We start from the raw sequence: 144,179 nt of genomic DNA on the forward strand, positions 1-144,179 counted from the left end.
GTCTACTGAAACAACAGAACACTAGTGGAACCTTGTCTGAGGTTCTAGGAAATTTGACGTTAGTGACAGGCCAATTTCAAACCCCTTCAAACACTGGGGGTTCCAAAATTAATTTGGAAGTGAACATTACTGGGGAGCTAAAGAGGTGTGGAGTTAAAATACAGCAGAGGGAACTACTCCAGGAAAAGCAAGACAGAATGCCCTAGCTGCTAATAGCTGCCTCAGGATATTAAACCACTGAGATCAGATGGGTAGGGGGAAAACACAAGAGCTTGGAGAGCAAATCCCTCTTCCAGAGAAAAGAGACAGATATTCTAAATGGTCACATCACTGAGAGGGGGAAAAGGGGCCAGACCCCAGCCCTGGCTCAGTACATTTTGCAATATGAAGGGCAATCCTGAAGTCTCCATGTAATAGGCAAATTCTCCTTTAGCTTGGTAGAAGTCTTGCCTAGAGACCTGAGAGCAGATACTCCCCCTCCTACCCATGCTCAGTCATCTACCAGACTCTGAGTGAATGCTATTGGGATCAGTGGCTGTACTTGTGCAATAAAAGTGGCCCATCCTGCCCCAAAGGGAGGGGTCTGCCATGGGTCTCCTTTGTTGACCACAGTTCACTTGCACGGTACAGCCTGGTCTTTCCATTTCAAAGGAGGGCAACGGTTGAGAAGCTTTGGTATTTGAGTGACAGTTGGCATTCCCATGCTGTTTGAAAAGAAGCGAGCAAAGGTCTCTGGGAAGGGTCTCTGAATGCAGCCCAGTGTGGGGAGTGACTGCAGTCGCACTGCATTGTATAGTCATAGATACCATTTGCAGTCGTTGCTTCTGTAGCACATGGGTTCTATGTAGAACCTGCTTTGGTTTGCAGTGAGGTGAAGATAATGGGCATCTGTAGTGAATCTTCCCATTTCCAGTTAATCCCAAACAGAGAGTGCCATTGTGCAGATCTGGGAACCTTTCCTACTCTTTCTGATCTCAGTGAAGCATGATCTATCAATTTCCAGGTAACTTATCAGGGGGTAGCCGTGTTAGTCTGTATCCACAAAAATAACAAGGGGTCCAGTGGCACCTTAAAGACTAACAGATTTATTTGGGCATAAGCTTTCATGGGTATTTAGTCTTTAAGGTGACACCGGACTCCTTATTGTTCAGGTAAATTATCTCCACCTTGCAGTCTATTTTTATACACACACAAAAGGAAGATGCAAGGTGCAAAAAATCCAATCTAGATCCAAAATGTAGAGTTGTTCAAATCAAGGGGGAGTTTGTTTTAGCACCAGCCGGAATAAAAATTGCTATGCCCTGCTGCAAGCCCCACTATAGGGTTTGGATCAGGCCCCCTATTGCACAAGTGTGTACTTGCAGCTTCAGGTAATACTGTGAAGTCTGTTGCATACTGTGCAGAATCCAAGAAGGCATCAAAGTGAGAAGAGCTGAAATGAAGGATTGTCCTTCTTTATGAAGTCTGCATTCCAGCAAAACATTGAAAAAGGAGCTTCTGCATTGGAAGTCAGTCAGGCTACATACTGAGCTGAAGTAGAATCTGTTCTTCCGTCACTATTAGTACTGCTAACATTCTCTTTCAATCACCCAGCTGCTACCCCATAATTGTTTATTGGCTCTCATTCTTTATTCATGCAGGGTGTACCTGCTCTGTCATTATCTGAGCTTGTTATATCTTTAGCTTGAGAATTGTGTAAACTGTTGCACAGGGAAGAAGTGGGAACGTTAAGGAGAGCTGCTGCGGCAAAGGAAGGCTTTGCTGAATATTGCTCTTCCTAACAAAGTAAGGTTCCATGTTCGGAGGTGATATGATGCATGGTAATTAAAGTGTATCTTTCCAACGCCAATCTGAGTTTTTTCTCCCCAAATCAGCCCATTATGATACTGGGCACTCACGGACTATTTCAGACCAGTAACATTTGTCTTGCTGGCAAACTCTTCACTTTGACTATTTATGGTGTGTGATTGGTCCCAGGGTACTGTGTCCACTCCCTGAAAAGAGGACGATGAACAGCAATTAATGAACAGTTGGTGCAAGTTCATGAAACTTGGGATTCGGGAACATCAGAACATTTACCAGAGTGCCCAGTAGTTGGTCATTGGAATAGTGTCAGATACACAGAATGATCCCATGAGTAGAAGTGAATTACAGTTCATCTGTTCATTCACAAATATATTATTGAGTCCGTTTGTTTACTATTCAGACAGCTTTATTAGGTCTTGCCAGGACTAAGACTCTTTGGACTTGTATTTCCTAATGGCTGCAGCTCCCATAAATGTTAATACCCAGCACTTTTATGTTCAAAGCACATCTGAACCCAGTGCAGACAGTGACTAACCCTCACAACCCCCCTGCAAAGTAGATCGATGAGTATTATCCTCATTTACAGATTGAGACAGAAAGACACAGGGACTCACCCAAGCCCATGCAGTGAGTTGCAGAGCTGGGAACAGAATTCCATGATACTGGCCAGGTATCAGGTTCAGAAGATAGGAATTGCCATATTGGGTCAAACCAATGTGCCTATAACTTTGGATCTCAATCCAGATTCTAGCTTGCATCTGAATGTAGTGGCTTGACCCCAGCTCAAAAAGGGTTGAACAGAAACATCCGTATTAAAAATAAAAGTCACCTCTGGGCTCCAGAATTGTAACGTAACCCCAATGGTGAGTGGGTGTGTATGTGTTCCTCTGTGCCCAACCCTCAGAGAATATGGGTCTATTACAGTTCTGAGCCTGCTTCTTTAGGGAATCATGCCTAAGGGTGGTTGGTTCAATACTCAGTGTTGGCCGCCATAGCAGGGAAGAAAGTTATAAGCTAAAATAAGGGGTGTGAATGCAAGCTCATCTCAGTCTTACAATGGGTCTGCTATCCCGTCACCCTATAGAATTAATCCAGATCTATAGTTCACATACACCGGCTGTGTCAATCATTGCAAGAAATCTATCAGATCTCTGGTAAAGGTCTGATTTATTTTCCCATGAGGCAGATATAACTTCCCCCTCCCCCAGGGCAGAACCAACATTAATTTCCTCCAGCTTATCAGCTGATGAATTCCGAGGCCGTGGGAGACCCCGCTGATGCTTTCAGTTCTGAGCCAGCTGCAAATGCACAAAAAAATCGTCTGGGCTTTAAACTTTGTTTTATTCCTTCCCAACCAGCGTCAGACTCTGATTCCTCCCCAGCCCTCTCCCAGCATCTTGTAAAATGTGCAGTAGCTAAAATTGAGGGAGAGGCCGAGACACCTCTCGCAATGGTTAGTTGCAATGGTACTAATTAATACCAGATCCTTCACGTACATCAGAGCCGTGGCCTCTTTAAGACAAAACTGATGCCTGTAACTGGTCTTCAGCCCACCATTCTGTGTAAGGTTGCTTAGCAACCTCAAGACAGGGAAGAGGGGGAGGCTGCAAGAGGCAGATGCAGAAAGAGGAGAGGAGTCATTAGTTCCTGAGACACTGAGCACAGAGGGTCTGATTCCGATCTCAACCCTGCTGGTACAAATCCAGAACCACTCAGGAGACTTCACTGTGGATTTATCCAACCAGCACAAGATCCGTGCCCCACTGGAGTCCCCCGTAAGCCCTGAAAACAGGGACAAAGTGATGCATAAGGGCCTGGTGTGTATATGGTGAATTTCACGCTAAATGAGAGCAGAATTTGACCCACTCCCTGGACCCTTTTCACCTTTTGACTTTGTTGATCTCTCTAAAAATATATATTTGGGTCTCAAAGGCATTTTGCATCCCAGTTCACCTCTCGCTAAGGGTACATCTACACTGCAGTAAAACATCCGCTGCTGGCCAGGGTTGGTGACTTGGGCACGCAGGGCTCAGGCTGAGGGCTATACAATTGCAGTGTAGACATTGGGGCTTGGATTGAAGCCTGGGCTGTGCGAGCCTGCAAGAGGGGAGGGTCCCAGAGCCTGAGATCCAGCCCAAGCCCAAACATCTACACTGCAATTTGATCGTCACATGAGCCCGAATCAACTGACCTGGGCCAGCTGCGGGAGTTTTACTGCAGTGTAGACACACCCATACTGGGGCATTACTGTAAAACAGGGTAACCGCATTAAAGTCAGTGGAGCAACACACCAGTAACCATCCGGTGTGAGAGGAGAATCAGGTTGTGATGAGCTGGATCACAGAAACCCCCTTGGGGCTACCAACTAATGTGCCAAGACTACTTCTGCCCCTGCTTTCCCTGCCACCTTGGGACTCCAGAGCCCTGCCTGGTTGTACCAGACACACTTGCCAGCTACAAACACAGACTAGGTCTGAACAACATCCCACAAGCTGCAGACTTACCTGAAAACAGCTTAAGAAGTGTTCCTGTCTTTAACACTCAGATGCATGCATACAACTAGGATGAATATATTCAGTAGATCATAACCTTTGCAGAGAAATGTTACATGGAATATGTAGCATAAAACATATTCCAGTTATGTCATATTTACATTCATAAGCATATTTCCATGAAGCATTATGGGGTGCAACATCACACAGGTCTCTTGCCTTCATGCCCCCCCAAAACCAGAATCCATCCATCAAGCTGATATTTTGTTTGGACTCCAGAATGTTCTTAGCAGAGAGCAGGTGAACCAATCTGAAACAAATAAGAATCCTGGCGATCTAGACCCAGAACTTAATCCAATCTGAGCCTTTTTAGATCTTAGAAAAAGTGTAGGTTTTTGGGAGGGGGGGTGGACGTTGGAGCGGGTTCATTTTCCCCCCTTGAATATTTTTAATATCTGGCTTTTGGCCATGCCAAAACACCCTGGTTCAGTTCCTCAGACAACAGGTCTATGCCAAATTACACCAGCTGAATATCTGGCCTTTTAAAAGAAGCCACAAGCATTACTCAAATGCACCACTCAGAAGCAAGAAGTACCAGGAGTCTTATGAGATGGTTTATTCTTAGGAAATTCCCAAATCAATTAGGCAAAGCCAAGATATAGGATAGGCCCGTTTAGAAGTGCATGCCTGAATTTAAGCATGTGAGGTCATGTGCTTAAACTTAGCTATGTGCTTAAGTACCATGCTGAATCACCACACTGTAATGTGGATGCTATTTAGATAAATAGCCAGGGCCTGCTTCAGTTGCCATTAAAGCTAATGTGAGTCTTTCCACTGTCTGCAGTTGGCTCTGGATCACAACCCCAACTGTTCATGTTCTTCTCCAGAACAAACCTGAATATCTAGGAGGAGTTCACCCACCACTAGCTCTGACTGTTGTCAGCAGACCCTTTCTACCTCTGCATTATTGCCATGGCTATTGGAAGTGTGCTTCAGAAGCAAGGAGACCCAGTTTCTCCAGAAATCCTTGCTGATTTAATTTCCTGCCTCACTTCGCTCTATTCCCATCAAAAGAGGAAAGGATAGTTTCAAAAGGCTGGCCTTCATGAAACCACCAGTGACTTATTTCTTATTATTGGGCACCTCTCTTTCCATTTCTAGCGAGATGCACTGCCAGCAAGTAGGAGATGGGCCTACTACAGCTGGGTGGGGATTGGCTGCTTCAGAATCCTTTCCTTCGGCATAGAAATGAGGAAGGAGTTGATGTCACTTCTTATTTACTGGGGTGAGACCAATCAGTCCAAAAGGAAATGAAATGTACATTTTCTTTCCAACAGTTTCATTAGCTGATCTGGTTGTGTCCCAGATTTATCGCTTGCATCAATCAATCTATGACTGGATGTCTTTGTGATGAAGGCCTGGGACTAAGGAGATCTGGATTCAGTTCCTGGCTCTGCTGCAGGCTTCCTGGGTGACCCTGGCTAAGTCACTTCATATCTATCTGTGCCTCAGTTCCCCACCTGTAAAATGGGGATAATAATATTTCCTTTCTCCCATCTTGGCTTTGTCCTTTCTATTTACGCTGCAAGCTCTATAGCTGAAACTATCACCTACTACATGTTTGTATAGCTCCTAGCACAACGGGGCACCAACCTCAGCTGAGTCCTCTAGGTACAACTATAATATTCATAACAATAATCAAAATGGAGATATTGTGATAACCAAATTTGCCTACCTAGGGCCAGCACTGGAGGGAAATAAAGAATCCCAGAGGTGATTGTCCATTATTGCACCAAGTTTACCACAAGTCCCCGGTTTCTGTGTGTTTCCTCTAGCACATGATGCCTGTAGCACAGAAGAAGGAGCTCAAATAGTCCTTCAGGAGGCATTGGTGTCTGCATACTAGTGCCACAGTTCCATCCCTCATCTCTGTGCTTTTGCAGTGCAGAAGCAGAAGACCATTGTGTTCTCCCATATCACAAGTGCATGACATTCTAGCTGTCTTTCCTCAGGGTCAACCCTCCGGCAGAGGGGCCATAATTTCATCCTTTTATAGACACCTGGCTTCAGGCAGAGGAGAACATCAGTGTATAGGATGGCAGTTGTACCTCTATCAAGCACTTTGTAAATATAACTCAACTCAGTGAATCTTTAATACCATTCCTTACCTAAGGGAGACAAAGGAAATCCCATGAATGTCAGTCTCTTTGTCCCAGAGTCTAGTAGCAAGACACAGACAGCTTCTGGAAAGCTCAACTGGTTACATTGTAGGAGCTGGCATGATGAGTGTTCTTCATGGAGACCAAGGCCAAGACTATAACAGGGGTCAAAAAAATAACTAGATAAGTTCATGGAGGATAGGTCCATCAATGGCTATTAGCTAGGATGGGCAGGGATGGTGTCCCTAGCCTCTGTTTGCAGAAGCTGGAAATGAGCGACAGGGAATGGATCACTTGATGATTACCTGTTCTGTTCATTCCCTCTGGGGCACCTGGCACTGGCCACTGTCGGAACCCAGTAAGGCCGTTCTTATGTTCTTAGATGTAGATTGAAGAGTTCTTCTTGCACTTCAGTGAGCATAATGCAAGGTGACATCAGCCTTATACATGGACATTGTCCCCTATTGCCTTGTATCTTGAGGTCCCTACACATGCAAACTCTCCACAATCAGCGAGCCATATCTGAAGAGGGCAAATCCCTTTTCCCCAAACAGGTAGCTGTCTGTGACAGTGACACAGAGGACTCTCTCTCTTACTGGGGCACAGGTATTCTCCCTGGTTTGCACTAGGCTAGATTCTGATCTTGCCTTCACTGGTGTAAATCCACACTAACTCCACAGGGCTTGAGATCAGAATCTGGCCTTCTGACCAGTGTTCCACCCTGGTGCTAAGACCCTGTCTTAACAGAAGTTCCATCTTACAGAGGGAACTGACAGCCTGGTCCTCTGTTGTCTTTAAAGACTGCATGGTACATTTGGAAGAGTGTGTCGCAGCGTGCGGACACCCTTCCAGTTTGGGTTATGTTTTACCTACTCCAGTAGGTCCCTTCCTGTGTCTGTTGGCTACAAGGCCTTTCTTCACTTATTGCTGCGCAGTCAAAGAGCTGATGCCTTTCACCCCCAGAGGAAGCTGCACTTCCGCGGTGGTCAGAGCGATTATTATCAAGAGGGCCCTATTGCAGCTGGCCTCTGCGTGGGCACGAAAGGAGGGAAGAGGGCATATGCAGCTGCAAATGGAGCCACTGCATCACAGCCCCTGGGCTCTCCTGAGTTCCCTGCTAGCATCCTCTGCATCACAGGCCACTCAGGAAGAGAGAGAGAGGGGAGACTCAGGGACATTCTCTGCACTAGCTTAAAGGGTAGCCTAGAGAGTGCACTCCACACGCATGCTACGGCGGAGCTCCAGCTAGTACCATGCCTGCCTGAGGCAGGGTGCTCCCCAGGGCTCTCCCTGGGGCAGTACAGCTCCCCACCACCCCCGAATCAGTCCTCTGCTTTAATGGTACAATCTGGCCCTTGTTAAAGCTTTCAGGGTGCTCTAGGGCCCTTCTGGATGGATGGTGCCAGTGCAGTATATAAATCTGCCATCATTGTCATTGCTGGGCCCTGGCATATTTTTCCCCCTCATAAAATCCGATGCTGTTTTGCAGGCTGGAGAACGCTGGCTTTCTCCAAATACTCACACCTCTGGCTGGGTGTAATCTATCTAAATGATTCTCAGGCACTGCAAGGCATGAAGGATGAGCTCCGTCACAGTGGTGCTAACAGAACAATACATCACCTGTCCTAACTGATATCAACCAGATTAGAAAGGTAGATACCCCGCTCTTCAGCACATCTCTGTAGGGCTGCTGACAGCACTGTATTGTACGGGTGACATAACATCCCCCACAGCAACATGTTGATGCCCTTGACCTCTCTGAATCATCAATCAACCAGGCACCCTTTCTATACCAATGGGAGGGAGCTGGTGCTTCTGAGGTTTTCCTTTGAATGATTTTTGTGCAGCGGAGGGCAACGGAGTTGAAAGACAGCTGCTGCCAGCTCTGCGTCAGATATTAAAGAGCAAGTATTGCAAAAGCATCAATCATCCTTTACATACAGTAAATAGTGATTTTTTTTTTAAAGGCAGCTACCATTCAGAGTGAACGGAAATAGCAAGAAAGAGGTTAATGGGAGACAGTGGAGTCAAAACAATAACAGATAAAAAATTAGAACACAAGGCTATAATCAACAGGCTGTGTGACTGCTGCCCTCTATGGGACTGAATCAGAACTGTGTGTCATAAGCCCCAACTGAGCTTGGGCATGTCACGTCCCTCCCCGTGCCTCAGTTTCTCCATCTGTAAAATGGGGATAATGATCCTGACCCCCCTTTTGTAAAATTTTTAGAGATTTCTGGATGAAAAGTGCTATAAAAGAGCTAGGTTGTATTAGGGATTATTCCACAACTAGCAGCTATTCACCTTTAGCATGACTAAGAGTTTGCACTTCAGGAAGAGGTACATCTGGGTTCTAGTCTTCACTGTAGCTGTAGAAATTTTGATTTCCCCTGATATACAGCCAGGTCAATTTCCTAGAAGGCTGTTTGTTTGATATAATGATTCTTATGCTGTAGGACGTCTTTCATGCAATGATCTCAAAGTGCTGTATCGTTAATTAATTAAGCCACACAATACCCTCGTGTGGTAGGTGTTATCCCCCTTTTACAGAAGGGAAAATCTGAGGCACAGAGAGGTGATGTGACTTGCCTAAGATTGCCTGACCCAGCTGTCCCTTCTTCTCCTCTGCATCACGTCACCTACAATCTATGGAGAGAGGTTGAAAAGTGTCTGTGACTTTGGGTGTCCACTTTTTACTCCTCAAAGGAGCCTGATCTTCAGAAATTACTGAAAATCAGGCTTCTTTACTGGGTCTCAGGTTGAGCCCCAAAAGCTGTGGTACCCTAAATCACTAGGCACTTTTGAAAATATTGGCCCTAGGTATTTGCTACTGCAGAGCTGAGGAATGTTTCATTCTCTCTGCTTGACAGAGGCCCATTCTGGAGCCTTCAGCGCCATGGGCAATATTCCCCCCAATGAATTGTGCAGTGCCAGGCTTCAGGAGTGGGAAAATATCTCCTGTCCCAATCTGGAGATCAAGTCAGGCCCTGATGCATGAGGATTGACACCTGTTGTCATCTGAATCCTCGTGAGTGTCGCTGAGGTCATTACTCTTGTCTTATTTTCAGTGCCCTCCTGAGTCTTTTCCTCCAACAATATCCTGCATCTGCCTGAAACCGAGCGTGAATCTCCCAAATGTCCCTATAGCCATTAGCCCAGTGCACTTGTTATCCCCAATCAACTGCTCCGCCATGGTCTTTTGCAGTCCCCATCCGGTCTCCTGGTGTTTTACCTTTCAGCAGTTCCAGGCACACAGAACACCCTAGTGAACTAGCCATTAGATGTTACTTACCACAGCAAGCTGCTGAGCAGATTTTAAACCGTGATGGACAGATAACGGCTTTCAATATGGTCCCAGAAGACTCCGGAGTAAATGAAACAGGGATTGAAGACATTTCCCCCCATTCCCACTCGCTGCTTGCAGCCTGTCAACAGACTCCATCTAGTTATTCTTAAATATTAAAGCCGGGAGCGTGTCAGCTGGCCCTGGCAGCTTGCCAAGCTCAGTGTGACTTGGGGTATTTTAAATTAGGAAAGATCTGGGTGAGGTTAGTGCTGCTTTCTGTTGCCAGGCAGAAAACAATGACAGCCTTGCGTTTTAACCTGATGCAGATGTTGGTCTTTCGGCGTCAACATCATTTGGTGATATATACCTGGCTGGGGAGAATATTATTAGTCCACAGCTGGAATGGAAGCCCCTTCAAGATGTCTCAGTGGACATGCGAGCCCCAGCAGCTCCACTGTAAGCTGAAAGGTGTGTGAGCACTAAAATACCTGGAGCGGCACGCACTGCAAACAAATCTGCTGTTCCCAGGTAACCCGACCGGCAGCAAATTATATACAAGGCAGTCAAGTGCTCAATGCATAAATGTAATGCTCATTAAATCTTTCACTGGGAGGTATAGAGATTTGCATTTATTTCAGCAGCAGGTTTTGATAGAAAGAGAGAGATCTAGCAAGGCACGGAACTGATAGGACCCCCCCTTTTACAGTTGCATCTGAGCACTTCACAGTCTTTCATACATTTATTCTCACAACAAATCCTGCTGGGCAGGTCTATGCCAGAGGTGGGCAAACTACACCCGCGGGCCACATCTGGCCCGCGGGACCATCCTGCCCAGCCCCATAGCTCCCATCCAGAGAGGCTAGCCCCCGGTCCCTCCCCCACTGTCCCTTCTCCCCGCAGCAATGCCACCTCATGGGCAGCGGGGCTGCAAGCTTCTGCTGCTCTGAGTGGCATGGTAAGGGGGCGGAGGTTGCAGGGGGCAGTCAGGGGACAGGGAGCAGGGAGCGGTTGAATGGGGCAGAGGTTCTGGGGGGGGCAGTCAGGGGATGGGGAACGGGGCGTTGGATAGGCGTGGGAGTCCTGGGAGGCCTGTCAGGGGGCGGGGTTGTGGATAGGAGTCAGGGCAGTCAGGGGACAGGGAGCAGGAGGTGTTGAATGGGGTGGGGTCCCACAGGGATGGTTAGGTGCGGGAGACCCGGGCAGGGGCAGTCAGGGGACAAGGAGCAGGAGGGGTTGGATGGGTTGGGAGTTGTTAGGGGGGCAGTCAGGGGGCGGGAAGTGGGAGGAGGTGGATGGGGGGGGCAGGCTGTTTGGGGAGGCACAGCCTTCTCTACCCAGCCCTCCATACAGTTTTGCAACCTTGATGTGGCCCTTGGGCCAAAAAGTTTGCCCACCCCTGGTCTATGCTAATATTCCCATTTTACAGAGGGAGAACAAAGGCAAAGAGAGACGACACGACTAGCCTGTAAATAATGCTCACCCGCTAATCTGAACACTGTCATTAATTATTATGATCACGCAGTGTGGCTAGAATAAGCATTTCATCATTTACCCATATGCACTACCCCCTGCCTCAGTCGTCTTCTGTATTCAATAACTAACAGCAAATAACTGTACAAGTCGCCTTTCGGCTGTAAAAAAAAATAATACTAATAATCCTGCGATGGTATACAGAGAAAAAGAGAAATCTAAAGAGTCTGCAGATTCATTGTTAAAGAGCAGATTCTCCAGGCGTAATCCTTGCATGGAGACGGGAGCATAGGTACTTAGGGCTATTTGCAGGGTGTTGTGTTTGTGGTTATTTGCATTTGAATTTGTTTATGCAGTTTGTGGGCTTTTTGCGTAATGCCTCCGGGAGCTGAAGTGACATATTGTATATTTAAAAGAAATGCAATCAAAACAATTTAACACCTTTCCCCTGCGTCTGCGTTTGTTATTTGGCGCTCGCAGGAGGCAGTACATTGAGGAAAAAATATAGATTTCTTTTTGTTTTTTTTTTAAATGGCAAAGTTGGGACTTGCTGAGCTGGAGGCAAGAATGTCGTCCTTAACGGTGAGAACTGTTCTCTCTAAGACAGGATTCACTGAGTTTAGTATGGGTTGGGGATTGACTCCTGAAAGGTTAGACTCGAAGTGCGATGATGACCACCCCAAATGCTTTATCCCCTCGCAACATCCCCTCACATGCTGCTGCCCCATGAAAATGCCTTCTGCCATATATTGGGTTGCCAGGCGTCAGGTTTTTGACCGGAACGTCCGGTCGAAAAGGGACTGCTGACCGAGCCGTTAAAAATCTGGTCAGTGGCGCAGAGGGGCTAAGGCAGGCTCCTTGCCTGCCCTGGCTCCACGCGGCTCCCAGAAGAGGCCGGCATGTCCCTGCAGCCCCTGGGTGCAGGGGCAATCAGGGAAGCTCTGCGTGCTGACCTCCACCCCCAGCGCCAGCTCCGGCTCAGGAACCATGGCCAATGGGAGCTGCAGGGATGGCGCCTGTGGGCACGGGCAGCGCGCACCACACGGAGCCACCTGGCCGCACTTCCACCTAGGGGCCAGACATGTCGTCCGCTTCCGGGAGCAGCGCAGAGCCAGAGCAGGCAGGGAGCCTGCCTTAGCCCCGCTGTGCCACCAACCGTGAGCCACCTGAAGTAAGCGCCGCCTGGCCGGAGCCCGCACCTTGAACCCTCTGCCCCAGGTCGGAACCCACTCCTGCACCCTAACTCCCTCCCAGAGCCCACAGCCCCAGCTGGAGCTTGCAACCCCCCTTCTACACTCCAACCTCCTGCCCCAGATCGGAGCCTCCTCCCACCCCTGAATTTCTCATTTCTGGCCCCACCCCAGACCCCGCACCCACAGCTGGAGCCCTCACCCCAACCCCTCCCCCGACCCAGTGAAAGTGAGTGAGGACGGGGCAGAGCGAGTGACACAGGGAGGGGGGCTGGAGTGAGTTGGGGGTGGGGCCTCAGAGAATGGGTTGGGCAGAGGCGGAGCCTTGGGGCAGGGGCAGGGCAGGAGGCGGGCAAGGGTGTTCAGTTTTGTGCAATTAGAAAGTTGGCAACCCTATCCGTATAGCACAAGAGATTTTCATGGGGTGCAATTGTTGCAGCCGCCATCTTGTCCAATACACCTGGCATTGAACGAGGGACCTCCAGAGCTAAAAGGAGGCGCTGCTAAAGCACTGTAGATGGCGCTATAACGGATTCATATCCTCTGTGGCTTGGGCACTGTTGGGGACCCGTAACACACACTCACTAGTAGGTTACACAGTAACATGACACATCATGAAAATACCACAAGAAGTCCAGGTCCTGTATTATTTCTGTGATCCCAGCACAGGCAGTGAAAACTAATCACATGGTCTTCGGCTTTTGGCTAGGAGTTAGGGTGACCAGACAGCAAATGTGAAAAATCGGGACGGGTGTGTGTGTGGGGGGGGTAATAGGAGCCTATATAAGAAAAAGACTCAAAAATTGGGACTGTCCCTATAAAATTGGGACATCTGGGCACCCTACTAGGAGTTTAAATGGCACCGTTTTTTAATGCTGGTTCCCCAATATAATAACTTGGGGCTTTATTCAGATTACTCTGGAACCTGAATGCACAGCTCTGCATGCGCTACCTTCTTTCCGCTTGAAGTATTGCAGGAAATGGAGCTACAAACCAGCCGTCCATTCAGCCCAGCAGAGGGCAGTGTTGTGCAAACATGAAGCAGCCTATCACACCACCGATTCCTCACAGGCCCTCTCAATGTACCCGTGAAAACACCCCCAAGTACTAGCAGGATATCATTATGGACCTGGGAGACAGGAAGGATAGTGGAGCGGTCAGTGCAGATATAGAAAGGAGGGGCAATCCCTGCAGCTTCTGAATGGGACATTGCTTTTGAATACCCTGGTATATTTTCTAGGATACTTACCAGCTTCCTTGGGGGCATTTCATTTCTGGAGAGCATCAATAGAAGCAGAATAGTCTATATGCATTTTCTTATAGCGCTCCTAAAATGGAAGAAAAAGAAAATGCAGAGTCTCCCTTTCAGCCTCATTTAGGGCCCCAATCTGATTGGCTAACCCAAGTAAAGTAACACAGTTGTGCAAAATTATGCTTCTGACCAAAAGTCGACTACAATTAGACTTCACTTGCTAAGCTGGGATCATTGAAATAATAAAAGATCGAGCTTTCTTGTGGTAATTCCATCAGATAGCATGTTATTGCACCCTACGAAAAGAACAATTTCAGGTGCAATACAAATCATAGGAATAATTGCTCTACAGGGCAAAGGCGCTATAAACATTACATTCATGCGTACAGCCGTCTCTCTTGCCCTAAACCAGGGAGCATGAGCCACGTGCTGCTCTTTTAAAATGCGGCTCTCAGAGCCGCCCAGGCCACCCCCCATTTTCCACCTACCAGACTATCTGGGGGAACTTGTGGCTTCTGCCCTGAGGCGGGGTGGTGGGGCTAGGAGCTTCTGCCCAGGAGGCAGGGGTGCTGGAACAGTTTTTGTAGTGGGGGTGCTGAGAGCCATTGAACCAAATGGTAAACCCTGTATATGATGGAAACCACTTCAAGCCAGGGGATGTGGCAGCAACCCCAGCACCTCTAGTTCCACCCCCTATGCCAGCAGGGAGGGGGGTCTTGGGGCTTCAGCCTTGGAGGAGGTGCCTGCCAAGACTCAGGGCTTCAGCAGGAGTGGGGCTGAAGCCATGAGCCACGGCAGGTTCGTCCTGTGGGGCTGAAGCCCTGAAACCTCCCAACCACACAGGTCAGAAGCCCCCACCCCGCCACCGGGCTAAAGCCCCAGCAGATGCACCCTGGCTCTCGAACGTCTGAAGATTGTCGTATGAGGCTCGGAGGGGCAGTACGTTTGGCCACCCCTGCCCTAAGCCATTGATTTTTGCTGACCTCCCTAATCCCAGTCCTCATAACAGCCTCAGATCTGAGCAGCCTGCCTCATATTTCAGCTAGTGTGGGGGAGTCGTGAAATGTTGCCTCTCATAAACTAGCTTGAAGCTGACCAATGAGAAAGGAAATGAAAACTGTGGTTTAGCTGCATTTCAGTCTGTAACGTTGACTGATCTAACTGTGCTCAGAATCTATCACTCAGATCAATCTGTTGCTGGGGTGACCCCTTTATCAGCATAGTTTTAAGCCTCTCTAGTTCTCAGATTTAATGCGATTCTTTTAGCTTATCTGAACTTCAGCTCACAGCAATGCTGCTGTTAGTCCACAAGACAAAAGGATTGTAGGTCTCTATAAGTGAATGAGCAGGAGGCTAAAGGCATGTAAATTTGCATAAAGGCATGTAAAGGCATGTAAGAAACAATTTGCATAAAGGCATGTTACCCTCGGGTTCCACATTGGTAACAGGTGATGATCCTGCTGGGAGAGGGTTAAATGGGGTCTGCTAATTCATGGATGCAGGTGGTTTGTTACATCGCCTGACAATAAAGGAGGTGGGAGTGGTTATCTAGAGATGATCTAGATTGTGGTCTGACTATCCCTGAAGGAGGAACCCTAGGAATAGCCAAGCACAGTGAGAAGGCATGCACTGAATTGAATTAATTTCTTTGTTACTGAAGCCAGGTTCAGGAGGAAGATGAGTTATGGACTCTAGACTCTTATTTGCTGTAGAGGCAAGGGGGGAAAGGCACCTGCTGACACGGTTCACTGGATTACTCAGCTGCTTTGCCTGCAGTGGGTTGATGAATGTAAGTTTCTTTTGTGTTGGCAGCTGATGAAGTCCGTTTGGCACCAGGATGGCCCTGTTCCAGCATAGTTCAGAGGGGTCAGCCAAGTGATGTACAGTGAACGAATGTTACATTTTTATGACCAGGGAAAAAATGCACGAACGTTGGTAAAGTAATTAAACTAGAATCTTGCAACAATGAAAGAGAGAAGAAAGAAACCAAAGATCAAATATGAGATCCCAGGCCTGAGATGCCATTGTGTGTCCTTTTCTGAGTATATAAAAATCCTCCTCACCAGGCACAATAAGAAGACAATAATATATACAAGATAATAAGATAAAAATAAGAAGTGATTCAAAACTGGGATGTCAAATCTGAATTTTGTTCTCATTTAAGGAAGGCAGCATTGGATTTGAATCTCTGGACCTAACCCGACTGGGTCAGAACCTAAGCAGAGCCCCTCTGAGTCCTGTATAAGGACAGTGTCATCATTCAGCCTTTTATTGCCAATATAATTGAAGGTAAAAACCGGATTTGAAACAAAAATACAACTCACACAAAAAGACCCAGCAGACTACAGCAAAGACTGGCTCCAAAGTCCCCTGAAGACAATACAAAGTCTCCCATTGTCTTTGATGGGCTATGCATCGGGCTTCTGAACAGCCAGTCTTGTCACTCTCGTTTGAAGGTGTAACCCACACTTGCGCAGCACGACACTATGGCCCCCTCTAGTGGCTGGGTCACACATTGATGTTCACGAGTCTGCTCCAGCCTTGCCACTAACAGATCTGGCTCTTCTACCCAATTCAGTAGAGGATCTGCTTTTAGATCCAGCAGTTCAGAATTCAGCCCCCACTGTCAACAACCCATCCAGAGGTGGTGTGTTATAAAAAGTTGTCCCTCCTTGGTTTGTTTAGCAGATGCAAACTGTCACCTCCCTGTGCCTAAGTGGGTAACAGAGATGTATACCAAATTCAGGACAGGCTGTATAAAACAGGGCAGACACATCCCAAATGGGTGGCTATTGTATCATTAGAGTTTACCAAGCCAGTGACAAAAATGAGCTTCTGTATCACCACACTGGATAACAAGAAGCTAAAAACACCGTCCTGTTAAGCATTCCAGCCCTTGGCTCGCCACCCAAACAACTGGACTTTATGATGAGAGGTTACTGGAAACCAGATCCATCAGTTAGAAGGTTCTTCCAATCCTAAGGGATCAGTCACCTAACCAGGTCAATATATACCTTAGATCATACTCAAAAAATCATGCTGGCAGACAATCTTTTAGTCACTAAAAACTAAAGGTTTATTAATATAAAAAAGAAAGAAAAGAATCGTCAAATGATTAAAGAATCATATACATTACAACTGATTGTCAGAGATTGCAGGTTAGGATCATAGCAGTGATGTAAATCTGCTAGCTTGTGAAAAGTCACTCTCTGGACTCCCAAACTGACGGGGGGTCATTCAGTCCCTTTGTTCAAAGCTTCCTTGTTAGAAATCCAGTCCAGAGAAATGAAGAGAAAGAAGTGATGTCACAGTCTCCCTTTTATACCTTCAGCCCAGGTGTATGGAAAGTTACTGGCAAAAGATGGAGTCTTAGGTCATGTGTCCTTACACACCATGATTAGTCTCTGGGCAGCCATTGTCTCAAGTTGTTTTCTGAAAGGTCTCCAGGAAAGGGTGTGTTTAGTCTCTTCAGTGGCCCATTGTGAGAGCTGAGTGTCCTTAATGGGCTAGCCATACCTAGTTGGCTAGCCCTGATGTAAATCTGTCAGGGGAGTGTCACCCAGAAACACAATGCATGTTTGAGATACAAGTATGTAGCCAATATTCATAACTTCAGATACAAAGATGATACATGCATATAGACAGGATTATCATACTTAGTAAACCAGGGGTCGGCAACCTGCGCCATGCGTGCCAAAGGTGGCACGCAAGCTGATTTTTAGTGGCACTCTGCTGCCAGCCGGGGTCCCAGCCGCCGATCCCGCTCAGCCCGCTGCCTGCCTGGATGAACAGAACCGCAGGCCGGCAGCAGGCTGAGCGGGGCCGGCGGCCAGGACCCCGGTTGGCAGGAGCCGATGGACAGAACTCCAGGCCGGCAGTGGGCTGGCGGCTCAGCCTGCTGCCGGTCTGGGGTTCCATCCGCCAGCCCCTGTAAATGTAAAATGTATTACTAGCATGAGAAACCTTAAATTACAGTAAATAAATGACCACTTCTCAATGTTTGCCGACCCCTGTAGTAAACCATAATTTTTCTATTGATATCTTCCATGGCATACTTCGTATCAGACTTAATGCAGTTGTGCAACAGTGGTAACACTAGTGATATAAATGGTCATTTTTCCTTTATACAACAACACACAAACCAAGGTTGTTTTCCTTCTGGCTACCAGTAAACCAGTCCCTGCTTTAGGCTGTTAGCTCCTGACAGCGTTGTTGGTCAGAAGTCCTACCTCATCATATCTATTCTTTCCTAGTCATTGGTCATGGGAAGCAGGGAAATGTGACACTGTATCTGCATATGCTAAAGCAGGGCCTTGGCCCTGTCACCCAATAGTAAAATTTGAATTCTTTGTAGAGTATGTTAATGCAATAAGATGCACTTTGACCTTTGGTATCATTACCTCATGCAGAATGAGAAGATGGAAGTGAGATCCATCCACAAATTAAAGTGGATAGAAGGGGAATGTAAATAGGTCAGTCAGTAGGGTGAAGAGGTGAGAGGGAACGGACCAGCTTCTGATGGAGTCTCCATAATATTTTGCTTAGACAGATGACTTATTCTCCAACTACCTACAAAAAGACCCCTGGGGTAGAGAATCAGGGATGGAATAGAGATGTAATTCTTCCATTGAGGCAGGTGAGGAGAGCTTTGTTTCTCGAGCCTTCTCACTCAGCTGTTACTTTGGATGTCTATAGCACCTTCCCTCCTAGGTGCTCTATTCACTTTGCAAACATTACCGAATTAGCCTGAGTATTACTGTAAAGACAAGGCGGGCGAGGTACTAGCTCTCATGGGACCAACTTATATAGGAATATTATTACAGACATTTTGCAGAGGGTAAGTTGAGGCACAGTGAAGTTTCTCCAAGCTATTTTTCATAATGCCTCTCTGCCTGGAATTCCCTATTCTGGTTCACGAATTCACTGCCCTCCCAAAAATTGACCTCGTCTGTGTCTCTCATCTAAAAAAAAATTGCTATACAGGGTTGGCATCTAGGTATGAACCTGCCACCTTTAAGTACTACAGTGCAGACTGCTACCACTTGAGCTAAAGGACTACCTTCATTCAAGTTACCGAGGACAGCCCGACAGTGGCTGTCTACCTGGAGTGACACTATGAGATGTAATTGCAAGATTGGATGGGATAGTGAAGTCTTTTGTCGAGTCTCCACTGGTTATGATACATGTTGCAGTCAAGGATATGGCATCACATGAAACTACACAAGTTATTGGAGACTTCAAGAACCTTGGACGAGAGCTGAAGAAGATGAAAGTCCGGGTAATTATCTTTGACATCCTTCCAGTTCAGTAGGAAGAGGGGGGGTTGTAAAAATGGAACATCTCACAGGTTGGGGAGGGAGTAATTTTCTGGGTTGGAGACAACCCATCATCTCAAGAGGGAGGAGGGGATGAATACATCTCATCTATACACAGCTCTGCATCATCTCAGGAGGTCGATGATGGATACCTGTAACATACTGCATTTGGGAAATCGTCCACAACTGAAGGTACATAAGATGTAATATTGGGGGACTATATTAAGGGTGGTGGTACATATTTGAGTGGGGGAATATCAGGAAGGATCTGAGGATTTTCAGTCCTTGGCCTCTTCATTAACTCATTTCCCTTCTTCTCGTATCTCTTTTTCTTTTGCCTTCTACTTCACTGGTTTGACAGGGAAGAAAGTGAGTTCAAGAACTCACAGGATTACACAAAACAGGCCTGCCACTTACAACCCAAGCCACCAGAGTCACCTCCCACCTTTCTCAGACTCTTTGCTGACTAAATTGTTGGCTGATGACAGAAGTCAACTGGACCAAAGGCCATATTAAAGAAGACCCCAGTTTGGGATCCATTCCACTGTGGTGCTTCCAAGCCTCTGGTTTAACCTTGAAATGCCGCATTCTACACTTCTGACACTGCCCCAGCCAAGCAGAATGGAAGCCCACTCTTTCCTTGTTGTACCTGAGAAGATTTCTGTCCCCACACCCTACTTTGAAAAGGTTAGAGTGACTGCTGGGCCAGGTAGGACCCCTTCTCTTTCCCATGCTGTCTGCAAAGACATTCTATAGCTCCTGCATCTGCCAACTCCTCTTTTTAGAAGATCCTCTTGCTCAGTCACTCACTATATACACCATACAGAGAAGGAAAAGCTGTTTAGATGATCTCTTCAATTGGCACAAGACCTGCGGACCTTGTCATAAGACTTTGAATTTCTGTAGCACTTTTCAATCTAACATCATCATCACATTCCATGCAGTAGTCCAGCCCCCTGCCTTCACTAGCAGGACCAACTACTGATTTTACCCCAGATCCCTAAGTGGCCCCTTCAAGGATTGAGCTCACAACCTTGGGTTTAGCAGGCCAATGCTTAAACCACTGAGCTACCCCCCATGCCAACTTGGATGAGAACGTAGGTATCCTGGCTCCCATTCATCCCCTCTAAGCACTAGAAAACACAATTTTGTGGCATCTTCCCACAGTGGTCACCTATATTTTTAATGAACATTCTTAAAATAAATAAAGTGGAAGACAGTCATATTCATTTTTTTACCGAATTGATGAATGATACTCTAGCAGATAAACTGATAACACATCAAAAGTGTATTGAGTCCTACCCACGTTCCACACATAGATTCAAGCAATGAAATAAATGCTCACATGATCACCTTTTCTGTGCTTTTCATCAGGTTGCCCTGAATCTCAAGTTCTTACCACAAAATCCATAAAAGGGCAGAAAGTGCAAAGGGAATCTGCATGTGATGCGTGAATTATTAGCCACACAAGCCAATACCTGCAGACAGAGACAAATTACAAAACAGATACTTACTTCAGGAGATATATCCGAGGAAACGTGCTGTTCAACACAATATATTATACCATATAAGCAGTGACATAAATATCAAACAAACTACATGTTCAGTGGAAAGTAAGATGGTTAACCAGAGGCAGTCTGGCTTAGATCACTGGGCGTCAAGAGACCTAGTTTCTATCCCCAACTCTGCTACTGACTTTCTGCGTGACGTTGGGCAAGTCACTTTATCTCCGTTTCCTTTCCCATCCGTTGTCTGCTTTTTCTATATAGATTATAAACTCTTCAGGGCAGTGTCTGTCTTTTACTATGTGTTTGAACAGCACCTACCACAATGGGGCCCTGACCTCAGTTGGGACCTTCAGGCACTGATGTAATACAAAATAATAATAATGTCATTTACGTGATGAAACAATGTACAAAGAGAAATGTTTCTGCAAGAGAATTCCTTCTGAACAGGTACAAACACCATTGTTTAGGCAAAGTGACCACCATGAGTTTTGCCAGGGCATTGAGAAAGGACTCTAGGATTTTGCCCAATGCTAATTATCATGTGATCTTCCACATACAACACATCCATTCATGGAACAGCTGTTCAGCATGTGATGTCTTCTGTGTAACGCAGAGCCCTGTACATTTTCCATAATTCCCTAGAAGCCATTTCTGGTGAGCAAACCGCTATTTCAGGCTTTCAAAGCATCTCTTTTTAGTGCCTTCACAAAGAATTTATAGCCCGCTTTGATCATTCAGCCTGAAGTGCTTTATATTTTGGCAAAACTTCACATCCTGCTGTATATGTGCTGTGTAAATAAAAGCCCTGATTATACAGTAGGATGATGTAATGAATGTTCTGATTATACAGCAGGACAATGGAGTGAATGTTTCTGATTCCCCGGTTATTATTTTACATAACCAATTAATTGTTTTTATTTTAGCACAATGGGCTTTGACATTTTCTTCCCAGAGTAAGTGTGCTCACAAATTTGGTACCTCTCCAATCTACCTATTGGATTTTTCAGTCTACTATTTTCATGCAGTGGCGCAATTAATTTTGTGAGTCTGTAATTAATGTTGTTGTTTTTTTCAGCTTCGTCTTTTGTGTTCCACTCATTCCATTTTTCAGCACAATGGAAACTGAAGCCCTGAGCACTCATTGCTTTTAGAGATCACAAGGCCATCTTTCTTCACGAAAGATAGCAACCAAACCTTCATCCTTCTTAAATCACACAGATAATGGCGATGGTATGGATGAAAATGTAAATAGAATGATACCACTGACTGTTTTTGTTCTCTTGAGATTGACTTTTTCATCTTTCTCTTCATTTGCTTCCTCTTTTGATTTTTGAAATATTCCTCCTCTGTTCCGTTATGGGAATCTGATTCAGCAGATCTGCACATCTTATCTTTCCCCCGTCTTTTCTCTAAATCCAACTCCCGGGCAGGGTGATATAAAAGATCAGTTTGCAGGAGTCTTAATAAAATGAGAGAAAGGACGCCCCGACGCAGTTTAATTGTGTTCTTATTTTCATGTTTGCACAAGATTACCAGACAGCAACTGTGAAAAATTGGGATGGGGTGGGGGTAATAGGAGTCTATATAAGAAAAAGTCCCCCAAAATGGAACTGTCTCTTTAAAAACGGGACATCTGATCAACCTATGTTTGCACAAAATGGAACAGAAATAAAACACTTTGCATTTGGCTCCTGCTTCATCTTACTATAGCCAAAGGAATGGAGAACAAAAGTCTTCATTACTGTCTATCTTTCAGACAAATACAATAAACCTTGCTATATGCAAAGATTCCCACAGGTTCGGTTTCCCTTTCTGCTATTTCTCTGCCAGTCAATGGGCATTACAGGACATGAAGATACTGGAAGTTGTGGGAAGCAATTCATGAGTTTTCCCAACTAGAGTTGGCTGAAATTTTTGCAAACTAAACATTTTTAGGTCAACCAAAACGTTTTCCAAATTCATGTCAAATTCACCAAATAGTCTCAACTAAAAAAACAACAACAAAAAACAAAAAATATTCCCCCAAAGTCTAAATGTTTTTTTCAATTCAAATGACTTTTCGTTTTGAATTTTTCTTACATTTTTCGTTGTTTTTTTTTTTTTTTAAAATAAAAATCTCCCTAAAAAATGAAATGAAACATTTTGTTTCTGGTTGAGCTCAATATTTTGTTTGACGCCTAGAACACTCAGAGACGTAATAAGGTTCATTGCTCCTTTAAAGAGACAAGTTACATTACAGCTTATTATTGTATCTGGAGCTAACAATCACTTCAGTTCAACCACAGCACTGGGTTGGTTTCAATTATAAGTAAGACAAGTGTATTGCATCAAAAGGAGAGAGATTTTAAGTGTGTTCTATTACAAAGTATAAAGACAAAAATGGTTACAAGAAAATAAAAGTAAAAATATGCTTTCTAATGGCTAAGACTGAATTTAACAAGATACCGTCTTTGTCCAAGGTAGGTTTCTTGCCAATCTTTCTTTTATCCAGCCATGGCTGACTGTCTGTCAGTCAGGACCTTCCAGAGAAGTACACAGTGCTGGTTTCCTTGTCTTCCTCTGTGAAAGATGCCAATTGACTCTCCCCCCCTTATATTTCTGAGAGTTCATCCACCCAGTTTCAAGAGACAAGATGACCTCACACTGTTCCTCCCTTCCTGTGGACTTCCCATCTCCCTGTTGATTCATATATAAATGGGTGTGCCACTGTTTTGATTCCACGGTGCTACCTTCCTTCCTATCTGGGAGAAAATCTGTTTCTCCCTTTCTTTGGTTGGAAACTTTAAAGCATAATATCAATAAGTATCAATAATTCCTCATATAGCGTTAATACATACATTACACAACTATATTAACCACCAGTGTGTCACAGGCCCCCTGTCTTTATAAACCAGTAAACCTTTGAAATGTATTCGTAGATAAAATTATTTTTCTCCTGCTGGGAAGAGACAGCATGTGGTCTGGTGAAATCTTCATGCTGGTTCCTCCTGCAGTGGTGATAGTTGAGTTGTTACCTCTTCCCCTTGTTAGCGTGATGGCTTCGTTTACCTTTTATGTAAATGGACTTTCATCATCTCTGCCTGAGAACCAGGCTGGTCAGACATGCAAATATACCTATTGCTTTGTCTAGGGCAGACTGCGCTTATGCATTGCTTCCCAAACACATTTTAAGAACATAATTTTAGCACATATCCATAACTTTTTGTACACACTCCATACATACATGCGAGAATATTAATGATCAGTGGGTTGTTAGTTTTTCAGTGATGGATTACATTCCGCCTTTGGATATCTATTATGACAAGAGCATGTTGTATGTCAGGCCTGAGAATAGTTGCTGGCAGAGTGTAGAGAACCACAAATGAGCTTTTGTTTCACGGTCATCTAGTTCATTCAGCCAGTGCAGGATTATTCCCTACAGTATGTTTCCTAATGCTTTGTCCTGTCTAGTCTGAAATATCCTAAGTAATAGGGTCTCCACTAATTTAATTTAGGAGGCTAATTCCACAGTTTAACAACGCTTCCTGTCAGGACATCTTTCCTGCTCTTTCGCCCTGGGTTTCCCTTTCTTAACTTCAGCCCATTACTCTCACACCACCCTAAATAACTCTCCTCTTTTCTTGATGTTCACACCCTTCAAATACTTTATAAACTGCTATCATGTCCTGCCTATATTGGTCATTGAGCTAACCTTTATAAATCACTCCCTTAGCCACCTATGAGCTTTTTCCTCTTCTCTGATCTCTCTCCAAATTTGTCAATATCTTTCAGGTGCCCAGAGCTCTATGGAACATTCCTGCTCATCTCACAAAGGCCTTCTAGAAATGGGTGACTATTTCCCTTCTCTGCAATGTGATGCCTCTGAGTACGTGTAACGCTGACAGACCCCAGTCGTCCGTGAGTGGGATCAAACCTGGGACCTCTGGAGCTAAATACATGTGCCTCTACTGCATGAGCTAAAATCCACATGCCTGTTAGCTAAGGCTGTAGGGCAGACTCATTAATTTCTCTCTGTCTATGTGGTCTTGATGCCCCCAGATGGGACAGAACACCACACCCAGGAAGTGTGTGGGTTACATTTGCAACTCAAGAATGCATTGTATTTTTTGGTTCCCAACAATAGGGAAGTGTGTATCTTTTTCTCCCTATGGTCATTGGGCCTCATAAGAGGTTTATGGATCTGCTGCTGCTTGCCACCGGTGGGCTTATTCCTTTAACTCCAGCTGGAGATCCTGGAGTCAAACCCAGATGTTGTTGCAAACGGGATTATATCCCTGTGCATACGTGTGTCTAACATGCTTCCCACTGTCAATCCGAAGTTTACTGCACTTTCAAGGTTTCTCCTTTACATTGGCTATGGGGGGAGGGATAACTCAGTGGCTTGAGCATTGGCCTGCTAAACCCAGGGTTATGAGTTCAATCCTTGAGGGGGCCACTTAGGGATCTGGGACAAAACCAGTAGTTGGTCCTGCTAATGAAGGCAGGGGGCTGGACTCAATGACCTTTCAGGGTCCCTTCCTGTTCTAGGAGATATGATATCTTTATTTATTTATCTGTGTTTTGCAGAACAAACTGTGACCATTTTCCCCAAGATGAATTTTGGCCCACATTTTTAACCTATCTCCCTCCCTTTGCATTATTTCTCTGTCTTATTTTTCTTACACTCTGATATGGTACAGGCACATTGTGTTAGGACAAGATGAAATACATCTCATAATGGTGGAACACAAATATCTCTATGGGCTGCTGATCAGCTCCCTATTCTGGGACCCTGTCCCTGCCATGCAGAGGGTAGTGCTTGTTTGTGTTCTCTGATTAGAACTCAAATGCAGATTTCCTTAGAACCTGCCGATGATGGGGTGTCAACCCCACACAAGGTCTGAGGAGGTAAAAAGTGCCAATTAACCTTACAGGCTACACCTGGAAGAGAGCCAGGGATGGATCAAACCTAGATGAAGATGAAGCCCAGCTGGGCAGGACAATCTGGGCTTGTATAAAGCCAAGAAGTTGAGAGCAAGAGGGGGCTGAGCTGAGGCCAGGCTGGGTGAGGAATTGGGTGGAGAGGGGCTTAGCTGCTGGGCTGAGGTTTGAGTTAGCTAAACATTGAAACTGGCAATGGAGGCAGGAGCAGGTGAAAAGAGAAAGTTGCCTTGGACTATGAAGGAGAAAAAGCAGGGGATGAGCAATGGTCTCGCGTCAGGAAAAAATAAAGAACAGACTAGCTATATCAGGGTTTGCAGAAGGAGAAATGAAAAACAAAACCAGGGTAAAAGTCAACATTTCATCATTGTCCAATCAGTGACAGAAGAGGTGAAAATAAGAGATGTTAACCCCCTGAACTGGTGACATACAAAGAGCTAAAATAATCCCGGTGGAGACCTCCTGAGAGCCTGTTGTACACCTAAGGAGCGAGCTGAAAAACTTCTTAAAACTGTAGCCATAGGGAAAATGAAAGTTACTTGTCAACTGCCTAAATGCCTGATAGATGCAAGAGGGACTTCCAGTGGGACTGAGGGCAATGCAGCTACCCCACACTCTGCAATGAGTTCTAGGCCCCAGGTCCTTACATACAAACAGTTACAACTAAACACATCAGAAGTTTTAGGTATGAAGTGCTTCTAGGATTGTCTGAGGGTCATCTCAAAAAGAGGATAGGTTAACAAAAAATACTTTATCTTCAACAGCTACTTAATATGAGAGAGGGGAAAAATCCAACTATCTATAACACCTTAAAAGTGGGACACTCCAAATGGGGTATCAAGCTTTCAGGATTAAACCATGTATTCCCTCCCTGTGAGGTGCTGTAATTGTCAAAGGTTTGGACCTGCAGCAGCCATTTGTAAGGAAACCAAGAGGTGCAGTGAATGTGGAGGAAATCACTCAGATGAGAACTGTGTAGAAGGAACAGAACCTAAATGTACCAAGTGCTGCATATAATGGTTGTGCAGGAGCAGAACAAACTAGTGAAATACAAAAATAAAAATCATTCAAAAAGGATTGTATGCAGAGGCTACCAAAAAATAGAAAACAAACACTCCAGTCAGAGAAAAGATGTACATGGGTAGCAGAACACAACTGTGGTCATGGAGGAGACTGAGAGATGATGTATTGCTTGTAGGGTATGGAGAAGTTTATAGTGTTCATTATAGAAGTTAAATGTCACTTGCCCACAGGAGAAAAAAAAATGAAAAGATTAAAACCACAGCAAAAGCAGCAGAAAAAGATCTAAAGATAAACTACCTCTTAGTAGACCAGAATCACAATTTTAAATGAAGGCAATAATATAGCTTAAATAACGTGGCCTTAACGATCCTTAGCTGGAATGCAGATCGCTTAATAATGGATAGACAGGAATTTAAGAGAGTCATCTTTGAAATGGGGAAAAAAGTCTGATGTAATATGTTTGCAAGAAACATGGCTAATAAGTAAAACTTGTGTTCAATCTACCGGGCTATGATATACTCAAGAGGGATTGAATGGCTAGCAGAGAAGTGGGAATCTATCGTTATAAAAGAGGGACTTAGTTTCTGCCCATCCATTTCAATGTAACTAAGTTTTGAATATAATGCTATTGAGATTCCCATGTAGAAAAAAACCACTTATATATGGATTTATGATGATTATAACCCATGTACAAATTAGTTATTTTAGAATTAGAAAAACTAGTTCATAATGTCAAACCCATTCATAATTTATGAAGACTTTCATAATGAGCTATGAGGAAGTAAGAAAACAAACCCACACGATAAACGCTTAGAACAATTTAATGCTCTGCATAACCTGATAATATTGAATGCATGAGCACTTACTAGATTTAATTCAGTAGATGGATCCTTTTCTGGTTTGGATTTGGTAACTGCAACAAATAATATCGCTCGTAAATGCAGCTGGGAAAGTCATAAAGAAGACGGAATGAGAAGTGATCACTTCCCTATGTGATCACTTCCCTATTGAGTATCAAGGCTGAGGAAACGTTAAAAAACACAAAGAGTTCCTAGCTGGAATTTTTGAAATGCTGACTGGGGCCTTTTCAAGACTAAATGCGATGAACATTGATGCAGTAACTGTACAAGTGACAACCAAGAAGAATTCTATACCAATGTAATAAAAGGAATTATAGGAATAGCTGATCTGGCCAGCTACAAAACATCAAATTGTTCCCAACCTAGAAATCTGGTTCCTTGGTGTAATGAGGATAGCACTCAAGGAAAGAAACAAAGCATACAAGTAAGCAAAAGCACACAATGATTAGTAAAGTTTTAACAAATTATAAACGATGTAAGGGGGTATCACAAAGGATTATCAAAAGGACCAAGAAAGTTGGAGGAATTTCTGTGGGAAACTGAACAAAGCTTGAAAGCTTTCAGAAATCTATAAGCAGATTCAAAGAATGAATGGAATCTGTAGTAAAAGTAAATGTGAACTTGGTCTTATTGTGAACAATGACACTGAGAGCTCCAATTGAGGAAATGACAGATATTTTAGGAAAAGTGTTCCAATAGGTCAGCAGTCATAGGGATCAAAGCAACAAGTTTCATGAAAAAAGGGAGTAATTGAGGAAAACTGTGAACTATTAAGTGGCTGGAGAGAAAATACTCATGACGTGTTAAAAAAATTTAGTAGGCAGGAGCTAATTGCAGCCATTAGAGAAAGTAAAAATACAGCCCCAGGGAGAGAGATTAGTAATGAAATGCCCCAACATTTGTCAGAAGGGAGTTTAAAGATTCTGTTTGGGTTATGAAATTATATGGGGGGGGCAGGGGGAAGGCCTGCTGCAGTAGAATGGAAACAAGCATTGGTGATACCATTTAGGAAACCAGGCAAGGTACATACAAGACCTGATACTGAGATAGGCCTATTGCCCTCATATCGTCTGTGGGGAAAATCACGAAAGAAATGATAAATGTCAGACTGGTAGACTACTTGGAGAAAAAGGATATTCTAACTGAGGAACAAAGCGGTTTCAGAAAAGGAGGATGCACAGTTGACCATATAATGAGACTAGAAATGGGTACAGAAAAGCATAAAAACGTCATAAGTCTTTCTGGACATGGAAAAAGTATATGACGTGCTATAGAGGGAAGGCCTCCTATATGAACTAGCCAAAATTAGAATAAAAGGGAGAATGTTTTGATGGATAAGGGACTTTTTAAGTAACAGAACTCTTCAAGTCAAAGTGGGAACAGCTTTATCAAAAACCCACAAGCTTACAAATGGAACTCCATGCAGAGTATTATCAGCCCTAATTTGTTTTCCATTACGAAAAATGACCTCCCAGAAAGTGAAAAGGTAGGTGAGGTGATATCTTTTATTGGACTAACTTCTGTTGGTGAGAGAGACAAGCTTTCAAGCTTAGACAGAGCTCTTCTTCAGGTCTGGGAACTGTACTCAGTGTCACAGCTAAATACAAGGTGGAAGAGATTGTTTAGCATATTTCAAGGGACATGTGCAGACAGGAATATGTATTTATGGCCCCTTTTGCAAACAATTTTGCTATATGGACTAAGCATAAAAGACTTAAAGTAGCCATGGTAAAGACTAATGAGGCACTCGAGAGAATTTCCAAATGTGCAAATGATTGGCGGTTTAAATTCTAACTTGCAAAAACTAAGGGAATGCTTTTAACCAGAAAGAAAATTAGGAGATTTATCTCTTTAGGGTGGAAAAATTCAGATAGTTCAACAGTTTATGTTCCTAGGAGTAGTGTTTGATAATAAATTAAGTTGGAATGGTCCTATAGATAATACCATACAAAAATGTAAAAATAGGATGACTGTGACAGAGTAACCAGAAACAAAAGGGGTACAGATGAGACTGTATTGAAGATGGACGGAGCATTGATAAAACCAGTTTTAGACTATGGATGCCGAGCTTTTGGTTTAACCTCAAAAACAACTCTTTGAAATTTGGAACTGCTCCAGGCCCAAGCTCTGCAATTGGAATGTAGCACCATGAAGGTTGGTCCATCAGTGGCTATTAGCCAGGATGGGCAGAGATGGTGTCCGAAGCCTCTGTTTGCCAGAAGCTGGGAATGGGCGATGGGATGGGTCACTTGATGATTACCTGTTCTGTTCATTCCCCCTGTAGCATCTGGCATTAGCCACTGTTGGAAGACAGGATACTGGGCCAGATGGACCATTGGTCTGACCCAGTATGGCCGTTCTTATGTTCTTACGATAACAATAACAGTCTGTGTGCTACAAATAGCCCTGAAGAAGCACCTATACATCTAACGATGAAACTATTAGATCTAACATTTTGGGAAAAGGGAATTGTGAAAACAGACATATACAACAGATTTATGAGGCTTGCTGGAAACTTAGTGAACAAAAATATATGGATTGCCACAGATCCTCATAGTCTTAGGGCCAAATATGGGTAAAGGAGATATGTAAAAAACAAAAATGGAGAGAACTAAACATTTTTAGTCACAGGAAATTATAGCTGGACAGCAATTCCTCCATTTGTGGATCTGGAATTGTATGAAAAAAACAAGGGAAGAAAAACTATACATTGTGGCCGATTACATTTCTGAATGTATGTATGAACAATGAAGCCAGCTTTGCCGAGACTATACAGCTGGATCAAAAGACGACAGCCTGGGTAGAGTGGGAAAGTCTTCTGCATTCTAGTCTTGAGATCCAGAAATCTAAAAAGCTGTCGAATTATTTGACCATTCTGACAGCTGAACTAATGGGGATAATGTTGGCACTGACTTGAGTACGAGACATGCGACTGTCTACAGCTGTAATTTTATCTGATTCCTTGTCAGGCATTATGACAATCAGGACAGGGACTTTGGAAAGAGAAATGACATAATACGTGAAATAATGTTCCTCGCTAGAGAAATAATGCAACCATGTATCAGGGTAACAATAGCATGGATTCCTGTGCATATGAGAATATCTGGAAATTAAATGGCTGACAAAGCAGCAAAACAAGCTCTTAAAAAAATGAGGTGGATATTAAGATACATTTATGTAGACAAGAATTTAAAAGTGTGGACACGAAGGAGCGTGCCAAAGAATAGCAGGAACTGTGGACTAAGGAAACAAAAGGACAAACGTTTTAGAGGTATGCTCAAAAATTGAAGATAATACCATATTCCACAGTTATGATAGACAAAGTGGACTAGTCATTTTTAGCATATTAGGTCATTGTGCTTTAAATGACAAGCTAAACCGCTTTAAAAGACATAGAAATGGACTGTGTAATGTGTGCAAAACCAAAAAAAAAAAACCTGATCAAGTTTTATGGCATCGTCGTCAATAGTCTGTGGGGGGGGAAAAGTTTTTCTTTATGAAAAATCGAGTGAGCTTGGAATCAGTTTCTTTTCCTAACAGAACTAGTGAGAATGCCAGAAAATGGAATAATGCAAGAAAAGTCCTTAAGGATATTAAACTGAGTGAAAGGATATGCTAAAAATGAATGAAGAAACTGGCAGTCATAGTCTCGTATGATTAGACTGCTGCACCAAAAAAACAGACAAGGAGGGTTGCAGGAAGGCGGTCACTGCCTAGACAGAATGGGAGTTGGCTTGGGACAAGGAGCAGTTCTAGGGGCAGAGTAAACCCTGGGATCCTGCTCTGGACGACTGTCTGGCAAGCAGCCGAGTGGGAGGAGTTGCCACTGGGAGTGGAACAAGCTTGGGTTGGTAAACCCAGAGGTGGGCCAGGAGCTAGAGAAGTGAGGTAGGAAGGAGACCAGGGAAAACAGCAACAGGATCTGAGATGGAGTAGACCAGAGTTGCTGGGCATATGGTCCCTGGGCTGAAAATTAGAGTAGTGGGCAGGCCCAGGTTTCCCTACCATTCCAGCCACTCTGAAAGCACTAGACCTGGACTTGGACCGGAAGACTGCCTGACACGGCATGCAGGCAGCTTGTCCAGTGGGACTTTGACACTCCAGAATGGGAGGACAAAATAGTGACCTGGCCAGACAGCTGAGTCATGTAGAGAGAGCACCCGAAGTCCTAGAGAGAGGGAGAGGCCACAGCATGAACAACCGGTGGAAAGGGGCACCAGATCAGATGAGAGCTAATCCCCAGACTCAGCCAGAAAGAGGTCCCCCAGGGGTGAGTGTACCCCTTTATACACCTACCTCTATTAAAAGCAAGGGCAAAAAATATCCAATGTGAGGGTCTCAAGTAGTCATATCCACAAAGACCAGTAGTTCTCAACCCGTGGCCCATGGGCTGCTTGCAGCCCAATCAGCACACAGCTGCAGCTCATGTGACAACCTCAGGGCCATACAGGAGTATATATATTGTGTGGATACGGCCCACAAAACGCAGAGAGCTGCATATGCGGCCCACAATGGTAAATAGGTTGAGAACCACTGATGAGGACACTGCATCAGGATTGGTGGTCATTAGTCAGAGTTATCACCCAAGCACTGAGGGGCCAAAGTGTTGGTTCTGATTTTCCTAAAGAAACAAATATATTTTAAGAAGTTTGTTTGTTTGTTTTTTAGAAATTTGTAAGTGCAGAAACCAGCACTGTAAAGGGTACTGTTGTCCTGCCAAACTCCTGCAGGAAAAAGTGAGTTAGAGAAATGCTAAGCAGAGAAATCATTAACTAATTAGAGAGCAGTAAGCTGCTTAAATGACCTCAGTGAAAACTTGTTTGCTATCTCCGCGAAGTAGCTGTTCTCTGATGGGAGGCAGGTGGACCTGTGCAGACATTCTAGGACCACTTACAGAGAAAGAACCCTGGAGTGGGAAAGGGGAATCTAGACCCTGGTTGGTGGAAGAGGCCCATACCACAGTCACTCCAACAGCAGAGCCACGTGTTTCTTCCCCATTTCTCATTTCCCTGCTGTATAGAGAACAAATAAAATTATTGGAGAGTAGGATGGGTTAAGAATCAATTTTCATAATTTCCCTCTGGGTGGTGTGGAGTCTTAGTGGATCAAATTTGTGTAGGAAGAGTGTAAATTGTGTGTCCATAAGCGGGTCTTGAGTCTGCGGGAGTTGACAGTCATGCAACAGATACTTTGGGGGGCACCGATAAAAGGCACAATGACAACTTGAACTCTCTCTAGAGTCAAGACTAACCTCTGAATTTGGCCCAGTCCCAAGCTTCCCTGCTGCATTTCTATAAACACCAAGGGCAACCGCTGTGTTGGGAGATAAAGAAATACACAGGCTGGTATCATGGTTCTGATCTTGTGTTCATTTAAGTCAATGGGAGTGTCTCTGCTAACAGGAGCGGCGCCAGGGTTTTGGCGCCCTAGGCGGGGGTCCTTCCAAGCTCCCGGTCGTCGTCGGCAATTCTGCGGCGGGAGGGTCCTTCCGCGCTCCTGGTCTTCGGGGCACTTCGGCGGCGGGTCCCAGAGCGAGTGAAGGACCCGCCGCAGAATTGCCGCCGAAGACCCGGAGTGCGGAAGGACCCCCCACCGCCAAATTGCCACCAAATCCTGGTGCCATGTTTGCTAACCTCACTGGGCATTGGACCTGGACTCACCTGCATAGCAATGATAACCCAAAGCCATGTTTCCGCAAACTCCCTCATATCCCAGAAAATTCTATACACAATACTCCGTAGCTTCCCAAGAGAGGCCAGAGGGTGACACGTATGCCTACCCTGGTGGCTGGCATAGAGCGTGTGATTGACTTGTACTTGCCGTGTGCAGCTCCAACAATAACATTAAATATGTGACATTGACTGTGTCGCACAGAAAATCACAGCTTTGTTTTACTGCTGTGTCTCAGTTTGTTTTCTTACCCCCCACCCCCTACACATCAGAATTCTGGAGCAGCATTGTTCAAGAGTGATTCCTCGTCCTGTGCTTTCCTTAAGACTCTTGGATTTTATTCTCAGCTGTGCCACGGACTGACGGTTTGACACAGGGCAACTACCCTCTTCTGTGCCTCTGTTTCTCCTCTTTTAAAGCTATTAGCTAACTATGGGTGTATCTCCAGGGTGGGGCAATGTGCTCTACCAGGGTGTGATTTCTGATGCGCATTAATTCGTCCATATAGACTCTGCTGATGCGCACTAACGGTTCCCTATTGCATATTAATGTAGTGCCGTTTCAGCCAGCACTTTGTTAAAGTGCACCAGCAGGGTCTACACCAGTGTTTCTCAAACTGGGATCGCCGCTTGTGTAGGGAAAGCCCCTGGCGGGCCGGGCCAGTTTGTTTACCTGCCCTGTCCGCAGGTCCGGCCGATTGCGGCTCCCAGTGGCTGCGGTTCGCTGCTCCAGGCCAATGGGAGCTGCTGGGAGCGGCGCGGGCTGAGGGACATACTGGCCGCCGCTTCCCGCAGCTCCTATTGGCCTGCAGTGGTGAACCGCAGCCAGTGGGAGCCGCAATCAGCCAGACCTATGGACAGGGCAGGTAAACAAACCAGCCTGGCCCGCCAGGGGCTTTCCCTACACAAGCGGCGACCCCAGTTTGAGAAACACTAGTCTACACAGACCAATGAACGAGCAGCAGGTTAGAGACTTTAAAATCACACCCCTGTAGACTGCATTACTTCACCATGTAGACAAGACCTATGTCTTATAACTCAATCAGCTTGTTTGGAATGGAAAAAAAAAAAGAAGCAATTGTGATGCTTAACGAGGAGCCGGGGGATTGGTTCCCACTCCTCTCCCATTCTGCCATCTGACTATAATATTTTGCACTTCCTTAGTACTTTCCATCCAAGGATCGCACAGTGCCCTACAGACAGTGGTGAATGTAACACCACAACACCAGTGTAAGATAGGGAACTGTTACTGTTGCATTGCACAGATGGGAAAAGGGAGCACTCAAGAGGTTTTGTGTCTTGTCCAACGTTCACCTAGCAAGTCTGCAGCTGAGCCAGGAACAGAGCCCAGGGTTCCCCGTCTTGTGCCGGCGCCATCAGACCATCCATCTGGGATGTCAAACACGTGTAAATAATTAACAGCTGTGAGTTGGGTGAAAGGCACATTTAGTACCGTGCCTATAAACGATCTAGCAGCAGTCCAGGGCAGAGCTTTACAAGTTGCATGCACAACATTCAGCTTTCACATATAACATACTTTCTAATGATGTATGAACCAGTTAGTACAGTCACTTCTATTAATCTGATTCCCTCAGTAGGATTTTTTTCCCCAATGGTTAAATATTTGTGCCTTATTTCTAAGGCTATTGGTTCTTGTACTCCCATCTCCACTACTCAGCCCTTTTCCCAGGAGCTGCCAGGTAGAGGTTCTTTCTCTTCCCTGTCCGGCCCACAAGTGAGCTGCTCTGTTCCCTTTTAACTCCTTCTCCAACCTGTGCATCTCTCGTAGGTGTGGCGTGGCGGGGCTGGCTTAGCTTGGATCAGATCCTTAATTCCTTGTTGCAAATTGTGGGGTTTGTATACCCCACCACAGGCTCATGTTCTCAAGTGAGCCAAATTTCTCTGTACAACTGACCTGTCCTCCTCATTATTTACCACTCTGCCAATTTGTGTCATCTGCACATTTTGTAAGTAGCTGATTTTCTATTTTCTTCCAGATCATTGATTAAAAATGCTCAATGTCTGGGATAGTACCAAGCTATGCAGAATTGATTAGAAACTAGAGCTGAGTGGGAAACAGTTTTCCATCCCATGAACATGTCTTGAACATGGTATGAAAAGAAAAAAAAAATCCCCTCCCAAACCAGGATAAAAAGTCAAAATCTCAAATTTTCAGCAACCAACTAGTCTGAAAGGATTTTTTGGATCAGGTCAATCAAAACATTTTGTTTTGATAATTTCTATATGCTTCATTTCAATTTTGACTTTTCACATTTTAAAAACTTTTTATAGTATAGATTAACTGAAATGTCAAAATGAAAAGTCATTTTGAACCGAAACATGAGACATTTTGTTTCAAAAATATTTAAATCCCATATCAGCTTTTTCATTGATTTTTTCCAGATTTGCAGTCACACTTTCCAGCCTGTAATTATCTGGGTCTCCTGCTTGCCCTTTTGAAATAATGGCACAACATTATCACTCTTCCAGGCTTCTAGAATTTCTCTGGTATTCCAAAATTTCTTAAAAATTAATGTCAGAAGGTCTGACATTGTCTCAGCCACTTCTCTTAGGATTTTCAGGTACAAATCATCCATGACTGCTGATTTAAAAAATATTTATCCTGCATAGATTCTGTTTAGTATATTCCTTAGGTACTCATGAACCGGAAAGTACCTCCTCATTATCATGTGATACAGATACATCATCCTACATCTTACCAAATATAGAAAAGAAATATTTATTCAATACTTCTTTTTTCCATCATTGTTAACAATTTTACCACATCCATCGAGAAATGGCCCTATAACATTTAGTATTATTTAGTTCCTAAGATATTTGGAAAAAAACTCCTTCTTATTGTCCTTAGCCCTGCCAGCCATAGATTGTTTCCTGATTTATTTATTTTTTGCTTCCTTTATCAATTTTCTACACTTCACAGCTTCTAATTTATATTCATTGCTACCATCTTCCCCTTATTATATCTATATCTATAGTTTGGGATTTTGTATTATTTTTAACTGCTTCCTTCATTTCCCCTGTTTAAACCAAAATGGGCTTTTACCCAAAGTTCTCTTCCTCCTTGATTGTAGAATTATGGCTTTTTGGCTATCTGATACCTAAGGAATCACTAACACTGTTTTCTGGAGCACACTATGCTTTTTGTGGTTGTCCCATACAAGCACTGACCAAGCCAACTCTGCTTAACTTGTGACAGTTGACAAAAACAGAGTGGGGGATGGGGTGTAGAAGCACCAAACTGGCAGTGACAGGGCTAAGGGGAGGCAGGGAACCCAGTTAAATCATTCTGTGGCATCTGGGGGGGAGACAGGTCATTAAGAATTAGACCAAACTGGGGAGAACCAGACTGGGTGGTTCCTATAATGGAAGTACTGCAGGGCCCATACAGGGGGACTGAGTGAGGAGAACCGCAGTAGGGAGCTTATACCTGGGCACTGTCCCTGAAAGGAGAAGGTAAAGGGGTTCCAGGAAGCCACCAGGCTGGGGACTGCTAAGCTGGAAACCATACAAGGGAGAGATGGAGGCCTGGAGGATGTAGTCCTGGGGCAGCAGCCAAGGGAAACAGCAAGGGTGTGTAAGGAGCAGGGCTTGGGTGCTTAAATCCAGGGTCCCTGGGCTTGAACCCAAAGGAGATGGTAGACCTGGATTCCCTTGCCACCCTAGGAAGACTGATAGGAAAGCCTCTCTGAGGAAGATGGGGGCAAGGACTATATAATCAAGGCAAGGGGTGGTGACCTGATATAGAGTCCAAGGGTCCCAGAAGGGGTGAGACTATGAATGACTCAGTAGAAGGGCTGGTGTTGTGAAAAGAGGCCACTATCACAGGGCCAGGCAGCTGTCTGGGGCTGGAGGAAACGAAGGCAGAGTCCCTGTGATGCCATGCCTGGTCAGTGAGTTCATTCCAGTACAGCTGGCTTATTGCATTCACCTTTGCACCATGCCAGGCTGATAAAAAATCATCCATCTCATTTTTTTTTTAAATTCCCCCTTTAGTTCAACCAATTATAAATTTACAAGGGGAAATGCTAACACTTTAGCAGTGATGACTCTATGCCACTAATTGGATAGCTAACTTTCAGAACAGCAGCCCCGTTTCTAAATCAAACTGATAATTAAGGCTGTTAGCCACTCGTCCGTGTGATAGCTGGGAGAAGGAAGGGGCTTATGTGATTATGCAGCAGCATCTTGGCAAATCCATCACAGAGACATCTTTCTCACGGACAGGTCAATAAAGCACATGTGTAACTAATCATGGGCTCTTGATGAGCCTTCCACTCGTTACTTCGCATAGACCGGACGTGCCGTATACCAGCCAGTCTTCCAGGAGTCTCTCTTACATCCAGAAAGAGGCTGCTGAGGTATCAGGAATGGATTCTCCTTCTCAGACTCCAGTAGCATTGACGCCAAAATCAAGGGGCCAAATTCAACCAGGTGGTAATTCTATTGACTTCAATGGAGTTACGCACAGGCGCCGGCTTCCTCCATGCCCAGAGGGTGCTCAATCCCTCAATTCTCTCAAGATGAAGAGGAATTACATAGCTAGCGTGGACTGGTCGTGAAGTGCCAAGCCCTGTGTCTCTAGGTTGCTTGTTTAAAACCAACCAGGATTAATAATGAAAGAAAGTCTTTATCATGAAATAAGTTTTGATAGTTTTCCTCCAAATTTGGTTCACCATGTGCTGGTGTCCACACCACAATCCGCATCCTTGGCAGCGGTCTCAGCGGCATTGCGTTAATGAGATGACGCCGAATACACCACATATTTGGTTAATATCCCTTATGCAATTATTCATTGCAGGGAGGAATTTGCTCTCTGTTAGGATATCACTGTAGCGTAAGGTTTTCAATCGATTGCATTCCACACCAAACACTTAAATTCACTGCTAAGCAGAGAATGAATCAGAAGGTTACGGCTGAATTGTGAACATGAGCCAAAAATTGATGTCCCTATACTGAGACTGTCAGTTCTATTGATGCTTGTTAACGCCATATAAATCTTAGTTAATGGGTTTTCTAATTCTCATTTCTTCCCCTCATGCTCCACTGTAAACTCAACCCACCATTAGCACTTTCCTCCATCAAGAGTAAAAAAGCCAATGGAGATCTGTGAAGGGAGTGGAGGGAAGCAAACTTGTAGTAGAAGCAGCCCTTTGATTCACACTATATAGCTTCGCCATTTGGGTCCATGATGGGTTTGGATTGATAGTTTTTCATTAAGAGTCAATAAACAGGTTCCCAAGTCAACACAAAGCACTGCTAGCAAAATTCCCACATTCCCATTCATCATTGCTACAGCAGGACAAGAAACTCTATTTGTTTCCTCGGAGGCTGACAAATGTAATTTATGGGCTTTAAAGACCTAATCATTTTTTGGTCATACACAATTAAATAAAAGTATTTGTCTTGGGGGGCGTGGGAGGAATCATGAGGTTGGTTTTTTTTTGGTGCCGCCTACTTTGATGCAGTGTATGCTTGTGAAAGTGGCTTCCATTTATTTTGGAGATTCCACGTGGCCATGCAAGTGCACCAGTTCCCCAACACAGAAAACTCAGAGCCTTTGACTATTTCAATGTCTGATTTGAAACCTATTATTCTAAGGGTAGGGAGGGAGATAATCTGATTGGAAACTAACTCTCGATCTTTAAAGTTGCCTTCAATTGACCTTAACTGTGCCGTTTAAAATTAACCGAATCGATAATCCTAACCAGCCTGTTTTTTTCCATTCTGTAAATTCCTCATGTTATTTAATTGGGAAGCACTTTACCTTGATTTCTTTTTGATACCAGATCAGTTCTATTGAACAAAGCAGCAGTAACGAATGAGTGTGCTAATTTAAGGTGGCAGGACACTGGGGATTTCATTAGAGGCCAACAAATAGACTCAAGCAAAATCAAACACTCCCCTCCCCCACCTCATCTCCTTTTCTTATCTGTGGAAAATGAAAGTTTGGTTAAATGCCTCTTTAGTTTTGTGGAATTTAAAAGCAGGTGGCAATGGTACAACATGTCAGATGCAATAATAAAGAGGTGATATTCATTTATAGAAAATACAATATTAGAATAGGGCAAAGGAGCATTAGCAGGAAGGATCACTGAATGATTACATTATACTCAGCCAAAAACTATCCCAGAGGCCTCCAGGAAGGAATCTGAACTCTCAGTGTAAGAATATTTTTGCTCTTTTACAAATCTTCAAAAAGTTCTGCGAAGGTTTGGTTTAGGCCCATCCCTACCTAATTTTTCTTTTTAAGGGAAATTTTTGAGAGATCAGTCCCTATTGCTATGCAGGCTTTTCTATTTTATTTAAATGTTAAAAAGAGAATTTTAAGCCAAGGCGAGCTATTAATTCTTCAAGTCCCTGGAAAATAAGATATTTATGTTACAAAAGGGCTGGCTAAAGGTCAGAGAAGGTTTGGAATTCAGAATTAAGGCTGAAATTGGGCTTTAAATGGATCCAGTTGCAATCACTCACGTGGCGTTCTTCAGAGTGGGTGATGTTAGAGCATAGAAGATGCCATCTAGGTCCAGTATGGTGAATGTGACAGAGAACAGTCACATGGTGGGAGGAAAAAAATCCAAGCTGCTGACTCTAATTAACCTATCCTCTCAGAGGCTGCTGGGTAGGAGAAGTGTGGGATATAAATACAAGCCACATCCCGCTAATTCCAGAGAGATGAGGAGAAGGAGTGGTAACACCCAAGAAGATTGGAAGACTGAAGGAATGCTGAGGGGGGGGGACCCCAGAAAGGGGCATGAGATGAGGCAATTACCTTGTCAGGGATGGTGGGAAGGGAAGATATGGAGTTTGGAGAAAGTTGGACCCCAACTGCGACTGCCTCCCTAGGAAAGTTGGGACTTGCCTGGGATGTAAGAAGACTTATGGGATAATGGGCCTAAAGAGTTTGGGTGCAGATGATGATAAACAGTATGGATACACCCCTTTTATAAGTATTCCTACATTCTCTCTCTGTCCTTTCTTCTCCCCTTTCTGCAGTGGTGGTCCACTGCGCAGTGGCTTGGTGACATTTGGGACTTACCCACAGGGCCAATTCACCTTTATGATCATATGCTGAAGTCCCTGCAGCTGGTCAGAATCCATCATTCACAGTGAATTAAGGAAAGCGCCTGCAGATAAACTGCTTCAGACAGTATCTTTAAAAGCTAAAGAGGGTCAAACTGGGTCGGTTCATGGAAAGGAAAACCCAGGTACTGCTGGGAGTAGTGTTGTTCTTAGAATACGTAGCCCTTTCCCCTTTAGTTCAGTACTGAACCACTGCTGGAGGTTATCTTTCAGATGAGATGTAAAACGGAAGGCCAGAAAACTTTAAAGTCAACAGTGTTGCATTAATGTAAGTCAGAAGAATATCAGGCCAATTTTTCTTTTCCAAGGGGATGTAGCAGACGTTGCCCCAGTGAGTGTAAACTTTGTTGTCTTCAACATACATACATCATTCTTCCAAAGCAATATGAAACACTCATAGATAAAACTGGTTGAACATTTTCTATCTCCATTTTTTTTTTAATAGAAAATGGCTGTTTGTCTAAAGGGAAAGTTCTAAATCACTGAAAATCTAAAAACCAAACACTTTTTTCACTGTCAACAATTGAAAACTGAAAAAAAATCCTGGTTTGGGATGCCAACCAAATATATATATTTAATTAAATGAAAAATTTCAATGACAAAATATTCCGTTTCATTTAATTATTTTTCATGGGGGGAAAATCGCAACCAGCTCTCCTCACAGAATTTGCTTTGAACAGGTAGCTAATATGTTAGCCAGAATAGAAGGCTATTCAAGGATATCCCTGTATACTGTGGAAGTTCTGTGACCACTGAATATTACTTTTGTTGCTTTATACAGTAAAACCTCAGAGTCCCGAACACCTCAGGACTGGAGGTTGTTCGTAACTCTGAACAAAACGCTATGGTTGTTCTTTCAAAAGTCTACAGCTGAACATTGACTTAATACAGCTTTGAAACTTTACGATGCAGAAGAAAAATGCTTCTTTTAATCATCTTAATTTAAATGAAACAAGTGCAGAAAAAGTTTCCTTACTTTGTCAAATCTTTTTTTTTAAACTTTCCCTTTATTTTTCACTAGTCTATGTTTAACACAGTACTGTACTGTGCCTAATTGCGTACTTCCGATTCCAAGGTGGGTGGTTGTGACCGGTCAGTTTGTAACTCTGGTGTTTGTAACACTGAGGTTCTACTATGCTGTGATCTATTTGTTAGTCTTCCTTCTTTTTTACATCCATTCTAGTTAATGGGGACTATAGCAAGATTGATTGAAAATGTTAATGATTATCTTTACTTTTCCTTTATAAATACACCTCTACCTTGATATAACGCTGTCCTCGGGAGCCAAAAAATCTTACCGCGTTATAGGCGAAACCTCGTTATATCAAACTTGCTTTGATCCCCCGGAGTGCACAGCCCCGCCCGCCCGAGCACTGCTTTACCGCATTATATCCGAATTCGTGTTATATCGGGTCACCTTATATCGGGGTAGAGGTGTATATCTTCTTCTCTCTACTAACTAAAATGTGTACAATTACCTCCTGAGCTGAGAGAAAAACCTCCCACAGACCAGCTCAGTACCATGGAAAATACCAGAAAATAGCCTATAATTACAGGCAAATCAAATACATAAGTGAGCACAAAGAATTAACCCCATTCCCACATCTATCTCTGAACAGCCTTAATTGCTGACAGTGTAAGATCATAAAATGAAGCATACATAAAAGTCCTCTTCCAATAGAGCCTAACCCTAAGCACATGGTTAAGTCCCTTCAGGGAAGTCCCTTCATGGTTAAGTCCCTTCAGGGAAGAAACCAGGAGCCTCTTTTTCACCTCCAAAAAGTTACAAGAAATATGACCACTGTATCCATTAATATATAGTCCATTTATTAATTCCTAGGATTGTTTTGAATACTGAATAGTATAATGTGGTTCCACAATGATTTCAGGTAAAAATATGTTCACTTTATTTAACCGATCTGCTTTCTGGTGTGTATTCAATGGAGCTGGTTGAATTCTTCATTGTGAGTAAGCGTTATTGTGATTTTAGCTCTTTTTTTCTGCTTGTGACGTGTGCAAAACCCAGTCCAGCTTTCTGAGAATATATTGATTATTCCCAATCACTTGCCAAAGAGTTTGGATAAACAGTTTTCAGCCTCTCGGTTCTGAACTGAGGTTCAATATCTGTGACGGGTCACCTGACTCTTAAGCTTTCCGTTCCAGGATTGGATAACTTTCAGAGTGAACAAACGCTTTCAGAAATGATTTGTGACTTGGATTAAATACTTTGATTGAAGACTTTGATTGTAAGTAGTTGCGTAACCCCAGTGAAACAAAAAGCCTTAACATTGTTATTTTTTGAAAATATTCATACATGAGGGTTTTGTTTGTTTAATATTCAGTGAGGTCTAGTATCCAGAGCCTCATTTGCCCAATTCAGTGCCATAGATATTACTTCTGATAGACCTGCTATGGGGAGTGAGTTGAATTCTATTTTGGCTCATACATTGTTGGATAAATTAACTAAGCACCCACTGCTGGATCTCACATGGCCCTCTCTTGAAGACGACAGTTCCCCAAGTGGAATTGATAGCAAAATCCAAAGACTGAAGGTTACACAGCTGTAATTTAGTGGAATTCCCCCTGGGCGATCTCTTTCTTCCCAATGGTGTGATGCATAAGAACCCAGTTCAGCTTTCCAATCCCTGGTGCAGTTTTCAGGGTTAGCAGTTTGGAAAAAACACCTTTGTTGTAAATGGAGCAAGTTTGATTCGGAAGCTATTGAGAGTCCATAAATATGGAATCCCATCATGGTGTTGTTCAGATTAGAACCACACTTAAATGAACGGAGTCCTAGGCAAACCAATCTAGTGCTCGTTAGAATTCTACTGTTGGATTTCCCTCCCAGAAAAGACAGAGCTGTTGGCCCCTCTAACTGAAAAATAGCTGCCGCTTTCCTTAGGCCCATTCACAACCCCATTGCCCTCCCCGGGTTCCCTTAGCGTGATAATGCCCAGCCATCTGTTTGCATGAAATGTAATGTCGGATGGCAAACTTTTATTTGTTTAATTCAGTTTCAAAAAGCTCCAAACTTTCCAAATGTGGCAGCAGATGCAGAATAGCAAGTTTGTGTCTATTTGGCCTGCTATTCCGCCGTGAGCGGCCTGTGAACACACTGGTTATACATATGCAACTCGTTAGGGCCACTGTTAGGATAAGGTAATTGATTTCACCTCCAAACTTAGTTAAACGGCAGCCTCGGGAGTAGATCCAGTAGGAGGAATTTCCCCACGATTACACACATTGTTCCTGCCAGCCAACCTGCTGAGGCAGACTGAATATCTCGTCAGCAGTAGACTGTCTTCTAAAATGAAGGAAGCTGCATGGGGAAAAGAATAACACCCTTACTGACAGGAAAGGATGGTTGTTACTGAATGTAAAACCTGCTTCGCTGCTTTGTTTGCTTTCCATGAAGTGCAGAAGGCCTCTGGCACTGTTTTAATGGTCCTTCTGCTGGAAGGAAAACAGCAAACTTTCTGCAGATTGTGTAAGTCAGCTCATAGTTTATCAAGCCTCCTGGTCTCTTTGCTACCAACTATCCTTCCATTAGTTTACTTAGAGGTAATGATGGGTGAGGTCCTTGTATCAGGAGTCAACTATCGGAACATCTTTCTAGTCCTATTGTAGCTGTCTTCTGTAAACTATGCGTGCATTTGTAAGGCAAGCACCTTAGTAATTAAGGGATTAAATTATAAGAGCGGCAGTTGCAATCACACCAGCCAGGACAAAATGTCCAGACTTGTCAGGCCTCTGTAGTAGGCTGACCATCAGTCAGGGGTGAGAAGCCAAAAGGGACCACCAGATCATCTAGTTTGACCGCCTGTGTATCAGAGGCCACCAATACCCCCCCCAGCACCCACACACTCACTAAACCCAACAACAGACATTAGACCAAACTGTCACAGCCCACAGGAGACTAGAGTGTTACTTACCACAGGCAGAGACTAGGACAGCCCGACGTGCACCAGTGATCAAGGCCCCGCAATGGCAGGGAAATGATTAAGTGAGATAGAGGCAGATAATTCTGGCAAATGACCGTCACCCACACACTGCAGAGGAAGGTGGACACCCCTCAAGGTCACTGATTGGACTCCACCCCTAGCCTGTTGCATGGCCTTGAGTAAAGTTACTTCTTTGTTCTGGAATGTGGCAATTAACTGTTCCATCTCACAGAGTGGTTCTGAGAATTAATTAACCGATGCTTGTAAAGTGCTTGGAGATCCTTGGGTGGAAGAAACTATAGAAATGCAAAGATTATAATATACATTTCTTTGTTTTAGGGGACTCCAACAATCCACTCGATATTGAGTCTCCACTAACCTGCCTCACTATTTTAGCCAATGGCTTCACATTGCTCAGCCTGGGGATAGTATGATGCTTGCTGACTCAGGTAGATGTCTCTAGTAGTCAAGGAATGAGACCCACAGTTCCTGCTGTTTATGACCCTTTGAATAATGACCAGTTTGGCATATTTGTCTCTTTCCGTTTCTATAGCAGCCGTAATAATTTGTGCTACAGTTGGGTGGTAAAGTGAGGCGAGCACTGGAACAAAGGTGATTGACGGCACCACCTTTGTTTCTAACTATACTTTGCTACACTCTGATGTTGTGTGTTAAAATTAACCCACTTTGCCACTGCCTCTCCTCGGAAGCTTTCAGCCCCTGGCCCTCTTCACTACTTTCCATTCCCTTTTGCCCTCCCTCTACAACAAAGCCTGACTGTTTTGGCTATATCCTTTAAACATTTGCATTGTGAACGATCAATACAAACTCCTCCACAGGACTGTAAACCAAATGGGGAGATAAATCAAAGGCCAGCAAGGAATTCTCATGGAGCTCACAGCTGTGCGGAGACTGGAGAGCTGAGGTCAGAGGCTGAAAGTTCTGTTGCAGCATCTTTACCTTAAGGGAGATATTTTCTTTAACGCACTCTCTCCTGGGCTCATTAGTGAAGATGTATCTCCGGTGAACTGCATTTGCCCTTCTATTAATCTCTGATAATTAAACGATCCAAGCTGTTTTGTATGACACCGCATTCTCTCCTCTCCCCCTCCTCCCATGATATGTAGTATCTGCAAACCTGAGCAGTTCATTGTCAATTAGGTGGAAATGCCTACTGCCTGGAGGGGATTGAAGCTGATGGGAAGGGATCAGTCTCTCCAGGGCACAGATTTCCTCATCTTCTGTGGTTGCAGGGAAGCCAGCCCAGTGGCTCCTGATCCCAACTGGGGCCTGTGGTTAGCGGTAGCTCATTGGGCTCATCATGTATTTAAAAGGATATTTTTTAATGACCGCCTGGGCTATTTTATGGTCAATAGAGATTTCATTGCTTCTTCACTGAGGTCCTGATCTTGGCGCCCGACTCAGGAAAACATGATAGGGAAGTTCTTAAGCATATGCCTGCAGTATGCGCTGACATGCTTTGCGGAATAGGGCCCTCCACAGTGTATTTAAGCACCTGCCTAATTGTCAGCATGTGAGTGGCCCCGCAATGGGACAGTTTCATGTACTTCAGGTCAGGCTTGCATTTAAGTACATTGCTGATTCAGGGCCCTTAGATGGAAACCTATTTAAATAAAAAAAATCAAGTCCAGGCTAGTAGTTAGAACAGGGGCCAGAGAGCCAGGACTCCGGGTTTCAAGTTCCCAGCTCTGTTGCTGACTCACTTTGGAAAAAGAGCAGGAGTACTTGTGGCACCTTAGAGACTAACACATTTATTTGGGCATAAGCTTTCGTGGGCTACAGCCCACTTCATCAGATGCATAGAATGGAACATATAGTAAGGATATATATATACACACACACACACACACACATGCAGAACATGAAAAGTTGGAAATAGCCATATCAACTCTAAGAGGCTAATTAATTAAGATGAGCAATGCTCATTAATGCTCATCTTTTCATCTTCTGTATGTATCTATATCTCCTTACTATATGTTCCATTCTATGCATCTGATGAAGCGGGCTGTAGCCCACGAAAGCTTATGCTCAAATAAATTTGTTAGTCTCTAAGGTGCCACAAGTACTCCTGTTCTTTTTGCGGATACAGACTAACACGGCTGCTACTCTGAAACCTGTCACTTTGGAAAGTCACCTTAACCTTTCTGTGCTTCACTTTATCCATCTGTAATAGCTTTAAGTTTCTTGGAGCAGGGATCCCTGTATTTATCTGTAAAGTGCTGTTTAGACCCAGGGCGCTCTAGAGATAATGATCAATAGTAATAAAATAGGCATAATCATAATTACAGTACTTAGTGATTGTGAGGTTTAATTAATTAACATTTTAAAGACTTTTAAAGTTTTAGCTGATACCATTATAAAAACCTCAACAAAAGAAGTAGAAACTAGGAAGAGAAAATCACCATTAAAAACATTCACATCGTTTCTCCCATTCAACGTGTTCTCTCCACATCTGTTGAGTGACTGATTGTTTATTTTTATTAAAGAAGCAAAAGAGCTTACTTCCAAAATGTAGGTTTTGTGTTGTAAAAATTCAGCTGAGGAAAGAAAAGAGGACAGGGCCGCCCAGAGGATTCAGGGGGCCTGAGGCAAAGCGGGGGAGCTTGTACTCGCTGGGCGGCGCTCGGAGTCTGCGACGGCGGCAGCATTTTGGCGGTGGGGGGCCCTTCAGTCGATCTGCATCTTCAGCAGCACTGACGGGCCCCCCGCCGCCGAAATGCTGCCGCCGCAGACTCGGAGCACCGCTGGGTGAGGAAAGGGATTCTCGGCCAGGGCTCACTGGGCCCCTGCTGGGCCCGGGGCCTGGGGCAAATTGCCCCACTTGCCCCGCCCCGGGCGGCCCTGGAAGAGAATAGAAATGTTTCCAAAACTCCCTACCTACCTCAGTCACTTAAAACTGTTTTGCTGACTGGCTCTTTTTTTCTGCTGAGTCAGTCCACAGTTTTACGTCCCACCCAAAGTCTTTTCCTCAAGGGCTAATGTTGATAGCAATAGATAAATGTATGTAGTAGTGCATGAGAAGCAAAATCGGCGACAGATTAAAGAGACAGGCACTTCACAATGCAAGTTGGGAAACGTCATCAAATCACTACCAGTGGTGAAAAGCAAACACAATTCCTAGCATTCTTTCAGGTTTTCACAGTCTAGGGCAGTGGTTCTCAAACTTTGTACTGGTGACCCCTTTCACACAGCAAGCCTCTGAGTGTGACCCCTCCTTATGAATTAAAAACACATATTTATATTTAACTGTTTTAAAGTGATATTTGCATGTTTCTTAATATCACTTATCACGGCAGACTTACTAGTGCAGACTTCACAGCAGACTTACTAGCTTGCGGGGAGGTGTGTACTTGCGACCCCCACGTAATAACCTTGCGACCCCCTGGGGTGTCATGACCCGCCCCAGTTTGAGACCCCTTGATCTAGGGCCCCAGTGCTGCAAGACACATGCATGTGAGAGCAGTCTCACTGAGCTCATAGATTTTTAAGCCAGAAGGGACCGCTATGGTCATCTGCTCTGAGCTCCTGTGCAACACAGGCCAAAGAATTTCAGCCAGTGACTTCAGCGGATTAATTAAGCTGCTGATTGGCTCAGTCCTACAAAGGGCCATGGCAAAAGAGCACAAGCTTTACTTTAAGCATTAGCCAAGTTGACTCCTGCATAAAATCAAGCACGGGATTGTTGCATTGGCGCCTAAGGTGGCCTTAGTAACAAAGGGCCCAGTCCTGCATGATAGTAAGCAGCACGCCTGGCTGTAAACATGCAGGATTGGGCGCATTGGCAAGGAATTTGAATACACAGACACATGCAGCCAAGGATCTACACATATTTATATACCTGGTCAGAACCTTTTTAACTCAATGCATTTTGTGGGGGAAATGGCATTGTGTCAAAACGGAGATGTTTCATGGAGACATATCAATGTCAGTGACATTTCCAATGGAAAGGTTTCTGAAGATCTGGTCAGTTCCAAGGAGGTGCCGAATCCTGACCTCTTTGATCTGAAAACGGACGATTTGACACAATTCTATTTCGTGAAAACTTTTGAAAGGTGGAATTATCATTCCGACGCAGAACACAAGCAAACGTTGAAACATCAAAAGTCTTCGCAAAATGGCATTGTTGGTCTCCGAATCATTGTTCTGACTTTTCTGGTTTGTATCCTTTTTTAAATAGGTCACTGTTTTCACTTTGAATTCTCTGGTAGTGTATTCCAGATAATGATTGTCATTTTCTTTGGAGCACGTTTACAATAACAACAAAATAAGAAGTCAGAAAGGAAAAAAAGTTTGTTTTGCTTTAATCCCTGAGTCTAACAGACAATCAAAGTCTCCACTTGGAGGAGTGTCAAACTGTTCTCATCCCCAAAACTTACAGTTTAATTTGCAAATCTTTCATTTTTATTTAGGTGATTGTTTATTTTGGGTAGGTTAAAAATTATCTCCGTACCTATCATATTCCGCATGAAAACCCTTTGGAAGGGGAACTTTGAAGCACTTTTGTTGAATCACATTCTTAAACAGTTTTTCTGTGAGATCGAAAAATGATGAACAAAGCCCTCTGTCACTGCTCCATTAGATTTTGTTCATCTCTGGAATGTCTGTGTTGTTTCAAAGGAAGGGGCAGGAAAGCAGTGATTCAAACCGTCTACTGCTACCTTAGGCTCACCTGTGCACTCACATATATGCATTCAGCTCCCATTGGAATCATTGGCGATTGCAGCCATCTGCCCTACACGTGAGCAGATTTATAATCTCTAGGAATTGTAGGTCTATTCTGAGCCAGGACATGAAACAATGGAAGAAGCATGAATTCACCGTAGCCTTGTGAATAAGTAGACGAGGTAGTTAAGAGCAAAGAGCTAGTAGGATAGTATGCAATGTGTGATAGCTTGCAGCTGGGGCCTGGCATGTAGTGTAGCACATGAATAGCTCATGATATAGATGGGGATTGACTACAAAAATTAGTGGCCCAATCATAAAGCATGTGATGCAATGTATTAGCCAATAGTATTAAGTATAAATGTGTATATAAGTTGATCCATGATTATGTACATTGGATGAATGGTATACCCTGTTCCCACCTCCTACCCTGGAGCTTGATCAACTGAAGTGTACTTTGGTTGTAGGCCAATAAAGAAACCTCAGTGACAAGTTCTGAGTTGAGCTGAGTTCTTAGGAATCAAGTGGATAAGCTCTCAGAAACCACCCCAACATACTCCTGAGTGGATAAGGTCTCAACGGCTACCCCAACAGGACGTTATTGTAGTGTCTACGGTCAGCCCCTGGTAGGCACTACCAAGAGAACACATCAACCACGGCTACTTCTGCTCTGCTGCCAGATCTCAACACTGTCTTCCCTTTCAGCAGGCAATAATTTAGAATAACCAAGGAATAGCAGCAATCTTCCTGGTCCTTAACGGAATGTCTTGGCTGCTTTCGAAGAGACATAAGACCAGATTCTCAGCTGGTATATGTCGGTTGCAGCTGTCCAAAAAGTTTTCAGCAGAACAGTTTCCTATTGGAAAATTGCAGTTTTGTCAACATTGGAACATTTCGTGACAATATGTCGATTTAGTTTTAATTTTTGATGAGAAACAATCTGAACAAATTGTTTTTACTTTCTCAGTTTATTTCCATAATGCCGATATTCACTTTCCTAAGGTAATTTTTTGTATTGTTTCAATTCATGTTGATTTATGTTATGTTAAAATATTAATTCAAATGTAATATGTATATATATATATATTTAATATTATATACACAGCAAATGTATTGTAAATTTTGTATTGATGTTATCAACACATTTTGATGGATCCAAATCAGAATTTTTGTTCTAAGGGAAATTTCAGCTATTCCTTTAGGGTTCTTGGTTTTTTTAATATCAGAATTTTTGCTGGAATGGAAGTTCTATTTTCTGACCAGCGTTATCGCTGGTCCTATTGTGTTGTTAGAGGAGCTATGGTTTTGTACAAACATATCTACTGAAGTAGCTCTCCACATATTAGTACCAGAGCACTTCCTACTCATCAATGCATTTAACCATGCAACACTCCTGTGAGAGAGGGAAGAATTATCCCCATTTTACAGATGGGGAACTGAGGAACAGGATAAATAAAAAGAACAGGAGTACTTGCGGCACCTTAGAGACTAACACATTTATTTGAGCATAAGCTTGCGTGGGCTACAGCCCACTTCATCGGATGCATAGAATGGAACATATAGTAAGGAGATATATATATACACATACAGAGAACATGAAAAGGTGGGAGTTGTCCTACCAACTCTAAGAGGCTAATTAATTAAGAGAAAAGTTTTGTGGTGATAATCAAGATAGCCCATTCCAGACAGTTTGACAAGAGATGTGAGAATACTTAACATGGGGAAATAGATTCAATGTGTGTAATGGCTCAGCCATTCCCAGTCTCTATTCAAGCCTAAATTGATGGTGTCTAATTTGCATATTAATTCAAGTTCAGCAGTTTCTCGTTGGAGTCTGTTTTTGTGCCCCAGATCATACAGGAAGTATGTGGAAGAGAGAGGCTTTGAACCTAAATGTCTGAAGTCCCAGTCTGGTGAGGTAACTATGAGACCATCCTTGCATCACATAACACAGGGATCCATAAGAAGGGCTGGCTCCAGGCACCAGCAGAGCAAGTTGGTCCTTGGGGTGGCCAAGGGGAAGGGGCGGCACGTCCGGCTCTTCGGCGGCAATTTGATGGCGGGAAAGACGTGCCGGCGAAGAAGAAAGTGGTGCAGTGGAGCTGCCGCTGAAGTGCCGCCGATCCCGGCTTTTTTTCCCCCTCCACTTCCCGCTGCTTGCAGCCGGCCCTGTCCATAAGTGCTCAGTCCACAGGTTATTCCTCATAAGAGCTATTTTCTAATGGTTGCTTAATGGTATTTCCCACCAACTCTCTTCCCCCACCCACTCCCTGAGCTTTCCTTTGGCTACAGCTCCTTCTCCCATCACGTCTTCTAACACCATAGGCCTTTTTTAGTTCAGGAACTGAAATGAACTCAAGAGGCAAGGTCTCAGACATAAACCACTTTTCCAAGCATTTGCAGCCTCCTCTTGTAGATTTCAGTTGCTCCCCAGAGAGTGATTTTTCTGGCCAGGAGCCTGTAGCTTCTTGATATCCTGCTTAACTTGGAAACCAAAAGACCCTTGTCGTTCCCCTGAGACTCCCAAATCATTCTTCTCCTCAGCGGCTCATACTGCACTTCAGTAGCGTATGTGGCTCCATTCTCAAGCACTTCGACTGGAATAGGTAGTTCGCTTCTGTAACTGTGCCAGAAAAATAGACACTCAGGAGAAGAGAGAGGCAATTCTCACAAGATCTGGGAGCTAGCTCAACTCCCTGCAGCACAGGGAACCAGGAGGGGCTGTGATGACGGGCACCAATCTGAGCCAGGAAGCCATGTTGGTGTCATGGGAAAGTGAAAGATGGATGGGGCCGCAGTGGTGCCGGCCTGGCCAAGCCAAGCCCCCTCTGCCAATGACACTTTCTAAGGTGCATTTGACTGCATGAGCTGAGATCTAATGTGACCCGTACTATTGTTACCATGCTAGGGAAGGTAGCCATGTCATTTCACATCAATTGGAGATATGTTGATGTTCCCAGGAGATTAAGCTGGGACAAGGGACCTTGCCCCAGAAATTGGCACAATCCTCCAAAATTCGGGTTGGTTTGGAGCCCTGCTTCTATTCCCCCTGCCTCCTCTTTATACCCTGGCAGGGCTTCACACTGTTATATGGGACACCACAAATAAGCTCCTCAACATACACCATGTAGCCTGTGGGTCACAGACTGTTTGGGATGAAGTGTAAAAACACCACACTGGGCCAGGCCAGGAAGGGGTTAATGGTTCCGGCCTGTAGTCAGCTCTGCCCCCAGAAACGCGATGTCTGGCGGAAGGGAAGATCAGCAGGGGAACGGGAGGAAGCAGATTGTAGAGGGGTAGTTAGCTTGGTTGGGAGCAGGATTTCAGAGGTAGGAACACTGCGGCCTGTCCAGACTAGGAGTGGTGTTCTCTGGGGGAAGAGAAGCTTAGGGTGTAGACTCATCCTCCACTCATCTATGGGGGGAATGACGCGCTCTCCCTTAGCTAAGGTGATCCAGGCTGTGTTCGAGTGTTTGGTTTTCAGAAGGAACACCTGACTCCCTGCCCTCCCACACAAAGCTAACTCCCCACCTGATACAGGCTCCCTTGAAACTCTGATCCTTGCCCAAGCACGCCAGGGCCCTTGGCACACACCAGGGGTCCCCTGCTGTGGTCCTGGCCCCAGCCCAGAGAGGCAGTTAGCAGGAGCTACCACCAGAAGACTGAGAAGGCTTCCGAAAATCCTGCTATGATGTCACTAATATTCATGGATTTTCCTGAATTTACTTACCCACACTAGCGCTCTGTCTGCTGAGTTCAGGGGGACCTCCTGCCACCATTCCTCTTTGGGCTTCTCTCCTTTCCCAAGCAGCACTGGCCTTTCTTCTCACAGGGAGTAGTATGGGGCCACTTCCCCCTCAGGAGCAGCAGCAGAGTATCCTATGGGAGCAGAACAGACAACCCAGAGGTACCATCTTCACCGAAGAGGCAGGAGCAGCAGCAGGGGACTCTGCCAATCCTTTCCCCAAAAGTTGGGGTGTATGTGCTTGGATGGATGGATTGGCCCCAATACACTGTTCTCTTGCGACCCACAGAGTCCACTGCTGGACTGGGTTTGGCAGGACCTCCCAGGACAGGGGATCTTGGAGTCAACACCTCATTAAGATGGATGAGTCCATTCCTACCTTTAGAGCTATTGTCTCAGGCTCTCTGCAGACTCAAGCAGTTGGCACTGAATTAGTTATACTCGGGTCACATTTTCAAACTTTTTATCAGAGCCACAAAGGCTTTTTAAAATATCATCTAGCTCTTCTATAGCATCTTCCCTCAGTAGCTTTACACAGGAGGGCAGTATCATTAGACCCATTTTTCAGATGGAGAAACTGAGGCACAGAAGGGGGAAGTGACTTGCCCAAGGTCAGGAACGAAACACAGGTCTGCTGAGTCCTAGTCCAGTGCTCTGGTTCTCTGGGCTAAAGGCAAGATACTGATGTAACCCTATCACTCCAGGAGCTGGGTCTCTAGGCACAGGTGCCTATGCCTTAGTCTAACCCTGCTGACAAATCCCTCTTGCACCTCAACTCCACAGTGAGCTTCATTAAGGGTACGTCTACACAGCCCATGGCAGCCAACTTCCGAGTCTGGGTTGGCAGACCCAGGCTTAAACTACAACTCTAAAAACAACTGGGTAGACATTGCGGCTCAGGCTCTGAAGCCTGGGATGGGGCTGTGGTTAAAAGTTCCACCTACAAAGCTATTTTTGGCAGTACTGTGAGCCCCACAAGCCCCAATCTGTTGATCTGGGCTCGGAGGCTTGCTGCAGCACGTTGCCACGGACTATTTAGATAATTCCCTCCATCCCACTGACTTCCGTGGGACTTCAGCAAGTACTTGGGTGGGTGTTTTTCTGCACTGGGGCCTGCAGCATTTAAAACACCCACAAAAACCACAAATACCGGGCCATGCCTCTCCTTGCAGTTATGCACAACAAACCCCACAGCATCAGCTGGTCCCTGGAGCCCTAGGAGAAGTAGCTTCACCTGTTCAGAGTGACCATACTGAACCAATCTACAGCTTGGCTTCCACCATGCCTGAGTGACTGAGTTCATCTTCAGCTGGTGACAATCACACGGATGCTGCACTCCCTGCCAGCACCTGGCAGAGATAATACCTCCTGGGTTCAAGATGTTTCTCTTCCCACCCACTTGATAGTGAATGGCATTAATTTTGGCTTTAAGGGAGCAGCTTTTGCATATTGTATCTCATAAGGTTTTGAATGAAGAATGAATTGCATACGTGCTGTAGAGTGAACATAGGCAGGCAAATAAGGCAGATCTTATGCATGAAGGGAAATTCCATACGGAACTGGGAATTTGCACTAATGCTGGTTAATCTCTGGGTTTATTTGCTGCAAAAGAACAGGAGAGAGGAAAAAAAAAAAGCATTTGATCACCTGTCCCAACTGGTGGTATAAGCTTTGCTTTGTGTACATATGCGCACATCTGTACCCGCAGACCTGATTTTTCACAAACATTGAGCACCCATTCATCCCTCTGAAGTTAATGTGCCCTGCAGGTGCTGAAAATCTTTGACTGTGTTTTGTGTTTACTCTGAAACATTTTATTCTAATTGTGCATTCAGGTACAAAATGTTTGCCGGAAAGTATTTGTGCCCAACTAATTGTGGTGCAGAAAGGGAGACCAGGTTGAGCTTCCTAAAAACTCAGGCCCACTGAATAGGTGTGTCTGTGCGGGCGTGTGTATATATATGTAAATACACAGAGGGCTTTAAAAAGACTCCAGCCTCTATCTGTGCGTTGAAAACACATAGGAAAAAGAACACAAAGAGCGATTGAAAATTGAGATTTTTTTTTTTACAGCCTCTTCATCATGTCTGTTCCAAATAGCTGTTGAACATTACCCTGTCAACTCTTCAAGTATTTAACTACAAAATACACTTTGTAAATAATGTAGGCAGATTAACTAAATGGTACATAATTAGTGAAAATTTAGAGTCCCATTGCAGAATATGTTTTATCCATGATTACAGTGCTTGCAGACTTTCCAAACACACTTGCGTATATTTGACAGTAAGCCATGGGAAAATTTCAGTAGCTGACAACTTCAATTCAGAATCTATAATAACCTAGATTAACATGTTATTAAAGATTTTGATTCAGGAAACACCTAATGTTTTCCCCCCTCTTTTCCTCCCAGCAAAAGTTTTTTTTTAAATTGCTTGAGCTTGCAAACTGATAGTTTTCAACGTTGATTGTAGGTTCACAGCTCTGTAACAAGGTACATCTATGCTGGCATAGACTCAAACAAGACAATTAAGAGGAGCAATGAAGCAATGCAAGGGGTGAGGAGGGTGGTTTTCTTCTTTAATTGGTGCTAGGGAAAGGCAAAGGCCCCTCTATGCAGAAAAGAACGGAGCCTTCAGAGTAGTTGCCCGAATGTTTTTGTGAAAAGGCTTTGAAATATCAGTGAAGCAAAATCTTGATCTAGGTAACGAAAGTGACGGAACGGCAAAGATGTGACTCCTCAGCAGAAGCCCATGAGGGATTTGCATTGATTTTAAACTGGTTATTAAAAGGGACTGAAATAAATGCCCAAAGCAGAGCTAAGCTAGGGGGTTGACACTGCTCCTAGTTAAGGCTATGGGAAAATCCCCTTTCACTTCAATGAGAGCAGGATCTAGCTCTCCTAGGTACTTACATGGCCCCCCCATTACTGTAGACTGTGAGTTGCTCAGACACCTTCATTTATTTCTCCTCCCAACACTGCTGCTAGACAGCCCTATTTTGCAGGCAGAACTGAGATGCAGAGAGGCTAAGAGCCTTGCCCAAGGTCACCGAAGAAGCCTTTTTCAGTGCAGGAAATTGAATCAGAATATCCAGAATCGCAGGTTCATCTCTGGACCATCCTTTTTTCCTTCAACTTTCTTCCATTTGGCTTAAATCCTGTATTCCTTCCTCAGGCAACGCTCCCCCTGGCTTGAAGGGGACTGAGGCCTACAGAAGAGCTGAAGGCTAGATTCACACAAGGACTTGGAAGTTGCAGTGCCTCACATTAAGGTGCCCTGCGGCCTCGTGGAATTCTCAGCCTCAAGTCAGGCACCCGGGCTCCTGAGACAATGCAGAAGGAGAGTTAAAGGCTTAAGAATGGGATTTACAGAAGCCAGCAAGCTGAGTGAGGAGCTGCCTAAACGAGCCAATAGGAAATGCGGAGGTTTAGGCCCCACCCCTATCAGGGAGTTAAGCACCTCCCTCCAGGCTGGGTTCACATAAATCCTCTCGTGGAGTTATGCACCTATGCCAGGTCAGCCCTTTCTGACAAGAAAGCCATAGTCCAGCAACACCCCTGTATACCAGTGGTTAGCATGCTCACCTGGGCAATGAGCAAAACCCAGGTTTGAATCCCCACTCAACCTGATCTAGAGCAGAGATTTGAATCTAAGTTTCCCCCTTTCTCCCAGATGAGTGCTCAGGGTATTCTGGGGTGAGTCTTTTTCAGTCACTCCTGCTGAAGCTGTTCCACTTTATATAAATAATCCTATTCAGTGGAGCAGGGACTGGAACTCGGAGCTCCCCAGTGACTGCCCTAACCACTAGGCTATACCGTCACCAATGAATATTTAAGTATATTATACAAAATGGATTTGATCCAAATCCCATTGAAGCCAATGAGCTTTGAATGAGGCTTGCTGTGAGTAACTCTTCATCTTCTATTCACTGTTACGCTTCATATGCTTCTTACGGTAATAAAAACCAAACAAACAAACCCTTGAACATGGCAGATGGACCTAAGCTAGACCATGTCTGTCACATAAATTAATCCAAGGCAAAGTGTCTATTAAAAGACATCAGGCCCTGAAAGATACGTTGTTTGCATTGTGCTGAAAACGCTACCCATCCAGTTCCTGGGGCAGCCTCTCTGATGTACTGCAGGAGAGGATTTTTTCTGAGGCAAGTTGAGGGAAGATTTAGCCTGAAATTGGAATTTCACCCTCTGCTTGAGAGCAATCCAGATCCAGCAGATAACAACATTCATTGTGCGCTCGCTAGAGGGTCTTGTGTCTCTAAGGGTATGGCTACATGTTGAATTGAAGGTGTATATCCGAGCTCAAGTAGACATGCTCACGCTGGCTCTGAGTCAGCTAGCATGCTAAAAACAGCAATGGGAGCAGTGGAAGCCACCCCGAATACGTACCCGGGGGTTCTCAGGACAAATTTTCTGGTGGCCTCAGAGTGCGGCCACCAACTCTTGCTGGTGGCCGCTCTCAAACGTTTCCCTAAAATACTTAATTAGCTTTAGGAAAAACAAATAAATATGCACCTAGACACGTCCAAATCATTGTAATTTATTTATTGTTAGCGAGCAAGTCTGTTGTGAAAAGTGATATTAACCAACATGCAAGTATCACTTTTCACAGCAGACTTGCTCAGCCCTGCCAAGACTGGGGACAAATTAAGCCCCTGGATGAGGGATCGGGGGAAGCAGCGGGGGGTTGGTGGGTGAAGGGCTGGGGGAGGCAGCAGGGGGCTGGAGCCTGAAGCCAGGTGACCGGAGCCGGGGGCCTGCCACCGCACAGCCAGAGCCTGGAGCTGGAGCTCCTCGGCCAGAACCAGCTGCTCTACCACCCCAGAGCTGAGGCTCAAAGCCTGAGCCTCACTGCCCCGGGAAGATGGGGAAGTCACTGGCTGCCTTTTCCGCCAGCGTTGTACCCCAGGTGTCTCCAGAGGGGGGCAGATCCCAACACTCAACACCAAGGCGGCACATCCAGGAGCAACAGGGAGAGGGAGGGGCCACTATTTTGCCCTCCACCCCATCATAGTCCAGGAGGCTGTGGCTGCAAGAAAAGCCCCTGGTGGCCGCATTTGAGAAACGCTGGCCTAGGGTCTAGGATGGGATTGTACTTGGGGCAGCTAACCCTTCCCTCTGCTGGCACTGCCGAGGCCACCCTGCTATTTTTAGTATGTCTGCTTGAGTTGGAAATGACGCCTTCCAGCTCCAGTCTAGACATATCCTATGCGTTTATACAGCGCCTAGCACAACGGATCTCAGATCTCAACTGGGGGGAGGGGGAGCTTTAGGTGCTACCATAAAACAAATAAGAATACCACCACAATGGGACCCCGTCCTGCTGCTGTCAAACTCTTTCATTGAATGCAGCAGGTGCCAGCTTCGCTTCTCCTTGACAAATATCCAGAAACTGATCATAGTGCCTGGTAATAAAAGCAACAGTATCAAAGGCGATCACTCCCTTGATTTTAGCTGTGCCGTACATTTCACTTGCACCGGTAATTCTAAATAAGAAGTGAAAATCTGAGCACTGCATGTATTAAAATAGTTAGATCAGATCCACCCCTTCACTGTGTTTAAGAAAACATCTGCATCTGAAAGTGATGTTTTTGCCCTTTGAGCACGGACCTATGATAATTTCATTTTTCCTTTTTGTTTGCGGTGAGTGGGTAGGGGAACTACAGGGAAATAACTTTAAAGTGCACCAGACCTTTAAAGTCAAAACCTCGTTCTGCCATCAAAAGAGAGCAGGTTGGTTCTGCTTTGAGATAATCCCAAATTTCAAGCGTGAATAATGATCGGGGAATGCGGGGGGGGAGACGGGGGCGCTGAAAATCGCAGTTCTATTCTGCTGCATTTTTCATTCCAATTTCTCCTCTATTGTAAATCAGAAAGTGCGTCCAGTCCACACACTGACCTGTGTCTGGGTTGAGTCTTAATAACTGTCCCAAAATAATAATGCATGAAGGTATTAATTTTCTGACAGTGACATACCTTGGGGCCTTCTCATCTGCTGCATTGTAATAATTTGCTCTTTCAGGTAGAAATTTTAGCTCATTTTATCCCACAGGATTTTAAAGAAGGAATGAATTAGATAAGTACTGTAAAGTAAGCCCATGCATGCAGACCTTCTGCGTGTAGTGAAATCCCTCAGGAACTGCAAATGTTCCACTGATGCCAATTAATCACTCCAGTTATTAGCCAAAAAAGAATGGTGGGGGTGAGGCAGGAGAGAGAGCTAATCACCCATCCCAGTTTGGTCTTGGTTTTATAATCTTTGTTTTATGTTCCATAAAACCCCCAAAGCCTAGCCTGGGAAATGTCCCATCTCTTTTTTTTTACACTTCATCCAACACTCAGGTGAATTTCTACTGAACTCATTGGAGTTTGTTTCAATAGGAATATCAGGTTTCACCCCATTTGTTTCAGTGGTGCATACGTGCCTTCATTAGGGTACATTTTCCTGGGCTATCTGAGATCTCCAGTTCCTCCTTCTTGCCTTCAAATCCCTGCACACCTCTGCCTTGGGTTTATGTCATAGAAATCATAACAATGTAGGCTTGGAAGGGACCTCAGGCGTCTAGTCCATCCCCCTTCACTGATGCAGGATTAAGTTTTCTTAGCCCATCCCTGACAGATGTTTGTCTAACCTACTCTTAAAAACTGACAGTATCCTACAATATCTATGATCTCATTCCCCATTGGGTCCCCTCATTTCCTCTTTGCTTCATCAGTGAGACCAGTCTTACAACACTGTTCATTTCCATCTCCTTCTCCGACGCCTACCTCCATGCTCTCTGTCATGAATCCGAACCCCACGACACCAAACCCCATTTCTACCACCTCTACCAAAGGCTCACTTCCTCCATGTGGTCTCGCAAACATTAACTCATGTCAGCCAAACAGCCCTTACACCCTAGAATGTTATTAGTGGAGGGTTGGAGAAGGCATCAAACTAACAAAAGTTTCTAAGTTAAAATCTTCCTCTTGTTCGCCTTTTCCCATGGGCCAACCCCTCGACCTGCACCAACCTATTCCTGGGAGTATGCTAATAGAGAAACTCCAGTCTGAAAGACCTCTCTCCATTACTGATAAGAGGAGCAGCAGTTACAAATTAGAGCTATTTTGATGTTTATTACCACGCTGGTTAAACACTGGAATAAATTGCCTAGGGAGGTTGTGGAATCTACTCTTAAATATCTCCAGAGATGGAGGTCAGATAAATGTCTATCAGGGATGGTCTAGACAGTATTTGGTCCTGCCATGAGGGCAGGGGACTGGACTCGATGACCTCTCGAGGTCCCTTCCAGTCCTAGAATCTATGAATCTATGCTATAAGATTTCTGTGTCGGTGTCAATAACAAAATTGTGGCTTAGAACAATATCAGATTAATAACAAATGACTTTTCTATGACAGTGGTCTTCAGTTCCCACAATCCTCTTTTGCCAAAAATTTAAAGTTAAATGGAGTATCTTTCTTTTCTAAGATCAGTGTTGACGAGTTAATCATCTTTTATCAGCCATGGCAAAACCTACTTCTATTAAAGTCTGTCTCTGCTACTCATGGAACTCCCATTACTGTAGCATCTAAGAGTATCACAATCTTTTATTTAGCAATACAAAATCCACCTGTAATCCCATTTTACAGATAGGGGATAGAGGCACAGAGACTGTGATTTGCAAACGTTCACACAGGAACTATGTAGTAGCTATGAACTTTAGTATCCCAGTGCTACACTGGCATTCTCTCTATTGGATTAGCCTTCCCACATTTTCATAGCTATCTACTGCACTAACTGGCTTGCTTGTCGGCAATCTCAGCAGAGGTTGCCAGGGATTGAAAAGGCATAGGGACTAAACTCCTATTGTAGACATGGTCCCTTTCTGTCTCTGTGGAGGCACTTGTGTTTGACTCTTGTGTTGCTGATGCCACTCTGAAGACAATCATAGACATAAATATAAGAAGTCAATTGCTTGAACTGACCCCTCTGGCAAGGGGTGTGAAGGGTTCTTTACTTTTGTTTGTGTGACAGAAACAGACGTCCTAAAGAAAGGTCTCATGGCCGGTTACCACCAGAAATGCATAAATGTTCAAAAAGTGAAGCAAACCATTCCTGACCTTGAAAAAGATTCACTTTGGCATCAGGAGAAGATTCAGGTTGTTTCTGATCATATCCTCAATTAGCCACCCATGCCTACCAATATCCATCCACCACTACTTTCCTCTCTCCCCTCCTCATATATGGAACCCCCCAAACATCACATATATTAGCCTCATGATAAATCTACAAACTGATCCGGGGATGAGTAACATTTTTTTAATGGATGGGCATTGTTCTTATGGGCTTGGTAAAGGTTCAGGGTTTTTTGAAAAGAGTGAGAGAGAGAGAGAGAGAGAGAGTGTGTGTAGAGAGAGAGAGAGACTTGGATTTAAATATAAACCTGTGGTTGTTTTGCATTCAGAAAGGTATCCCACAAGCAGTATAATGATTTGAACAAGCCACATCTCACTGAAGATTCCCTCTATTCTTTGCCCATTCCAAGTGACAGAGTCCTCATGAAGAGGGATGTTCAAAGCCATCACATCTATAACCTTTGCCAGAGGCGCACACAGTCTTTTGAAAGAAGGTTTTTATTTTCCCTGTCACCTTTAATGTTGGACAAACCAGCTGAAAGCTGAATCCTGAGTATAAGGTCACTGCTTGGGAGCTTTCTAGCGACACAGCGCTTGAAAAGAAATTGTCCCTGAATTTCACTTTTAAGCTTTTGCTGACAATGTAGTGATATGTTATATTCACTAATTGCAGACCTCCTCTTATGCAGTAAGGGGCCTGGTCTCATTTGCACTGTTCCCCCAGTTTCATCTGTGCGTTCTCCACTGCAAACCTACAACGTTTAGTTTCTGGCATAATTAGCCCAACAGAGAGTCTCCTGGTTCACAATCTGGTAAAGCAGCATTTTGCCTGCTGAAAAATCTCTCTTGGTGCACTAGTAACTATGGACAGTCAATCAAAAGCGCATGAATCACCTATAGATAGGTGTCACTTACCTACCTAAGCCAGATATACTTATTATTTATTTGTACTGCAGTTAGCACCTGGGAGCTCCAGTCTTAGATCAGGGCCCCCTTGTTCCAGGAGCTGTACAAACACACATCGCACAGACTGTCCTTTTCCCAGAGAGTTTGCAAGCCAAGTGTAAGGGCTTTTCTACACTTAAACTGCTACAGCAGCACAACGGTGACACTGTAGCGCTGCAGTGTAGACGCTACCTATGTCCGTGTCTACAGCAGAGACTTAGGTCGGCTTAACTACTCCACTCAGGGGGGTGGATTTTTCACACCCCTAAGCGACGTACTTATGCTGACCTAATTTTCTAGTGTAGACTAGGCCTAAATCAAGGCACAACAGAGGGATGCAAGATGCTGACAGTACAATGCAAAGCAATAATGAAACAATTATAGCACTTCACTGTGAATGTTCACCTAAATATGTGTGCAAGTGCGGGGGTGGGAGGGAAAGGAATGTTGGCTGGCTTTGCAGATGAAATCCACCTTGAGTAATTAGATTCTACCTGCTTGAGGGCCAGATCTAAAGCTCCCTAGAGTTAACAGAAAGATTCCCATGGACTCCAATGAGCTTTAGATCAGGCCCTAAATTTCCTCTGCCGTCACAAATGTAGGAAGCGTTTCTTCGCTTCCTGTCCAAAACTATTGTGTGTTGCATTTCTGGGGACTGGATAAATTCATGGAGGTTAAGTCCATTAATGGCTATTAGCCAGGATGGGTAAGGAATGGTGTCCCTAGCCAGGGCTGGCTCCAGGGTTTTGTCCGCCATAAGCAGCCAAAACAAAAAAAAAGCCGCGATCGCGATCTGTGGCGGCAATTAGGCGGGAAGTCCTTCACTCCCAGGCAGAGTGAGGACTGTCCGCCGAATACCTGGACATGCCGCCCCTCTCCGGAGCGGCCGCCCCTAGCACCTGCTTGAGAAGCTGGTGCCTGGAGCCGGCCCTGTCCCTAGCCTCTGTTTGTCAGAGGGTGGGGATGGATGGCAGGAGAAAGATCACTTGCTCATTACCTGTTAGGTTCACTCCCTCTGGGGCACCTGGCATTGGCACTGTCAGTAGACAGGATACTGGGCTGGATGGACCTTTGGTCTGACCCAATATGGCCGTTCTTATGTTGCGCAGCTTTTGCATTCTGCTCCAAAGGTTGCTGCATTTCAGTGGGGATTAAAGCGAATCTTGGTTACAATGTGGGATCCTCCTGGGTGACAAGGGTCATATCAATGTAAACTAATTGAATTTTTTTTCTTTCATCCATTACTGCACCAAGCCGTGTCTTTGTGGTGAGATCCTCAGGTCCTGGAAAGGGTTGTGCAGCTCTATATCTTTGAGCAAATAATAACAATAATTACACGTGTACCATTATTTTAAAATATGTTTGTGGAAAAAATAGAAGTACCCCGGTTCATGATGCTTCGCATACAAGTCCAGATCCTCAGAAGTATTTAGGCACCTAACTCTGATAGATTTCATGCATAAAAGAAATGCCAACCAGTCATCCTACTGTTCCTTCCATCTCAGAATCAGAGACTCAAGGTACAACTTTCAAGAGTGGCTAAGTGGCTTAGGCTCCTAAGTCTTACTTTCAAAAGTTAATTCATTTTTAATGATGGAACTTATTCTTCTAAAGTCACTGAGGCATACTGTCTAGGAAAAGGGGAAGCAGATTTTTCAAATTATTACCCGTTACGAAGGACAATTGTTTTAAGACTAAGTTGTACTTATGATTAAATTATTTATTGAATAATTCTTATAATGCAGTGCTGTCTCTTTAAAACTCCTCCTTGTCCTGAAGAAAATAAATATTTCTTTACAAATATTCAAGTGTAAATCAGTACTGAATGGTAGACATTTTTAAAGGCCAGAAATGTGTATGTTCCCACCAAAAGATTCTGAAATGGAAATTTGTCATTAAGGTGGATCATGTTTATATATAAGCAATACTTGACTTGAGAATATGTACTACAATGTAAATTCCATATTTCTGAGCCATGTTGCATCTTATCAATATGAAACAGCTCTATTTTTAAATGAAATAATAATAATACGGGTATCTGTGGCAGAATTTAAAGTTTGGGCGAGGAGATTTTTCCCGTCTGGTAGATATTGTTAAAATGCGACCTGCCCTTTAAAGAAAAAAAAAAGTGTTATCAATTAAGTGTGTGCAATTTGTCACTAAAAGAAAACAAACAAACAAAAATCACTCTAATAAGTGTGTTGAGGATGCTTAAGCACAACCCTACAACAACAAAACCCCAAAGGAAACTGCTTTCACTTGAGCACTGGGGGGAGGGATAGCTCAGTGGTTTGAGCATTGGCCTGCTAAACCCAGGGTTGTGAGTTCAATCCTTGAGGGGGGCACTTAGGGATCTGGGGCAAAATCAGTACTTGGTCCTGCCTAGTAAAGGCAGGGGGCTGGACTTGATGACCTTTCAAGGTCCCTTCCAGTTCAAGGAGATAGGATATCTCCATTTATACAGACTCACAGGGAGGAAAATAGCTTGGCACCCTGGTCACTGTTATGCTGGCACAAAGGACCTGATTGAGGAGAGGAGTCCCTGCTTACCAGAGGAGATTGGGGCAGCTAATGAGCTAATTAGTCCATTAGCAAGGAGACTGGGTAAAAAGGGACAGGAAGGACAGAAGCAGGAGAGAGAGAGGGCTAGCAGCAGGGTGACAAAAGGAGGTTCTCTGAGAGGAGACATCTCTCCCCCTCCATGGAGAGAGGCTAATAAAGCTTGATAATATTGTACATAATGTGACTGCACTAGTAGAATCATAGAATCATAGAATATCAGAGTTGGAAGGGACCTCAAGAGGTCATCTAGTCCAACCCCCTGCTCAAGGCAGGACCAATTCCCAGCTAAATCATCCCAGCCAGGGCTTTGTCAAGCCGGGCCTTAAAAACCTCCAAGGAAGGAGACTCCACCACCTCCCTAGGTAACGCATTCCAGTGTTTCACTACCCTCCTAGTGAAAAAGTTTTTCCTGATATCCAACCTGGACCTCCCCCACTGCAACTTGAGACCATTGCTCCTTGTTCTGTCATCTGCCACCACTGAGAACAGCCGAGCTCCATCCTCTTTGGAACCCCGCTTCAGGTAGTTGAAGGCTGCTATCAAATCCCCCCTCATTCTTCTCTTCTGGAGACTAAACAATCCCAGTTCTCTCAGCCTCTCCTCATAAGTCATGTGCTCCAGACCCCTAATCATTTTTGTTGCCCTCCGCTGCACTCTTTCCAATTTTTCCACATCCTTCTTGTAGTGTGGGGCCCAAAACTGGACACAGTATTCCAGATGAGGCCTCACCAATGTCGAATAAAGGGGAACGATCACGTTCCTCGATCTGCTGGCAATGCCCCTACTTATACAGCCCAAAATGCCGTTAGCCTTCTTGGCAACAAGAGCACACTGTTGACTCATATCCAGCTTCTCGTCCACTGTGACCCCTAGGTCCTTTTCAGCAGAACTGTTACCTAGCCATTCGGTCCCTAGTCTGTAGCAGTGCATGGGATTCTTCCATCCTAAGTGCAGGACTCTGCACTTGGCCTTGTTGAACCTCATCAGGTTTTTTTCTGCCCAATCCTCTAATTTGTCTAGGTCCCTCTGTATCCGATCCCTACCCTCTAGTGTATCTACCACGCCTCCTAGTTTAGTGTCATCTGCAAACTTGCTGAGAGTGCAGTCCACACCATCCTCCAGATCATTAATAAAGATATTAAACAAAGCCGGCCCCAGGACCGACCCTTGGGGCACTCCACTTGAAACCGGCTGCCAACTAGACATGGAGCCATTGATCACTACCCGTTGAGCCCGACGATCTAGCCAGCTTTCTATCCACCTTACAGTCCATTCATCCAGCCCATACTTCTTTAACTTGGTGGCAAGAATACTGTGGGAGACCGTATCAAAAGCTTTGCTAAAGTCAAGAAATAACACATCCACTGCTTTCCCCTCATCCACAGAGCCAGTTATCTCATCATAGAAGGCAATTAGGTTAGTCAGGCACGACTTCCCCTTCGTGAATCCATGCTGACTGTTCCTGATCACTTTCCTCTCCTCTAAATGTTTCATAATTGATTCCTTGAGGACCTGCTCCATGATTTTTCCAGGGACTGAGGTGAGGCTGACTGGCCTGTAGTTCCCCGGATCCTCCTTCTTCCCTTTTTTAAAGATGGGCACTACATTAGCCTTTTTCCAGTCATCTGGGACCTCCCCCGATCGCCATGAGTTTTCAAAAATAATGGCTAATGGCTCTGCAATCTCACCCGCCAACTCTTTTAGCACCCTCGGATGCAGCGCATCCGGCCCCATGGACTTGTGCACGTCCAGTTTTTCTAAATAGTCCCGAACCACTTCTTTCTCCACAGAGGGTTGGTCACCTTCTCCCCATGCTGTACTGCCCAGTGCAGCAATCTGGGAGCTGACCTTGTGCGTGAAGACAGAGGCAAAAAAATCATTGAGTACATTAGCTTTTTCCACATCCTCTGTCACTAGGTTGCCTCCCTCATTCAGTAAGGGGCCCACACTTTCCTTGATTTTCTTCTTGTTGCTAACATACCTGAAGAAACCCTTCTTGTTACTCTTAACATCTCTTGCTAACTGCAACTCCAAGTGTGATTTGGCCTTCCTGATTTCACTCCTGCACGCCTGAGCAATATTTTTATACACCTCCCTGGTCATTTGTCCAATCTTCCACTTCTTATAAGCCTCTTTTTTGCATTTAAGATCAGCAAGGATTTCACTGTTTAGCCAAGCTGGTCGCCTGCCATATTTACTATTCTTTCTACATATCGGGATGGTTTGTTCCTGCAACCTCAATAAGGATTCTTTAAAATACAGCCAGCTCTCCTGGACCCCTTTGCCCTTCATGTTATTCTCCCAGGGGATCCTGCCCATCTGTTCCCTGAGGGAGTCAAAGTCTGCTTTTCTGAAGTCCAGGGTCCGTATTCTGCTGCTCTCCTTTCTTCCTTGTGTCAGGATCCTGAACTCGACCATCTCATGGTCACTGCCTCCCAGGTTCCCATCCACTTTTGCTTCCCCTACTAGTTCTTCCCTGTTTGTGAGCAGCAGGTCAAGAAAAGCTTTGCCCCTAGTTGGTTTCTCCAGCACTTGCACCAGGAAATTGTCCCCTACACTTTCCAAAAATTTCCTGGATTGCCTGTGCACCGCTGTATTGCTCTCCCAGCAGATATCAGGGTGATTAAAGTCTCCCATGAGAACCAGGGCCTGTGATCTAGCAATTTCTGCTAGTTGCCAGAAGAAAGCCTCGTCCACCTCATCCCCCTGGTCTGGTGGTCTATAGCAGACTCCAACCACAACATCACCCTTGTTGCTCCCACTTCTCAACTTTATCCAGAGACTCTCAGGTTTTTCTGCAGTATCATACCGGAGCTCTGAGCAGTCATACTCCTCTCTTACATACAACGCAACTCCCCACCTTTTCTGCCCTGCCTGTCCTTCCTGAACAGTTTATATCCATAGTATGTAAAAGCTGATGGAGCAAAACACCGTCAGACTACAGACAGCTATCTACAAAAGGGAAGTGGTTATTTTAGAGGCGTCACAGTACTGCCACCCTTACTTCTGCGCTGCCTTCAGATCTGGGCAGCTGGAGAACAGTAGCTGTTGGCCAGGCGCCCAGCTCTGAAGGCAGCGCCGCTGCCAGCCGCGGAGCACAAGAAAGGGTTAGCAGTACCACAACCTCCCCCACAACTCCTTTATGGGTCAGGACCTTGAAAATCACAACCCCATGAAATCTCAGATTTAAATAGCTGAAATAATGAAATTTACTATTTTTAAACTCTTCTGACTGTGAAATGGACCAAAATGGACCGTGAATTTGGTAGGGTCCTAATTATAAACAATGACTCTGCTATCCTTGCTTAGACCAGTCCCCTGCAAGGACTGCAGAATTTGGCTCATATGTAACAAGCAGTGGATTGTGAGCTCTCTCTCTGCAGAGCAGGATCCCAGAGACAGAAATGTGCTACCGACACCTCTCTTGGCTGCCACAACATCTTTATGCTATAGCACGATAAATGCATAATTCACATTGTCAAATGTATGCATGAAATGGTTATTAAAATATATCATCGCTCCAGTAGCTTTGTGTCTGTACTGCTGCCGACAGCATGCAGAGCAGATTTTTCATTTGTTTTCGCTGAAGAATGATTTGGGGTTTTATATGTGAGCGTTACAGGAAAGTACCGGGTAGCTATGAGGATAAAGCCCCAGTCCCATAGCAATGATGGATTATACTTTGTGTCTGGGGATCATTTTTACTGGCTTTTGAGTGTATTTTGACATTCATTGATCAGGGAGGGAAAGAGATGCACTTAAAAAGGTAGTGAGGATAAGTGCTACATAAATGTGGATAGACAGAGATATACAGGTAGGAAGGCAAAGTTTTACCCCGGGTGCAATTTGCATTGACCAAAATTGCATCTGCATTTTTTGTGTGTGTGCCTACAGTTTACTGGCAGACACTGGTAGGATCATGTAGATTGCTCAGTATCTGCATGTGGACATGAATAAGGGCTTGTCTTCACTACGCACCCGGATCGGCGGGTAGAAATCGATCTCTCGGGGATCGATTTATCACGTCTCGTCGGGACGCAATAATTGATCCCCGAATTGATGCGTGTACTCCACCAGCCCAGGTAGGAGTAAGCGCCGTCAACAGGGGAGCCGTGGCGGTCGAATTGCCGCCGTCCTCACAGCGGGGTAAGTCGGATCAATTACGTCAAATTCAGCTACACTATTCCCATAGCTGAATTTGCGTATCTGAAATCAGTCCCTCCCCCCCCCCCCCCCGTAGTGTAGACGTAGCCTTAGGCACACAGCCATCAAAGTCAGTCAGGTTCAGGTGCTAGTGAGCATTCTGCCCTTCCCATATTGCCAAATGGAAGGAGAGTCCTAGTTAGGTCTGGACTAGATGAGAGAGAGTTCTGGTATGAAAGAAGTTGAGAAGCACTGATCTAAATGATTGGGTTTGAACCCACAAAATGGGAGGCTGTTCTCTAACAATCCAGCCCATTACTAGAAATTAGGGCATAACAAACCTGTGGATTAGCTAAAGGTTGAAGTTGGCTCCTTTTCTGCAACAGCAACTAGCCATCAAGTTTATGCCCCTCTCTGTTACTTTTGCCAACTCTGCCTTCCTTCTTCACAGCACCAATAATGGCCACTGGAACCAAATCGCTTTCTGACTCATGAAGGTTGCACTGAAGGACTGGTTTGGGGGAAACTTCTGTTTTTCCTAGATCATCTGTCATATGGATCATGCCCAATTGTGATGTTCTGAGTTTGAGCTTGTTTCTGGGCTTAGAACCTGGTCCTCTGGCATTCGAGGAGTTTTGCCATTGACTTCAGTGGAAGCAAGGTCAGCCCCCAGATTCCATTCTTGGGCCACCAAATTACTCTGGTGTAAGGGAGGTCAGAACCTGGAACTATGTATCCATCTGAACTTTCCTGTCTGCCACAGCAAAGGGCTGAACTTATTCCCTGAATCCAGTGCATACAAGCCCAGATCCTGTGAAATGTAAGAGTTAAATATGAATACATCTTACTGTATCCTAGTGGGTATAAACATACACCATCATTACACTCTCCATAAGCACTATAGGACCTATTTTGTAAGAAACACTCAGACATAACAGCCTGCCATAAAAGCATATAATTGTGCTGTGCTTCTTAAGCAACGCAATCCTCTGAAATGATTAAGGGAGAACTTGTTTCATGTTATCTTTCTCCTTTTCGTGTGTTGGAGATTAGCAAACACCAATTCAAATGACGGTAGTATCTGAAATACAAATGACTGATAATTTCTTGATGAGGGTTTTTTCTGAAGCAAGTGCTAATGAAGCCAGCACTCAGTTTTTTATCACCGAGCTCCAGGTTGTATGTGCTTTTAATATGAAGAAAAATTAGAAGACCCAAATTCATAAATACATGCATCTTGGGGACAAGATTGCTTGCTTAATAGAATATCAAATTATCTCCAAGAAAGGTTAGTTGGAGAGCAAACGTTCTCAGTTGTACTATTTTTGGTCTTTTCCCTGAGTTGTAGATGCGCTAATAGAAGTAGACTAGCCAGGCTGATCAGCAGATTTGGATGGAGCATGGTCTTTAGGAAAAAGCAAGTAGCTAGGACTCCTGGGTTCTAATTCTGGCTCTGCTATTAATTCAGGGTTTGTCTACCTTGCAACGTTACAGCACTACAGCCGCAGTGCTGCCAAGGGGAGGGGTTCTCCCACTGGCCTCTCTCCAAGAGGCAGTAGCTAGGGTGATGGAAGAATTCTTCCATCGGCCTAGAACTGTCTACACCAGGGGTTACATTGGCTTAACTTAGCCACGTGGGGGGTGGATTTTTCAGACCCCTGCGCAATGTAGCTGAGTCGACCTAACTTTTTAGTCTGGACCAGGCCTCCCTCAGTGAGCCTGAGTAAGTCATGTAATATTCTCGGACCTCAGTGGCCACAGAAAGTGGCTACAATAATACCTACCTCACAGAGGAATTCTGAGTCTGAATGTTTATGAACAACTCTGAGCTCCTTGGATAAAATATTTTTCTGCCCCTCCGTCGAGCAGTAGCAGACGTTGAGGCCTTCTGAGTTGGCATGCTGTGGAAGAACTATTAGTGATGCAGAGGACAGGTATAGTCTCAGTGCACCTTGTTTGGTTGGATTTTTTTTACACTAAATATACCAGTCTTTGAACAGAGGTGATCCTAAATTCCCAATTCCCAGGAAGCAACTCTGCCTCAGGAATCGACTCTCAATAGAGATTGAGGCAGATAGCAAACTCCCTAGCTACTTGCAACAGCTCCCCTACAAAGAAATCAGCCTTGCAAAAACTCCTACAACAATTTCTTCAAAGACTGAACAGTGTTGCACATCGAGAAAAGCAACTAGTAAGACTATGTGAAACAATGACACCCGGTGGCTCCTGTTAGAACAATATTCAGGGAGTCCAAGGTACCAGATTGTTAGTATTGGCCTCTGAACTTTGAAGCACTCAATCCTCTATGAATTAAATGCTCGTTTCTAAACTTACATGAATAGTTTGGTGGGGATTCATATCCTGGAAACAATGGCAACTTCAAGAAGGAATCAGGCGTTGTCCCATTGGGCAAAAAAGTGTGGAAAATGTACTGCCTTATTTTGCTTAGAAAGGAGATACACGCTCAGGCATTTGGACATTAAACCAAGCTAACTGATGGGGAGCGCTTCCCGTATAGCAGATTATTCCATAATTGTCCACTAAGAAAGCAGCTGGCACTGGCCATTATCGGAGGCAGGATACTGGACTACATGGACCATTGATCTGATTTGGTATCCTGTGCGCCTAAAGCCAAAGAACCTTTGTCTTCACAATGGCCTACAAGGCAGAGCATACTTGGTGCCTTCTCAATTAATATTTCTTTGCATGTATATGTGCTTATATGGATATCTAGGTAGGTGTGTATGTATATAAGGGACAAATGGCCAAATAGCCTTCAGATATGCTTGGGCCCAGGTCTCCAAAGATACTTAGGTTCCTAATTCCCATTGATTTCAATGGGAGTGTAATAGTCTCTGCCGAGGTTCGGCCCTCAGCGGGACTGTGAGGTATCCCGCCGCCTCGCTCTGGTCCGCCGTCAGTCCTTGTCCAGCGGCAGTCTGGGACAGCAAACACATGGTTAAGGGCTCAGGCCCCTAAGCAGGGGCTGAGCCAATAGGTCAGAAAAAACCCCGGGCCCTCAATCAGGGCGGGGCAGCAATCACTCAGTCTGGAGCTCAGGCCCTCAAGCAGGGGCTGAGTCAGTAATTCGGGAACCCAGGCCCTTAAGCAAGGGCTGAGTCAAGGAGCAAGAGGTCCCAGCCTCTCTAGGCCAGGAGGAAGGGGGCTGTCTGCCACCCAACGAGTGGGTGGCAGGGGGGACGCAGGCCCTCCCACTCCACTGCGTCCCAGCCTGGGGCCCTAGCAGCAGTGGAAACTCGCTGCTGTCAGTGGGGATCCTGGCCGCAACACACTGACATAGGCTCTGGCAGTGCTGCAGCCAGACTGGGGTCAGCTGCCCCCGGGCTACTTCCACACTCCCCTCGTAGGGTACCTGGGCCGGACTAGTGTCCTCGGGGCTCTCCACCAGCATCGGTTCCTCCGGGTAGGTAGCGAAGGGTATGCTCGGCTCCTCCTCGGGGTAGCTGGAAAGGGGCAGGCTTGGTCAGTCCTCCTCAGGGTACCGGGCAAGGGGTAGGCTCGGCTGGCCTGGTGAGTCAGCAGGCTGGTCGCGGCCTGCTGCTGTCTCCCAAGCGGGAGCTCGGCCACAGACGTCTGCTCTCTCCGCCGGCTTGTTCTCCAGTGAGCTCTGCAGGCGGGCTTTTATACTTCCGTGACCTCTGAGGGGCGGGTGCCGGACCCGGTAGCTCCGCCCACATTGGTGTTAGGGGAGGTTCGGCCCTCAGCGGGGCTGTGGGGTATCCCACCGCCTCGCTACAGGGAGTTAGGCACCTAAATAAGTCTGAGGGCCTGGGCCTTGATATATAGCAATTAGAAAAGTGTTCAGATGCACTGGGAGAGAAAACAGACACCCAGCTAAAGATCAGAGCTAAGTTGCAACGTCTTTTAATAGCTGGGCTCTGATCAGGGGGTGGGGGAAGGCTTATTTCTGAAATGCTGCATTTCCTGTAAAGACCTGCAAAGACACTTCAAATGGTTCACCTGCTGAGTCTGTACAGCTTGGGAGGAACCGCTGCTCTAGGCTTTGCAATTCTGCAGGGACCTAGAGTCTTTTAAGCATGCAAAAATTGCAACAGAGAGAATACCAAATGCCCACACGTACACGCTCATCATTACTACGGGCTATGAATTCCCTCTGCAAATATCTCTAGGGTGTACATATGACACAGAAAATGCTCAGCTTGTATAATTTGGTGCAGCACTCAATGTGGCCCTAAGGATCAAATATTGCACTAACTTAGAGATGCAGGGCAAGGCAAAAGAGCCCCCCTAGGGATGAATTTGGCCCATGATGGGTTCTTTCCTCTTCACCAATTGAAGAGGATCGAACATGTCAGATATATTTCCATTCCTAACAGTCACTGAGAAGAATGTAAGTACAACTGTACCCCCAGTTCTGTACAGCTCAAAGCAGATACAGGCAATTCATGTACGTTTATAGCCCTTTTTTGTATTTCTCAAACTTGAAGAAGCAGGAGGAGAAAAAAAAAGATAATTAAGGGAACATGTCTCTGTTTGTGTCTCTGAGTTTGACAAATAAAGATGATTTGTGTAAGTGATTTCAGCAACTAGAAACCTTTCTCGTGTCTGCTTTGCATGTTTACATGCCGGAGCGATGCAGGACTCCATGTAAAGCAATACCCTTGTTTTGTTCTTTAAGAGGTGATTCAGAGGTTGATCTTGCATAAGCATGGAAAAGCACCTACCACATTATGCATGTGTGATTTCAACACTCGAATACTATTAGTGTGCAGGATAAGAATTCTTCTAGGAATGCAGGCTATACCAAGCATCAGTCTGATATCCTGCTGCCACCAGACCAGCGGAAGGTAACTCCCCACATCCACACCTGCACACAGCCCCCTGCTAAGTAATTGACCAATTCTCTTATATTGTACCTGAGGGACATCCATCCTTCCTAACCCCCTGCAGTTATTACCTCATGCCCTGAAGCATGAGTGTTAATTATCCAAATCTCTGAGTAGCAATGAAGACGGGGCCTACACTATGAAAGACCTTATGCAAAGTCAAACATCCAGTTACCTCTCCCACCCCACAGCTTCTTCTCTGTGGAGAAGAGGTGTATGTTGGAGGACTGTTTAGAGCCTGCATACCTTTAAAAATCTGGGCATTAATGACTTGACCAAGGTCACACAGGAAATCAGGAGCAGATGTGGAGATGGAACCCAAGTCTCCTAATGCTTAAGCCAGCACCTTAGTCACAAGATCTTTCCTCCTTCCTATCTATAATTACAGCAGTCCAGATTTTCAGCAACAGCCTTCATTGTGAAGGACACTGGTGGAGTGTAATAATCATACCCCACACAGGCAGTGAAAAGGGTTAACAGGAGCCAGAAAGCAACTAAAGCACCCAGTTACCCCTGGAGAGTGGGCCAGGCCCAGTTAAGAATGAGACCTCGCTGCAGGAGAAGGCATGGGGGCTGTCTAATAAAGGAAGGGCTTCAGGGCAGGAGGGGAAAGGAAACTTTGGGATCTTCTCCTGGGAAAGGTCAGGAGAGACCCTGAAGAGCAACCGGGATGAAGCAAGTTCCTATGGTGAGCGCCTTCCAAATGTATAATTCTTCTGAGAATGAGTGATCCAGTTCAGGTACAATGAGAAAGATTCCAGACCTTTTTAAAGTTTAAGAGAACTGTCCAATGGGAGTAGTTTTAAGTAGAAAGGCTGCAGTTCTTGGAGATCTCTATAGCCAAAGTAGTTGTCTTGCTTCAGAACAACAGTGTCAAAGTTCATCATCCATCCAGCAAAGGGGGCTATAAAGCCCTGGTAGATCTGGCCCAAGAGATCCAGTGACTGATCGGTAATTATCTTTTAACTTCTATTCAATTATTTTAATGCTATAAAAGGTAAATTAACCAAGTTAATTAGAAACAATTTGGATAAACTTCATGTCTGGGGTCCTTGGGAGAGGGGGTGAAGTTACTGTAACTGGCTGTCTCTCTCACCACACAGGCCTCAGCCAAGATTGGAGCCCCATTGTACACAACCAGAGAGTCCCTGCCTTGAAGATTTTACACCTGAACAAAAAGTGACAATCAAATGGTGAGAGAAAGGAAGTGCTACTACCCTGTTTCCCCGAAAATAAGACAGTGTCTTATATTAATTTTTGCTCCCAAAGATGCGCTAGGTCTTATTTTCAGGGGATGTCTTATTTTTCAGAAATGAAAAATGCCTTATTATCGGTGGATGCCTTATTATCAGGGAGGTCTTATTATCGGGGGGATGCCTTATATTACAACGAGAGGCAAAACTGTAAGTAGGCCTTATTTTCGGAGGATGTCTTATTTTCGGGGAAACAGGGTATGCCCATTATACAGACAGGGAATTGAGGGTCAGAGAAGCTTGCTAAGGTCACAGAGACAGAGACAGCAATTTAACCCGTATCTCCTGAGTCTTGTGCTATTGCAAGCCCATTCTTCCTCTCCCCTCTAAGTTGTTCCCCAAGAAGGAAGAAAAATAGATTTCTTTAAAGGCCGGAATCTTTCCTAATGAGCTCAATATCCTTCCTCCTAATCTTCTTTCCAGCTGAACTGTAAGAGCTGAGCTGCCGAGGCTTATCCAGCAGTAGCACGAAAAGCACACTTTGTAATCTGAACAATTGTTTTATTGTTCTACGGTGGGTCGGGTGGGATTGTGATACAAATGTATTGTTGTTTGTCAGTTGTCTGGCATCTGTTATCAACGTCTGCCAGCAGCGATGATAAAAGACGCACATGGTTGCCTGGAATGTGCCATGACTTCTTCATTTGCCTCCAAGAGTTGCCTTGCAATGACCAAGTCACTAATTGGACTGTTAAAGCTTGCAGGACATTTCTATCACCGCTTCATAGCAATCCCTTCTCCATTAGACAACTCCTGTGTGGCATGTCTCCATTCCTCCTAGATCAGGAGTTCGGGACCCCTCAGGAGGTCGCAAGGTTCTTACATGGGGGGCGGGGGTCACGAGCTGTCAACCTCCATCACAAACCCCGCTTTGCCTCCAGCATTTATAATTGTGTTAAATATATTTAAAAATATTTTTAATTGATTGGGGGGGGTCGCACTCAGAGGTTTGCTATGTGAAAGGGGTCCCCAGTAAAAAAAAGTTTGAGAATCACTGTCCTGTAAGCTCCTGGCCACAAACAGAGACACATTTCTATATAGATTGGCCGAGGGCTTCGTGCTATAGAAATGATCACAGACTGATGGACCTTGTTGTAACATCCTGCTGTGCTTCACAAAACTAAATGATCTTGCTGAAAATAATCATGTTCATTATATAGCTCATTGGTATGCCCCAGGCCCAGCCTGAGGTCATGCCAGCTTCCACCAGGACAAACCCAGACAAGGGATCCCCAAGGCATAGCCTCTGAGGAATGGCAGATTTGAGAAGCCAAATACAGCTGTCACTTCCCAAATGACAGGAAAGCCCTAGGGGATCATCTCAGCCACAGGGCCGCCCAGAGGATTCAGGGGGCCTGGGGCAAAGCAATTTCGGGGAAGTGGACATAAAAAAAGGCACCACCCATTGTGGCGCTTGTACTCACCAGGCAGTGCTCCGAGTCTTCAGCGGCAGGTCCTTCACTCACTTCAGGTCTTCGGCGGCACTGAAGGACCTGCCGCCGAAGTCCCGGAGCGAGTGAGGGACCCGCCGCCGAAGACCCGGAGCGCCACTGGGTGAGTAAAAATTAAAAAGGCACCTCTAGCCAGGAAAGGGATTCTCGTCCACGGCTCACGGGGCCTGGGGCAAATTGCCCCACTTACTCCCCTCCTCTGGGCAGCCCTGCTCAGCCAACAAAGTTGGCACTTACTAGCTGGGAAAGGGCATGGTCAGGAAAGCATTGAGACAGTGTATTCCTTCAGCAAAGGGCCTCCACCTACCATCCCTAAATGCAACTTATAGCCCAGCAATGATACCGCCAGGGGAACAAGAGGTGTCGCACTTACTGCCCTGGGGTTCAGCGGCTTAGTGGAGACTTTTGAAGAAATAATGTGGCACAAGTCACCAGCTGCAGAAGTGCTGAGATGAAAAAGTGGTGTGTGTATCTAAGTGCTTTGCTCTGGTTTAGGTTTGGCTTAGGGGTAATGGCATGTATTATAAACGTCCTCCAGGGCTTTGGCAATGGAAAAGGTTAACCCTTTCTTCCAGATTGAAGGCCATCCCAGTGTGACCAATGTAGCAACGGTTAGGGCTCAGTTTATGCATTTTCCTCAGCACGTTAGAAGACCAGTATTTGGGTTTTACAGTGGTGTTGTAGCCGTGTCGATCCATGGATATTAGAGAGACAAGCTGGCTGAGGTAATATCTTTGATTGGACCAATTTCTGTTGGTGAGAGAGAGAGAAGTTGGACAGAAGTCGGTCCAATATTACCTCAATCACCTTGTCTCTATTTGGGCTGACGGCCGGCATTACAAATTGAACTCTTGCGGGAGGGAGAAAGGGAGGCATTGGTTTTGATTGACTCATACCTTGGTTGAAAGAAGCCATGTTTTTTAATCAAGTTCATTTAGGGGCAAATTTTCAGACATGCTCAGCACTCAACAGCACTGAGAACCATGAGAGCATTTTTGAAAATCCAGTCCCAGGCTGGAGAAGGCTTCTTAAGCCCCAAAGGCTAAAGCTCTGGTTGATCTCACCAGCCTCCCAAGGGTGGGTGGGGGGACCAAGAATCAGGAGCATTGATTCCATACATAAATGCAGCTCACCTAATCTGCCCCGCTTGGGTTTGAGACCACATTAAGGGTTAAAGTTGGGATTTGCTGCTGCTACCGTCTCTCTAACTGGCCCCATGAAGAGAGAGAAAAACCTCTCAAAGTTTCGGCATTTTGACTGGTGCAAATCTTGCATAATCGATCATTCTTGGGAGATTTCAGCGATGTCGAAACCAGAAAATGAGACGCTTCCAATTCTGGAGCCCACCACAACTGCTGGAGAAATGTTGGCTTCTAATCTGACCCCCAAACTTGAAAGGGTTTGGATCTGAAATGCTGGTGTTTGACCCATTACTAGTGGAAAGCCTGAGAAACAAATACAATGGCTATAGGATAAATTGCTAAACAAAGGAGTCTTCAGCTCAAGACTGGATGCCTTTCTTGAAGATATGCTTTAGTCAAAACCAAGTTGCTGAGCTCAAGCAGGGGTAGCTGGGTGAATGTTTATGGCCTCCGATATGCAGAAGGACAAACTAGAGGATCTAATGGTCCCGTCTCACCTTAAGATCTATGATGACCAAAGGCTGCTAGTCCAAGAATAGTTCCACAGTAAATCATTAGTTCCAATGCATGTACTGTGGAGTGCAGGTAAAGCGGAGTCGCCTCCTGTTTTCATTCCAAGTGACAGTGCTTTGACTGGAGCTCGATTAGGAGAGCAGAAATAGGAAACTCAACTTTGCAGGAAGATTTGTTTCTAATCAGGCCTGAGGATTCTGTAAGTGGAGAGGAAGGGGGCTGCTTTATCAGCTCAGCGGGGGGACTCTGGAGGCCTATCAAAGACTTTAATTTATTTGTATTTATTTTATATTTGTGCTCAGTGGGTACTGTCTCTGGAGGGGAGCATCAAGTTTCCTACATGCTAAATCTCAGATCAAACGGATCCAGCCCACATTTGTCTCAGTTATAAAACTTCTATTTGTGCGCAATAAATGTGAAACCACAAAAATGCATTAAATTAAAACATTATTAGTTAAAGCAGCTTTGTGGGGACTGCTTATAAATAATCATCAAGGCCCTATTCCAGGGAGGCCACCATGAATCTCTCAGGCAATTTGTTTCATGCAGCCCAGGGAACAGGCGAGCTTCATACACATACATTGTCTCATTTGTGGGTGTCTGTTCTAATAAGTGAAACTCCTGATTGTTTCACCATGCCAGAGCTGTCATTTGTTCCCTGTCTCGTAGATCTCTCATTTCCCTAAGTTTGGAGACATCTATGCAGATCTACTAGGTCGTCATCTCCTACACACCCATCCCTATCCCAGGCTTTGGGTAATTCAAGAAGCTATGCAAATATGAGGCTTACTGCATAGGTTGGAGACTTAGGGCAGGTCTACACTATAGCCTGGATCGACACTCTGGGATTGATCCACCAGCAGTCGATTTAGCGGGTCTAGTGAAGACCGGCCAAATCGACAGCAGATCGCTCTCCAGTCGATCCCTGTACTCTACCTCCGATGAGAAGAGTAAGGTACGTTGACGGGAGAGTTTCTCCCATTGACCCTCTGAGGTGAAAACCCTGTGGTAACTTGACCTAAGAGAGACGTCACGTAGCTGGAGTTGCATAGCATAAGTCGACTTACTGCGGTAGTGTAGTCATAGCCTTAGTCAGCTTCTTAGCTGAGCGCTTAGATCTTAAGTGAGATGCAGTGACTGAATTCCACCTTTATTAGCAATGCCACAGCAGCAGATTCCCACATGACTGTATCAAGCTGGCTCTTCTCCAGTGTAGCTATTTATGTAGCCTGTCCTACCTTGCAAGATGGCTGGGAATTCCAAATGTGTCTCTAGGGTCTCACAATAAGGAGGGAGTGGGAAGAAATGTTCCTTGTTGGAAGTCTGTTCTCCACAGTATCTGCCTGTCTCACACCCTCTAGCTGGAGAAAGTCCAGATCACAAGGGTGTGAGGAAGTCTCCTGTTCACTTATTCAAGGGCTAATCCAGAAAGGAAGGATGGTCCAGTGATTAGGGTACTTGTGATCCTAGACATTCACACTGCTGCAGTGATATTTGTACTATGACTTGTGGGGTATCATATGAACACTAACACCACACTGGTTATTCATATCATTGCAGAATGCATGTGCTAATCTTATATGTGAAGTTATGAAGTCCCTCTGCACGATGTTACTAGAATGTGTTTAAGACCAGACAGCCTCACCTACCTAAAAGGTGATAAATAGGTCTGTCCCAGACAGCAGAATGGGGGTTTACCTCAATTTATATATCAGCAATAAACAAAGCTGTTGAGCTAAACCAGTGGGGGTTATTCTGATCCTGAAGTCAAGTGAGAGGAGAATTAACATGGTTCCTGCACCCCAGAGAGAATCAGGAGACTGTATTCCTAGGAGTCATAGAATCTCAGGGTTGGAAGGGACCTCAGAAGGTCATCTAGTCCAACCCCCTGCTCAAAGCAGGACCAATCCCTAACTAAATCATCCCAGCCAGGGCTTTTTCAAGCCTGACCTTAAAAACCTCTAAGGAAGGAGATTCCACCTCCTTAGGTAACCCATTCCAGTGTTTCACCACCCTCCTAGTGAAAATGTTTTTCCTAATATCCAACCTAAACCTCCCTGTAGAAGTCTGGACTCACCCCTGCGGCGCCTCCTGCTGGTCGTCCAGGGAATTAGCTCACCAGCCTCTGGAGCGCCCTCTGCAGGGCGGTGATCTGACTTGTCCTCTTCCGGCACCTGTGTCCCTCCCAGGACCCGGTGCCCCTATTACTGGGATGCTGCCCCCTGGCAGTACCCCACAGATCTGGTTCTCCCCTCCCTGGGGAACCCCCACCCACTATCTCCACCTTGCCTCAGCACTAGGCCACTGCCAGTCACCAACTAGCCCCCGCTCCCTGGTGCAGACTGCAGTATAGGCCACTCATCACTGGCAAGGGGGGGTTGGACCCGCTGCCTTGGACCAGCCCCGGGCTGCCCTCTGCAACCCCCAGTACTCCTTGGCCTAATACTAGGCCGCAGCCTGGGGCTTTCCAGGCTGGAGCTCCCCAGCCTTTCCCCAGCCCTGCTCCACTATAGGTACCCTGTGTGTAGCCCCCTGTAGCCAGGCCCTTCTCTCCCTGAACACAGAGAGTGACTATTGATCTCCTGGCTCCTAGCCTCTTATATAGGCCAGCTGAGGCCTAACTGGGGCGTGGCCCCAGCTGCAGCCACTTTCCCCAATCAGCTCAGCCTTCAGGCCGCCTGCTCCCTGGGCTATCTCAGGCCCTTCCAGGCAGGAGCAGGTGTCCACCCTGCTACACTCCCCCACTTTCCGATCCTCTGTCCGTTCACGTATCTGGGCAGAGTTCCTCTGGGCGGCGTCCACTGGCTCCCTTGAAGCCTTTGAGGAGCAGTGGGCGCTGTCCGGGGTTCTCTGCTCGGTGTCCCCATCTGGTTCTCTTCTTTTGACCTTTGACCACACTCCTGTCCCTGTTTTTACATTAGTTGTCCCCCGTAATTATTTGAGTTCCAGGCCCTGTGGATCCTCCCCTTAGGCTGGGGGGGGATCCTTTAGCAGTGGGCGGGCTTACGCCCACCCACTTCCCGGAACCCAATAGGTACACTCCCCCACTTTCCGATCCTCTGTCCGTTCACGTATCCGGGCAGAGTTCCTCTGGGCGGCATCCACTGGCTCCCTTGACACCTTTGAGGAGCAGTGGGCGCTGTCCGGCGTTCTCTGCTCGGTGTCCCCGTCAGGTTCCCTTCTTTTGACCCTTTGACCGCACTCCTGTCCCTGTTTTTGCATTAGTTTCCCCCCATAATTACTTGAGTTTCAGGCCCTGTGGATCCTCCCCTTAGGCTGGGGGGGGACCCTTTAGCAGTGGCCACGTAAGCCCGCCCACTTCCTGAAGCCCAATAGGTACACTCCCCCACTGCAACTTGAAACCATTATTCCTTGTTCTGTCATCTGGTACCACTGAGAACAGTCTAAATCCATCCTCTTTGGAATCCCCTTTCCGGTAGTTAAAAGCAGCTATCAAATCCCACTTCATTCTTCTCTTCTGCAGACTAAACAATCATAGTTCCCTCAGCCTCTCCTCATAAGTCAGAGTCCTTCCTAACTTATAAGGCAAAAACATCCCTTTGGAGATATAAGGAACAGAGAGAGAGACTCCATATTTATCCTCCGCTTAGGAGACAAAGGAACCAAGCGATCTGATCTCTGCAATGGGTCCCAGGCTAGTAAAGGCTGGAAAAGAGGCTGGTGGGGGAGAGAAACCATCTTGAACTAAGACTGTATCTTGCTAGATTAAGTTTTAGACTTTGAGATGTGTGTTTTCACTCTTGTTTGCTTGTAATCATCTCTGCCTTTATCCTTTATTTGGCATCCCTTAATCCGTGTGCTTGTGTTAATAAACTTATTTTTACTTTTACTATAACCCAATTCAGGGCTGTGTTTGAAGGGAAGGGGGTATTTACCCTAATAAGATTAATAAGCCGTGATGTACTGACTCAAACACAGCAGAGATCTTTAGGGCTTTCGTGGCTACACAGTGGCAGGGACTGTGCCTTGCAGAGAAACATCTCTGAGGAGCACAGGGGCTGGAGTTCACTGATTGTTACCTGCTCAGCCAGGTGTTCTGGGACAGTCCTAAGGAGTTTGCCACTGAGGAAGACAGACTGGTAGGGCAGGGAGCTGACACATTGCCTCAGCAAGAGTGAGTTTTGCTGATGATTAGACTGAGTGCTGACACAGAGTCTCATCGCTCTGGATATCCCTAGCTGCATGCTACAGCATCAGTCTGAGATTTGGAAACTGGAGTTCTGTTCCCCTTTATGCCACATACTTCCTGTGTGACCCTTAGATAATCACCTAGTTTCACTAGTCTAGATGTGCAAAGGTATTTACGTTCCTAACATCCACTGAAATTATGGATCTTTGCCTCAGACACCACTCTGTAAAATGGGGCCAGTTCCACTTTCCTCCTTAATAGGAGTGTTGTGAAGATAAATGTTAATGATTGTGCGACATTCAGATACAGTTGTGACGAGACACACATAAGTACCATAGATAGATTCCTCCTATCTATTTCACCTCCAGTGAGGATGGATATTGTCTGAACAGCAACAGAGCACACAGTGAAAGACCTGAAGAAGGATATTTATTACAAGAACATCCTTTCCTAACCTTCCAGTGTTTCATTCCATAACCTGGCCCCAAGAAGATGGAAGTTGTGCATATGCCAGTGAAAGACGATAAGACTTAAATTATATATCTATGAAACTCAAGATACAACCTTAACTATGGTGCTTCTGGCATTTCCCCATATTGTTTATTTACAGATATGTGTTAGTCCTGATCTTCTTTCACTTGAGATATTTCCTCTGATGCCAGCTACTATTATGAATAGAACCGGTTGGTACTTTTCATTAAAACATTATTTTTTTGAATTAAAAATTTCACTGTTTTCTGAAATATTCAGTTTTTTCGACAAAATGACCAAAAAAAAACAGTTTTTGGTTGTTCGGGGTATTGCTTTCCACTCTCATTTTCCTTTTTCCCTTCTTCTTTTTAACTGGCAGAATGGAGGAAACGGAGAAAAGGATGAAAACAGAGAAAGAAAGGGTGAAACGCTAAAAACCCGCACAACTGAAAAACGTTGCTTTTGAAAATTTGTGAAGCCCAAGATTCTTGATAAAATATTTTCATGAATATTTTCAAATAAGACAAATCTTTCCTTTGGCTACCTGTGGACTAAAATTATTTTATTTTCAGAAAATAGTTCCCATTTTCCAATCAGCTGTGATATTAAAGTCCTTAGACTGTAAGTTTTCTAGAACACAGATTGTCAATGCCTCTAGATTTGCCCAGCACCTTCCACAATGGGACCCTAATATTAGTTAGGAGCCTCTGGGGGCTACTTCAATTTGAATATTAATAATAATCCCTATATCTTAGACAGTGCTTTTTATCAATAGATCTCGAAGCGCTTTAAGTCAGTTTACTTAAACGTGGATCAGATCAGTGGTCCATCTAGTCCCATGTCCTATATCCAACACTGGCCAGGACCAGCTGCTCCCAGAGATGATGTAAGAAACTCTAAGCAGTAGGTAGTTATGGAATAACCTGCCTAGAGGGAACATTCTTTCTTAACCCCTGGGATTAGTTATAGAGACCGTAAAGAGCAAATAATGGAGAAGTCCCAATGGCTCTAAGATTGTAACATAATAAAAGGTCTCATTTACTCAGCTCTGAGTGATCAATATTTGAGGAAGTGTTCAACAAGGACATGCGTAGAACTGACCCTAACATACTGTACGCTATCAGACAGCATTGTGCCTTCCCTTCCCATGAAGTCCTCACGAGTAACTCTGAACAGCTATGGTGTGTTGGCTACCGACATCCAAGGGGTTATATCTATTAGGTAAAATATGAGATCCCAAATATAACATTGAGCACTTAGGATTCTTTGATGTCTAGGATTAACGGGGTGACACTCAGCAAAGGGAATATTTTAGGCTATCATGAGAATTTGCCTAACAGTGAGATTCATTAGACTATGGAATAGTCTCGCAAAGACTTAGAAGCCCCATCACCACTGGTAAGAGAATAGACTACATGAGCTATAGGTCAGTACTATTATAGACATTTAGAAGAGAGATGAGATGATCCTGGAAGCTACATAGCAATCCTTGAGTGAGAGCTCTCTGGAGAAGGAACGGATTACCTCTTTCATTTGTACAATGCCTAGCCGAGTGATGCTTACCCTTGATTCGGATCTCTATGTGCTACGGCAATACGAATTACATATGATCATTACATATGGTCCCTACTCTCATTCCCCTGCTGGAATTGTTGGATCTCACTCTTTGCCATGTCATGCCATGCAGAAGCTGCTGGGTGTAATACATCTTTAACCTCAGCCAATGATTGTGCATAGCAGCAGTGCTGTGCTTGCACAAACGTCATCGTTAGGGCCCTACCAAATTCACGGTCCATTTTGGTCAATTTCACGGTCATAGAATGTTTAAAATGGTAAATTTCATGATTTCAAATATTTAAATGTGGAATTTCAGTGTTGTAACTGTAGGAGTCCTGACCCAAAAAGCGGTTGTGGGGGGGGGGGTCGCAAGGTTATTGTAGGAGGGTCGCAGTATTACCACCCTTATTTCTGTGCTTCTGCTGGGGGCGGTGCTGCCTTCAAAGCTGGGCGTCCATAGAGCGGTAGCTGCCGGCTGGGAGCCCAGCTCTGAAGGCAGCACCACCAGCAGCAGTGCAGAAGTAAGGATGGCCTGGTATTGCTACCTTACCTCTGCACTGCTACCTTCAGAGCTGGGCGCCTGGCCAGCAGCCACCACTCTCCAGCCACCCAGCTTTGAAGGCAGCGCAGAAGTAAGGATGGCAATACCATGCCCCTTTCCCCCCTATAATAACCTTGCAACCCTCCCGCAACCCTCTTTGGGGTTGGGACCCCCAGTTTGAGAAATGGTCTGGTCTCCCCACATGAAGTTTGTATAGTACAGGGTAAAAATATACAAAAGACCAGATTTCATGGGGGAGACCAGATTTCACGGTCCGTGACTGCTTTTTCACGGCCGTGAATTTGGTAGGGCCCTAGTCTCGGCTTTTCACTGCTGACCCGTGAGCTTTATGAACACAGTCTCAGCTCATTCGTAGCAATATGGACTCTAGTAAAAACAAATAAACATTACAAAGAGGCTGATGAAGGTCACTGGCTCACTCCCACTGGCCCACCTTTGACCCACCTCCCACTTTGTAGGTCAAATGTCTGAAGGTAGCCCCGGACAGTAGTGTTTGAAAGTTGTTGCCATTGGACTATTAAGTAACTTGATTTCACTCTGGTTTCCAGTGTCCAACTGAAGGGCCCAAGATCTTGTAGGGAATCCCTCCAGATCAAGGCTCAGATAAATTAAGGTTCCGGTACAAAGCTTATTGAAGTCAATGGAAGGAATCCCACAAACTTCAAAAGGCTTTGGGTCAGGTCCCAAGGGAGCAGTATTGGAGACCCTGCCCTTTCCCTAGATGTGCCATGTCCATTCAGTGGTTCAGTAGATGGTTTTGTTCTTCGAACCTGTGAACCTGGTACTTTTCACCAGCACTGAATTCATCTTCTGGGAAGAAATGCACTTTTGGAAATGGATCAGAATGTTGGAACGCTACAGAGTCCCCCTGTAATTACTTCTGAAAGGTCATCAAAGCCACAGAAGGGCAACATAACTCCAGAGTGACTCACCACTGGAGCAGAAAGGTGCAGGAAGATGGGAGTGTAACTCATTATTTTCAGTGAAAGAAGCATCAATTATAGTAAATATTTTTTTTAAAAAAATCAGTATCCTATGTGCAATAAATGACCTGCTTTTTGTTCCTTCAAGGTACTGGTTAGTTACCAAGGTGATAAATGCTTTAGAAATACCATAAATAGAGAGGGAATATCTAACCAGAGCATTAAGTGACCTTGGCTGTATCTTCACATCTGGGTCTTCAATACCGTACTTCGTTCTTTCTTTTATAAACACCCCCTCCCCAAACACACACACACACACACACACACACACACACACACACACAGGATTTTGAGAAAGAAAAGTAAGGAATTCAGTGCGTAGCTTATCTGAAAACCAATCACATGTTTGTAATATCTGGGGATGCCAATCAGGGACTTATCTGTCCATCATAGCATTTAACTTATCTGTTCCGGCAGTTACACACTCCTCCTCCTCCCAGGAGGGATGTTGGGAATCTGTATCCTGCCAATTAGGTGCTGCAGGAAATGGGCTAAGTGGTGATGGCCATCAATGATGGTCAAAGTGGCCACTAAACAGGCCACCACTATGCAAGTGGTTATAAAACATTCCAATGATAAAGCAGTAACACAGCGTCACCCTTACACTATGTGGTACCTTGCTCTGCAACTAGTCTTATTGACATCCATGGGACTCCTTGTAGAGTGGAAGGATCTAGCCCTCAACAGGGACAATTTCCAGACATGTCATTAAGCCTCACAGTTCCCTAATTCGGCTGTAAAATGCAAACAGGACCCCCTTTACAGGTACAGGACCCCTTTTACAAGGGATGTGCTATTTCCATGAATGCTATTTTTTCTACAAGGTGGCCTAGTGCGATATTATTCAAAGGAAGCTTTTCAGCAGCGGAATAGAGCTATAAACATGTATGTGCGTTATATATCTAAAAAATTTCTGACGATGGCTTTGAAAGGAAAGAGTACGAACTTTGATTAGTTGCCAAACATGTCTGGCATATTATGGATACTGGAAGGTATTTCTTCATAGCAAATTGCATCATTTTATTGACTCTCAAGAAAGGAATTCAAATTTTAGGACCTCTCTTTTGCTTCTTTCTCTTCCTTTTCAGCCTCCTCTTTATCTGTGGCACTAAAATACATTCTCTTTCCAGAGCCATTATTCTGTTAATGCAGTCCTATTCTGGTGCTACAGTGCTTTCCCCGCTCCTGCCTCAATACCTCTCTTCAAGTCTCTTTCCCACCTTTTGAAATTACAATACAAAAATGAAATAGAACAGATCTTGTATTTTTTTTTTTTAAATATATAAAGAGGTCAGACAAAAAGTGTATGCAGGTACTTCTGTTTGAAACAATTGATATTATTATACAAAAGGAAATGGAATGAGATGAGTTTTACCCAGTTCCTTAGGGAAATCATTCACTGTGCACTCTTATCAAAGTCTTATAATGGCACGGCTGCTGCTTGTTTGCTTTGATGAAGCTGATAATAACAGAAATTTACATTTATTTGCATTTTTTCCTCCAGAATTCACCGAAGCGTCTCTGAATATTTAAAGTATTAATTGAACATGTGTAGAGCTGTGAGTAGCACAAAATATTAAATAATGAGAGTTCAGGTAGAAACAAGCAAAACAGGGTTAGGTTTGGTATGATGCTTAACCTCGCCTGATTTTATTATTTATTTGCATCTAGAAGCCCCAGCCGAAATCATGGCCTCATTGTGCTAGGTGCTGTACAAATGCATAGTAAGAGACAGTCTCTGCTCCCAAAGGATTTACAGTCTAAATAGACCTGACAGAGGGTGGGAAGAAGATGAATTGACACTCAAGTTTATAGAGCAGGTCATTGGCAGAGCCCATATCTCCAGGGTCCCAGGACGTTGCTCAATTCTTTGGACCACAGCACCTCTCCTCACAAGGCATCTTCTGGAGACTTTGCCCTTGATGTGTCCATTACATCTCCTTCATATCACTGTGACTTCCCTTCTCTTGCAGCATTCTCCTACTGGCTGGGAAGCATAACTACTCTTCCGCTAAACTAGCTTTATTCTGTACGCTGCCCCACCAAAAACACTAGTAAGATGAAATGTGATCGCCTTCATTAGAACCAGGTAGGGGAGCTCCAAATTGATCTTGAACTCTACCGAGCTGGGTTTCCAGTTACTCAAAGCCCACTTGTAAGTATGGTTTGGCAAACAGGTTTGGATGATCTAGGGTTATATATGAGTTAGTAAGTTCGGACCCATATCTAATTCCAAGCTTCCTAAAGTTTTTTGGAGAGGGAACGGGGGTCTGGTTAATTTGGGAAGATGTTTCAGGCCCATGCCTGAACCACAGAGTTCAGATTTGCCATCTGACACTCCCTCGCAGCTCCGACATCAAACCTTGGAAGAGCTTAGATTCAGATCCCAGTGCTGATCCAGGCCCATCTCTACTAACAACTGACCTCAACCTTTGCAAAATCCCTAAAACAACCCGAAGCAAATGTTTATCCTCTTATCTTTCCCTCCACTCTTCACATACCTCTGAATCTCCTTGTCTGGAAATAGAAGTGCCTAAATACTGCACTAAAACCTGATTTCATGCTATAACTGGCCTGACCCGAAAGATTAAATACCAGAAATCTCCTGAAAGATCATGTTCTCACCAGGTTTCTAAGAGGTTTGGATAGTTCCAATAGGATCTGGAAAAGCGTTCAAACTTCTTAGGGCTCACCCCTACTGAACCTTGGAGCCTGTAAAAATATATGCATCACCAGTACTTTGGAGCCCACGGATACGTCACATCAATGCATTGCTCTTTCCAAAGGAACAAATATATTCTCTTTGCTCAGTTCCATGTACTGTGGTTGTTGAGTCTTTCTCACATGTCTACTTTTCCTTTACTTACTATAAACCTTCACAAACCTCTCAGCTATTGCAGCTACATGCAGCCAAAAGCTGCTAATGGCAACTCAACCTGTTTTCTCTCGCCAGCCCAAGGAGGGTCCCGTGTTGACTTAGATCTGTCTCTCACAGGAGCAATAGACAACTTAATGACTTTCTGAAATTTCCCAATCAATGCCTATTTTAAAGTCCCCACTGTGCCATAATCTGAATCAGCACCTGTGAAGCAAAACTGAAAATGAGCTCCCCAGACTTTTTTATGCTCTTATTATTTACTAACATACGCACCACAGTTTTAAAAGCTGAGCTTCTGAGTTTGAACCTGCGAATTGCAAGCTTGTATAGTGTGTCCACAATTCTTTGCAGGTACAACTCATGCCACTTTGTTAGCGAAGGCGTGGACTCTGTGGGTGCTCAAGGGCTCAAGCACCCATGGAGAAAAAATAAGGGGTGCTCAGCACCCACAGGGTTGGCCGTGGCTGCTACTCTGGGGACCCTGGGGCTAGCCGCCAACCAGCTGTTCGATGGCTGGCCCTAAACTCTCAGTGGCTGTGCCACTCATCAGGTGTTGAGCAGGGCTGACCCACCAGTCACTCCTCTCTGCCCCCTCCTCCACTCACTGCCCTGAAGGCAGGAGGGGGCAAAAAGGAGTGAAGGAGGGGGCGGGAGGTGCTCAGGGGAGGGGGTCTTGGGAGGCAGGTTGGGAAGAGGTGAAGTGGGGGTGGGGCCCCAGGGATGGAGCCTTGGGGGAGGGAGCGGAGCCGGTGTGGGGAACACACCGGCAAAACGAGAAGTCAGCGCCTATGGCTGAAAGTGAGCACTTAGGGGGTGCGCTCGAGAATGATGATTCTAAACATATGGAATGGCTTTAAATGGTATAATTTGTATGGCATAAATATAGTAGAGGGGAATAGCAGCTGGTAGGGCGAGCAAGCTTCCACAGACAGAGAGAAAGTTTGCGTGATTAGCTGCATGTGGCGTAAAAAACAATATATACAGTTTTATGGCCTTATCAAGGTGTTTTCCAATAACATTATACTAGTCACACTTAATCCATCAGCCAGAGCTAATGAAATCAGTTAGAAGCCAGTGAGGACAAATACATCTTAAGCTCATAAACAAAGCAAAGCCATTGGGCCAGAATCTACTTTCCGTTACAGCAGTCTGGAGTAAATTCACGGCCATCCATGAAGTCACTCTATTAAACTGAATATGCAGTCAGACCACTCCAAGCCCGAGATCGATCTGGGGAGCACTCAATTTGCACAGAGGCCACATCCCTTTGGGATTTGCCGTGATGGTGATGATGATGACGAATGGAGTTACTCCCGATTTACACAGATGTAGCTGAGCCAACCAGGTGTGGACTGGGCTCACTCACACTCTGCATTATTATTTAGAAATATTACTCCTTTATTTATATGGGGCCCAATTTTGGCATTGCCAGCCTCAGGAACCATATCATGACCCAGACCATCGGTCTAGAGCCTGGTTTCATCTCTTTCTCCAGTGCCAGCGGAAGGGAAGTAATTGGCATTATCCCGATACTTGGTCCAGATTGCTTCCCTCTCCCATGCTGACTCAGCTGTATTAGCCAGCACAGTGGGGATGCAGAGCACAAAGAGAAGGCTCTACTCACCTGTGTACAATGAAGATAAGCCACCCTATGCCCCCAATACAGATAGCCAGTGCAGTGGAGTAAGGGACACCTGATGTGGCCTTACTTCTCCATGTTGTCATGTGGGACAAGTTACTAGCTCACCCTTATTTATTTAACGGCTGTTTGGTGACCCCTATGTGAAAATAGTCATAGGTCTCAATCCAGTGGCTGGTGGGCAGGTGTCCACACAAGCCACCATCATAGCTGGGAACTGACTAGAAACTTTAATAATCAATTATCAGCAGAAAGGCCGACAACTGAAAGGACCACATTATTGTTAATTAATAATTGATAGTGAATAATTTTCCATGTATCAACAACCAATTAAATGATAATACTTGTTATATTTTAAAATTGAGACTATGTGTTTGATGAGAGGGGTTTCCTGAGTCTAGATTAGTTTAATAACAACAACCTTGGATAAGTCAGCTTGATTGGATTTATTGATTAATAGTAAAGACAGCACATTGCACAGAGAGGCATATAACTGCACACAGCTACGCAAGACCTTTGCGTGTAGTTGTCTCTGTCAGCCTGCGTGTAATCTGCAGGTGGTCTTCTTCCCCTTCACAAATGCTTAAGGTGACCAGATGTACCGTTTTTTGGGGGGCAGTCCCAATATGTGGGGCTTTATCTTATATAGGTGTCTATTACCCCCATGCCCTGTCCTGATTTTTCACACTTGCTGTTTAGTTATCCTACAAATGCTTAGACCCATTATATCTTTATTTCTCCCTTTTGTTACCATGGCAACCCGTATCTACTTCCTCCTTTTTGGCCCATACTTCTTCTTGTCTTAGGCTATGTTCTAACCCCTGTGTTCCCTTATAACTTTCCAACTGTCTCAACACCTCGTGGTTAGTGATTATTCCCTTACTTGGGAGCTTTTAGCCGTTCTATGCTTTGCTCCAATTTTGCAGCTAGTACAGAAATCAAAGGTTACAGCTTTCAGTAAAATTCCACTCTTTAAAGTTAGCTTAACTGCAAAGCATCATGGGACTCTTGCTCCCAGGCAAACCTTAGCCACTTTCTTCAACCTGTTAAAAGGCAACAATATAGACCAAAACACCTTTTCACAGCCAGAGACTGTCCCTCCAATGTAGGGTTCACATTTCTGAGTGGATGGTAATATGTAAAGAGCCTTTCAGAGCCATTTCTGTACATCAAGCCAACACTTCAACAGCATTAAAGTTGTCATTAAAAAAACTGGAACGTTTTCTGGGCAAAGGAAGAACTTGTGGGTTTTTTTTTTTTAAGTGCGTTGTAGTCATAATAAATGGCAAATTCATTCAGTACAGCAAAGAAACATTTAGAATCAATAGGCCAAATTCATGTCTGATGTAACTCTTTGCAGTGAATGGACTTAAACCAAGATGAAGGAGGAGCATGCCTGTCTGTCTGTCTGTCTGTCTCATAAAGGGTTTCAGTGGAAAAAAATCAGTTACATTTTCTGTTTGGATTTTGTACTTCTCTATGCGTGATGGAAAATCATTAGAGGCCTGAGATCTACTATAACAAAGGTAAGTGTGGAACAAACGTTATGGCTCAGGTATAAATCTTAGTTGAAGGAACTTAGTGATAGAAGCAAAGAACAGAGAGGGTGTTGCCAGCTCCAGACAGAGCCACTGATAAAATTTTCAGTGGTTGAAGTTATTCATATTTAAAGGGAAAAGATTTAACAGCAACCAGAAATAGCCACACAGAGAGCACATCTTTGACATAACTCTAGGCAGCATGTTAATGAAAATGTACACTCACTGTAATTTTGCTGCAGAAGTACGACAGTGGGAGATTTAGTTGGGGATTGGTCCTGCTTTGAGCAGGGGGTTGGACTAGACCTCCTGAGGTCCCTTCCGACCCTGATATTCTAGGATTCTATGATATGAGGGGTTATATGAGCGACCCACAACAGACATTTAGGGGAACTCAAAAGTATTGTCATCCCTACTTGTTGACACACATCATGTTCTTTTGCATTCATTTTTTCCCTAGTCTAACGTCTCCTTCATTTCCCATTCAGATCACTCTAGGAAATATTTATGGGAATATATAATCATTCTAGTTTTATTAAGGACATCATTATGAACCTAATGAAACATTGAACGAAGTCCTGCTTTACAATATTGTACCCACATGGGCTTACTAGGGAAAGTCTGCAAAAGGAATCTCTATTCCTGGACAGGAGTGCACCATTTTGCCCGCAACTCTCCAGCAAATAAAATAAGACTGAGCTGGACGAGACCCAAACCCCCAACCAGGGCCGGCTCCAGGCACCAGCCCATCAAGCTTGTGCTTGGGGTGGCACCTGGAGGGGGACGGCACGGTGCTCCGGCCGCCGGGGAGAGCGGAGCCCCGGGCGGGCTCGCCGCCCTCCCCCCGGCACTCTGACCGCTGGGGACAGCGGAGCCACGGCGGGCTCACCGCCTTCCCCGTGGCGCTCTGGCCGCCGGACAGCTGAGCCACGGCAGGCTCGCCGCCTTCCCCCGGCGCTCTGGCCACCGGGGACAGTGGAGCCGCGGTGGGCTCGCTGCCCTCCCCCCGGTGCTCTGGCCGCCGGGGAGAACGGAACCCCGGCCGGGACTCGCCGCCCTCCCCCCGGCCGGGACTCGCCGCCCTCCCCCCCGGCGCTCTGGCTGCCGGGGAGAGCGGAGCCCCGGCCGGGGCTCGCTGCCCTCCTCCCGGGGCTCCAGCCGCCCTCCCCTGCCGCGCTGGGGGGGTGTGTGGCTGGAGGCTTTTTTGCCTGGGGCGGCAAAAAAGCGAGAGCCGGCCCTGCCCCCAACATCTGAACACCCCCATATTTCCCATTTTAATCTAGACTACATATCTCAGGCTCATCTTGAGAGTGGGCTGAACCAAAACCCCTGGTCCAAACACCCCAAAACTCTGTGGTGTCGCCCTCCCCTTATAAAAAGTTAGTTACTTAATTATTTTTTCTTTATTATCATGATGTATCATAGCAAGAAAGGCAGCTAATTGCTGACTGGGTCAAGGGCTTTTCCTCAGGTCCTCCAGCCAATCAGGAAATGGCAGGGAATATCCTTCATATTGTACTTCTTAAATGAGTTCCAAGAGGCCCAACATGAATACCCATTATCTTTACTGGAGTGAAAGGAGAGGGGGATCTTCACATGCATGGGCACAGTTTGCTTTGAAACTGCCTCCTTCTGAGGGAAGAATCTAATTTACCAAATTCTCAGCGTTCTAGGCAACTCCAAAACACCATCCCCTCACTTAGCAGAAGCTTTCTATACCAAAAGGTCATCACTTAAGAACAGGAGCCCCATTCTCACTCCCTTTTTAGAAGAGAGAGGATAGTTCTGTCTTCACAACCTGTCAATAATATAGAGCCATTTGTGGATACCAATCCACCAAAAACTTCTCTGAAACCCTCAAAACGTGAGGAAGCTGTGGTGTTTGACAGAGCAGTGAAACCTAAGTTCTACTCCTGATCAGTTCTGGAATCCTGGGCAAATGACTTAATCGCTTAGGTTTTGCCATCTGTAAAATGGGGATAAGAATGTCTACTTAGCATTTGTAAAGCTCTCTGAGATCCATGGAGGGTGAGTACAAGGATAAACACCCTATGAATGCTGGGAATTTTCCCATTCTATCACAAATACTGAGACACTTGTGCTTAATATGGGTCACCGCCTGAACCCACTGCTCACATTGGTGAGTTGTTACACCAATGAGTAACCCCGTTAATTTCATTAGGACTCCTCATATTCCCAAGTACTCCTCAATAGCATTGGTTGGAAAATATTTTTGGAGGGGTTTTTTGTTTTGTTTTGTTTTCTCCCATGAAAAAAAATTGACTTTGGCTCAAACAGCCAGAAAATGAAGAAGAAGAAGAAAAAAACAAAAAGTTTTTAGCCCATAACGTTCAGGTTTTGGGTTTTCAGTGAAGAAGCAAATATTTTGGTGGAAATGTTCCAAGCAATTTTTCATTTAGTCAATAAGTCCAATTTTCCTTTGAAAAGTTAAGATGAATAATTTGTGGCCTAACGTGAGTAAGAGGTTTGAAATCAGTCCCTAAAGTTGCACTCAGAGTTTCTCAAATTCTTACTTGTGATGGGCAATCAAGAGACTGCAGTATCAAGGATTTAGGAACTCTGGTCATAGGATCATAAGGGGAATGTTCGACTTTGTGGTTTTTTCCCTCCATTAGACCCAATATGCTCAATTTCCTTTAAAAAAAATGCCTAAGTCGCTCTACCTATTGATCAACCTCCAATCAACACATCAATGAAAATGACCTTCAATGACCTCATAGACTTTAAGGTCAGAAGGGGCCATCCAGAGGTGAAAGGAAGCTGGCAGCATACCGGTCAGAAAGTGGCAGCTGATACACAGCCGACTGTACTGGCCGGGCCACTGATGGGGGGAGGGGGCAAAAGGGGCAGCTGCCCCGGGGCCCAGTGATTTAAAGGGCCCGGGGCTCCTGCCGCCCTGGCCACAACCGTGCCCCTTTAAATCGCCACTGGAGCAGCGCGGGCCGGGCAGCGCTGAAGGGCTGGCTGGGGGAGTCCGGCTCCAGCCCCGTCCCTTCTGCCCGAGGCCCCGCCCCTTCCGGGGGCCCAGGTTGCCCCCTCACCTTGCCCAGGACCCCGGCCGCCCTGCACACCAGTAAGTCCGTTAAGTTACTTTCACCTCTGGGGCCATCATGATCATCTAGTCTGACCTCCTGCACATTGCAGGCCACAGACCCTCACCCACCCACTCCTGTAATAGACCCCAACCTCTGGCTGAGTTACTGAAGTCCTCAACTCCTGATTTAAAGACTTCAAGTTACAGAAAATCCTCCATTTACACTGGTTTAAACCAGCAAGTGACCCATGCCCCACCCTGCAGAGGAAGGTGAAAATCTGCCAATCTGACCTGGGGGTGGGAATTCCTTCCCCACCCCAGATATGGCAATCAGTTAGACCCTGGGCATCTGGTAAAGATCCACCAGCCAGATGCCTGGGAAAGAATTCTCTGTAGTGACTCAGAGCCCTGTTTGGTAAAGGCTTAGAAATCTATTTAACCATTTTCAGGTGCTATAGAGTTAAAAAGAGACATACTTCCAGCCATAAATAAGTCTTTGTCTTCAGCCCCCAAAGGAAGGCAGGTGATTACAGACAATGTGCTATCCTACAGTACTGAAAAGCACATTGCAACTTTTTTTTTATTTGTATTGATTTATCTCTTCTAAATCTGGCTTACATTGCATATGGGCTAGCATGTCTCAACAGCTTTTGTCTGGCTTGGATATAAAGGTCTGATTGCTGCTTCAGCATTCTTTGGGCCAGATTTTCAGCTGGCATAAATTGGCATAGCTCCATTGACTGCAGTGAAGCTATGCTGATGTTCACAAGCTGAGGATCTAAGCTGCTAAGTTTTGGACTTGGACCCATTTTTAAAAAAAAAGAAAGAAAAGGAGCAGAAACTAAGACAGGGGAAAATCACCTTTCTGAAAACCTGTTTACAAGGACAAACAGAACAACAGTGATTGACTTATTCCCACAGAATCACTGGCTGGGGTAGATAAGATATATTGAATTTTTAATTATGTTCCATCATGAATACAGGTGTTTTGCATCAGCCACGATGTAACAGTCATTTAACAATTCTCTGCTGGTTTCCTGACAAGAGGAACCTCAAATTTAATTAGAATTGTGAGAGGCAGCCAAGAGCTTGATAACTAAGGGCCATTCTGATGGAACTAAAAACACCAAGAAGTTGGACAGCAAGAGATAAGATTTCTTTTAAAGAGCCACAGTGAATGCGTTTCAACCTTCAGGTCCCACAGAGGCAAAGGTAATAGAACCTTTACAGACAATTCCCAGGTTAGGTTGCACAGGGGCAATACATCTTCAGCTGTCTTATTGCCATTTTTCTTCACATGATTGACACGTCAGAGAACTAAATACCAGCTCTATTTGGATAGGTGAGTAAAGTACCGGGGGCTGGATCTCACCAGGCACAGATACTCAGTGCTCTTAACACATTCAAAACCTTAAAAGCCTTAAATAAAACACAGATGCCCACCTAGTAGTTTTTATACCGACAGATCATGCTGCATAGATGTGGAGGGGCGCGTGGAATGGGAAAGTGTCATGAAAAAGTTAGCAAAATAGTCAAAAGTGAGTAGCTCTCATGTGAGATACCAAACCACTTTGAACTAGTCACATTTCAAAAATTCAATTAATTTCTGACCACGGTAATAAATATTTTGTAACAACTGTGAATCAAAATAGCAAGAAAGTCTTAGGCTGGGTCTACACTACCCGCCTGAATCGGCGGGTAGAAATCGACCTCTCGGGGATTGATTTATCGCGTCCCATCGGGACGCGACAATCGATCCCCGAATCGACACTCTTACTCCACCAGCGGAGGTGGGAGTAAGCACTGTCGACGGAAAGCCGCAGAGGTCGATTTTCCCGCCGTCCCTACAGCGGGGTGAGTCGGCTGCGATACGTCGAATTCAGCTATGCTATTCACGTAGCTGAATTTGCGTATCTTAAATCAACCCCCCCCCCCCCGTAGTGTAGATGTAGCCTTAGTCAGAGGTTAGTTTGAGTGCACTGGGAAATATGTACGAATGAACATCTCTTTATGGTGCTTAACGTGGGCGCCCACGCATGGAGGCAATTAACATCACTAGTGCCTTTTGAAAATGTCGGTCAGAAGATGGGCAGTAGTGTAGAGGTGTTATCGTCATAGCTCAGTGATATTGCCGTCATAACTCAGTGGTGATGAAGAGAGAAGTGCCCCTGCATACGTACATGGGCTATAAATAAAGGCCAACTACTTTAGTGTAAGTTAACACCTCTGATTTCTTTGATACCTTTGCCACTACAAAGCCCGCAGAGTGCATATAAGGCTACAGTATGCTACGTTCCTGAAGGGATAGGGTCATTAATCTGAGCAGTATGCCCCTTTTTTTTCCTGATTATAACCCCAGGATCATCAATGTATAACCGTAGGGTTTTAGAAACCTTTTCCCCTGGCTTTTAATTCCTATCTAGCACTCCCAACAAACATGCAGCTAACATTGCGAGCAGCTCTGTTAAAGTTTGGTTATGCAGCAATGCCTGCCAGGCATCTGTCCAACTGTCAGAGTTGACATGTCTTAATAGCTTTTTTGCCAGAAGCACTTCATATTGTAGGTGCTGCTTGAAGTCGTGGAATGCCTCCTGCCCGCCTAGATGAGAATGCGAACTCCCTATTGTTTTAGGTAATAATGTTAGATTGGCTTATTCCATAGCATCTGACAAATAAATAGGGGGTGCAGTTTGAGTGATGCAGCCTTTTGCTTTCTTACCTTCAGCAGATGCCTCAGGCCAAGAGGCCATTCATCTGTAGCTCTTTTCATTGCACTGTTATTCCTAATGAATTCTTTTCTACTGGATGCGGATATAAATAATTGACAGTCATGCAGACCTCTGCAGGTTTTTGCTAGGCACTGTTACTACTAAAGGTTGTCTCTTTCCCATTTCCAAAAATCACATAAAAAGCTACCCAGTCGGCTACCCTCCTCCCGCCCCCCCGAGTGAATAACGCTTGATTGACGGATAAAAATTCTTTATTCTAAATTTTAGTTGAATATACAAGAATGGCTGAAGTAGCCTGGAATTCATTTAAAGTCTTTAATGAAAATATATTTCTTTATGTCTGTAGGGAAGTGGGGTCCTGGCTACCACTTTTTATCATGGATTTTCATAAATGCAGTACCACTGAGGGCAGAAATGAGAGGGAGACTGAGAAGGTGGATGAAATAATATCATTTGGGAAGTTGCAATGAATATACTTAGCCCAAAGAAGTGGCTTTTTATGCTGATGGACAGCATGATAACTCGTGTGTGTGTCTGTGTCATTATTGGTAGTTAGGCTAAGGAAGGGGGACAAATAATTGCACTTCAATCCCCAGCTCCAAAACATCTGCTATGTTTTTTCCAAGTTGAATCCCAAACTGGAAAGGGACTGTTTTCTTGATCTGATTTGGCTAAAATCAGGCCCAAATTGGCTAAAATCTCATGAGAACAGCTGATTTTGTAACAGTTCAAGTATTTAAAAATGCCTATTGCGGCCAGTTTCTGACACAAACAGCTGGTGAAGTTGAATTCAGAAGTTGAGGTTGAATCTGAAAACTGAACCCCAGCCTTGATCTAATTTAGATCCAGAAAACTGCCTTTTCAATCTATCTTCATTACAAATATGTTGGGCCCAGGTCAGCCTTGGCTTAGAAACAACTGTGTCCCTGGACAGTTATAGAACATTGCATGGATGTCAATGAGGTAAAGATACGGTGGCACGTTTGAAATTTACGTGGAGAATATGTGATCATCAACAAAACAATATTCACATTTTTCAATGAATTAGAAAACCAACCATTCAACGTGCTCAACTGATGACTCAACTCGCTGAGAATACTGAAGGGCAGAATTTGGAAGGATTTCTAGATGGCCATTTTTTTACATCAAAAATAGATCAGGAATAAGTTTTTTATACTTGTATATTTAACCGATAACCTTTATTTGATCAAAAATATAACAGGAATAATTTTTTTATACTCGTATATTTAACCGATAACCTTTATTTAGATGACATTTACAGTAAGAACATGGAAGCTGGATTTTGAGGAAATCTCAGCCATATTCCTGAAAAGAACCAATTCCAATCCAGAACATGGGGCTTTTCCCATCACATCAGGAGGGCACCAATATCTTAAAGTTATCTGCTGACCTGGGCTTGCAATGATTTCGTTGGGAGAGATTCAAACACGATTGGGGTGGGCAAGATCAGTGTTCTTTCCCAAATAATTCACCCGCACATCATGCACCACATCGTTTACATCTATATTTGTTCAAGAGCAACAGCTGTGTCTCAGAAACAATGGAGAAAGTGGGGGGACAAATTCAGCTATGGTATAAGGGATTCATATTACATGAGAACTGAATTGTACCCAGAGACTTTCACATCAAGGAAGTGGATCCAATTTTTTCTCCAGCTGTTATTGGCCAAAAATTATTAAGCTCTCACTTCAATAAAGCACTTAATCATGTGTTTAAGTGCTTTGCTGAATCAGGACCTACGATCCAATGCCTCTTCAATAATCTGCTTTATTTCGAATGAGTTGCTGGTTCCTAGTGGGAAAGTGTCTATCCCAAAACCACCATCTGGCTTACTGGCCTCTTGGCCACATTGCCTCCCTCTTAAGTATGGACATTTATTCCACTGGGCTGTCCATCCAGCACCTTTCACCAGTGCTATATTACTTTGCTAAGAAATATCAGGTTGGACATGTAGGTATTTATCAGTGTGGGATACATTGCCATAAATGCCCATGCTTTCCCATATTGCTCTCTCTGACACAGTGGTGGATGGCATGCACACTGCAGAAGCAAATCATTCCCCCAAGTAGATATTCCTTGGTGACTTCCTGCTCCCTATTAACTGTCCCCAGGACAGCGTTGCCCTCTTTTTTTTTCCCAGCATGCCTTTCTGAGGCTGAACCTTTAAATATGGCAGATCCGTGAAGCTCTAGCCCCCAGAAAGACCATTTCGAAGCTGCATTTCCCTCTCTTCCAGCTAATATGTTTCTCTCATCCTGATAATTGATTTGTCCAGGCTCCTGCATGGTCTTGTCATTTGGTTCCCCTTTCACCTCACCTACAATAACATAGTCCTACCACCTAATCAATATATAATCTTCTGTATCTTCCCAAGTTCATGTCACCTAACAGAGTCATTCTGTAACTCTGGGATGATGCAACTGAAACCCGCTTCTTTCCCAATGGATGGAGGATATTCCTTTATAAAGCAGCCCAGTGTTTTCCATTTGAAAGTTAGTTGAACACATCGGCCGAATAGACGTCAATTGCTACATCTTGACACAGAGATGTGTGACATGCATTGCTAATATGTGCTGCCTACTGCTGAAAGAATAAAACAGCCTAGGAACGAAGAGTATCTCAATAGAAGGGGTTAGTTTTTGCACATGCAAAGGTGTGCATTTCCATTAGTGCTGTTGCTGCGTGTATTATGGTAACACTACATTGCAAGAAGAAACCTGCAGCATCGAGTCTCACAGTCTGGATCAATTGATGCCTTCCCACAGGGCTTGGGCTGTGGCGCTGAAAATCGCAGTGTAGACGTTTGGGGTATGTCTACACTGTAATTAAAAATCCACTCAGGCTCATGGGGCTGGGGATCAGGGGCTGTTTAGTTGTGGTGTAGACGTTTAGGCTTGGTCTGGAGCCCAGGGTCTAGGTCTCTGCAAGGGGGGAGGGTCCCAAAGCTCAGGTTTCAGCCCAAGCCCAAATGTCTACCCGGCAATTAAACCGCCCCTTAGCTCAAGCCCAAGTCAGTTGGCATGGGCCAGCTGCAGGTATCTAATCACAGTGTAGACATACTCTGGGATTTGGACTGAAGCCAGAATGTATATACTGCTACTTTTAGCCCGTAAGCCTGATACCCATGAGCCCAAATCAGCTGACCCAGGCCAGCCATGGCTGTGCCATGGATCTTTTATTGCAGTAGAGATATACCTTTAGAGACCCCAAGCAAGATCAGGGCTCCATTTTGCTAGGTACTGTACAAACACACTCTGCCCTAGAAAGCTCACAGTTGAAAAGAGACAATAAGTGGGAGGGGAAACAGAGGCAAAAATGAATGGACATGAGTTGCCTGAGGTCCCAGAGCTGGTTTGTGGAAGAGACAGGAATAGAAAACAGTCTCCTGACCCTCAGTCCGGGGCCCTGTCCATTAGACTGCACTGCAGTAGAAAACAATTCCACCCACAAAACAAGCTCTTTTGCACATTCAGAAGACAGGTGGATGCACAGCTATCTGGGCCTTGTGTTCAAAGGACCATTTTCCTGGTGAGTGTTGTTGCAAATGCAACAGGCATCCGTTCATTTCCCAACCTCTGCCCCCTTGAAAACCTGGCCCAGCATGTCAGCATTAAGTGTCTGCTTTCGAAGACTCAATTTCACCCTTCGCTGGCGTCAGTCTAAGGAGGGTTGAGTTGTGCTTTCAGAGAAGGATTCGATGGGAGCTCTTGGGTCAGGTCTGGTGCATTTTGATATATTCCACCTAGTAAACAACTCTGTTATGAGAAGCACTGGGCAACGTCTGAGTTAGAGAAATAGAAGCATTTCTACTTAATTAGTCCTTTTAAAACCTTGCTGTTTGGTTGTCAAATAACTCTCAATGCCAGGAGCTTTTAGATACAGCCTCATTGGTTTCAATTCTCCTTTGCCCCTTGGAAGAACTAATTTTAAGAGACTGTTCTCTCTCCTTTTCTGATCTTCACATTGTGACTTGCTTTTGAGGCTCTTTTTGTTCGTATTATTTGGCTGTTTGAAAAGTTGCTCTTTTGCTAAACTGAGATTGCATTCAAGCTCAACAGCTTTGAACTAAAATGAACCTTTCTGCTTTGATGTTGGGGCTAATAGGCTCTGGGTAGGATTTTGAAACCTTTCAGGATGGTTCACCGCAGCATTATAGTGACAGACCCTGTGACATAAGACCTCCTAATCCATCAGGAAGTATATTTCAGAGCCTTTGCATGCCTGGTTGGACAGCTGGTCGGTTTACAGCACTATATCTCTGCTGCAGTCTACTCTTCCTCCCCGTATTCCAACCCCGGTGTCCTCCCCTGAATCATATACAGGTCCCTAATCATCCATGCCAGGAGAGGCAGATACACGTTTTCCTAATGTTTATCCGGACGATCCTCTTCTGATGGATTGGGACACGGAGAGTGTCTGCTAAGCACTCAGAAGTCAAGTGTTTAAGGAAAGGAGGCACAGTAATTTATTAATTGCACAGGTATTCAGCTCAGCACTTCTGCAAACATTTCATTCACGCTGGGCATTTTCAGAGGCTTACCGGACATTACCCTTGCAATTCCCATTATGATGTTACATCCTGGCATTCCCATGTCACTCAGATACGTTTCCTTACAAGATGAGCTTGCCGCATGATATAAGGGTCGCTTCCTTAATCCTGAAAACAAGACAAAGCCAAGGAACTTTGGGCTTTGGTAGATGCTGTGCGTACATGTGGGCACCACAATTCGCTTGGCACCTTCCCGTTCTGTCTTTTAAGGAATATCGCTTCTTTGGGGCCTGATCTCCTGTGATTCTGAGCTACAAGGAGCCTGTAGGAAATACTTGATCCAATTAAAAATAGTGTGCTTTCAAGCAGTAATCACACACAGGATTGTCTGTGTGATTTTGTACCTAGCTGGCTGCAGGGCCTTTAAAATTATGCTTTGTCCTGTATATTCCATCCAGTTGATCTTTATCTTTCATACAGTTTTCTTTTAGGACGGGGTGGCCAACCTGAGCCTGAGAAGGAGCCAGAATTTAACAATGTATATTGCCAAAGAGCCACAGTAATACATCAGCAGCCTCCCATCAGCTCCCCCGCCCGAGTCCCAGCACCTCCCGCTCACCGGCAGCTCTGCCGATCAGCACCTCCCCATCCCTCTCTGAACCTCCCAATCAACTGTTTTGTGGCATGCAGGAGGCTCTGGGGGGAAGGGGGAGGAGCAAGGGCACGGCAGGCTCAGGGGAGGGGACGGGAAGGGGTGGAGTGGGGGCAGAGCCAGGGGTTGAGCAGTGAGCACCCCCCGGCACATTGGAAAGTTGGCACCTGTAGCTCCAGCCCCAGAGTTGGTGCCTATACAAGGAGGGATAGCTCAGAGGTTTGAGCATTGGCCTGTTAAACCCAGGGTTGTGAGTTCAATCCTTGAGGGGGCCATTTATGGAACAGGGGTAAAAAACTGTCTGGGGGTTGGACTAGATGACCTCCTGAGGTCCCTTCCGACCCTGATATTCTATGATTCTGACCGCATATTAACCTCTGAAGGGCTGCATGTGGCTCTGGGGCCACAGGTTGGCCACCCCTGTTTTAGGATATCTACATAGCACATGGGTCACTGTCATAATCACTGCCCTCTATGTGTCAGTCACAGTCAAGCTGTTTGTAACTGGCTCATCAACTAGGGGATAGAGGTCTGAAAATGGGACATAAAATCCTATTCTATCAAAGAGGATCATTAAATCTGATACCCTTAAGTCACATTGAATAGCACCTCTCACCGCATAAATCCCCATTCATTTGTGGAGTAATGTGCTACTTGATGTGAATAAGGGGACCAGATCCCCGATCCTCTGTTACAGTATGCAGCCCCAGTCACAGCTCACCTTTAGGGAATAGGCAGCTGCTATCAGAAAATGCCATGTGGGGTGAACGGGAGAGAAAAGCCTGTCCTTTCCTCATGTTTTATCTGCTATCCAGTGGATTTGCTGTGAAGAAAGTAACCCTACCCTTGCAGAAACACAAGCCCACCTTGCATTCAGCCCGTGCCCACGTAGCACCAGAATAAGAAGCTCCCCCATTTGTATTCCAGTCAGGTTTAGAATGAGTAAAATGGACACCATGACCTCCATTCAGTTTCCAGCCATCTGGGAAGAAAATGTCAAAGTTGCTATGGTACGTGTCTCCAATTCAAATACAGTGACCTACCTTTTTGTTCTGGGACCATTCATCGTCCACTCAGGCACTGTAGCTCCCATGACTCCAGCTGTTGCCACGTTCCCATTCTGAAGCAACCCAGCCAACAGGAGGCAAGACATTTGGGGGCAGGGGACTGTGAACACCTGTAGCTTTCAAATGGAGTTGTGTGGTGTTTAGCCCAGGGCATCTCAGATTGGGCACCAAAAATTAGGGGACACTTTTGAAAAACCTTAGCATGAGTGACTTGTCCAAGATCACACGGCAAGTCCATAGCAGAGCTAGTACCAGAACCCAGCAGATTTGGCGCACCTCTTCTAACCACTACATAATCTCAATATGCTTTAGAGGCCTGTCCAACATGGTTTCTCCTGAGGCTCTCAAACCATACTGTATCCGTGAGGGCTGACCATCTGTTTGTCATTAGACTCCTCTCCCCAGACAAGTTTCAGAGGGGTAGCTGTGTTAGTCTATTTCAGCAAAAACAACGAGGAGTCTTGTGGCACCTTAAAGACCAACAAATTTATTAGAGCATAAGCTTTCATGGGCTATGGCCCACTTCTTCAGATGTATGTACATACATCTGAAGAAGTGGGCCATAGCCCATGAAAGTTTATGCTTTTATTTAAATTTGTTAATCTTTAAGGTGCCACGAGACTCCTTGTTGTTTCTCCCCAGACAGTAGCTTTCACAGACATAAGGAATTCTCCAGTGGCTCTCTGCAATGTTTACTCTCAGCAGAAGCTTTCACTGCATTGTCAGGTTAGGACCCTCATTTGATAATGCTAGATATCATTTGTCTCTTGGGAGGCTTCTCTGGAGATGCAAGCCAGAGGAAGCAGAAGGTGCAGCATCCATAAGAAGATTCGCACAGTTCTATGCCCAAAGCAATCAGAACTTTGGTCCAGTTCCCCAGCTGGTGTAAACCAGTATTGTTCCATTCACGTCAATGCAGCCATAGCAATTTATACCAGCTGAGGAGCTGACCCATATCTCTGAGTTTCCAGGTTTCTTCCATTGGATTATCACAGGGAAAAGAGGGTGTGCTGGTCTTTGAGAGGAAAGATGGCACAGATAGAAACCGCCCCTCTCCCAGTCTCAGGTTATGTCTACACTTCAACTGGAGATGTGATTGCAGCACATGTAGACATACCTGAGCTAGCATAAATTTTTAACAATGAGAGGAAATAAGCACTGGAACAATTTTCCAAGGGTCATGGTCAGGGGGTCTCAAAGTCCCAGCCTGCGGACCATCTGTGGCCCAAGAACCTCCCCACTGCGGCCCGTGAAGGAGAGACGCATGCAAATACGCTGCCAGCAATGACTGCTGCAGGCACCACCCCCACGCAGCTCCCATTGGCTGGGGGAGAGGGACAGAGATACCATCACTAGTCGCCAGGCAGAGTCAGCCAAGGAGGCAGCATCATTAGTCGCTGGGCAGAGTCAGCCTTGGAGGGAGCATCCCTTTTTTCCACAATGCCTATAAACAAGTCAAAATACTGAACACAACTATCTGCTGCACACCTCGCTGCAATCCTGAAGGTTTCAACTGCTCAGCCACTGAGACCAAACTTCAACAAACTGACAGAACAGGTGTCTGGCAAACCCTAAAAACTCTCTGGCAGGCGAAGTTGTATGACAGTTTAATTATTTCTAAGAAATTCGAAATAAAAAAATACAATATACACGTTTTCTTTTCTGAACACCATGTTCAGTGACATTATTGGCCCGCTGGGAGGATTTGAGGACTGGCGCTGGCCCTAAGGTAAATTGACTTTGAGACCCCTGGTCTTGGTGGAGTCTCCAACACGGACCATTTTAAAATGTTTTTCTAAAAGATCTGCTCTCGGAATTATTTGGGGCCAATTCTATATCTATATACAAGTGGCCAGATGACCACAGTGGTCCCTTCTGGCCTTGTACTCTGTGACCACCACAGTGGTCCCTTCTGGCCTTGTACTCTGTGACCACCACAGTGGTCCCTTCTGGCTTTGGACTCTATGACTCAAGCTACAGGGTGCGAATAGTAGTGGAGCCTGTGCTGCTGGGATTTCAGTATGGGCCTCCTGGGTAGTTACCCAGCCTTCTGGGCAGGTTTGCACAGCCCACGCTTCTGTGGCTTCCCTGCTGGCTGTACTCATGCTAGTCAGATTAAAGCTAGCTCGCGTGCATGTACATATGCTGCAATCACACATCCAGCGTCTGAGCTCCTAAGTCACTGTGCTTCTGTCATCTTGCTCTGTTTTCTCCACATTATAGCAATAGTTTGCACTTTACACGTTGGTGTGACAGGTTGCTGAGAGCAGTGGTTGATAGGAGGAAAATATTCTGCAGGCAGGAGCGAAATTAACACCTGTGCTATAGTTTATAAATAAAAAGTGTCCCAAGTATCCTGCCCCTTTAAGACCCAAATGTAAATACAACAGAGCTTCCATCTGCTAAGTAAAAATGGTTTTTCATATGACACCCAAAGCCAACTTCCAGAGCAAAAGAGTCCTCTTTTTTGCACTGCCTTCCCTGTGAGTTGATATCTCGTCCCCAGAAGCAGATATGAGCTGCCAGCGTCTAATCAGCTCATCATGATATGTACTGTACATGAAAAGACACATTTGGGGAGCCGGTGCACATGGCAATTGGAGAACAATGGGGACTGGCTGCAGTTGCAGCTTTTGCCCTCTCTGAGTGCAACTGTGACTGACCCACTTGAGTCAGCAACAGAGTTTGAACTTGGAAACTTCAACGCTAAAAGCATGACATTCTGCTGGAGCCAAAGGACTGAAACCAGCAACAGCCTTATAAACCTCTTATGTGGCTCAACCACTAGAGGAGAAAAAGACTTCCCTATCATGTGTCATACAAGGATTTTTTCCAGCCAGCAACACTGCATCCATCTATGCACACATCCCTACCTGCACTCCAGAAACATAGCCTCTGGGATCAGCTTTTAAACAGTCATAGAATCATAGAATATCAGGGTTGGAAGGGACCTCAGGAGGTCATCTAGTCCAACCCCCTGCTCAAAGCAGGACCAATTCCCAACTAAATCATCCCAGCCAGGGCTTTGTCAAGCCGGGCCTTAAAACCCCCTAAGGAAGGAGATTCCACCACCTCCCTAGGTGCACAGTTAAGAACATGAAACAGAAAGTCAAGATTCTTACCCAGCTGAAACTACAAGGGGACTTTACTGTTGATCAAACAAAATCCAGTTATCTGATTGGGATTTGGCCAGGACACTGCTAATTTCAAAAGCTGAGAAGTAGAGGGGCAAGAATATTTTTGGGGTTTCATGCTTTTCTGGCATCCCACTTACATAGGAGTTAGCCCTCCAGAAGCTCTGAGCCTCCTATGACAAATGCTATTCAATTCTTTTAAGGGGTATGCATTTGGATTTCTACAGCAGGTGTTCTCTCTGCTTCTGAAATAAGGATGCTGGAGCATCCTTTCTTAAGATGTCCCTCAGAATTACTGTCATGCCATCGATCTGATATCAGAAATCTACTAATGCTGATGATCCGATGCTGAAGGAGTCTGACTAACACCATGAGCAGATAGATTGTTAGATCTAGAATGTGTTCTGGATTATGTGGGTTGTTGGCATTGGTATGAGGGGCCCCATTGTCAGTAATTCTGATGTCCAGGGGAAACAGGAAGTCCACAAGACAGTATGGTGGCAAGGCAACATGGATGAGGGGCCAGTTATCGGCTTAGCTCTCACAAGACTTGGGTTCTGTTCCCAGATCATCTGCTGGGTGACCTGAGGTACTTCTGCTCTAGAATATAACTCTGACTATGTGCATAATACTTAACACAACTGGTCCATGATCTAGGGGCTATTCAGTGCTACTATGGTATAAATAAAGGCAGCTTTATTCAGTGATAGGTGAACCAGTAGGTATAGGGCAATTGACTGATGTCTTGAAAAGCTTTTCGGAACTGGAAATATCTGAGCTGTTGGCTTATTCCTGATGCTTCTAATGGGGGAGGAGCCAAATTGCAGAATTTTTTCTTCCATTTCTTGCCCCTAAAATGTTTCACAACATTTTCCACAATTTCATTCCACCTGTTTTGGCAGCCCTTGAAATTTGACAGAACAAAATAATTGGGCAGGGCATGGCAGAATGGTGTTTTTTTTTGTTGAGAAAACTGATGTTGCTGAGAAATAGGCCTTATTCGTTGAAAACGTTCCAATTTCAGGAAAAGTGGGTGACAGGTGGAGACAATTTCAAATTTGCAATGCAATGTGGAAATGATCAAATCTGGAGACTTTTCAGTTTCCTTGTGAATACTTTGCCCGTTGTTGTTACATGTCTAAAGGCCCAAACCAAAATCAGGCACGCATTGGGCCAGGCACTGTGTAGTCATAGAGTGAGAAACAATCCCTGCCCCCCAAAAGTTCACGGTCTATATAAACAAGACAGCCAAATGATGGGAGAGGAAACAGAGGCATAGAAAGGTGAAGTGACTTCCCCAAAAACACCCAGTAGGTGAGTGGGAGAGCATGGATAGGAACCCAGGAGTCCTGAATAGAGCTGGGAGGGAAATGGGTTTCCCATCTCACAAATATGTTTTCCCATACTGAATTGGGATGAAATGTCAAAATCTTGAAATATTTGAGGCCCAAAATCTCACGATTTTTTGTTTGTTTTGGGTTGATCAAAACATTTCTGTAACCCATGTGCCTAATACGGAGATCTCTCTTTAAGGGACCAATTGCGGGGAGGTAGGAGTGAGTTGTCTCTGGGTCATTGTTGCTAGGCAGATTTAGCACTCTACATCCAGAAGCTTCTGGAATTGGGTGTGGTAGTGTTGGGTCTGCGCCAATAGGTTCCTTGTTGCTGGTGCCAGACTCCATGAGGGCTGGGGGGCCATGTGCTCTGTGTGAGTTGGGAGAAGCTGAGCCCAGGAGCATTTTGCAGCAGGTTAGTGATATTGTTAACTCTCTACCAGGGAAGCGTGGGCAATGCTAATGATAGCCAGGGGACATTATGAGGGGAAAATAATCTCTATTTTAATTGTATGCTTTGAATGTGGTTTTGATTTTAGCCAAACTGTTCTAGTTACATTGTCTCAACTGGTGCAATTCACCAACTTTCCTTTAAATGCAGTAAAGGGGAAAGAATCATTTCTATTTTGCTATTCTCAGTTTTGTCTTTTCTTGTAACAGGGCTTTCTTTAAATCTATACACTTGTCAGGGCCGGCTCCAGGGTTTTGGCCGCCCCAAGCAGCCAAACAAAAAACAAAACAAACACACACACAAAAAAGCTGCGATCGCAATTGCGATCTGCGGTGGCAATTCGGCGGAAGGTCCTTCGCTCCCAGCAGGAGTGAGGGACCGTCCGCCGAATTGCCGCCGAACAGCTGGACGTGCCGCCCCTCTCCGGAGCGGCCGCCCCAAGCACTTGCTTGGTAAGCTGGTGCCTGGAGCCGGCCCTGACACTTGTGACTTAACTGAGTGGGTGGTTAATCAGTCAGCTGACTGGCTAGCAGTGATTTCAGCAGAGAGTCTGCGAGGATTCCAGCTGAAGTTGGGAACTCTCAGTTTCTTCTGACTGTATTTCTGTGGGGACTGAACTGTTCAGATTTTAATTTGTTTTCTTTATTTATGTTTATGTATAACTGTGAAGGTAATGTCTGTGGATTATAAAATAGCCATGTAATGCTGTCAAAATTAGATTGACCTGTTTCTTTATCATAAGATTTTATAAAGTTATTTAATTAAATTCATTTCTTTACTTCCTTTTAGTGAGGTTGACCCTGTGCAACTCTTGCTGAAAATCCTTAGAGACTGAACTCTGGGTCTACAGCTACTTTTCTATGGGTGTGGGAGTATTTTTTAAAGCACTGGAGAAGGGTAATGAAGTAAACTCGAGCCCAGCCAAAGGTTACATTTCCTTTTGATAATGTTGGAAATGTTTTGACCTTTTTTCTTTATTTAACCTTTTCTTTCATCTAATCAGCTTATTTAAAAAAAACAAAAAAAAATGTTTCGAACCAGAAATTTTTGTTTAGAACATATTGAAATGAAACTTTTCCACATTTTTTTTTTAATCTCAATATTTTGTTAAGTCGGGAAGCTTGTCCAAACTGACCCTGTTCTGTAAAAAAAAGTTTCAGTTTTGATGAATCAGCATTTTTTTAATGAAAAAATCCATTTGTTAAAAATTTCCAACCAGCTTGTCCTGACTCCTACTCTAGGGCCCCATGTACTAGACCATAACGTTTCCTGTTTCTGGCACCTCCTACTCCTCGTGGATGGGTAACGTGGGATCTGTGAGAGTAACATTTCTTGCTATATTCTAAGGGTTCCTCTTCCAATTCCATCCAGAACCAGAAAATAAATAGGCATGTGACGTAGGAAGGCAGAGAGTTAGGCCACATTTTCAACCTCTAAGAAAATTTTTGGTTGGAGATTTGGATGAAGGTTCAGGACAGTTCTTATTTTGTTAGAACTGGTTCACCCACCTCTTGTTTTATCCTCATGTTTGAACTGAGATGAGGGATTATCTAGCTACAATAGTTTTCCTTCTCACCCTTTTCTTATTCACTTTGGGTCAGTTAAATTGGCCCCAAACCAGAGTTCCACTACGGTGAACATTAAGAAGACTTGGAATGCTCAGGCATTCAAGTACTTTGGCCGGGCTAAATTCTCCTAAGTTCTTCAGATGCTACACTGACAATATTTGGCTGGCTGGCTTTTCCCTTTCTGTGTGAATTACTCCATTCACAGTAAGCTACTCCACTGCCCTAGAAAGGGTTGCTTTGGTGTCAGGTGGTCAATTTTGCACTAATATTATAAACCAAATGTACTCCAAATTTTGCGTATTAACACTGTTCAGGCAACAACATATAACTTGGCAATGCTCCACAGAGCCACACTTCCCAACAACACTCTATACCAAAACCTGGAACAGCCACACATCCTTGTTTAACCAACTGTCTTCTCACCCTAGTGACTGGATTTTTAGAGACATTATAACAGGTGCCCAATGTGTAGAATACCAGCATCCAGTTTGAGATTGGCTGTGTTGTGACAGCTCATTGCTGGCTGCCATTGTACATTCTGTGCAAAGGGACAAAGACGTTGGGACATTTTCCAGGAGCCTTTTTAGGAAAGAGTGTCACTAAATATTTCCAGTAATGACTATTGCTCCCCAGGCCAGGCCTGTAGCAGTAAATCCACGCACTCCTAGAGACTGCTAGTTACAGACAATAATCAGGTAGCAAGAGGATGGCGATTTCCCTTCTTATATTTTGGCGTGCCTGACTCTTCCCTCGCTCACCAGGGTCAACTGCATTCACTTCACTGGAGTTGCTCCTGATCTGTGCCGGTGCATGAGATCAGAACCAGGTGCTCTCTCTTAAATGCCTAGTTGAATGCTGCAACCGTGGAAATATGCTACTGGAGACAGATCCGAGAGGCAAGGCAGACCAGGAATATTTCTGAGCATGAGGCAAATCCACAACCTTCCTAAACACATTATTTCCCATCATGCTGTGTTCCACATGAACGTTACAATTAATATTAAGAGAGTGTTAATTTACATAGACACACCTTTGCAGGATTACAAAAAAGCCAGGGCAAATGGAATTAGTTTAGTTGTAGTCATGGAGGCCCAGGTCCTCCAAGGTATTTAGGCACCCAACTCCCACTGAAATCAATGTGAGTTAGGCATCTAGGTACCTTTGATTAACTGGGCTTGCGTATTAGCAGAATCATAATCACAGTTAACATAAGCACTTGCCATTAGAGTAGCGGCTTTTAGAGCCAGCTTCAGCAGAACCTTCAGGAAATTTCCCGTTTATGTTAAGATTGCGAAAAGTCAAAGGGCATGACTGTCTAATTCTGTAGAGGAGTCAGGTCTTCGAAGGGTATATCTACACTCAGGGGCGGCTCTATGTATTTTGCTGCCCCAAGTATGGCAGTCAGGCGGCTTTCGGCAGCGCGCCTGCGGGAGGTACCTGCTGCCGAATTGCCGCTGAAGCCGCGGGACCGGCGGACCTCCTGCAGGCATGCCACCGAAGGCTTCCTGACTGCCGCCCCCACAGCGACTGGCAGGCCACCCCCTGCGGCTTGCCGCACCAGGCACGTGCTTCATGTGCTAGTGCCTGGAGCAGCCCCTGTCTACACTGCAAAGAACCCTCCTCTCCCAGAAGCAGTGCATCTCAGAACATGGGTCAACTGACTCCGACACATGAGGCTCATGCTAAAAAGCAGTGCAGACATTCCCACATGGACTGGAGCCCGGGTTCTGAGACCCAACCCTGTTGCCAGCCCAAGTGGATACGTCTACACTGGTACTCTTGGCTGCATAGTGCAAGCCCCTCAACCCAAGTCAATCGACCCAGGCTCCGAGACTTGCTGTCCTGGTTGTTTTTTGGCAGTGTTGTGTAGATGTACCCACAGATCACAGGTTTCAAGGCCAGAAGGGACTACTGGCTCACCTAACCTGACTTCTTGTTAGCTAGTCTGACCTCCTCACTGGGTTCGTTCGTTGAAGGCTTGCCCAACCAGTCCTTTATCACTAGGAAATGGATGTGGGCAGTGTATAGGAATAGGGTATTATACCTTTAGCGGCATGCACTGTGTTCTGTATTTCAGATGCAAGCCAGAGCAGTGGCATGTCTGTGTAATGAGGCTTTGCATGTCAAGAGTATTCACTAAACTTGGTTAGTTGGACCCCTCTGTGCCTATGTAGTCCCTTCATATTATGTTTGTTGTATAAGGGGGTGGGGGGCGCACATAACAAGCACCCACTCATTTCACATAGAACATCTGTCAGAGAGTAGCTGGCTTTTTAAGAGGAGTTGGACCTAGCCCCATCTGTGACTTATCCGCTGCCTCTCAGCTGCTGTTATGAAGCCAGGGATTATGTGCTAGGGGGGAGGGATAGCTCAGTGGTTTGAGCATTGGTCTGCTAAACCCAAGGTAATGAGTTCAATCCTTGAGGGGGCTACTTAGGGATCTGGGGCAAAATCAGTACTTGGTCCTGCTAGTGAAGGCAGGGGGCTGGACTCAATGACTTTTCAGGGTCCCTTCCAGTTCTAGGAGATAGGTGATAGCTTGAAGATCACCTGGTCCTCATAAGAGCCGGCAAATAGTTCAGTTGCTTGGGAAACAGCAGGTGTATGACCCTGGGTCTGGGTAGAAAACCCAGTTTGTATATCATTCTCAGATGGATGGCCTGCAAGAGCAGGTTAGGAAAGAAAAGGAGTGAAGGGAGTTGCCTTGACTCCCAGGCAGTTGGTGTGTGGAATGTAATCTTGTACAGAGTACATAGGCCCCTGTAGGAGGGCCAGGCAGAATGGACATGACTGATGTATTGAATGTGAGTTATTTGAAGAAATAAAGCTGATGCCCTAAAGGGAAAGGAACTGTAACCCTGTGTCTGGAGAATTCTTTGGTGCACGGGCCAGTGAGTTAGCCCACTTACTTACACCACTAAACAGCCATCAGATGGAGAAATTATTGACCTGAGCTGGAATTCAACCAGCAACCTACACCTCTGCTGCTTGGCGCTCAAATCGCCAGAGGAGAAAAATCTAGTGCATTAGCCCTACTGCGCTAGCAGGGCTCTTGTTCAAACGTTTTTGAATCTTTTATATCTTTAATATTAGGAAGAAAGGGAATTAAAAACAACACACTGCAGCTCTGTTGAACTGAAGGCTCTGTAGAAATCTCCTTTGATGCAGCACTTACTGCTTCTTGGCCAGAATCTTCCATGTGTAAAATGGATCACAAAATGCATTAGGAGATATTATGCCATACACTCCAATTAACATCAGTGCTATCCCGTTTTGGTAGCTGACTGTCCAAAAAATTAATTTTATTGCTTTCAAAACTTTGAACAAACTCAGATGATCTTTCAAGCAGATGTATGAGCCATTAAAAACCACAATTACATTACTTCAAAGCCATAATTAAAAAGTTTGGTACCAGTTCCAGTACTTAGCCATTGATTTCTAAGGGAAATACATTTTAGTCGTGATGTAAATCCCAATAAATCACTAGGCTATGAGGGAAAAAATAAGTTTAGCTTTCCCCATAAAAAAATATAATGCAGTTTTATTGTGAGGGGGGGAAAAAAAAGAAGACTAAATCATTGTAAATTTGTATTGCTTTTTTATAACTGCTTGGATTTGAAGTCAAGTATAATTTGACATTTTATTGATATTTCCAGTATTTAAAGCTGACAAGCAGTACATTAAATTTTACCATGTAAATCTGATATGACAATAAAAAGCCTTTCGCACTCTACATTGGAACTGTTGCAATAAAATAAAATAAGAAGTGCCATGCGGGAAATGATTTTTTTCTTCTTCTGCCCAGTAATCCTTCTGAGCCCTGGATAGCATCTGCTCATACAGCATTCCTGGCCCCCTCTTCTTCATCGATCACTCCATTTATCTGCTATTATCAAAGGAGCATGCCAACGACACCTCCGATTCTTTTCTTCAATGCTGCTATGACAGGCTTCTACCCTGATCAATAAGGCACTTCAAGGCTCCTATCAGTCTAGAACCTAGACTGTGGCTGTCTGCTCCCGGCTGCCACCGAGCAGCAGCTGTAACCTCCTTTTGCGCCATTTCTTATGACCTCTGTGGACACAGACCATGGGATGTTCCTCCTCAAGGGTTTGACAGAGAGCAGGCCCATGGCTCCTGACTGGCTCTCTGGGGTGGTCCGGGAAGTTTCTAGGCAATAGTATGGATGGTCTGTAGTTGCTATGACTGTTTCTTGCTCTTGAATCCTGGCTAGACCTTGGCTTGATTTGGACTTTGCCTCCTGACTTGGACTCTGACTCTTGCTGTCGACCCTGGCCTGGACCTGACTATGAAATCCTTGGCTACGCCGAGCCTCAGGTTTGCTCCTACTCGGACCCTTGGCCCTGACTGCCCTTATTTGGATCCTGGTGCCTACCTATCATCTCTGATATGCCACTGAGCCATTGCCCACCTGCCTCCATGCCTCCACTCCCCCAGCAATGTCAGCCCATAACAACCCATGATATTATCTCCTTTCATGTACTATTACAAACCCCTCCTGAAAATGCACGTCTGCCTACACTATGCTGCAGAATGGCTTGGCAGCAGTTAGACTCTGAGTGCTGCTTATGTAATATTTCACTATTCCCTTGTGCTATGCTGGTCCATTTGAGAATCCAGCTGTGTCAGCTTAGACTTATACTGTAACCTAGTTGGTTATGTATGTTTGTGCAGCGCCTGGCACAATTGGGCCCCGATTCCTGAGTGAGGCCTCTAGGGGAAACCACAGGACCCCCTTTAGCATCCCTTGACAAAGGTGGTGAGAAAACCAAGGTTTAAAAAGCTCCTAAGTAGCCAGAAATGTTGAGGAACAGTACAGCAAAGAGGGGATTTTTGCAAGTGAATGCAAGAGGCAGATACACCTAATCAACAGACTCTAAATTTAGGCCAATAATCCCTTGCAACAAACAAACAAGAACCCTGCAAGGCTAAAAATAATGCAGGCAGAAGGTCAGCAGCAGAGTGGGGGCTATCCAGTTTATTGCACTGAATGCACCATGCCTTGCGGGCACGTGGCGTATGGGTGCATTCAGTGCAAGGCACTCATGGCCCTCAGAGACCCAAGTGCAGGCTCTTGATACCACAGCGGATGAACTGGAGGAACTAAGGGAGATAGATACAGAGATAGAGGAGACTTTCAGGGACACAACAGAGCAGTCCCACCCCTAGTATGACCACCTTTGTTCTGCTGAGGAGGATGAAAGTCTCAGGGAAGGAGAACATCAAGCTGGAGAGGAGGGAAATGATCCCCTAGTTGGGACGTTCCTTCCTGATGATCTCATGAGGATACCCCTCCGGGAAAGGGGACCCCTGTTGTTAGGAAGAGACAGGAATAGTAATGAGGGTTTTGTTTCTTAGAAATATAGATAGTTTGGTTTGTGATGACTGGGAGAACCACATGGAGAATCCTCTTCTGCGTGAGACGTCTAAATAGTCTGACGTGCAGTGCTGGAGAGGTACTGTGGTCATGGTGCATGTAGGTACCAGTGATACAGGGAAAAATGCAGGAGAGATGTCCTGGAGGCCAAATTTAGGCTGCTGGGTAAAAGATTAAAGTCCAGGAATTCCATGGGATAATTCTCTGAAAAGCTTCCAGTTCCATATGCCGTGCCAGTTAGACAGGAAAAAATGAGTCTCAATGTGTGGATGAAATAATGGTGATGAGAGGAGGGATTTAGGTTTATTAGCAATTGGGCAACCTTTTGGAAAAAGTGAGGGTTTTTACCCACGAAAGCTTATGCCCAAATAAATCTGTTAGTCTTTAAGGTGCCACCGGACTCCTAATTGTTTTTGTGGATACAGACTAACAGGGCTACCCCAGATACTTTTGGAAAAGGAGGAGCCTATACAGAAAGATGGTCTCTACCGAAACCAAAATGGAACCAGACTTCTGGCATGTAAAATTAAAAGGTCGTTAAACTAAGGTCTGGTAGAAAGTCAACAGGTACAGGGGAGCATAAGGTTTGGACAGAGACATCCCTTACAGGACAATTTATTAAGGTGGATACTCTATATTCTAGAGAAGAGGAGATGATAGAAGTTGATAAAGTGCAGGTAGGAACTGAACAGAAACAAGTCAAATGAAAAAGAGTCCCATTCAATTACATCACATGAAGGCAGACACTAAATATTGCCTACAAGCATTTGTAAAATTTGTCAAATTCAATAAGTCTAAATACTAAAATGGGTGAACTAATGTACCTGGTGTTAAATGAAGATTTTGATCTAACATACCTCACAGAAACTTGGTGCAACTATGATAATTAATGGTACATGGTAACACCAGGGTAAAAAAATATATAGGAATGACAGAGTAGGTCACCCTGGCGTGGGGACTCAGGGTGATTAGGGAGATTTCAAAACCAGAAAGCCCAATAAATAATGGGGGATTTCAACTATCCCCTTATTGACTGGGTACATGTCAGAAGAGATGCAGAGATAATAACAGTGTCTAAAAATTCTGACTGCCTCTTGGAGCAGCTAGTCCTGAAACCCACGAGGCAAGAGGCAATTCTTGATTTTAGTCCTAAGTGGAGCACAGGATCTGGTTCAAGAGGTGACTATAGCTGCACTGCTTGGTAATAGCGACCATAAATAACGTAATTAAACTTAACATCATTGGGGGTGGGGGATTCCAAAGAATCCCACCACAGTAGTGTTTAACTTCAAAAAGGGGAACTGTAAGGGGTCAGACTCACCCCTGCGGCGCCTCCTGCTGGTCATCTGGGGAATCAGCTCAATCCAGCCTCCAGAGCGCCCTCTGCAGGCCAGTGATCCACCTTGTCCTCAGCTGGCTCCCTTGTCCCTCCCAGGACCCTGGTGCCCCTTGCTCTGGGTGCTGCCCCCTGGCAGTATCCACACACACTTGGTCTCCCCTCCCAGGGGAACCCCCACCGACTAGCCCCACCTCACCTCAGAATAAGGCTACTGCCAGTCACCAATTAGCCCCCGCTCCCTGGGGCAGACTGCAGTATAGGCCACTCATCACAGGCAAGGAGGGTTTGGACCTGCTGCCTTGACCTACACCTGGGTTGCCCTCTGCAACCCCCCAGCTGGGCTCTGATTGGGGCGTGGCCCAGCTGCAGCTACTTCCCCAATCAGCCCCCTAGCTGCTTCCCTGTCCCAGCCCTCTCCCAGGGCTGTTCCAAACCCCTCAGGGCAGGAGCGGGTGTCCACCCCACTACAAGAACTACAAATCATGAGGAAGCTCATTAAATAGAAATTAAAAGGAAAAGTCACAAGGATGAAATGTCTGCAAGCTGCATGGAAACAATTAAAAAAACCACCTTAATAGAGGCTTAGACTTAATGTATACCTCAAATTATTTAAAAAAAAAAAAAACAGTAAGAGGACCAAAAAATGCCATCATGGCTAAACATAGTCCAATGGAGGCCATTAGAGACAAAAAAGCATCCTTTAAAAATTGGAAGTCAAATCCTACTAAGGAAAATAGAAAGGAGCATAAACTCTGGCAAGCCAAGTGTAAAAGTATTTGAAGAACAACTAGAAAAACTCAAAAACTAACAGCAATTTTTAAAGTACATCAGAAGCAGGACGCCTGCCAACAATCAAGAGAGCCACTGGACAAAGGAGCGCTCCAGGAAGGCCAGGCCATTATAGAGAAGCTAAATGAATTCTTTGCATGATCTTCACTGCAAAGGATGTGAGGGAGATTCCCACACCTGCGCCATTCTCTGTAGGTGACAAATCTGAAGAACTGTCCCAGATTGAGATGTCAGTATGGGAAGTTTGGGAACAAATTGATAAATTAAACAGTAATAAGTCACCAGGACCAGATGGGATTCACCCAAGAGTTCTGAAGGAACTCAAATGTGAAATTGCAGAACTACTAACTGTGGTAAGTAACCTAGTGCTTATATCAGACTCTGTACCAAGTGGCTGGAGGTTAGCTAATATGACACCATTTTTTAAAAAGGCTCCAGAGGCAATCCCCACAGTTACAGGCCGGTAAGCATAACTTTAGTACCAGATAAATTGGTTGAAACTATAGTAAAGAACAGAATTATCAGACACATAGATAAACATATGTTGGGGAAGACTCAACACAGCTTTTGTAAAGGTAAATGCCTCATTAATCTATTAGAATTCTTTGAGGGGGGTCAACAAGCATGTGGATAAGGGTGATCCAGTACTAAGTGTACTTGGATTTTCAGACAGCTTTTGACACGGTCCTTCGCCAAAGGCTCTTAAGCAAAGTAAGCTGTCATGGGATAACAGGGAAAGTCCTCTCCTGGATCAGGAACTGGTTAAAAGAGCAAAGAGCAGGAATAAATGGTCAGTTTTCACAACTGAAAGTGATAAATAGGATCTGTATTGGGATGCGTACTGTTCAACATATTTGTAAATGATATGGAAAAGAGGATAAACAGTGAGGTGGCAAAGTTTGCAGATATACTGAATTACTCAAGATAGTTGAGTCCAAAGATGACTGCAAGGAGTCACTAAACTGTATTACTTGGCAACAAAATGGCAGATGAATTTCAATGTTGATAAATGCAAAGTAAATCACACAGGAAAACATAGGAGTATAGGATTAAAATTCAAACTGATCTGGACAAACTGGAGAAATGGTCTGAAGTAAATAGGATGAAATTCAATAAGGACAAATGCAAAGTACTCCATTTAGGAAGAAACAATCATTTGCACACATACAAAATGTGAAATGACTGCCTAGGAAGGAGTACTGCAGAAAGGGATCTGGGGGTCATAGTGGACCACAAGCTAAATACAGGTCTGTCGCATCTTATGCGCATTTAACATGCGCGATTTCAGCTTTACATGGTCGGCAAAAACAAAAAACAACAACAACAAAAGAGAAAAATAACAATTTTAATACTGTACTTGTAGTGCAGACGATTCCACCCGCCATTCAACTCAATGTAATTTTGATTATATGCGGTTTTCGCTTTACACGCTAACCGTGGAACGGAACCCCCACGTAAGATGAGACTTGCCTGTATGAGTCAACAGTGTAATGCTTTTTCAAAAAAAGCAAACATCATTCTGGGATGTATTAGCAGGCAGACACTTAGGGACATTGCATTGACCTTTATGCAGATAGGGAAAGGGAGCAGTGTAGGACGTGAGGGGCCTTCGTCTTTCCCTCAGTCTGCAAAGCAATGCCAATCTCAGTCCCTGCCCCACAATTTGGCTCTTCCCGAATACAGAAACAGTGGCCATGAACTGGAGGTGAGAATTAGAAGTCACAAATCATGCACTGAGAGGAACTTCCTATTCCAGTCTTGGAAACAGAAGGGAGTGTCAAGAAAGAGATTTGCTCCGATCATTGGGAATTGTCAGAGGCACCTCATCAAAAAGCCATGAGGAAGAACTGCAACTGACCCTAGGGGAGGGCAAAGATGGCACTGCACTAGCTAACCACCTGCCAGCAGCTCAGGAATGGATACGGAATCACACCCAGTGTGTAGTCTTATCCTGGGTCCATCATGGACACCTGTCTCTTGTTTACACTTTGGCAGGGCTTGTGTAGCTTATCAAGCCAACAAAGTCTCATCGAATGGTACCGAATTGAATCCCAGTCTGAAGTAGTCTCTCCAGCGTGGTGGTGAAGCTGTGCTCCTGCCCCCTAAGTAGAGCTGTGTCTTAAGGGGCACAATCTAGCCCCATAAGTGGTCCCATTTCATCCACCGATGCATGAATAAATACTGCCACTGAAATGAAGGGGAATCTTGCCCAGTGCCAAGGCTGAAGTGCGTAACACTTGGCCGTTGGTGCCTATGTTGTTTCAGCCAGTTTTCCAAGATGGTTTTTGCATGTTTTGATCTTAGTCACTGTCTTTGTAAGATGGTCACGATATGTGAGAGTTCTATCCAACATGATGCCTAGATAGACAAGGTGTGAATCATGCTTTATTCGCTGACCATAGAGAACTATATTCAGCTTTCTGCCCACTTGTGCATGATGTAAGTGGAAGATATTTGACACACTCTTACTTCCGTTTGGTATCAGGCGGCACCGACAACAATAATCTGCCATAGCCTGCCATATCTGCGTTCAAAACGCTCTCAAGTATGTCAAAGGAGTGTGACTGAGTGCCGAGGCATATGTCGTCCAAATAATCAAACTTGCAAGACCCGGTACATGGTAGGTCATTCAAATATAAGTTGAATAACATTGGAGATAATACTGATCCTTGAGGTAGGCCATTCTTGTGCCTCCGAGCACTTGTTCTATCACCGATATGCACACAGAAATGATTTCTCAAAACCAGAGCCATTGCTCAAACAAACCAACTTGGCACAGTTCTAGACAATTTCACCAAAAGGCCCGTATGCCAGACTGTATCGTATGCTGTGGTCAGGTCAAGAAAATACTGAACCAGTCTTCAGCTTATGTTGGAATGCCTGAAAGCACCTATGTTTCCTTTGCTAAATTCCAGGTATTCCCATGAATGGATTTCTATTTCAGGAAGTTTAAGTGACTCTGATCCTGGGTGCAATGTCATTTTCGTCAGCAGATATGGGGTGGCTTTTTTTTCTTCAGCGTGATGAATGGAACTGCAATGGGCCGATGGACAGAATACCGCACTGCAGGACGGCAAAGCACTCTTCCCAGCTCTGCCACTCTTTCCTTTGTGTGGCCTCAGGCACATCATTTAACCACTCCGTGCCTCCGTTTCCCCATCTGTAAAGTGAAGATAATGATACACATACCCTCTTTTTATAAAGTGCTTTGGGATCGTCAGTATAGTTCCTCCTATTTCACCTCTCCGTGTCTTTAAAAGAAGCTAGTTTCCTGGAAGTATCTACCTTATAAATAGCATGTTTCCTAAGGGTTAAAAGAATAGCTCTGTTGACAACATTTTCCCTGTACTAGGTTTCAAAAAATCATATCTATGGAAATTCAGACAAGTCCTTTAGAAATGAATATCTGATGAAGGAATAAACTTGAAAGGAATCTAAACACCCAGCGGACCAAAAGGTCATATGCAACAGAAAATTGAACTGCTTAAAAGACTAAATCTGTTTAAATGAAGACATTTTCTCTCTAGCGTCATATCAAAATACATTTCATAAAACAGCAGAGCCCTTTTAAATGAAGTCCTGTTAAAGGAAATTGAGAAATAAACCAGGAACAAGTAGTATTGGCATGTCCATGAGAGAGGAAAAATGCTTATCTTAACATCCAATGATCTATCTGGGAAAAACCTCCTGAGAGCAGGGTTCACAAGCAGAGATCAGAAAAATGCCCAGGCTTCACCACAGATTGTCTCTGTTCTTAACCCTCAATTCATCTGTGTTATCAGGCTCTTACGGGAATTACACATTGCGGCAACGAGGTAATCTGTTCAGTAGGTTTCCACTGAGTTAGGAAATCTCTGCTCTTTATCAGTTGTGCTGGAAAGCTCCTCAATGGTTGACAAATGCATCACCTCCTCATCTGGCCCATGCTGGAAAGGGACCGTCTTACAAGATCATTTGAATACTTTCATTCTTGGCGTCGAGAGCCCAAGGGAAATGTCTGTCCAGAGGTTAGAGCACTAGCCTGGGACTCTGACGCCTCTGATTTAGTTCTCTGCTTCATCACAGAGTTCCTCCGTGAGTTTGGGCAAATCACGTAGGCCCAGCTCTTCAAAGGTATTTAGGGTTCTAACTTGCATTGAAATCAATGAACATAAGTAGCCTACATACCTCTGAGAACGTGGGCCCAAGTCTCAGTTCTCCATCTGTACAATAGGGCTAATTGTACTTCACTACCTCCCAGGAGTGTCATGAGGATAAATGCCTTAAGAGCGTGAGGAGCTCAGATGCTATGGTAATGGAGCTCATGTAAGTGTCTAATCTTGATGGATAAACAGGATCTTTTCCGGTGCTCAGCAAAGTATGCTGGCAAATATAGGATGACAGATAGGCAGTAGTAGTTGCAAATTTCAGCAGCCCATCTGAAGTAGGCTTGCAGTGCTACTTCCTTGCAACGAGAGCCTCACTGGGCTGGATCAGTACTTGTGCTAGGGTGCTGCAGGAGGCAGGGACAGTGCTGGGGGGAGCTTGCAGGGATGATAGCCCCCCCAAAATGTACTTTAGCATCTCACTCTGCCCTGTAGCAGCCACCACTCTCCAGCCACCCAGCTCCGAAGGCAAACCACAGAGAGCAGCAGCTGCTGGCTGGCCAGGTGCCCAGATCTGAAGGCGTCAGCAGCGGCAACGCAGGAGTAAACCCGGGCGGGGACTGGGGAGCCTGAGAGCAGCCCCCAGCCCATGTCCGCGCCCACCAGAGCACGCCACCCAGGGCAGGTGGAGGGTCCAGGAGGCTCCCCACAGCTGTCTGGACTCACCCACTCCAGCCTGGGCTCCTGGGCCCCCCACCCACAGTTGCTGCTTCCCGAGGGCTCTGCCGGCCCCAGAGCTTGGGTCCCCCTGCCCTAGAGGCTGATACCAGCTGTGAGCAAAGGGCACTGGGGAGCTGCGGAGCAGCAGCAACTCTGGCCAGGAGGTGGGGCCTCAGAGGAGGAGGCATGGTTGGAATTTATCTGAGGTAGAGCAGGGGGCAGGGCCATGGAGAGGGGCGGGGTCTCGTGGTGAGAGGGGGAACAGCCCACCCAATTTTCTGTCTAGTTCACCTCAGCCCCCCACCGGGAAGAGGCTGGCGGCACCGCTGGCAGGAGGTGGGACTGGTGACGCAGCAAATAGCAATTTTCCGCTCTCAGCGGAACGTTCGGTAGGTGCTGCTGGGAGCTGCAGCTTTCTCATGACCCACAAAACCAAAGTCCTGATTCTTAGCAGTAGTTTAAGATCCCATTGAACTGTCTTCGGGACAAGATGCAGTTAGTCCTGGAGTCCAGGCCAGATTCCATCCCATTTAGATTTCTAAATACAAAGGTTATTTGCTCATTAGAAATTCATAGATAAATTCTCTCTGAAATCTCAACTGGAATACAGAATTCTTCACTTTCTGTCCTAAACAGTAGTATGTAAGTGTTGCAGTTCATTGTTAAAGAATTACCCCATTCCACCCCAGAGATGGTTGCATTTCACTGATGGGTGAAGCATATTGCATATTTTTGTCTAAGGGTAAGATTTTCAACAGTGCCTGCAGCAGTTAAGTGCCAAAATCCCGTTGATTTTCAAGTCAGTCCCACCCTAAAGCATTTTAGGATCCTTGAGAATAAAAGGTGCTGCATATGTATATATGTAAGTAGCTCGTATTACCATGATTATTAAGCCCAAAACAATGATTGTATGAGGGAAAAAACAAGAACAGGCTTAGACTTGTGGCCATATTGAAGCTATGGAACTCCAAATATCATATCAGTCTTGCATGTAAAGTCAACAAAGCTAAAGCAAGCCTTGGAGAAATTTCAAGACCCAGCACCTTACAGTATTTGCCTTTCGCTCGATTCAATGGCAGCTACTGGAGGGCATCAATTAGTGGTGCCTAAATGGGTCTGATTTTCAGAGGTTCTCTCAGCCTGTGTCTGACTTCATCTCAAGTTAGGGGTTCTCAGCACCTTTGCAAATCAAGCCATCTTGTCTCAAGCTGGGTTCCCAGGAAACTGAGTACCTAAGTACTATGGCATTCATTCATTGAAGGGCTGGTCAAAAAGTTTCAAATGAAGCATTTTCCCGTTGGAACATGAGATTTTGTCAAAACTGAAGTTTTCTGTGGGAAACGCTTGATTTCAGCCACATTTTTCATTAGAAGAATTGAAACAAATTGAGCGATTTCCACGTTGAAATTTTTCATTCTGTATGAAGTTCAGCTCTTCCTGACGAAATGTCAAAATATCAGAATTCCCCTCGGGATGGAAATTCCATTTTGTGTTTGGGTCTAATGAACAGGTTAGCGAAAAGAGACAGTTTTATTTATTGATTGTAGTATAATGAAAAGTGTAAAGTGAATATAAATGAGTGTATAAATCTAGTAAACACCATCTCAGTTGAGTGTCACTGTATTTACAGTACCAATAGAGTATGTGTTTGATTCACTTTTAATTTCCATAGAAGTCTTGTCCTCCAAAAGCCGCTATACCTGGGAAAGTGCCTGGATGAAAACTAATTAAAATTTGGTGGTCTAATTAGTCATGCCATAGCTGAGGTCTATAGCCCTTGCTTGATCTCTGCCCTGTAGGGAATTATATAAACAGAGCTTTGTGCTTTTCCATGTATAGTTAGATTTATAAAGTAACATTCAAATCAGCTTTGCTAGGGGTGGCTTCTGTTTGATCATGGGCTACTACAACGCTCAGCAAACGGACTGCAAAATTTGGAATGTCCCTCTTTGCTGGTAATGACGTTAGATGGAAAAGCCATCTTCAGATGGGGTAGACAGCAAATCTCCCCCAGATATTAAACAGACCAGACTCAGAAACTGCAGTACTTTTCATTACATGCCTGTTGTCTGTTTGGTTTATATTCAACAAATCAAGTCAAAATCCTACTGAGGCATACATAATGCTCTCGGTAACAGATGCAGACGAGTGCATTAATAAATCATGACCATCATTAGAATTCTTAAACCAATTTTCTGCAGTCAGGCATGCTATTTATTACCAGCCTTGTATTGTTGGGGAGGGGGAATTATTATTTAGTTAGTTATAAGATTTTTTTTTCTTTTCATATTAAATTAATAAAATGGCAGGAGCAAATTCATTTACAAAGGTCACTAACAACACAATGAAGGTGTGGAGCAGACGGTCGACGCAGTGACATGCAAGATGAGTGTCAGGACCCTGGAGCTGATGGGTTACTGGTGAGATGCTGCCCATTGGCAGTTTAGTGTCAAGCGCAAACATAGACGGGGTCTAGGCTGAGATAGCCCTGGGAGGTCTGGCTGAAATGGGCAGGAAGAATGGAATTAGGAATGAACCCAGGAGAAATTGGTGTGCCTCGAAAGGTAACTTGGCTTCAATGTTCTACATTGAGCAGCAGGGGCCAAAGATTTCTGTTCCTCTGCTGGTGTTTCTCCCATCCCTAAGTAGTCCCTCCCCGCTGACACAGGAGTCCTCCCTCCAGCCCAGCCTCCATCATGCAAACTGGCCTGAGGCCACCCTTTGCTGGATAAAATGATGGAAACAAAGGTACCTTGCATTGAGTGGTCACCACTGGCCAACACGTGATTGGGGTTAGGAGGTGTAAGTGGTGGGCTCCCGGGACTCAAGCCACCTGCGTTGTTGCCTGAGCAATTCTAGTATCTGTCATTGTCTCATCTCCTTGCAAGCCCCATTCAATGAGAGGAGGTTGGAAGTAGCCTTCACAGATAAATCACCACCAGCAGTGGTCTTGGAAAGGCTTCCATTTGCCTGATCCCCAGCGGCAGAAGAATGGACTTGAGGCATGGCCCTCATGGTCCAAGCCCATTCAAGTGGTAGAAAAAACAGGCCGTCACCTCTCGCAGCTGTAGTAGAAAGAGAACCTGAGACAAGAGACCTGGTATGAGGCCCTGTTCTTGCCCGGTTCTGTGAGCCTGCAATGAGGCAGAGCCTGACATCTGCTCACAGCCTGACTTTTGCTAACGTTGCTTTATATCAGCAAAACTTGACCACTACTTTAGCTCATGCCTCAAGCCTCATACCAGGCCTCTTCTCTCAGGCTCTCTTTCTACTACAACTGCCACCCCTATTAGTGATGGAGACGATGTGGAGGAGACAGCTGCCACTGACAGCACAGAGCATTCTGCCACAGCAAAGCTACAATCTACTATGTTTGAGGTCTATAAAATCATGACTGGTGTAGAGAAAGTAGATAAGGAAGTATTGTTTACTACTTCTCCTAACACAAGAACTAGGGGTCACCAAATGAAATGAATAGGCAGCAGGTTTAAAACAAATAAAAGGAAGTATTTCTTCACACAACACACAGTCAACCTGTGGAACTCCTTGCCAGAGGATGTTGTGAAGGCCAAGACCATAACAGGGTTCAAAAAATAACTAGATAAATTCATGGAGGATAGGTCCATCCATGATTATTAGCCAGGATGGGCAGGAATGGTGTCCCTAGCCTCTATTTGCCAGAAGCTGGGAATGAGCAATGGGGGATGGATCACTTGATGATTACCTCTTCTGTACATTCCCTCTGGGGCACCTGGAACTGGCCACTGTCGGAAGACAGGATACTGGGCTAGATGTTCTCAGTGGTACCAGATGACAGAACAAGGAGTAATGGTCTCAAGTTGCGGTGGGGGAGGTTTAGGTTGGATATTAGGAAAAACTTTTTCACTAGGAGGGTGGTGAAGCACTGGAATGGGTTATCTAGGGAGGTGGTGGAATCTCCTTCCTTAGAGGTTTTTAAGGTCAGGCTTGACAAAGCCCTGGCTGGGATGATTTAGTTGGGAATTGGTCCTGCTTTGAGCAGGGGGTTGGACTAGATGACCTCCTGAGGTCCCTTCCAACCCTGATATTCTATGATTCTATGGACCGTTGGTCTGACCCTGTAGGGCCATTCTTATGTTCTTATATATGTAAAAATCAGTCATAGGTCTGCTCATGAGAATGAGGCATACATTTTTAACGGTGAGGGTAATTAACCATCAGAACAATTTATCAAGGGTTGCGGTACACTCCACCTCACTGTCAATTTTTAAATAAGAATAGGTGTTTTTGTAAAAAAAAAACAAACTGCTCTTGTTCAAGCAGGAGTTAATTTGGGGAAGTCCTATGGCCTGTGTTATAGAGAAGGTGAGACTAGGTGATCACAATGGTTCTCTTCCAGCCTTAAAATCTGTTGAAACTCCACCCAAAGCTCCGAGTGCCTTGCAAATATTGGAACTCAGTAGAAGTTGACCAGCGCAGCCACACTTCTTCTTCCCCCAACCTGGTAACAAGGCTTGCACCTCCTGGCAACTGTGAAAAGAGGATCGGTATTTCAAGTGCTGGTGTATTATCCCTACAGAAGAAGGCATGCTATAAATGGGCAAAACTAAAACACTTCCTGGAGCTCTCCCTGTTGTGCCTAGACATTGCTGCTGATCTGATCTTTACAGAATGCTGCATGGTAAAGCAGCAGAAGGGAGGGGAAGATCCTTTCGCCCCCTGGATTAAGCATATATATGACATATTCCAGCAGTGCTTCCTCCTCAGAATGCACGTTTCTGAAATTACCTAAATACGCATATATCTGAGTAGGCTGGAAAGGCTCCATCTGGCTGGCGGAGACGCCGCTGAGGATTTCTTAGTAAATGTACATTTTTTTTAACTGGTGGCCCTTATGGTCTGTCAAATAAATACATATTTTGACCAGCGTTGCAGCATGCATTATTTACTCCACTGACATTAACAGCTTTCTGGAGCTGCTCTGGGAGCTGCAACAAGGCACCAGCGTAATTTAGAGCAGTGGAAAAATTAGCAAATGGATCCTTGATGTGATACCTCATAACAGCTTCCTTGTGTCAACTCATGGTATGGAGTCAGGAGTGCATGGATAATAAGCAGGATCTGATTTTCCAACGTTGGGATGCATGGAACACTTGCCCCACTGTTGAAGATGATCAGAAGCTGCTGTTGTGTCGAGACTGAATAGCTAAATGGAGCATGTCCTAGAAATAATTCCTTTTGAAAAGCAAGCCTTGTTTGCTAGATTTTGAAATACATAAGAGGCCAGATGTTCAAAGGGGCTCAGCACCAATCAGAACAAGGCAACACATAAGGAACTGAACGCTTCTAAAAGCCTGACCTTAAATGAACGTAATTACAAGGATGGCTTTCTGAAACCTAAGTCTGAGTCCATCAAGAGAGGAGTTTTCTGGCTAGTCTTTCCTGGCCTTTTCCATAGAGTTCAGTTTCTACTTCCAAGCAGCCACCCACTAGACTCCACAACCCATTGTGAGTACTGAGAACTCTGGCCCAATGCTTTTATTGGACAATAAGATACACTATGAACTTCTCTGCACGGTAAAATGGTCCCAGGCTCACCCACAAGGCCCTCTGCTGTGCTGCCTCTGGGGAATCTGTATGTAAAATCCGTTTTGTTGTTTCCCCGTCCTTGACCTCTGTCTGCCTGTCCATCCATTCAATATGAGCTGCTCGAGGCAAGGACTTCTTGGGTGCCACTGCCAATAATAATAAATATAATAGATTGCTGAGGTTGGTGCAGTGTACAAGGTACACACTACACAGCTAAAAGTCCGTGTGGTCTAGTGGATCGTCCCAGACCAGTGCTCTTATGGGAAGTGTGGTCTAGTCCCAATTCTCCTAGTGGCCTGCTGGGGGACCTCGGACAAGTCACTTTAACCTCTCTGTGCTCAGTTTCCCCATCTGTAAAATAGGGAAATCTTTAGTAAAAGGCAAAAGATTTATACGATTTGAAGAGAAACCAGAGTATAATACTGCCCTCCTTTGTAGCATGCTCTGCAATCTACTGATGACAAGTGCCGCGGAAGGGCTAGGGATTATTCTCAAGATGTGTGGCAGTGGTCGCTCAGCGTCAGACTGATCAGCTCCACTTGCAGAGCAATTCCATTGTAAAGGAGTCATCGCTCTGTTTTACTCTGCAAGCGACACCCGGGGCCTTTGCCTTTTCATGGCACGACCCACAGCCAGGATCATCTGCAGAGCCGGCTGGCGGCTCGTGCTAAGGGGTGTTTCCACGACCTACAAAGCCACATTTACATTGTAAAAGCAGGAAAAAACTATGCTGCTTTTGTGCAGCATCTATTATTTTTAGGGCTAGATTGGCTCTGGCCCTTCAAGGATGGCCAAGAAGGGAGCACAAAAGTGTCCTCCCTTGCCCTTCCAGCAGACACCACTGCACTTCCCAGAGTACAGACAGTGCTTTTTCCTAACCCCTGGGAAGCAGTAGCCACCTCAGTAGGGTTGAGGGGTAGTAATGAGGACTAGATACAGGAGAGAGCACACCCTACTAATGGGTGATGTAGCATGTCAATTTCCAACTCCAAGCACTGAAAAATGGTGAGTTGAGCCCCCTACCCAAAAAATCATGAGATTTGGCTTAAAATCTCAAAGGCTTTACAAAAAATAAGATTTAGGGGGGTTGTGGTGTTTTTTGTTTTTGCTATCAGGTATTGTAGCTCGCGGGAGGGGGGCGGGGGTCAGATTTTCAAGCTTTTCCCTGAAACCACAAGTGCTAGAAACTTACCTTTAAAACAAAAATGACAGCTGAGAGTCTCATAACATCACATGACTCCAGGAGTTGGGGCTTTAAGAAAAGTAGGAAATATCACAAGACTATAATATACCCATAAACTCGTGAGAGTTGGCATCGCTGATGCTTCCCTGCCTTTGTAAAACTGGACTGGACTAGAAAATACACCGTTAGACAACCCAGTCCTGCTTTGACCCCTCACGGGATGGACAAACTGATTTAACAGCAAAGACCCATTTCTAATGTCTTTGACTTTGTAAAGGAATGATGGCCCAGTAGTCAGCAGCCCTAGTCTAGGACATGGGTCCCTGTGCTAGGATAGACTTCCTGTGATATCTTTAGTTTCTTTGTGCCTCATTTTCTCCATCTATAAAATGGGGATAATAGCACTTCCCTACCCCAGATAGGGGTGTTGTGAGGATAAATACATTAAAGATTGTGAGGTGCTTACATATTATGATGATGGAGGTCATACAGGGACCAAAGGTGCTGGAAGGTTACATTCACTTAGGAATAAACTTGGCCTATCTACCCACAGGATAAGGAGTAAGAACCCTGCTTATATCCCCATGTGGGCTACCTAGACCTTGAATGCAGAACCATGCACCCGCTTGCTCCCTCAATGGAGAAGATGGGCAGCAATTGGGTGAGAGATAGTGGGGTATTGGCTCCACCCCCTCTCCTTGCTGGCTGGTCTGGGGGGAGTGGTAATTTCTGCTGATACAGGCCAGCAGTAAATTTCCACCCAATTGTGACTGTGTGTCTGAGGTGGGGCTGCCTCCGGAGTGGTGGTGTTTACGTATCATCCTTTGCTGAGGGCTGTGATTAACGTGACAATCAAGCCCTTACCCAGAAATCTGGAAAATGCCAGCGCACAAAGAGGGTTTGTTTCTTCTGTCGTAAATCAACACGACGTTTTCGTTTCATTTTATTTAAAAAAAAAATTTTAAATGCTAGGCAAATTTGAACAGAAATGATTTGACTCAGGCTGCTTTAGATCTACCTTCCATGGGTTCAAGAGAGAATGAATAAACCTTTCGTGTATGGGTGCAGTTGTCTCATTGAACTGTGAATAATTTCACACAATCCAGTTTTGTCAAGAGCGGGGAGGGAAAAAGGAAGACATTTATATTGACACCATGACGCCACATTTGTGCATCTCTTTGTACATTACCATATTTATAGCTTTAAAAATACTTAGAAGGCTGGAATTGATACCGATTGCCTTAAATTTCTACTTATTTTTGTGTCTTTATCCCAGCAAATCTCTCTCTCATTCATTTCAAGATTGGATGATGGTCAAAATCAGTGAATGGGGTGAGTTTAAGCTTAGGCTGGTGTCACAGGCTGGCTCTTTAGGGGGAGGTGGGTTCAGCCCCATGTCTGACATACTTTGCTCACCTGCCCAGGTGGAGAGAATGAGTAGTGTCAAGGGGCAGGTGGCTAAAATCAAGCCTCTGGAGTGTAGATAAGAGAGACCTCTGGAGAGTCAGGAGAGGTTCCAGGCTGGAAGTCCTGGGCGCTGTTGTTTGCTAGGGAGTGAAAGGGTGGCATGAACACTTCTATACAAAGAATCATCTTAGACACAAGAGACAGGGTGTGGGGAGTGCAGAGAGCCAACACCTGCTAGAAAGGCAAGAGCGTGGGGAGCTGGTAGGCTGAAGGAAAACCCTTAGCTGGAAGTTTTGGTTTTTTTCCTTTTGAACTTTACGTTAATACACCAGACCCCAAGCATGGATGTTACTGGACATGGGAAAGTTTTCTGTGAGTTATTGAGGAGCCCAAGAGGTGAAACTGAGGCAGCAGAGAGCTTGGACTCAGACCAGATAAGGCAACATGGTGACAGCTGGTTTGGATCCAAGTCCCACTTTATCTGACCTCCAAATGTTGTTGTTTTTAATGTGAGTAGGTTATTATTAATTTTCTGCATGCCAGTAGTGCCTCCAACAAAAATCAGGGCCACGTTGTGTTAGGTGCTGTACAAACATGTAATAAGGGATAGTCTCTGCTCTGACAAGTTTACAATCTAAATAGACAAGACAGAGTAAAAGGCAGTTTGATTGTCTCCACTTTACATATGGGAAATACAGAAACAGATAGGTTACATAAACTGCCCATGGTTATGCAGGAAGTCAGTGGCAGACCTGGGAACCGAACGGCAGACACACATGTCCCACTTCAGTGCATTAACCACAATACCACCCTTTTTTGTTAAGAGAAAGGATGGTTCAGTGGTTAGGACACTAATGGAGCCTTGTAAAATGGGAGGGGGGTGTCACTTCCTTTATCTGCCACAGACCTCCCGTGTGATCCTGGACAAGTCACTTAGGGCTTGTCTACATCGGGGCTGTGGGGATGTTAAACCAGATTTATTCCATGTGCATTATTTAACTTTTGGTACATAACTCTCAGTAACAGCATGCACACTGGATGCTGTTTCTTCTTTCAGTTCACCTCATTGTGTACGCATGGCAGCAACTCACTGCATACGAAGAGTGGGGCATTCCTGGAGGGTAGCAATCGTCCTTTGCTTCGCTGCTCAGCAGAGTGCATTCTGGGGAAAAAAAATTCACTTTGCATTTTGAGATGCACAGCAGAAGCAAGGCAGGGTGATTTTTTTTAAAATCCCATAGTTCCTTCCCAAGCATGCTAGCACCAGAGTCAAATTGTATCAGCCAGTATGGACCCAAGATTGCTGTGAATACGTACGGGTTGCTTGGGCTGTATTTCAGCACTCAACATTGGAAGTATTCAGGGAGACAAAATATTCAGGATTTAGCTGGAGACATTAAAAGTGGCAATGTCATTTGGGTACTTCTTCCTGGTCCGGTCTGGTCAAGGCCACCGTAAAGGCACATTTGTCTCACTGGATTCTAGGGTGCCAGGGGATGGTGGGGGTGGCATCTGCCATGGTCACCCAGAACAGAAGCTAGCACAGCAGTAGAGCACAATAATAATAATTAGGGCTGTCAATTAATCGCAGTTAACTCGGGCAATTAACTCGGGCAATTAACTTAAAAAAATTAATCGCGATTAGAAAAATTAATTGTAATTAATTGCACTGTTAAACAATAGAATACCAATTGAAATTTATTACATATTTCTGGATGTTTTTCTACATTTTCAAATATATCGATTTCAATTACAACACAGAATACAAAGTGTACAGTGCTCACTTTATATTATTTTTATTACAAACATTTGCACTGTAAAAATGATAAAAGAAGTAGTATTTTTCAATTCACCTCATACAAGTACTGTAGTGCAATCTCATTATGATGAAATGCAACTTACAAATGCAGGGTTTTTTGGTTACATAACTGCACTCAAAAACAAAACAATGTAAAACTTTAGAGCCTACAAGTCCACTCAGTCCTACTTCTTTTTCAGCCAATTGCTAAGACAAACAAGTTTGTTTACATTTACGGGAGTTAATGCTGCCCACTTTTGAATTACAATGTCAGCTGAAAGTGAGAACAGGCGTTCACATGGCAGTTTTGTAGCTGGCATCGCAAGATATTTACGTGCCAGATGCGCTAAAGATTTGTATGCCTCTTCATGCTTCGCCCTTCACTCCAGAGGACATGCTTCCATGCTGATGATGCTCATTTAAAAAAAAAAAGTGTTAATTAAATTTGTGACTGAACTCCTTGGGGGAGAATTGTATGTCTCCTGTTCTGTTTTACCCGCATTCTGCCATATATTTCATGTTATAGCAGTCTCAGATGATTACTCAGCACATGTTTGTTTTAAGAACACTTTCACTGCAAATTTGACAAAATGCAAAGAAGATACCAATGTGAAATTTCTAAAGATAGTTACAGCACTTGACCCAAGATTTAAGAATCAGAAGTGCCTTTCAAAATCTGAGAGGGATGAGGTGTGGATCATGCTTTCAGAAGTCTTAAAAGAGCAACACTAAGATGCGGAAACTACAGAACCCGAACCACCAAAAAAGAAAATCAACCTTCTGCTGATGGCATCTGACTCAGATGATGAAAATGAACTTGCATCGGTCCTCACTGCTCTGGATCATTATCAAGCAGACCCGACATCAGCATGGACGCATGTCCTCTGGAATGGTGGTTGAAGCATCAAGGAACATATGAATCTTTAGTGTATCTAGCATGTAAATATCTTGCGATGTCGGCTACAACAATGCCATGCAAACACCTGTTCTCACTTTCAGGTGACATTGTAAACAAGGAGCAGGCAGCATTATCTTCTGCAAATGTAAACAAACTTGTTTGTCTTAGCAATTGGCTAAACAAGAAGTAGGACTGATTGGACCTGTAGGCTCTAAAGTTTGATTGTTTTATTTTTGAATGCAGAGGTTTTTTTGTAGATAATTCTACATTTGTAAGTTCAACTTTCATGATAAAGAGATTGCACTACAGTACTTGTATTAGGTGAGTTGAAAAATACTATTTCTTTTGTTTTTTACAGTGCAAATATTTGTAATAAAAATAAATATAAAGTGAGCACTGTACACTTTGTATTCTGTATTGTAACTGAAATTGATATATTTGAAAATGTGGAAAACATAAAAACAATATTTAAATAAATGATATTCTATTATTGTTCAACAGTGCAATTAATCGTGATAATAATAATACTCAATTGTAAAGATAGATCCTTACATGCCAAAATCCCCTCAAGAGAATCTTCTTCCTCAGACCCAGCCTGGGTTTCTGGCTGGGAATCAGGCTTGGCTGCTGCGTAGTGGGAATTGGGCTCACCTCCTATCTGGCTTTCTGGGGCCAACTCTTCACTCCTCGCGCTCATCCTCTGATTCTTGCTGGATGTCCTCAGGATTCTGTGAAATTCTGGCCCCATGCCAGTTCTTAAATGGGGTAGGAGACATCTGGGCAACTTGACACGAGAGAAGTGGAGGACTCACAGGTAAACAGACAAGTCAGTAATGGTCATCCACAAAGTAATATGGAATAGTAGCTAGAGGACCGACAAAGTAGCATACAGCCACATTACGAGCACTCGAAAAACAACCGAACTAACTCAGCTTGCAGCAAACTTAGTTCACTCTGAAAGCAGACTCCAGAGTTCACGATTAAATATGGAGTTAGTGCATGACAACAAATTTTGTCATGTGTACATGAGTGTTTTCAAACCAGTTTCACTTCACTTAAGCCAGTGTAACCCTTCCCCTTCACTCTTGTGTAGACAAACCCTTAGTCTCTCTGTGCCTCAGTTTCCTGCCTGTAAAACGGAGCTAATAGCACTGCCCTACTTCACAGTGGTGTGAGGATGAATACATTAAAGGCTGCAAGACGCTCAGATACTGTAGTGATGAGGGGCCAGATCAGTACCTTAGATAGCTGGAAGGGGAGTAGTTGGATGAAATGGTCTCACTTTTGGTCAATTTCTAACCCAGCCCTGGAGACCCAAGAACAGTATCTGCAAAGTTCAGCTGCTGTGCAGGCTTCCCTCAAGTTGCTTCCACCTTAGCCCGGAAGGTGAGGGACATGACATTTGAGCCTCCGTCCCATTCGCTGCTTAGATTCTTTACTAAGAATGAGACCTCAATGCAGTGACAAATGATTAACTTTCACTGTATCTTCAGTATTCTGTCCACACATTACAATGTAAGGAAGCACTTCCAGTATCCACAGAAACCTGAAGTGGGGTTAGCAATGATATTTCTGTAAGGCAATGCTTTCTCTGTGATTATGCATTAGATTAGCTCCTGTGCCCTGCTGAGAAAGGGTATTAAGTTTAGCATATGGAGAAACCAAATAGGGGGGCAAGTGCTAGCCTGAGGGTTAGAAGAGCTCTTAATTCCTTCCATTTCTTCCATTCTTCTTTATACCCGAGTTGGTTAGGGTGCACATGGGAGAATTGGTATAGGATAAAGGGCGGCCAAAAGAACTGAACTTCTCAATTGCTGGATGGTGCAGTATTTCTATGTTTGTAGTATATTAAGAACAGCTATGCTGGGAGACACCAGTGGTCCTTCTAGCCTTGAATGGTCTATGCCCACTGGGAAGGGGTTGAAAATGTTCAGCCACAGCATGAGCAGTAGCATGAGTCCTCTCCACGCTGCCCCACCAGCCTTCCTCAGCCTTGATATGGAGGCACCATCTCTAGGAGTCAAAGGAAGTTCAATCCCAAAAGTCCATGTAGTTAACGTCCCTGCTATGCCTGCCATTAAGGGGTTGTGTTGCGTTTGGTGGTGCTGGTGACGTGGATGCTCGTACCTTAGCAAGCCCTATTATCTATTCTTCTGTTACACTGTAATATCTCTTTCTCTCCTGCCCGTGTCTTGTGGCTTTTCCCAGCCTTACAGATGTTCCACCTTGTGCTGTGATACTGCCAGACTGCAGGACTGGGCTGGGTTGAATAGCTGAATAGGAGACTATAGAAATGCAAAGTATCCTTAGTTCCTTGAATGCTACTTCCTGTTTTACTGAAGACCCAGGGTTCTACTCCTGATTCTTCCATTGACCTGCTGCGTGATGTTGGGTATATGACCTCCCCTCTTTGTGCCTCTGTTTCCTGTCCCACCCTTTGTCTGTCCTGTCCATTTAGACAGGACAGGAACTTTCTCTCGCAAGACATGTATTAGAATGCCTAGCGTAATGGAGTCCTCTACCCCTCTGTATTTTGTGTTTTGCAGCCAGACAGGCTTCGCCCGCATTCTAGATTGAAGAAACATAAATGAGGGGAAGCCTCAGATGAATGAGGCAAGTTAGCTTGTTTGCCTGGTTACTTCAATGATGAAGGGTTGCAGACGGCTCACTACTGAGCCAGGTAATTATAATGCATAAAACAACCCAGCTATAACGCAGCCGGTGCCAAGAAGGAATCGACTCACGGCTCCTGCGAGTATCTCCGCTGTGTTATTCCAGGCATTTGAGGAGGCGTCAGCTGTCGGGGAGTGTTTCTTAAAATGGTGATTGGAGGATCTTTCCTTTTGCAAATGGCCTCCGAATGCATCAGGACAGCTGCCTGGGATACACCTCATTTAGCTGCAATTGTCTCTGCTATGTTTATGACCCTCCCACTACCGTGCAAGCTACAGCCATCACTTATAGTCTCATTTGCCTAACACGGTGTTAAGATGCCCTTCCAATGCTTTGCTGTGTTTCCTTCCCCTTCCTCTTTGCTGTGGTTGTCATCATATCTGAGATGCTAAACCTATCTCTGAACAAGCTAAGCACCTGTGTCAAAGATTGCTTGCTGAAGGGTGCTCTGTCTGCTGTTAACCCAGCAGCTTCCCCATCCTATTTAATGACACTGTTGGGGATACAGGGTGTAGTCTATAATGCCTGATTCATTATATTTAATAGCTGCACATTTTGGACTCTGGAAAACTGGCCAGGCATATGGAGCACATTAATTTGCTAGTGAGATCTGCCCTTCTTACACCATGAACACCACAGTCTGCTCAGATTAAACCAAGGATCTGTAACCTTTGGCACGCAGCCTGTCAGGGAAATCCACTGTTGGGCCGGGTGCAGAGTCCACAGGTTCAGCCAATTGCGGCCATGGTTCACCGTTACAGGCCAATGGGGGCGGCAGAAAGCGGCGTGGGCCAAGGGATGTGCTGGCCACCGCTTTCTGCCGCCCCCATTGGCCTGGAACGGCGAACCGCAGCGATCGGCCAAGCCGGTGGATGCTGCAGGTAAACAAACCATCGCGGCCTGCCAGCGGCTTTCCCTGATGGGCTGCGTGCCAAAGGTTGCCGATCCCTGGATTAAATCATGGGAAGCCAGAGGTGTGTTCAAAACCCTAATCCGGAGCTTAGTTTAGCAGCTGGGACTATCTCTGTAATGCATGCTGGGAGTCCCATGCCTGTGGTGCATCATGGGAGATGTAGGCTAGCCAAGGAGTCCAGCCCCTAGGGCAGAATGGGAGCACCAGGCGCTTGAACTCCAACTCCCATGAGGCACTGCAGCAGCTCAGCTAGGCAGAGATGGATATTGAACAGATCTGAAATGAAATGCTTTGATTCAATTTTCTTGTTTGCTCTCTTCATCTCTAATGACATCCACATATGACCACCTTAATGGTTTCAAATGAATTTCTCCTTGAGCCACTGTGTCTTTGGGATTCAAATGAACTCACCCTGAAGGGATAAAAACCGATGTGAAGCAAGGAGACAAATTTTCATTGAGCACTGCAAATGGAGGACTCTGGAATATATATAACTCTAGAAATGGGCTGATCATATATATTTCATGGTCTTAAAAGCTGTTTAAAGATTTTATTGTATTGTCATGGTTTGTGTTTTAATGAGTATGTTGATTATGTAGTTAGAGAAATCAGAGCTTTGAAAATAGGTTGGGGGCGCTTGGAGTGGGCCCATAAGCAGTTTTGGGTTGCTTTGCTGAGATCTGCCTGTACATGAATCATAGAATCATAGAATATCAGGGTTGGAAGGGACCTCAGGAGGTCATCTAGTCCAACTCCCTGCTCAAAGCAGGACCTAATCCCAACTAAATCATCCCAGCCAGGGCTTTGTCAAGCCTGACCTTAAAAACCTCTAAGGAAGGAGATTCCACCACCTCCCTAGGTAACCCATTCCAGTGCTTCACCACCCTCCTAGTGAAAAACTTTTTCCTAATATCCAATCTAAACCTCCCCCACTGCATCTTGAGACCATTGCTCCTTGTTCTGTCATCTGGTACCACTGAGAACAGTCTAGATACATCCTCTTTGGAACCCCCTTTCAAGTAGTTGAAAGCAGCTATCAAATCCCCCCTCATTCTTCTCTTCTGCAGACTAAACAATCCTAGTTCCCTCAGCCTCTCCTCATAACTCTCGTGCTCCAGCCCCCTAATCATTTTTGTTGCCCTCCACTGCACTCTTTCCAATTTTTCCACATCCTTCCTGTAGTGTGGGGCCCAAAACTGGACACAGTACTCCAGGTGAGGCCTCACCAATGTCGAATAGAGGGGAACGATCACGTCCCTCGATCTGCTGGCAATGCCCCTACTTATACAGCCCAAAATGCCGTTAGCCTTCTTGGCAACAAGGGCACACTGTTGACTCATATCCAGCTTCTCGTCCCCCGTAACCCCTAGGTCCTTTTCTGCAGAACTGCTGCCTAGCCACTCAGTCCCTAGTCTGTAACAGTGAATGGGATTCTTCCATCCTAAGTGCAGGACTCTGCACTTGTCCTTGTTGAACCTCATCAGGTTTCTTTTGGCCCAATCCTCTAATTTGTTGAAGTCCCTCTGTATCCTATCCCTACTCTCCAGCGTATCTACCACTCCTCCCAGTTTAGTGTCATCTGCAAACTTGCTGAGAGTGCAGTCCACGCCATCCTACAGATCATTAATGAAGATATTGAACAAAACCGGCCCCAGGACCGACCCTTGGGGCACTCCGCTTGAAACCGGCTGCCAACTAGACATGGAGCCCTTGATCACTACCCGTTGAGCCCGACGATCTAGCCAGATTTCTGTCCACCTTATAGTCCATTCATCCAGCCCATACTTCCTTAACTAGCTGGCAAGAATACTGCGGAGACTGTATCAAAAGCTTTGCTAAAGTCAAGGAATAACACATCCACTGCTTTCCCCTCATCCACAGACCCAGTTATGTCCTCATTGAAGGCAATTAGGTTAGTCAGGCATGACTTGCCCTTGGTGAATCCATGCTGACTGTTCCTGATCACTTTCCTCTCCTCTAAGCGCTTCAGAATTGATTCCTTGAGGACCTGCTCCATGATTTTTCCAGGGACTGAGGTGAGGCTGACTGGCCTGTAGTTCCCCGGATTCTCCTTCTTCCCTTTTTTTAAAGATGGGCACTACATTAGCCTTTTTTCCAGTCATCCGGGACCTCCCCCGATCGCCATGAGTTTTCAAAGATAATGGCCAATGGCTCTGCAATCACATCCGCCAACTCCTTTAGCCCCCTCGGATGCAGCGCATCTGGCCCCATGGATTTGTGCTTGTCCAGTTTTTCTAAATAGTCCCAAACCACTTCTTTCTCCACAGACGGCTGGTCACCTTGTCCCCATACTGTGCTGCCCAGTGCAGCAGTCTGGGAACTGACCTTGTTTGTGAAGACTGAGGCAAAAAAATCATTGAGTACATTAGCTTTTTCCACATCCTCGGTCACTAGGTTGCCTCCCTCATTCAGTAAGGGGCCCAAACTTTCCTTGACTTTCTTCTTGTTGCTAACATACCTGAAGAAACCCTTCTTGTTACTCTTAACATCTCTTGCTAACTGCAACTCCAAGTGTGATTTGGCCTTCCTGATTTCACTCCTACATGCCTGAGCAATATTTTTATACTCCTCCTTGGTCATTTGTCCAATCTTCCACTTCTTGTAAGCTTCTTTTTTGCATCTAAGATCAGCAAGGATTTCACTATTTAGCCAAGCTGGTCGCCTGCCATATTTATTATTCTTTCTACATGGCATTGGGTTCCTGAAAGAAGGGTGCAAACTGAAATGATAGCCCAGTTATCCTCCATGAAATGAAAGCCTGATTAGTGAAGCTGTAACACAGCCTGAGACAGCTAAGCACCCCCTACCTCCCCAGCCCTGATTTACAACCCCCTGAAAACAGACAATTCACGTGGAAAGTGATGACAAACCCATAGATGTAGCTGGGAACCCTGCTGCTACTAAACACGAATCTCTTGTGGAAAGAGAAGCCTGCTTTGTTATCACAGAGCACAGCTGATCATTACTTTTAGATCAATAGCTGGTGGACCTGCCCGTAACTTCCACCGAGGCAGACAGACGTCATTCAATCTAGATCCGTTATTGAGGGATTGATGGCAACTATGCAACTAACACTTTTGCTCCTTGCTTTCAGCTACTGGCCCCATGGTGTAGGTAACATTTTGTTCCTGGGCAAATACACTTACAATAAATCACATTGTGGTATAGGAAGAAATACACTTGGAGGTTGTTACCTGCTATTTCTTTGTGTGTGAGAGAGAGAGTTTTGGGGTATTTTCATTACTTTGTGATGCTGACAACAGACTTGAACCCACCCCTAAAGGACTTCAGTAGGATTTAAACACATACGCAGACTGGGCCACCAAGAGGTGCATACCATTCGATGCGTCTAAAGGGGAAGTTACGCTAGGCCAAGCTATACCCAAGAAGCAATCCGTTCAGGGAAGGGGAGCCATTTCTACAGGCTACATTCAGCAGGATTTTCTCAAGAGAAGGCTGCTGATTGCCAAAAGTCAAGCAGGCTCTTTCCAAAGAGGCCAAAGTAGAACCATTATTTTTAAGTCTAGAGAAAAGGTATTAAAACGTAACAATGCTTTTTGGGAGAGTCAGAGTGCACTTAAAGTATTGCACTGAAAGACGCAGGAAATGGAGGAGGAGGGAGGAGGGAAAAGGAAGATATTAGCCCTTAACAGGATGAGAAGACTAAAGGGTAGATTTTCTCTGGTTAAGGAACAGAGAGGGGGCTGTTTAATCTCACAAAGAAGAAAAAGCTATAATCAGAGCCGGCGCCAGGCATAAGCAGACTAGGCAATTTCTTAGGGTCCCAAGCAGCCCCCTATTTGCTTTTTATTATGAGGACTTGCCTGTTTTCCTACTGGGGGAGCAAAAATATTCCTGCTTAGTGCCCCCAATGGGCTCGCACCGGCTCTGGATACTGAGAGAAAAGATGGACATTTTTAATATACACAAGTAACTAACGATGAAAGAGTGGGAAGGAAGCAGGGATAGGAATCATAAAATCTGGGGGTTTGGTGAGAATAGATTCCCAAAATTTAGGGGTAGATCCCCTGGGGTGATGCAGCGGCTCTATTCTGCCAGTGTAATCTGGCTACAAACCTGATTTACCTGAGACCTGGAGGATTGTCCCAGCGTAGGACTGATTTACCAGTGGTGCGGAACCGTGTAAGGGCTCTTGTACCACACACACTTCTTGCTGCTAGAGGAGCAGGGAAAAGGGGACATGTGTGGGTTTCCCCTGGTCCATGCTGAATATTGACCACAGTTTCAGCCCCTTTGGGCTCTCCACAGCTGGTATCTATTAGAGCAGCACTCAGACCGCTCTCTCATGTTATAGGATGGGATGCACCAATTTTACAAGCCTACAATTTGGTGGGTTTGTCCACCGTAGTGGTGAGTCAGGGATTGGCTGACTTCAGCTGTCGCCCATTCTAAAGCACTAAGCGGTGAGAGCAGGGCTGATCTTTTTGCCTAGTTTTACACCCGTCTGACCAACAGTCGTATTTGCCCCAGTGCATCAGCTGAATTTAGGGTGACCAGATAACAAAGGCAAAAAATCAGGACGGGGGTAATGGGTGCCTAAAAAAGACAAAGCCTTTTGGCACTGTCCTAACAATATCTAGATGTCTGATCACCCTCGCTGAATTATGTTTAACAAATTAATTTCAATTTTTGGATGTTTATCTATCCTGCTCCTACAAACACTTAGATACGTTTTGCTCAATGAGAAATTAATGGAGATATCCCATCTCCTAGAACTGGAAGGGACCTTGAAAGGTCATCGAGTCCAGCCCCCTGCCTTCACTAGCAGGACCAAGTACTGATTTTGCCCCAGATTCCCAAGTGGCCCCCTCAAGGATTGAACTCACAACCCTGGGTTTAGCAGACCAATGCTCAAACCACTGAGCTTTCCCTCCCCCCAATGAGGACTGGTCACAGCCATGAAGTTACTCACATGAGTGTTTGCAGGCTCAGAGCCTGGGTTCTCCAAGCAGCACCCATCACCCTAGTATCTGAGCATCTCCTAAGAGTTATGACCATTAAAAGCCATTCAATAAATCACTGAATATAGAGATTGCTGTTAATGCCATTTTGCCAAACTCATCTTAGTTTCCTAGGCTTGTATACCCTTGCAATCTCACTTAGCCTTGATTACGACTTGGTAACCTAAAAGTTAGGTGAATCCAGGATTATGAATCCTACATGGATTTTAAAGTAATTTTAAAGAAAAAATAACTTTTTTTAAAAATCTGGGTGTTGTGCTGTGTGGTAATCCCAAAGTGTCACGTGAAGACGGTATCTGAAAGGCTCCCCGAGGCTTGCAATTCAGAATTTCAATGAAGCGGTGCAGTCCACTTCATCTAATGGAAATCTTGTGCAAGCGAACGTTCCCAGTTATCCTGCTTAAAAATGAATCCAATACTCTTAGGAAATTATCTTCCTAGGTAGTTATACATATGAGAGCACTGCTGAGCACAGCAGGGGCTGGTTTGATGGCTAGTACATTATACAGGAGAAAGAAGAGGAGAAGGAAAATAATGTATTTCGTCAATTGCCAGTTGCTGGGATTTCAGGATGCTTCCCCGGTTTCCCTCATTTTTACCTTCAGAACGGGTTCACCGTGCCTTAACAAAAGCCTGGTCAGTATTCAGGAAGCTACAGATTTAAATACACACCTCTGTCTCCAGGACTGATCTGTGCCCTATGAACTCATCTGGTATGAATTATTTATCTTTCAGTTTCAATTTTTCAGCATGACTCAGTGTTGGTTGGCTGTTCTCTTGTTTATCGTTTTTCCAGTTGTCTTTGGCTTGTGGCTGGGATGGCCCAAGCAACTGCACCAGCCTTCATCTTGGTCATCGCCTGAGATTCAACCCAGGATCTCTAGTGATAGGCCGTGAGTGAAGGACTAGGAGCTGCAGCAGGCACTCACATCTTCAGTGGGTCAGACATAGAAGGAGAGTGTGCAATACAACCTGAACAGAGGGTTACAAGAAGAGTCAGGTCTTCGTTTATTGAGATACACATTGGGACCTGAATAGCTTTAAGATGAACTGCAGATTTTACTGGACTCTCCTGTACCAGGTTTGTGCAGCAGTTAAGACCTCAAAATAGAAATGAAGTGGGGCTTAAGTGGCGGATAAGCCTTGTGCAGATTTTCTATATGTGGGTGAATTTCACCCTTGCCGAATATGGTTTGGGGAATTCCAAGAAATGGGGTGAAGAGAGTAAAATAATGTACCGCTTATCAAAGGTTTGCTGAAAGATGATACAGAGCCTTGATGCTGCAGTGACTTGAACTATATAGATACCTTGACCCTGCAGAGTCACACTTCTTGTAAAAGAAACTCTCTGTAATACAAACTCAACTCACAGTGAGTTCAGGACTTGATCTAAAGCTCATTGGAGTCAATGGGAATTTTTCAATGGGCTTTGGATCAAGGTCTTACTGAACTGCATGTTGTGGCAAAGACACAGTCTGAAACTTCTTGCTATATTACTAGGAGTTATAGTTGATATACCTGGAAAGAATCACTGCATCTCTTCTTAGCCCAGTACCATGAGCAGGTGCTTATATGCCCCCCATTCAGCAAAGCACTTAAGCGCATACTTTAGCATTAAGCATGTAAGTAATCCTATCCCCATTCAGCAAAGCATGTAGCCAAGTCAATGGGACTTAAACACAAGCACTTTGGTGAAGCAGGACTTTTATGAAGAATTTAGGCAACCGACTTCACCTGGTCTCAACTGAGAGGTTGCTACCAGAACCAACTTACGCTGGGGTTCCCACTGCTCATCACACTGGTTCCATACTGCTGAGTACGTACTTTCTTCCTCCCTTGACTATCCCTTTTATTCTTTCCTTCCTTTTCCCTACTCGCTGACCTCACTTCCCAATCCCCATTATTCCACCTGTGTCCCATCACCATGCTTAAGAAAATACCATTCGTGGCACTAAAAGCCACATGCCCTATCCTGCCCCGATCACTGTGTTTGTATGTGCAGCCCGTTCCCCCCTCTTCGGCTGCTTCAGACCATAAACTCTTCCAGGTGGGGCCTGTGCTTTCCTCCATGCTTGGGAAGTGCACAAGGGGTGACATGATCACACCTGCTTGGGGAACAAATATTTGATAATGGGCACTGCAGTCTAGCAGACAAAGGTCTTAACAAGTTTCAGCAGCTGGAAGTTGAAGCTAAATAAATTCAGAGTGGACATAAGGCACAAACTTTTAATAGTGAGGGTCATTAACCCTTGGAGCCATCTGCCAAGGATCATGGTGAATTTTTAAATCACAATTAGATTGAAAAAATGCTCTAGTTCAAACAGGATTTATCTGATGGAGGTTCTGTGGCCTGAGTTAAACAGGAGCTCAGACTAGATGATCATAGAGGTCCCTTCTGGTCTTGGAATCTATTAATCTATTTTGGGCTTTACTTCACTATAGAACAGGTGGGCAAACTTTTTGGCCCAAGGGCCACATCTGGGTGGGGAAATTGTATGCAGGGCCATGAATGTAGGGCTGGGGCAGGGGGTTGGGGTGCGGGAGGGAGTGCGGGGTGTGTGTGTGGGGGAGCTGTGTGCAGGAGGAGGCTCAGGGCAGAGGTGCAGAGTGCAGAAGGGGGCTCAGGGCAGGGGGTTGGGGTGCAGGAGGGTTGCAGTGTGCAGGAAGGGGCTCAGGGCAGGGGGTTGGAGTGCAGAAG

The sequence above is a fragment of the Trachemys scripta genome, chromosome 7 (genome assembly GCF_013100865.1).
Source record: "Trachemys scripta elegans isolate TJP31775 chromosome 7, CAS_Tse_1.0, whole genome shotgun sequence".
Lineage (NCBI taxonomy): Eukaryota > Metazoa > Chordata > Testudines > Emydidae > Trachemys > Trachemys scripta.